Raw genomic sequence first — 144,179 nt, forward strand, 5'->3', positions numbered from 1 at the left:
TTTAGTTTATGTCAAAGCTGGAATTTGAAACCAGGTCATGATCTTACTACATGAGAATCAACCTGTAGAAATTTTTTTTTGTTTTATCTTCTGTCTGTGTTTTGTTTTTAAACTTTTCAGAAAAAAATAATTTAGGTGACTTGAATTAATGTTTTCCAAGGAAACAAACTCAACATTTAGAATTAACTCCACTACCAAGAACGCCACAAGACCAAATTATGTAGGAAATTTTGTCTACCCTTTATTTTCCAATTTGGAGATTTTATGTAGATAGTAGAAAACTTTCGATAAAATCTCAGGGAAAGGCTTTACAAAACATACACTTCTAAATAGAATATCGTTTGCAATTATTATCAATAATGCATAAAAGGCTGCCAAGGCTGAAGCCATAAACCTTAGTGAAGAACACAGGATTATTGCTTTATTAATGTCCAGAGAGGTATCTGAAATACCTTTCTGCTATATTTGGAAACTAATAAAATATAGATTGAAAAGAAAGGTAAATAATTACAGATTTTAAGCTCATATTTCAAATTCCACCCAGCTCATGCCAATCTGAAAATCTCTAATTTGATTTAAGTCTATGCAGTGAAATGCCATTTGTTTTTGAGTTGTCATTCAGTTCCCTATGACAAATTCCTAAAATATTTTCCTGGAGCATGTAGAACTTGATGAAATGTCCATACATTTTAAGTAGTTAATACACATAGTCAAGAATATTGTGAAAAGACCTATTCTAATTACCTCTTAGGTTTTATTAGAAAATGTGAATTTGTAAGCAGGTATATTCACATACACAGGGTGATAATATATAATGAAATAATTTTACACTGTGATAATCAAATACTTTTATTAAGCTCTCAGACTTACTGGAAATGTACTTTCTTGGTACTTTGTTAGGATGGCAATAGGCACTTTAGTTCTCAGATCAATAGATAGAATCACTTATTTTACATAGAGCGAAGCAAAGAGATTTTCTATTGTCTTAAACTCTTCATTTTGCTCTGTCATATGAACTCATTTTGAAGTCTCTTTCTTGTCAGCAATAAAATCACTTTGTGTCAAACTGAGACAGAATGTGTTTCTCTTTTGAGAAAGCATCTTATATAGAGCAAAGTTTCAAAACAGCAAATTAGATTTATTTTTATCACTAAAATCTGTAATGTTCGAAAAAGAATATAAAGAAAGGAGACAAATTTCCATGCTAAGAAATTCCATAGCTAAAGTTTCCCACGAAAATAACTAGCTGACCAAAGATGGGATCATTGTCTAGAAATTTGAACTGGGAAGAAAATAAGCAAGACTCAAGCATTTATAGTTTATACATCTGTCTATTTAAGGACTTCCAACCCCATAGCTTGATGCCATTGTCAGGAAAGAAATGGAAAATCCAGTTACAATTGTCTAGTTGGTCTATCATTATTCAGGATGAAAACACAGTTTAGTCATTCACTAACTCAGAATTCTCTCTTTTTAGCAACTTAATACAGTATCGTGAAACAACTGCCCCAGACGGTTTATAACAAGACTCGGTGCCAAAAATACATCACTTGTAAGGAAAACAGGAAATGGCAAAGAGAAAGTCAACTTTAACCAGATTTCTGAGTCACCTCTTCCTGTGGATTCATCTTGTCATAAAACTCCACTTGTTTTAGGACAGTTCAAAGTGTGAATTAGAGGAAAGAGAGCCTGATAGTGCTGTTAATTGGACTGAGCCACCAGGTTTTCTAAGGGCTAGTTCTAGGCCAAATGATTAAGTGGCAAATATATCTTTGATACCATCTCCTCTCCCAATTCTGTGCTCAAACCCTTCCCTTCCAGGTAACCAGGGTCCTGCTGCTTTATCTGGCTTCCCAGGGCCTAACCTTTACTCTCAAAAACCAGTGCCATTAACCTGACAATTTAGTCAGTTAACATGATAAACTAGTGTCAAGTGAAGGTACAAATGAAGATTTTGTGAAAGACTGGGGTTACATGAACTCTGTTGGAACTTCCTCAAGGAGAAGAGGGCCAGTTGGTAATAGCAACCAAAAGTTACACTCAGAATTTGTTCAGCATTTTACTATGTTCAGGCAGTGGACTCATTGCCTTAGATAATCTCATTAAAACATTGCAACAACAAAAACAAAGCTCTCAGGTGTGTCTGCTGAAAAAAATGCACAACCTAAAAGTTGAGCATTGTGTTTTATTTGGCAGACTTTCAGAGGACTTCAAGCCCAGAGACAGCTTCTGGGATAGCTCTAAGGGTCTGCTACAAAGAATTAAGGGTGGAGCCAGGATATATGATAGTTTTGTAACAAAACTCAGGTAGTCAGAATATCCAAAGACTACTGTTTATTAAAGAAAACCAGACATCTGAAGTTAATGAATTTAGTGCTTTTCTATGTGTGGGAAGATGCTAAAGTCTGGGCTCATGGAAATCATTCCTTTGAAATGTACCTCAGCCCTCTGGCTCCAGTATCCTGTTTGTCCATCCTGAGTTTCCTCAGGGCTCACCTTCGGGGCATCCTTTGTTTACTGATATGGCAGGCAACGTTCTTCATTCACAGGTAATTATTAGGTATTATGTATATATATAATATATTTAAATTTTGTGCACTACATATAGATACTCTGTTTACCTATCTATCTATCTATCTATATTTTAGTATAGGAGGAGGCTTGAGGCTTAAATGTTAGGTAATATTCCAGAAGATCCCTAGCTCTTACCCAGTGGAGCAGGCTGGTCTGAATTCAGAGTCTGTCATTATGCTGATCTGCATGGTTATGTTTCATGAGGGAGTGTTTAAAGATGAGACAGGAGCTTCATATTAGAACTCACAGAGAGTGCCCTGGAACTTCTTACACATGAATGAGACTCTCCTGGCTCCTTTCACGGGCCTGGCAGTCCCATTCGTTGTGAAAATTTCCCAAATGATTCAAACACACTCTCTGATTGAGGGCCCACAGTGGTGTATAAAGATTTGGGTGAACACCAGTGTCATGTGAGGCAGACAGGAAACCACCAGCAAAAGAGTCACTGGAGCACAAGTACAATGATTCAAGTACTAGTCATGCCTCCCTTTGCAGGTACAAGTCCATGCATGGCAGGCAGTGCTGGAAACTTTGGGTAATTCTTTTTTTTTTCTGCGGTACGCAGGCCTCTCACTGTTGTGGCCTCTCCCGCTGAGGAGCACAGGCTCCGGACGCGCAGGCTCAGCGGCCATGGCTCACGGGCCCAGCTGCTCCGCGGCACGTGGGATCCCCCTGGACCGGCGCACGAACCTGCGTCCCCTGCATCGGCAGGTGGACTCTCAACCACTGCGCCACCAGGGAAGCCCTTTGGGTAATTCTTCTGGTTAAGATTGAGTTGTAGCAGAAGAGAAGCCCTTCAAGGAGGCTTTTGGAGTGGATTTTTGAATAAGGATGAAAGTCCTTGTTCTCTTGATCGATTTGAACCCAGACCCCATGTTCCTTCATGGTTCTTTCCTAACAAGCCCCGTCAGCCATGTTGCTCTTCAAGGTACATCCTAAAGGAGGAAATTTGGTTCTCAATATTATCGTTCCCTTGCCATTCTTACATGTTTTGGTCTGCTCTTTTGTGGAGACCTGGGTCTCTGGAGTTCTATTCTGGCTGGCTATGCCCCACTGGCTATGCTTATAGCTGCAAGACACACTCCAACTTGCAAACATAGACTTTGAGAAGTCTTCCTTGCTCAGGATTCCACCTCTACTTCCCTGGGTATCCAATTCAAAACTTGGTCTTGGTCTCTCTGTCTCCTTCATCAACAGGGACTCCCGGTTTCATGGGGTGAAGGTGTAAACAAAGAAAAACAAAGAACATTGGTCACCACACAGTTCTACAAGGATGAAGTCATTAGCCACTGCAGATGTGACTGACAGGGCACTCTGAGAGGAATTCAGGATGTAAAATAAGATGAGGCACTCTGTGCTTTGGACAGGCAGGCTCCTTAGATAGTTACATGTATTGATATATCTCAGGAAGAATTTCAGTGAACCATGATTCTTGCATCTTCCCATTTATAGAAAAACACTAAAATCATTAACTTGAGATATTTGTTCTTTGTGAATAGCAGTAATCTTTTACCAAGAATGTATGCTTAACTGCACATATTCCCTCACCAAAAATCATATATAAACTGGCTTCTCCTCTACCTTTTTGGAGTATTTTCCCCAGAGCTATTGAGTGGCTATCTCCCAGGCTACAGTCCTCAGTAAGTCCTTGAATAAAAATGAAACACACTCTCATGTTGTGTGGTTTTCTTTACGTTGACAGAGGGGACTTAGCCCATATCTTTTATCATTTTAAGGTGCCTTGGGAGTGTAGACATGTTACCACGGGCTGCTGTAGACCTTCTACCAGGGTTTCAAATAAGGGTGGAAAACAGATATCATTCAAAATGTTAAAACATATTCAATTATGAGGTCACAACTCATGTTGTATACACTGAGTTCAACCACAACAATAATAGTTTCTAGGGATACTAACAGTTGAAAACATTAAGCAAACTTTTAGGCTTTACTCTTCTCCTAATTGATTCCTTTTGTTTTGCTTATTCAGGCAGGAGAGGCAGGAGGGTGAGGATGTAACATATGTTGAAGCACTTACTCGTTTCTGGATTGCCCAAATGAGAGTCCTGTTTTAAAGGTGTAAACTGTGTTTCCTATTGCTCAGCACTTTGGGGAAGTAACAAATGTTTCCAAGGGATTTAGACACATTAGAAAGGATTTGGGGATCAAAACATAAGAATACTTCATAACCTGACCACCCAGGATCAGCAGATAGAATGGATACTGCAAATGATGTCATTGTGGACAGAAGAGGACCTTGGACCATGTGTCTATCTGTCCATTCCTTCTACTATTTATTTTCATAGGAAATTCTCAGTAAAGACAGGGATGCCCTTAATTGGCTGATGAAAAGTTTCCAAAACCCAGTGAAATTAAATTCATAAAAGAAATTAAGTTAGGTTTTGCAATGTGAAAGCAAGTTATGTGTCATACACACCTGTTTTTTCAACTGAGATTATTAGAGAACTCTATTGTTGATAATAATGACATCACCCAAATCTGTATATACTCAAAGCCTAATACTGTAAAACTGTGTAGATGGGAATGATGAACTTAAAGTACATGTAAGTTAGCTTCAAATGAACTGTTTTGGGTCTGGGGATAACTTCAATTTTACCTAGGAATATTTACCAACATACTGTTTAGCTGTTGAACACTTTTCCATTAAGACAATATGATTCAATATTTTCATGTATGCATTGAAAAATAGTTTAATATAATATATTATCATCATCTAGAATTTAAAACATTTTAAAGTAATTATTTCATGTACATCACATTTGTGTAAGGGAATAATTCACTGTCTAACATTCATATATAAGGTGTGAACAAAACTGAAGACACATTGATAGTTTTTTATAATTAATGAAAGTCAAAACATTTATGCTTAAAATGCAGAAATAGACTACACTGAAGAACTACAAATGAGAATTTGAGTTACTTAGAAGGCAGTCATTAAAATTACAAAGTGACTTCTTTGTTATAGGAAATTTGATTTAATTATTTAAGAAATAGGTCACCATTCTATTTCTTCTTGTGATATTATTCCTCATAATGGGCTAAATGATTTTCTCTCAGCTTTTTTTTATATTGTTATTTGTAACTGGCTATTATTGACTATTCTTAAAGTGCACTTAATAATTTCAGATATATAACAGATTCCTAGTTAATTAAATATGTGTAATATAAATTGAGTAGGAATATATATATATATATATATCTTTTCACTTTTTTTAGAGTATCACCTTCATGGTATAATAAATACATATCTCCTAGTGAAATAATGAAGCAGAATAATACAGTGATGTAAAGAAAACATTAGGAACTTTTTCCTTATCTTGATTTGCCATGAAATATCTAAGTAATTGGAAGTGTCTACAAGTGTCTGATTGGTTTTCAAGAGACTCTATTATGCTCTCTTTATTTTCTAATCTCTTCATCTGATTCCATTAATTAGTGAGCCCAGAATTTGGGCTACATCTTATTTACATTGGAATTGCATTATCTATTACAGTGCCTGGAACATTGCAGGTATGCAATAATTAAAACACTATTTTCTTGCTGAGCCTCAGTGTCTTGTCTTTAGGATGGAAATAACATTTTTAATAAATTATATGGCCATGACAGGAGGAATAAATAAAATGTTATATAAATTTGAAAGCATTTAACTTATAAAACAATACAAATGTTAGATTTTACTATGTAGATTCTATTTATTCTTTAAGATTCAATGTAATCATTTATTCATTTTAAAAAATGTTCTGATTACCTCATTGTACAATATTCCTTCCTTTCCCACACTCCAATTTTTCTGTTTAGATAGTAAATAAATTTAAAATAGCCTCATGCAATTTAAGAAACAAGAGAGACCTTAGTGCAGTATATGTGTTTTGTGGAGGAAGAGGCTGAAGCCCATAGAAACACAGTGGAAAGAACTGAAAACTTTTGATTCTTGGGTGACTGCTCTTCCTGTGATTGCCAATGATGAGGAGCTGATTGGCAGACCATGCTTAAAACATCTCAATCTATTTATCTGTAAAATCAGCAGACATTTAAAGAGGCTGTCTAGAGAATTTTGCATTTCAGGACCAATCGAAATATGTATGTCATATTGATTCTGCAACATAATTGTTCATTCTCGAAAATATTGTAAATAAATTATACACGAGGGGAAACACCTTCAGAAAAATGCCTCCATGTGAGCAGACAGCATTTTTCCCATCTCATAAGGAAAGACAAAGCCATCAGTCTTGACCAGCCTTAACCATACTCCCTCAAAAAATGAACATCAGCACTCTTTCCCATGATAATACTAAGGTGAGGGGATAACAATCCTTATATTATTTCAAGACTGATTTTTCAATCTGAAATTTTAACCAAAATCTTTTCTGCTTCTCTGATACTTTTCTCCATAAATTAGTCCCACTTTCCACTGAATTTTTACCTTCTCCATCCCCATTACCACATTTCTTATGGACATTTTAGGTCAGCCTTCTAAAGAAACTTCTTGACTCTTTGGTTTCCTATTGCTAGCATCAGCTTTCCCTCTCTTGCCCCTTTTCTGAAAAAGGCATCTCTATTTACTTTTCTTTTCCCTAATTTGATACCTACTGCTTAACTTGCTGCAGGTATATATATATCTAGGTTTTGCACAGTGTGATTATTAACTTTCTATGGCAGCATGACTGGATCATGGAATGCCCAAATATTTGGCAAAACATTATTTCTGGGTGGGTTGGTGAGGGTGTTTCCAAATGAAATTAGCATTTAAATTAGTGAACACAGTAGAGTGGTTTGCCTTCCCAGGTGAGGATAGGCTTCATCCAAATCTATCAAGGACCAGAACAGAACAAAAAGGTGGAAGAAGGAAGAATTCAGCCTTTCTTGCTTGAGCTGGGATATCTGTCTTCTCCGGTTCTTGGGGCTCCTGGGTCTCAGGTCTCAGACTTGGACTGGAAGCTACCTCATAGGCTCCCACCTTTGGACTCCAACTTAATTATATCATGGAGCTTTGCTGGGTCTCCAGATTGCAAACAGCAGATGGTGGGACTTCTCAGACTCCATAATTGTGTGAGCAAATTTCTTATAATAGATATCTTTTTACACACACACACACACACACACACACACACACGCACACACGGTCTGAAACTTATAAGCAAGTTTAAGACTTTGAAGTTCAAGTTTCAGTGGCTTCATGATAAATTTGCCTTTGCTGAAAACTTAGTTTTCTTTTCACCAACTAGTGAGGTTGCTCTCATTTGAATCATCAAATACTTGTTGGTGCTAAGAGAGAGGACACACTTGAAAACTTGCTTGGATTAATTTGTATTTTTGTGTTCAAAATACCTATCCCATAGGGCTTCCAAGATGTTGCTTCTTTGTCATCTAGGATCCAGTACAAATAATGCAGCTTGACAGCCATCTGCATCTCATTCCTTGTTAAGTAACCTTTTTCCTGCTTATCCAAAAATCTTTCCCAAGATTTTAAGGCTCTTCTGTGTATGTTTGTTGTTCTGAAATTCAGGGAGGATGATCTCAGGGTGGGTCTATTTGTATACATTCTGCCTGACAGTTAGTGGCTCCTTACCATATAAAAATTCATATGCATTTCCAGGTCTTGGAAATTTTCTTTTCTTTCCTGTTGATTATTTTTTCTGAAAGTCAGGAAATAATATGAGGTATTGTGTAATTTATGTAAAATACTATAAATCTGTAGATACAAAATTATGTATATATAGATTTATTAAAATATACGAGAGAACATGACAAAAACAACCATGATTATCTTTGGGAAGATTTTGTATGGCTGAGGAAGAGAGTAAAGAGGTACATTTACTTTCAGTCCTTTTAAAAACGACTTGTCATGTAATTGACATAGAGTATATTGAACATATTTAAATTGTACAGTTAGGAAAGTTTTGACATATGTATACAGCCATGAAATCATCACCACAAACAAGATAGTAAACGTATCCATTACTTCTCAAAGTTCCCTCAGGACTCTTATAATGCCTCCCTCTGTTTTCTTCCACCCATTTCCATCCCAAGATTATTACACATCTTTCTGTCATTATCAATTAGTTTGTATTTTATAGAATTTTCATGTAAATAGAATCATACTGTATCTATTTTTTTGTCTGGTTTCTTACATACCACCTAATTATTTTGAGATATATCAATAGTTAATGATTATTTACTCTGCTGAGATTTTGATTAGTATTGCCTTTAATACACATATAGATCAGTTAGAGAACTGACATCTTAAGAATATTGAGATTTCTAGCCAATGCTTATATTTAGGCCTTCTTTAAACTGATTTTTAGTTTTCAGTATATAGATTGCACACATCCTATGTCAGATTTATACCTAATTATTTCAGGTTTCTATATTATTTAAGTAGGATTATTTTAAATTTCAATTTCTGATTGTTCTTTGATAGTAAATAGAAATTCAATTTACTTTTGTATATTAATTTTATATTGCAACATACAAAGCTCCCTTATTCTATCTCTAGTTCACTGAGAGTTTTTACAGCAGTAGATGTTGAATTTTGTAACATGCTTTTTCTACTTCTATTGAGATGAAAATATTTTACATGTAATTTGTTAATATGGAGAATTATTAATAGCTTTTTGAATGTTAAGCCAACCATACTTCTCTTCACTTGATCACAATTTGTTATCATTTTTATTATTGTTGGAAGGATTTGTTAACATTTGTTTAAAATTATTTGCATCAATGTTCATGAGGAGTATTGATCTGTAATTTTCTTTTGATATTTGTCTGCTTTTAGTAAGAGAATAATGCTGGCTTCATAGAGTGAGTTGGAAAGTATTTTCTCCTCTTCACATTTTGGGAAGAGTTCGTTTAGAATTGCTATTATTTCTTCTTTTAATGTTTCATTGAATTCTCCAGTAAAACAATTTTGTCTTGGTTTTCGGTTTTTTTTTCTTTTCTTTTTAACCATTTTTTAAATTGAAGTATTGTTAATTTATAATGGGTTTTTCCCTTTGGAACATTTTATTTTATTTTTTTTATTTTTAAAAAAATTCTCTCTTTTGCCATTGTATTTATTTTATTTATTTATTTATTTATTTTTGGCTGTGTTGGGTCTTTGTTTCTGTGTGAGGGCTTTCTCTAGTTGTGGCAAGTGGGGGCCACTCCTCATCGCAGTGCGTGGGCCTCTTACTGTCGTGGCCTCTCTTGTTGCGGAGCACAAGCTCCAGACGTGCAGGTTCAGTAGTTGTGGCACATGGGCCTAGTTGCTCCATGGCATGTGGGATCTTCCCAGACCAGGGCTCAAACCCGTGTCCCCTGCATTGGCAGGCAGACTCTGAACCACTGTGCCATCAGGGAAGCCCCTGGAACATTTTAAATTACAGTTTCAATTACTTTACAGCTATTAATTACTCAGAATATCTATTTCTTATTGAGATTGCTTTGGTGGTGTGTTTCAAGAAATTTGTCCATTTAATCTACGTTGTCATATTTATTGTCATAAAATTATTACAGTCCTTCTCTATTAACTTTTAATATCTGCAGAATCTGTAGTGATTTCACTTCTCTAATTCTTGCCATTGATAATTCAATCTTCTCTCTGTCTTTTTTTTTTTCTTATTCCTCCCTCTGACTAGAGCATTGTAAATTATATTGATCTTATTAAAGAATCATTTTGGTTTTACTTTTTTTTTCTATTGTTAGTTTTCCATGTCATTGATTTCCTTTCTATTTATTTTCTTTCTTCTTCTTACTTTGGGTTTAATGACCTCTTTTTCACATTTCTTAAGGTTACTGCTGAGGTAATTGATTTGGAACCTTTCTTAGTTTCTAATATAGATGGTTATTGCTATAAATAAATAGTCCCGGGGCTTCTCTGGTGGCGCAGTGGTTGAGAGTGCCTGCCGATGCAGGGGACACAGGATCGTGCCCCGGTCCTGGAAGATCCCACATGTCGCAGAGCAGCTGGGCCCGTGAGCCATGCCCGTTGAGCCTGCACGTCTGGAGCCTGTGCTCCGCAACGGGAGAGGCCACAACAGTGAGAGGCCCGTGTACTGCAAAAATAAATAAATAAATAAATAAAATAGTCCCTCTAACTTTTGCTTTTGAAAATTTGCTTTTTCACTTACATTCAGTTCAAACTTTTTATAATTCCCTTTTTGATTAACTTTATGATCCATGGATTAGTTATAAATATATTATTTAGCTTCCAATTTTGTAAATTTCTAGATATCTTTCTGGTATTAATTTCTAATTTAATCACACTGTAGTCAGAGAACATACTTTGGACTATTTGAATCTTTTCAGATTTCTTGAGACTTACTTTATGGTCCAAAATACAGTCTTATTTCCTGTTAGTTATATAGGTTAGCCCATGCAATATGAGATTGGACTACATAAGAACATGGATACTGGAATGTATGTTGGCTATCGTAAGTGTCTATTATGTATTAGTCTACATGCACCTGGAGACCCAACATGTCCTTATGGAACTTACATTGTATTCAGGGGTGCTAAAATAAAAACATAAACTAATAAGTGAACAAAGGAATTATAGATTGTAATAAGTACTATGAAACACATAATCAGGTTGTGGGAATAAAACATAAATGGGCTTACTGGTGCTATTTTACCCAGAGTAACCATGAACAGACTGTCAATAGAAGGACAAATGAGTATTAAGCATGGAATATATCAGTCATTCAAATAGCTGAGGAAAGAGAAGTATCAGCAGAGAGAAAGATCTTGGTATTGGAGAGAAAGAATATAGTCAGTACTTAAAAGTAAATCTCACAAATATATAAGATCTGCATGTGGGAAACTATGAAAGACTAATGAAAGAAAGAAAGAAAATCTAAAAAAAGAAAATTGAGAGATAATCTGTGTTCGTGGGATGAAAGACTCCATATTTTTACAATATCAATTCTTCCCAATTTGACCTATAGATTCAGTGAAATCCTGAATAAAATCCTAGATAATTTTATAGATATTAAACAACTGATTCTAAAATTTATATGTAAATACAAAAGTTCTATCATAGCCCACACAATACTGAAGAAGAACAAAGGTGGAACACTCACAGTATCTGACTTTAAGAATTACTATGAAACCATCAATACGTTAATCAAGGCATCTGAAAGTAGTGAAAGAATAGACACATAAATCAATGGAGCAAAACTGAGTTCCCAGAATAAACCCACACAAATATCATCATCTTTAGAAGATCAGTCTCTTATAAAGCTAAGCCTCAATTAACATATGACCCAACAGTCATAATCTTAGGTATTAACCTGACTGATTTAAAACATATTTCCATGGAAAAATTTGCACATAGATTTTATATCATCTTTACTCATAATCACCAAAAACTGGAACTAACCAATTTGTTCTTCAATTGGTGATTGAATGAATAAACTATGGTACATCAGTAGTATGGAATACTATTCAACAGTTAAAAGGAACAAGCTATAATTCCACACAGCAAAATAGATGCATCTTAAAGGCATATTTCTAAGCATAGAATCAAGACTGAGATTGCTATAACTTGTATAATTCCATTGACATGACAGTTTGAAAGAAGTAGAATTGTAAGAGATGGAAAACAGGTCAATAGTTGCCAGGGGTTTTAGAAAAGGGAAGGGTTGCCTTGGTGAAGCACAAGGGATTTTTAGGATGGTGAAACTATTCTGCATGATACTGCATGATACACAAGATCATTTGTTTCTCAAAACTCATATTGCTTTATAGTAAAAGTGAAACTTGAAGTTTCTTAATTAAAAATAAAATCCACTAGGAGGGTGGGGGATTTCTAGATTGATTTCAGACTGTGGAAAAATTATCTGTTCTACAAATATATTACAGAACCACATTGAAGGTGGTGGAAATAGGAGTGTGGACCTCAGTAACTTTAAAAATGACTGAAAGTTGTAAGTCTAATGACAAAAGGAACAGTATATAAGCACTGTAGTCTAGTAAGTAAAGTCATTTCTCATGGAGGTATGAGTTAACAATTTTGAAACTGCTGTACATGTATATGGAATTGATAAAATTAAATAAATGGATGGTGGCGGCATGGAGGTTCCTTAAAATCTAAAAGTAGAACTACCATATGACCCAGCTATCCCACTCCTAGGCATATACCCAGAGAAAAACACAATTCAAAAAGATACATGCACCCCAATGTTCATTGCAGCACTATTTACAATAGCCAGGACATGGAAGTGACCTAAATGTCCATCAACAAAGGAATGGATAAAGAAGATGCGGTACATATATTCAATGGAATATTACTCAACCATAAAAAGAACAAAATAATTAATGCCGTTTGTAGCAACATGGGTGGACTTAGAGAGTGTCATACTGAGTGAAGTAAGACACAGAAAGACAAATATCATATGATATCACTTATACGTGGAATCTAAAAAAAGGGTACAAATGAACTTATTTACAAAACAGAAGTAGAGTCACAGATACAGAAAACAAACTTATGGTTACCAGGGATAAGGGGGAAGGGATAAATTGGGAGATTGAGATTGACATATATACACTATATATATAAAATAGATAACTAATAGGGACTTACTGTAAAGCACAGGGAACTCTACTCAATACTCTGTAATGGCCTATATGGGAAAAGAATCTAAAAAAAGAGTGGATATATGTATGTATATATATATATATATATATATATATATATATATATATATATATATATATATAACTAATTCACTTTGCTGTACACCTGAAACTAACACAACATTGTAAATCAACTATACTCCAACGAAAATTTTAAAAATTAAAAAAATTTTAAAAATTAAAAAAATTAAATAAATAAACAAATGGGTGGTGGCTGTTGGGAACCATTCATGTATACATATACATGTGTGTATGTGTTTACATATGAACTGAATATATGTATATGTGTATGTATATGCATATGGACTGAAAATGTAGATTTTTGTAGATATAAAAATAAAGGAATTTATCTTAACTAAGTTTCAAAATATATTTGCATCATAGCTCTCCTGCGTTTTACAGTAAGGGCGGATCATTAGTCTATAGTATTTCTTTGCTGAGATTAATGTTCATATTCTTGTTTAATAGCCGTGGTGATAGACTTTATGTTGTTATATGCTGAGACCATTTTGACTGATTCGGCAATGGAGTTATTTTCCACAGGCTGATAATTAGGTTTAGTGACAGGCAATACAGCAAAATAAATCTTTAACCAAATAATGCAATCACAGTGTGTTAATTCCAAACAATTTATTTGGAATGTTAATTTGCTTCTGATTATATTATAGTTACAGGTTTGGGGTATTTTTTAAGACTATTTTCTTCCAGGGATTTTAGGTCCCCAGGAAAATTGAGAGGAAGATACAGAGATTTTCCATATATCCTTTGACCCAGACGCATGCTTAGACTCCCCCATTATCAACATTCTCCACTAGAGTGATTTGTTACAAATCATTTGCTACAGCTAATGAACATACATTTTCACATCACAATCATTCAAAAGTCCATGGTTTACCTTAGGGCTCACCTTTGGTGATGTACATTTTATGGTTTGGGGTAAATGTATAATGACATATGTTCATCATTATACTATCATACAGAATATTTTTACTACCCTAAAAGTCCTCTGTGCTCCACCTATTCATTCACATCGGATTTTATTTTATTTTGTGTTGCAGACTCTGTAGAAACGAACTTAAACCTTAATATGAGAATCTCCTAAGAGCTTCTCTTTCACCAGATTGAAACCAAATTTGCTTACGGCACTTTCTGGATGTGGTAAATACCTGAGGAATCACCTGCCTCAAATCCAGCAGGATTTACATAAATAATAGGAAAAGAACAAACCGCCTCTGACTGAGAAAAATCTGACTTTACCTCAGATCTATAGTCTGGCTTTAGACTTCTGGCATCTGGATCTCTCCTATTTGCAAACATCTACGTTACCTCTGTCAAAACGTATATTTTAGCATGTTTCACATTGGCCCTAAGTCAATCCCAATGTGAATATCTTTAAGGATACAAACTCTATTTGTGCATTTACCTGAAAGTTTAAGTCTTAGACTTGACTTAGCATATGAGATTTTTAGGAGCTCCAACTTCCTGACTTTATGCTAGACTTTCTTCAATCTCTAAATAGTCTAAAATGGTAACATCTGTCTGTGATTTTGCAAACCAAACTGAAATCAGGGTATAGAAATTGGCCTAGAATTTAATTACTCTTAAAAAGCAACTAGGAAGCTGAAACAAGTCTTGTACTTGCTCCTTTCATTTGTTAAACCTCACAGTAATTCTTTTATGTGGTCTTACTTTGCTTGTACAATATAACGTCAATGATTATTATTCAGCGTAAAATACATGCTTTGTTTATGCTTGAGATGTTTAGCTACTTTAAGTTGTCCTGCAACAATATCTATCTTAAATTATATTCCCTAAGAGACTAGAACCATGTCTCCTTACTTGATTATATTTACTAAGTTAAGAAATATTTACTGAGCTTTAAGAACTGTTCTAGATATTAGGAATAAAATAATGAGCAAGAAAGACATGATTTTTGCTTCACGGATCCTATCAATAGGGAAGACTGAATATTATACAAACAGGCATGTTAATCGCTATGACAGAAAATTTCAAGGTGTTGTGGGAAACCATTTTTCCACAGTACTTTGAAAAATTATTTTTAAAAATGAGGGTTAAACTAAGATGCTGCAATTGAATGATAACCTTGATCATAGGCTAAGATGTCTTTAAAAATCAGTTTGTAAAAGTCAAGCCAAATTGAATTCATTAGACAGAAGTGGAAATTCCAGGTAAAAAAAGGAATATATATATATATATATATATATATAAAATTTTGTAATTAAAATTTATTCACTTTTCAAGATTAAAATACCTACATCAAATCAAATCTCAAGTGATTATCAAGAGACTCTAGTTTCCTTAGCAACCTATGTCTTATTATCTATCTATCTATCTATATATACATAGCTGATATGTTGCATCTATCTGTATTTTAGCTTCTACAACCTCTTGGAAGTAATGCATGTCATTAAAATATTACATTTGTGTGAAATCATAATTGAATTTATTTTTCCTAAGTTTATGTATGTGAAAGAGTGATTGCATTTATTTGGCATAACCTATCAAGGGATTGGCTTCCTTTGTACTGCTAACTTTTTGACTTAGCCCATGCCCATCTTCTCAGGGCTATACATTAAATAGAATTTATAAATATCCTAAGCTCCAATTAATTACCATGCTAGATAATGTGGAATCAACAGTGAAAATAATAGACTGAGTTCTCATTGCACAGAAAGTTGAGCTTCATTTTGATGGAAGGTGGGGCTGTGAGTAGACCCATGCAAATAATTAAACAGTTGTGACAAATGGTATAAAAGACAAGTAAAAAATGCTATCAAAGTGACAATGTAGATGTGTAAATCAAGCTTGAGTATCATAAAAATTGTCTCCAAGTAAAGGAGATTGAATCTAAGACAAGAGGAGTAAGCAGGCATTGAGAGGCAGTGATTTGTGTGAGGGGTAGTGGGAGAGGAATTAGACAGGATGGGATGGTAGGTAGAGTTAGCAACTTGGCCTTTAATATGAAAGAATTTGGTGCTGTCCAGAAATTGAAAGAAACCAATATTCTTGCAATAAAAGAGTAAATGAAAAGAAAAATTAAAAAGTTGGAAATTGCAGGTCACACTTAGTGTATTAGTTTATTTTAAGAAAACAGAATTTTTTTCTTTTGTTGTGGTCATCCATTTACAATGCTTGGTGTCAGTTTATTTATCTCTTGTAAAAATAAAATACAGTGTGTGTGTGAGTTGTGAAAAAAACAGGATGTTTAAGAAGAAAAGCTACTTTCATTGATTATATTTTTAACAATATAAATTTTACTGCTTTTTGAGCAGAGGATTGGAGAGAGATGAGAAAAGAACCAGACATATCAATTAGAAGGCTTTTAAAATAGTTTGAGTAAATAATTTAGGAGTTTGGGATTAAAATATACACATCACTATACATAAAATAGATAACCAACAAGGACCTACTGTAGAGCACAGGGAACTCTACTCAATATCTTGTAATAACCTATAATGGAAAAGAATCTGAAAAAGAATATATATATATATATATATATATATATATATCAATGTACAAAAGAATATATATGTATAACTGAATAACTTTGCTGTACACCTGAAGCTAACACAACATTGTAAATTGACTATATTTCAATAAAAATTAAAAATAAAATAGGTCGAGTAACTTGTAATAAGATGAGTAAGATGAGAAGAAGGGAACATTTTAATAGAAATTCACTCGAGTGGAGATAGGTTAAAGGTGGGTAATGAGAGAGTGGTTTCAAGAATTCTTCCCAGGTTTCTGCCATGAGTACTGGATGTCCATTGCTCATATGAGGAGCACTGCAAAAGAAATATGTTTGAGGGATGGCACTGAGGGTTTGGTTTCACACATGCTGTATTTGTGTATTTATGAGACATCCAGGTGATGATATCAGATAGATGTGTGTTCCAGAGCTGAGAAGAGAATCTGGAAATAAAATGTGTGATTCTTCTGCATATTTATGGTATTTAAAGATAGAGTAGTGGCCACTAACCTAAGTAGAGGGTACAGAATGAGAAGAAAAATGGCCTTATGCTTTATTCCTGGCCCCTCCCCTTTTTCCTCGCTAACCTTATCCAGCTTCCAAAACAAAGTAAAATGTTTCTTGATCATTTTCATTTTTTGTTGTTTTAGGAAAGCACCTACGTGTTTCTAAATAATTTGTTTATACCTCTAGTTTTTGATCCATTAACTCCAAATGCATTCATCTTTCTTATTAAGAAAATAAATACATCTTTTTAACCATGTTACAAAGATATTTATATTTTAATACTTTTATTCTTTAACTGTTAAATCATCTAGTCCAATTTCTAGGCCTAATTTACTGGAAGCATCCTGTAATTTATTTTTGTTTGTTTTCAAAAACTATTTTGATGTCTCATTCTCATTTTTCATTGATAATTTAATTGACATTAAGGTCTTCTTATTAACATTTATACTTCATTAGGGGATATATAGGTTTTGGCCCTCATCTCTCCTATCAATTTTTGCCACTTTTCTTCCACATGCCTTTGTCTTTCAGAAATTTGCCAAATCCTTATTCTGCTTATATTCACATTTAAGCTCCACAAATATACACAGAAAATGTATTTACTTTGTCTGTTGTGTACCTATTATTCCAAAACTTTTAGGCGATGACAGACACAAATTTATATGCCCAATATTCCTTCTTGAGCTAGATTGGATTTTGAAGGCCCATTGGCTTTGCAACAAGGGCTCTCAGAGTGGGATTATATACTGATGTTGATGGGAAAGCAAATTCTGAGCAGGTGAACTGCTGAAGTTGTAGGAGATGGGTAAATATGGAAGTGGGTATTGGTCAGGAAGAAAGTCATGTGTTTCACAGCCTAGACAGAAGGAATTAGCCTTTTCTTTTAGAATTTGCAGTCCCCTCACTCTTTGGGAAATTTTAGTTGCCTGGAGATTTTAAGATTCCATATATATGTAGGCTCTGGGTATAGTATAAATGCAGGACAGTATTGTTAGTAGGCTTCCAAAAAGCATGCTTAGGGATGATGGGTACTTGTTACCTTTATATTTAAATACGGCAATCCCTCTTTCCGGCTGTCTTGAAAGATATGATTTGTAATAATTACAAGGTCCATAATCTGTATGAAAACTGGTATTTCCAAGTTGAGCATCCTCTACATATAAATTGAATTTTTTTTCCTAAGTAAACGGCCCCAAATAAAAATTAATTTGCCATTTATAAGCTGGATTACAAAATATTCCTGAGATCATTTAGCTCCAATAAGACTTTACATTATACAGAAAAGTCTTCCAGAAACTTTGAGATTCCTTTATGTACTTTCCCTCTAAATCATTTATGAAAATATTAGATAAGACATATAGTGGCACTGCTCCCTAAGGAACATTGGTGTTACACTTCTTTATTTAGAAAAGTACCTACTTATTCCTAACCTTTCATCCTGTCTCTAAACTAGTTTTGTACCCATGACAAAACAGTTCCCCAGATGCCAGATTTAAAAAAAATTTAATACATTTTGGTACATAATTTTATCAATGATATTTTTTGAGTCTCAGTAGTTATATCCACTGATTGCTTTTATTAACATGGTTTCGTGGGATTTTTTTGCTCCCCTTAAAAGCTTTTGTGATTTACCTTTTATGGCTCACTTACATACCTTCTTTTATGAGACCCAGGAACTAATACACTAATATATTATGTTGCTAATATCCATTGAGAACTCCCTTTATTAATCAATTAATTTTCTTGGAATGCTATTGGACCTTATTGTTTTATTTATTTCAGAACAACTTATTCCAAAGCCCTTTGATAAGAGAGCATTACTTTAGTCATCCATAGTAGGTTGCACATTATAAGAAAACATCTTATTTCTAATGTGTACCAACCAAAGTTTATTTTGAGGACTAATGATTTTTACTTCTCAGATGTTTCCCTATAACTCAGAGCTGGACATGTCCGAGGTGTTTACGACATTATCTCACTGACTATTCAATATTTTTCATAGGTCAAGGTATTTTCTTTTTTACCTATCCTGAAAGCAGGAAAACCCCATCAGGAATTGATGGAGACAAAAACTTAGGATATTTGGCATATCCTTAGCCCCCTATTCACTATTCAACCCACTTGAGGAGGGGCGTCAGACAATATCAGCAGAAATGTAGTAATTCTCATAATATCAAGCCCAAGCATAAATTTTGTATTATAATGCATATTGCAATCCTACAGAGTAAGCAAAAAATAGTTGCAAACAATTCATTTCACACAATATCCTTGATTCTCAAAAACAAAGCTAAATTATTTTTATCATGCACTTAAAAGAAACAGAACAAGAGACACCTGCACGTGGGTGGTTGATATGATCTTTTTCTCATACCTACAGCTGAGAGAGACAGATTAATATAAATAGTTCCTGGGTCAATTTCCATAGTTTTCACAAATACTCATTTAGTGTTTTTATGCTTGGTTGAGATCTGTATCTACAGCTATATCTTTATCTATTTCTTCTTCCTGACCTCCTCTTTGTCTGATACTCTGACCAACGGATTACACAACATGGCTCATTCACTGATATATCATTTCGGTTTTGCTTTCCTCCAGCTTTTCCCACAAGCTCTGTCTTGTTTGAATTACACTGCTGTGGAAACCACTCCACCACCTATCTTTCCTTCTTCCTGCCCCCCAAATTTTCTGGGAACTGTAATTCATTTATGAAAATAAAATGTAATAAAAATATCTGGCCATTTAAAAATTAACAGAATGCAACAGAGAGACACTAAGTTAAGAGCCTGGGTCTTAACACTACAGGATGGGCAAAGGGGTTGGGACAAACTTGTTTTCCATCAGCTCTACCGTGTGAGTTCCTCACATGACAGCAAACAAGTCAGTACTCATCACCAATATGGAATGACACTTCAGGTTCATATATCTTCTAAACAATAAAAATCCTTCCCAGATTCTGGTTGCAGTTTGGCTTCAAATAGAAAATCATTGTCAAAGGCTACTGTAAGCTTTTGAGTCTTCTTAAGTATTTTAAGGGTATCTTGAGACGCTGAGAAGTGATATTCAAGCAGAACATTGAAGGTGTGATTTTTGACATAGAACTTGAAGGATATCTAAAATGTCAACCAGGCAGAGATGCAAGAAGAGTGAGGACATTCCAGGCAAAAAAAAAATGCAAAACAACAACCAAAAAGCACTGTGATCAGAGGAGGAAGAACCAAGTAGTATTAGGAGGATTATAAGAACTTCCGTTTGACTGCAGTATAACTATATGGGGGACTAATGGGCAACAGGGATAAAAACATTGCTGCCGGGCTTCCCTGGTGGCGCAGTGGTTGAGAGTCCCACTGCCGATGCAGGGGACACGGGTTCATGCCCCGGTCCGGGAAGATCCCACATGCAGTGGAGCGGCTGGGCCCGTGAGCCACAGCCGCTGAACCTGCGCGTCCAGAGCCTGTGCTCCGCAACGGGAGAGGCCACAACAGTGAGAGGCCCGCGTACCGCAAAAAACAAACACACAAACAAACAAAAAAACATTGCTGCCATGTCATAATGCACCTTGTGGAGGCTGTGTGTGTGTGTGGGGGGGGTGGCAATAGGAAGCCATTAAAGGCTTGAGGAACAAGGGTCATGATCAGAAGTGGGCTTTTGAAATCCAAATGTGACAATTGTCTTATGATGGTTGGAGTAGGGAGAGGCTGGAGGCAGATAGTTCATAAGGTAAAATATTGGGCTTGCTAAGAGGTTATGAGATATGAAAAAGGAGAATGTTTTGGAGAAAAAAAATAATCAATTGCTATTTTATTTCCTGTAGATATTTTTACCCTGTGAGCTTTCACCTACAGAATAAATGCCATGCACTGCTTTAGAGGGCAGAGAGGTACTGCCTAGTTAGAACAAAGGAATCACTGCTCAACTTTGGGTTTCAAATAGAAATATATTTCTAATCCAGTTTCGAGTTATTGGTGCTTCTGTTTGTTTTCTCTGGGAATTGATTGGGCAGTTAGCCCGCATAAATATTTTGGGTATACACGCTCATCAGATTTTCTAAGGGTGTGTGCCTACAAGACGTACTTTAACAATTGTAGCCCTATGTATCTTTTCAAGAAGGCTGTGATATTTCTGTTGTTTTTCTATTCCAAATCTGACATTTTCTCTCAAAGGAAGTTTGTATTGGCTCATTCTCACCTTGTTATTCAGAAACAGAGCTTCTGAGAGCTCCGCTCTCCAGAGAGCAATAGATCAATGTGGGAGCTCACATTTGTTTGGATGTATGTCAGGTAATCATAGTACAGCCTCTGACTATTGACTGAGCAAAGAGAAAGCAAAAAATCCTGATATTTTCCATTGGAATCACACATCCTAAGGATATTTCTGCAATAAAAGGAAAACGTGAGTTTTTCGCTCATTTTCAAAAATCAACTTGTTAATCCATGACCCATAAAAATGAATTGTGGCTTGGATGGTCATTATACTTGAAAGGCTTTCTTTAGCACTGCACTACTTTACTTCTACGTTGTAATTTTCCCATGAGATGTTGCTCATTTCTATGCTGCCAGCTTCTCTAAATATGCATTACTTAAATATTTTGATATATACTAATACTACTGCGTTCGTGTTTACATATACCAAAAATGGAAACTAAAAGATGACTAATTATAGACCATACAAAACAGAGCAAAATTAATAAAACATGAGATTTTGTACTCTTTCAGATTCCCAAGGCCAGGTTTAAGGGCTCAATGATCAGCCAGTTGATTTTCCTTTGATATGAGATAATTATTAATAATACTTAACTAATACTTGAATAATGCTTTGTAACTTTTAAAACACTTTCATACACACTTTATTAGCCTCATGATAGCTCTTTGCAGTATCCTCTGTTCATTTTTCCCTCTGGTCATTGAAGTCCCAGTGAGATTAAGTTATTTTCCCTGCTTATAATTAAAAACGTGGAGCTAGAACATTTCCTTCTCTGTCTAGCTGTGTGTGAGCTCTTTCCCTGACACGTCATATTGCCTCTCTGGACCTCACAGTACCTCATCCCTGACCTTACGAGCATCACTTGTACCCACACCTCTCTACAATCAGCTGCCTCACAATTGCATCTCCTGGTCACAAGTGGGCTGGTCAGGTGGGGAGCCATAGAGAGGAAACATCTCCCAGCACACTTAAAATTACAGTGAGTCAGAAACATCATCTTTGTGCATGGCATCCTGCCTGCTTATTTGTTTCATGAGTGAAAGCATCTCTTCTATGAAAAATGAAAGGATCATTATGAACACCAATTTAAATTAGAGTAGGCAGATTAAATCTGTAAAAGACAAAAATAAATTAATCACCTGTGGCAACTGTCATTTGAAGTTATCCTTCCCTCATTCCACTCCAGCTCATCCATATAAACACAAAGAGAGATCGTATTGTTTACTGGTATCAAACTGCAGAAATTGGCTTGCCCTAGGCATTGCTCTAGCCCAGAATCCAAGCCGCCACAAATATCAATTTGGAATGCAGCTTCAGCGCTGGTAGAAAGGCTGTCACAGGCAAGTCTAAAATACTTAGAGTGCTGAGCTACTGACATTGCTAAAGATGATCATGAAGACATTTATCCAGCCTCTCCTGCCCCCTCTTCACCCAGCCGTTCAGAAGCTTATGTCAAGTGTGACAGGCTAGGTGATGAATGGGTAGAAAGTTGACAGGTGGCAACAGGCGGCTAAGTGAAATTATTCATCGTTAATTCTTGTGATTTTACCTTTCTGACACAATGAACTGATATTAGAATGTGTGACTAAATAAACCATATTGAGGAAAGTCATTCACTAAAACAGAGTCCAGGATGGGAAGCCATGTTCTCATTTCTGTCAAGCTTCTTGATTGCTGGACTTTTGGAATATGCTCCATAATCAAGTGTGCATTATTTAGAGTTAAGTGAGATGATTAGCTATGCTGTTTTCTTCAGGAATATATGTCCAGAGAACTCCGCTCAAAGCCATGAGGCAGAAAAATCCCATTTCTCATAAATCTCTCCTAGATTAAAACAGAAATCAGCTCATTGGAATTTTGATTCATGAGAAAAAGAGAAAGGTTTCAGGGTGAATGCTTTGTTCTATTGATGTCCATGAAATGTTGGTGACTGCCTGGCACATCCCAGTCCAAAGCAATTGAAAATAATTTTAACTTTGCTTTGTTTTGAGAGGCTTAAGCGTTATTGAATTGAGAGAAATTGGACTGAAACAAGTAATTTTTTTGACACAGGCCACTAAACAGCTTGGAGACCATGAGCTTTAAGGCCCAAAGCACGTCATTTGGTATAAAGCGGTACCTTTTCATGGGGTGCTTTCTTCTTACATAAACACACTGAGAAGCAGAAGTCTTTGTTACCTCTTGAATTTCCTTACAGGTCTTTATATTTGCAATTAGCAACTAATGGCAATGCATTTTTTGCCTATAACTCTACATCACAATAAGGATCATTACAGACATAGGAAATGAGAAATTTGTAACCACTCTTTAAAGCAGGGAGGAGAATTTCATGACTCAACTTCAAGAATATGAATTCCTATTCTGGGTAATATTTTATACTCTTTTTGAAAACCTAAGGAAACTATTTTTAATAGTAATACTGGGGTGGGGAGTAAAAACAATTCCTACATTTTGTCCTACTTTTTAAACACAGATTTATGATTGCAGGCATTTTTTAATGTGAGAATTTCCATTCTATTTAAAATATATATTTTCATTACTAAAAGTACCCTAAGAAAACCAAATTTTAAGTGTTTTTCTCTTTTTTTGTTATATTACACAATGATGTAATCACTTGCTTATTCTTCTTACTTTAGGATATTTTATTTTTCTGTAATCTCTTAAATGTTTTATTGCAGTAATATTTATAAACTCTTTATGTTATGTTTTCTATTTAAGGGCTGCTGTGATTCTCCTCCTTGAAAAGTATAATTTGAAATAACTTTGATTCTTATGAATTTACATCCCTTTATAGTTAAAAATTTTTTAATGTTTTCTGTTTTTCTTATCTTTTGTACCATCTTCTTGAGCAAACTATATTTTGTAATATACATGGTCCAATAATTAATTAATATATGATAGTATATGTTATGATGCTGAGATATTTTTACATACCTTTGCAAGCCTATTCATTTGTACTCACTGGGTTTTTGTTTCTACTTATTTTTTAATCATCTAAAGATATTTCCTACATTGTGATTTTCAATTTGTTTCCAAATCCTCATTGTCCTGCTGTTAAGGTAAAATTCCTGTTCTATCCATTTTAATTGTGAAGAAATAGATTTAAAGCATTATTCACATTTTATGCTTCCTTGAGTTGTAGAAAAATTTTATGATTCTCTTTATTCAAATCCTCATCCCAGACCTCATACACAAGTTTTACATCTTAAAGTTCAGCCAAGAAAATTAATGACTCAAAACCTCAAGTCCCTCATCTGGTAAATGAGATTAATTATCTATAGAGTTTCTGTAAGTTTTGAATGCGATAGTACACATCCAGTGCTTAAGAAATGTCACAATGAGCCCTCAAAAAAGAGCAGTTATTCCTTTTATTCTAGACCCTATGGATGATGTACAGACTACAAAATAAAATTCCTTCTCTCAGTTTACTTTGAAAAGTTTGGGAACAATTTTGTTTGGGGCATTCTGCATGGGTCTGGTGATAGTAAGAAAAATAAGGCATTGTTTCTGCTCTCATGGAAATTTCAGACTACAAAAGAGAGAGAATACACATTCTAATAAATAATAAGTTCATATGATGTGTACTTGAAAGTTATGTAGCATAAAGGAGGAGTAGAGGACAATGAGTGATTTGCCACAATTTGGGGAGGGGAAAGCTGGGAATAATATAAGCCACTCATCATGAGCAAGTCAAGAAGAATGAACATGTTTCCCAGCTATTAAGAGGTGGAGAGGGGAAAAAATTCCAGGTGAAGTAGCATCATGTAGAAAGTATATGTATAAAACCATATAACATAAAGATTTCCACATAATATAGAGCATTATAACATCACAATAAAACTTTAGAGTAGAACACATATAGAGAAATATATGTAATCAGATATTGCTGGAGTGGGAGTTTCCAGACATGAATATTTCCTATTTTATCAAAAATTTTATGTTGTATATATTTCAAATATTAATAAAGCAGTTTCATTGATTTGTCATGCATTTTTATTCACGTAAGCCTTTTTAGCATAAAGATACACATACTGACCAGTACAAAATGTAAAACTGTACAGAAGAGTATAAAGTATAAAATTAACATCACCTTTCACCATCGTAGCTCCACTCTAAAATATGAATCTCTGTTAGGAATTTTTCATGTGGCCTCCTAGAGCTATTCAATGAATATGAAGGTTTGTATTAGAATTCACCCACTAGCAGTTTGAGGCAAATCATTTTTGGTTTTGTTTGGGCAATATGGTACTTAACATTTTAAAAACAAAATTTGAATGTATTTAAATGTGAAATTCATCCTCCCTCCTACCACTGCTTCCTAATTCTTTTAGTTAGCTACAACAGATATTACGAATACTTGCCTAGTCTTTGAGGGACAGCAGTTGAATTGTGACCCCTGAGGCAAACATGTAAGATTAGAGTATGAGTGTGTGTGTGTGTGTGCATGTTTGTATTTAATGTAAAAATCATGAAACACTTCCTGTACTCCACCTTGCTGTTTTTCTTAGTAATGTGTAAAGAACATTTTTAATATCAGTACTTATGAATTTATATTATGTTTTTAAAGTAATTACCTAATATCCTATTTTAAAGTTATGTCATAATTTATTTCACTGATTCCTGAATAATAAACATTATTTACTTTTCCCTTATTATAATAACAATGTTTGAAGAAAGATTCTGTACAAATACATTCAGTCATTTATGTGAATGCATCTGTAGATAAACGTATAGAAAAAGATTTAATTGGAGCTTTGGGATAGTAACTGTTTGCCTCTTTGATCAAGAGAAAGGGTTATTAACGAAAGGGAAATGTCCCAGACCCCACAAATCCAGGGTTCTTGGGCAAAGCTAGATTGAAATACAAGCTTGGAATTTGAAACCAAATAATCATCTCCCTCTATTCATTGCTATCCAGACCCCAGTACCACTTGATGACAGAGTTGGTCTTGCCAAGTTGGACGTACATCCAGCTAGATCCATGTTGGATGGCAAGCCCATTGCACATGCCCCACCTGCCTTTTGTCCTGGCCCTGGAAGATGATCACAACACACAGGAGATGGGGCAAGGTGACAGACCAAAGAGCAGGCAGGCCCCTGGGCCTTCCTTCTTCTGAAGGAATATAGCTCTACTTACCAAAAAAGAGGTGATGTGTCTTTTTTTACTTTGGGAGTTAACAATAAATTATTTTCAAAAACCATAGCTATTTAGGATCAACTGAAAACCCTCAGCAATATTTGGTATTAATTGACATTTACCCATCAAATAGGCAAATGAAATTTCCCCATCTAATAGGCAAATGAAATTTCCCTAATTGTTCAAAAATGTTTAAATTTTAAATATGAATAAAGTCTAGAGTTCTTTTCTATAGGTTTATTGACCATTTATATTTTTTACCTTTAATCTTTTATATACATAAAACCCCCATTTCTAGGGGGTTAATAATAATATTTATCAAAGCAAGTATAGGTATTATTTATTGAGCACTTACTCCATGATGGGTGCTACAGTAAATCTTTTGCTTGGATTATTTCATCTAATCTACAAAACCACATGAATTGTGTACCGTTTTTATCCCTATTACTTGGGTGAAAAAACAGATGCTTTAGAAGGAAAGAAACTTACTTGAGTTTTCATGTAACTCACTCAATGTCCCTGCCTTTATTGATCTTGATATTTTTCCCTTCAAGTTTTGTTTTTTGAAAATTTTATTTATACTTGTTCTCTCTTAAAAGTGGAAATGTAGTCACTATCATATTTGTTGTGCAATGCTCTCCCTTTTTGATTTTTTGAGTTTGATTTGGTTTTTTAGTTTGTCATTGTATTTATTTGTCCTGCTGATGATTTAAAACTCACAGTTATTCTAGGCCCCTATGATGACTCCTGGCTCACAAAGATATGCATCCAAGGCAATCGCACCAGCAAATGGGACTCATCTGTAGCTAGAGGACCCCACTGGTCTTGACACAGCTGACTTTATGAAAAAGTACTGAGACTGGGTCATTTAGATTTTCTCCCCTGAAACTGTACAATTTAAATTATAAAACTGGAAATTGTTGCAGCTGAGTCTTGTGAATGAGAGTCTCTAAAATTCTCAAATACTCTCTCTTTTGTCCTTCAACCCAGCTGCTCAGCTTTTCCTTCCATTAAAATTTATCCCCAAATATCTTGATTTTGGTTTAAATGCAGTATATAAGAGTCAACTTTCTATTCTTTATAATTCAAAGAACCTTAAGAGATACATTAATCATATTTATAAATCAGTGTTTTTCTTTGAAAGGGTTTGTTTACTTACCTCAGTTGTGTTTGGGCACTTTTATTTGCCTGTTTTAATTTTTAGCATATTTTGCTTTATCCATTAAAATCAGTGATCCTTTCAAATCTTATTTCTTGTAAGGAAATTTATATTGTTTCCTGGCTACTAAGTTTTCCCAATACTGTAATGAATAATCCAAATTTTCTCCACTTACTGAAATGCCATCTTATTTGACACCAAATTCCCATATAAATTTGGAGGCTTTCCTTTCTAAAAACTTCAATTTATTTTTCTGGTTGCTTCTTTGCCCATACCATACTGTTTGTAATAAAATAAGTTTATACTTTCTTTTATGACTGGCAATATCTGTCTTTAATCTCTTGTTTCCGATCTTTTTCTTTAAGTTTTTCTCATCAGTTTATTTTCCTAGATTAAATATAAGAATTATCTCCAAAGAGAGTTAAAGATAAATAAATACATAAATTCACAAATAAATAAATAGGAGATCATTGACATCTTCACAGAACTGAGACAATATCCATAAAAGGGTTAATTGTGTTTTGACTTTTTTAAGGAAATCGTTTACATGTTTTATTATTTTTTAAAATGTAGGTTCTGTTATTTTTATTGTTTCCAGTACAAACTACAGAGTAAATATGCTTGTACTTGCCCAGTTTTTACCAGATCTGCAGCATCAATTTTTACCCTTTGTGTATTTTATTGAGCACAGTTCTTATTTCCCCCATGATTGTATATATTTTAAACACTAACTTTGGCTATTCTGGTTGTCATTAGTGTAATATGATTTAGGTTATCTCCTCTTACTGGTCCTAGCTCATGTCTCCTTTTTACACCTCAGTGTTCTTAAAGTTGCCACGATTTTCTTTGTAAAGACCTCTAGAGGTATCACACACAGAAAAAACCCTGTGGACTGACATAGAAAATAAATTTATGGTTACCAAAGGGGATAGGGAGCAGGGGAGGGATAAATTAGGAGTATGGGATTAACAGATACAAACTACTACACATAAAATAGATAAGCAACAAGGAGTTACTGTATAGCACAGGGAACTATATTCAATATCCTGTAATAACCCATAATGGAAAATAATCTGAAAAAATATATATGTATATACATATACATATGTATGCATATAACTGAATCACTCTGCTGTACACCTGAAACTAACACAATATTGTAAATCAACTATACTTCAATTAAAAAAAGAAAAAAAAAACCACGTGGGACTGCATTGTCATATTCAAATAACTCATTTCACATCTTTCTTCCCCATTCGTTTAGAATGTATAGCGTGGTCATGTCTTTATATTGTAGTCTCCCATCTGCTGATACACCATTCCATAAAATATGCATGGTTATATTTAATATAAAAACATCTGACACATACTAAAGTACTTTTCCTGAACTTAAGGTGAAAAGGTTGCTAATAAAGTATCCTACCTCTTTCCTTTCAAATTATGATGCAATTTTACAATAAGGCTTATTTAATCATTTTGTTCTTTCTAGAAAATAACCTCTCCTGGTTCATCTAGCAGTAAAAATAAGTGAACTGCGGAACAGTTGGGTGTTACATACTTTTATAGAAAGATAGTCCATTTAGGGAAAAAAAGAATGTGTTTCCATGTATACGATGAAGTATTCACTGTAGTACACAGGAACTAGAATATTTTTTACTTTGGAGCCAAGAGCACCCGTGGATAAAGGGTCCATAGAGGGCTGGAAGCTGTGTACCACCTCCAAGACTGGAGAAAACCATTAGGAGCCATCTTTCCTTAGAGGGTTTTGCTGCAAACAGCTTGTACTATCAGAAGATCATAAGGGGGAAGAGGGAAGAAATGCAGACTTTGAAAAGGGTAATGAAGTTTTTTTTATAGCAGGGTTAGCAAACAGGCCAACATTAGTGACAAAGCAAAAAGGCTACTTGCTGAATAGTGTACAGTTCATTCTGTATTACACACACACATACAATTTACTTATCTAGTGGGATGGGTTTCTTAACCATTTAAAAATTTACACACTGTTCAGATGACTTTGACCACCAAACCCTTAAGAATTTGTTTTCTTTGCATTCCCACCGGACTTTGACTGTCTATCCATTTTAACATCTGTTTCATGTTTCAGAATTGTCTTTTAAAGTGTCTGTCTCCCCCCGCGGGGCATGATCTCCTTGAGGACAGAGAGTGGTATCACTTCAGCGCTTAGATGATAATCTGAACTTCTAAAACTCTAGACACTGCAATTTTTAAATTCTTCATTGGGAAGCCGTTAACGTCACTTGAAATGATTATAGTGGAACATACTAGTGATTTCATATAGTGAGCCATGGTGATTTTCCTGCTACCTTAAAGCTAATAAACGTATGCTGGATTTCTTCTTGTAATGATGCTTAAAAGTGTGAGAGATGGTATCAGTCTGCTAAACACATTGTTTAGAGCCACCCTGTTAAAGAAATGGTTTGAACTACAGATACTCTGTACCCTAAAATGTGCTATGGCAACTCTTAGATAGAGTTGCCCTTCTAGCTGCATGTAATATTTATATACTACCTAGGTACTAGAGATTCAAAAACAATTATAAATTTTTTCTTTGCAGAAACTCGCTTTGCACTATGAATAAATTACTTTTTTTACTTCTTTGAACTCACTTGTAGAATTGAACATATACTAGTTTTGCGCTTTTGTTCCCAGGTGAAATTAATGAAAAAAGTATCAAAACTGATCACTAAACTGATGACTTTAGATGAGTGTAATTTTACGTAAATTCTAAAATATTTGGTAATTAAGAATGAGTTGACTTCAATTCATTCTTCTTTTGCTCTTAACTGTTACAACAATTTCATTCCAAACATGATAAAATGGCATAATTCCCTGATACACCTGCAAGCTTTTTAAAGTTTCTTCAGAGTTTAGGTAGACTAAGAAATAAAGCTGGGAATATCAGACAAAAATAATGTTTCATTAGAAAAGTAAATTTCTGGGTCTGGAAAATAGAGTTTATTTATACATGAAATAAGTTATAGCAACATCAAATTGGCCTATTTAAATGCCTGATCCTGTATTAAACAGAAAAACTGCCCCGGAAAGCAGCAGTAGTACAAACTACGAAGGAAAAATTGTGTAGAATTATATTATTTTCAATTTATAAAATATCCCAGTTGCCAACAGTAGAGACTTATGAGCATAATAAGTAATACTTCCTATTAATATTGAATATATATTCTTAAAGTGGTTTTCTTAAATCGTATATCACTGTAAGGAAGATTAATGATGTCAATGTTAGAATTGAGGCAATTAAAATACCAGAAGTTGAAGTAATCAAGGAAGCATAGTTATTAAATAAATTGATATTACAACCTACTTATTCCACTGTCTTTTCCACTGTACTCTATTGTAATCTGCATGACATTTAGATGTTAAGCTTTAAAAATTATCAGGAATATAAACAAATAAAAACATGTCTCACATTAGGTAGATAAAGTAGAATGCTTATTTAAAAAGTAATAGATTTCATAACAACTTTTTAAAACTTATTTGATACTTAGACCTAATATTAGACCATAAACAAATGAATTGTAAAGAATATAAATAAGTATAAACAGTAATAAGTGTGCTAACTAGGACTCTTACATAAACATTTAAAAGCTATTATACAAGATGACTTTTGGTTATGAAAAGCAATGGCAAAAACCTTAAGCTTGAAAGTAAATGTATAGTTAAGTACTAGATAGAGCTAACAATTTTGCCTAAAAGACAGAAAACCATGATCAAATGCCTTATCTCTCTCAATAATTTTATTTTAGGAAAACATATAATTCTTAAAAATAAAAACCAAAACCAAAACCAAACAGAGCATCATATTATGGTAAAAATGCAGTGTGATGTGGGGCAATATTTATCTCAATTAGAAAATACTAGTTTTTTCTTAATTTTTTAAAATATTTTTTCCCAGCAAAATATTTATTGTTTTATATTTTACTTCCCATAGAGATATATGTCAATGGAATGTGATGAAAGCCAATGGAGAGTTTAAGAACTTTTTACTGTAAAGAGAATATTAAGATATGAACCTACTCCATAATGTAATTGTAACTGTATGTTTATTTCTTTGGGTATATGAATAGATCTACCTATTTCAGTGAGACAGGGTGACATACTTGATAATTCTCCAGGGAATAAAAGTTATTGCACAGGAAAAAAGAATCTCAGAATAAAATTCTAATATTTGGCATATTTTGATATTGATATAATGGAAACTCTTCATGATAGAAGGGGAGGAGAAAGACAGACACAATTCTCATACTAGTATCATCCTTCTACTTCAATTCATCTTAAAAGTGTCAATAACAAAAAGCAGAATTTGTTCTGCTTTAATTTATTTTAAACATTTTGTTTTAAAGAAAAAGTCCAGTGTTTAAATTTCAAATCATACTTGTATAAAACTATAAAGGGGGAAACAATATATGAATAAATGTACAAATAAATACATAAAATTCAAAATTTAGCCAATTACAAATAACCTGTGTCAATATTTTATTAATATCAATCTAAAATTTGCTCTATAGGCATATAGAGATTTTATAATAATGAGTTATACTATATTCATATTTAATAAACATATTTTAGTTTTACTTTAAGGAATAACAAACAGCCTGAAGTGAGTCTGAAGAGAATTAGAAATTCACATTAATGTTTTCCACCTAGAAAGATATAATTTCTGAAAGAAACTTTTAATATTAAGAAAACTGATTCAGTCTCTTAATGGTTTTCCTAATAGGGTTTTAACTACTTTTAGAAAATTTTTTGAATACTGCTGTAAGAAATAACATGACTGCCACTGTTATTTTTTCTCCCTCTTCCATTTAACTTATTTTCCAATTCTGTTGCTTAGATTATTAATACCTTGTTAAAGTAACATTGACCATGTGTTCTATAACCATTATTCCTTAGTAATTAATCTCAATATTCAATGTTCACTGCAGGTAGTTTTTACCAGTGCTTCTTGTATAGTACGTCATTTTAAAATTAAAATTTGATTTTGAAATAAAGGTAGATTCACATGCAATATTAAAACATATTACAGGGAAATCCCATGCATCTTTTCCCCAGTTTCTCCCAGTCTAGCACCTTGAAAATCAAAAGTACAAATAAATAATACAACCAGGATATTGACAATGATAAAAGCAAGATACAGAACTTTTCCAATATCTGAATTGTCCTTCATGTTGCCCTTTTAGAGTCACAATCAGTTCTCTCCCTTTTCCATTCTTTACTTGATGTCTGGCCATTAATATATTCTTTATTTCTATTATTTTGTCATTTCAAGAATGCTATATAAAATGCATACAGTATTTAATTTTTAAAGATGTTTTTCACTCAGCATAAATAATCTGGAGATTTATCCAAACAGTTGATGTATCAACAGTTTGTTCCCTTTTATTGCTGAATATTATTCCATGACACAGATATACCAAAGTTTGTTTACTCGTTCACCCATTGAAGGAACCTGGGTTATTTCCAGTTTGGGGCTACTCTGAATAGAGCTATTATGAACATATTTGTCTACAAGTTGTTGTGTGAGCATAACATTTTTCTCTGTGATAAAAGACCAGGAGTGCAATTGCAGGATCATAGAGTGGGTGCGTATGTTTATTAAGACATTGCCAAACTGTTTTCCAGAGTGGCAGAACATTTTACATTTCCACTGGCAAAGTATGAGTGATACAGTTTCTCGATATCTTCATAAGCATTTGGTATTGTCCTTATATTTTATTTGAGAACTTCTGGTTAGGTGTATAGTGATACATAATTATTTCTTAAATTTTCATTTGCCTACAGAATAATAATGTCAAATATCTTCTTATGTGCTTCTTGCCATCTGGATATCTTCTTTGGTGCAAAATCCCCTCATTTATTTTGCCCAGTTTCTAACTAGATAGTTTTTACTATGAGTTTTGGGTGTTCTTTAGATACAGTTGACCCATGAACAACATGGGGGTTAGGGACCTCCACTTCTCACACAGCTGAAAATCCACATGAAACTTTGGAGTCGACCTTCCGCCTGGATTCAACCAACTGCAGATCGTGTACTGCTATAGTGTTTATTGAAATAAGTCTGTGTATAAGTGGACTCATGCATTTCAAACCTATGCTCAAGGGTCAGTTGTTTTTTCTTTCTGTTTTTTTTTGGCTCCGGACGCGCAGGCTCAGCGGCCATGGCTCACGGGCCCAGCCGCTCCGCAGCACGTGGGATCTTCCCGGACAGGGGCACGAACCCATGTTCCCTGCATTGGCAGGCGGATTCTCAACCACTGCGCCACCAGGGAAGCCCGGTCAGTTGTATTCTTGATAGTAGATATTTGTCAGATATATGGCTTGAAAATATTTTCTACCAGTCCAAAGCTCATATTTTCATCTCTGAATAATGTCTTTCTTAGAAAAGAAGTGTTTAATTTTAGTGATATCCAGTTTATATATTTCCATTTTATGGGTTGTGTTTTTGGGATCAATATGTGCTTTCTGTCTATATATAAATCATGAAGATTTTTCCCTTATGGTTTTTTTCTAAAAGTTTTCCAGTTTTACGTTTTACATGTAAGTTCTGTGATCCATTTTGAGTTAATATTTGTATGAGGTATGAGGTTTAGTCTGAGGTTTATTTTATTTTACTTTGCTTATAAGTATCCAGTTGTTCCAGCACCATTTGTTGAGAAGTCCATCCTTCCTCCATTGAATTTCTATGTTACTTTTGCCAAAAATAGGTTGGGTATATTTGTTCAGGTCTATTTCTGGGTTCTGTCAAGTTCCACTTATTTATCTGCCTACTCTTCCACCAGTACCGCACTGTTTGGATTACTATAGATATATAATAAATTGAAACTGGGTAGATTAGTTTCTCTTGTTTTATTATTTTTTCACAATTGTTTAACTAAACCAAATTCCTTTGGCATTCCATAAAATTTTGTTTTGAAAAATCTTGTCTCTAAGTATGAAAAATATTGTTGGGATTTTCATTGGGACTGTATATACCCATATATCCATTTAGGGAGAACTGAACTTTCTTATGTTGAGCCTTCCAATCCAGAAACACACTATGCTTCTCCATTTATTTAGAGATTCTTTGATTTTTTTTTTTTTTTGATACTTAATTTTTTTATTTTTATTTTTTTAATGATTTTTTTTTCCATTCTTTTTCAAATTCTTTTCCCACTTAGGTTGTTACATTATATTGAGCAGAGTTCCCTGTGCTGTATGGTAGGTTCTTGTTGGTTATCCATTTTAAATATAGCAGTGTGTATATATGTCAACCCCAAACTCTCTAACTATCCCCCCCCCACAATTCCCCCCTGATAACCATAAGGTCATTCTCTAAGTCTGTGAGTCTGTTTTGTAAATAAGTTCATTTGTATCATTTATTTTTTAGATTCTGCATATAAGTAATATACAATATTTGTCTTTCTCTGTCTGACTTACTTCACTCAGTATGATAATCTCTAGGTCAATCCATGTTACTGCAAATGGCATTATTTCATTCTTTTTAATGGCTGATTAATACTCCATTGTATATATTTAATCAGCATTTTGATTTGTTGCCCAAATTGTTCCAGCTCTTTCAATTGGTTCCTTGTCCCTGTGACACAGCCCCATCACTGTGTGTGTGTGTGTGTGTGTGTGTGTGTGTGTGTGTGTCTATGTAAGAATTCCTTACTTTTAGGCACTACAAGTTGCTCCATGCCTAACTAGTATGCTTCCTTCTCTAGAACTAGAATCATCCATCTATCCAAGTATCCCCTGGTTCCTTTCATTGGAGGATCATGTTAGTAACAAAGATCTGGTCACTAGGAATGCTCATGGCTACTGGGTGTTGTCGCTTTTCTGTCTCTCAGTTGACACAGTAAGGAAATATATGTGTACATATTCACTCATGTACATACATGTATATATTTAACTTATATACACATAAGTTAAATAGTCCTATATTTATCCATCTCTATTTATGTTAAGAAAAACTATACTTCTACTGATTTCTCCATGGATCATTCTGGTCTTCCTCTTTACTTATCTATAACCTCACAAACCAAGAGATGAGAAACCTTGTTCCTATCATCCATCATTCATTTATTTGTTCAATTCCAGTAAACATAAACAGTGATTCCAGAATAGTTAACTCGTACTCTTATAAGAAATATTACCAGCAATTCTTATTGACATTTCCTTTCATCTTGAATCTTGTAGTAATCTGTCATTTCCAACATTACTTAAGTCAACTGAATTTTCGTGTAGCCCCTTTGGTGAGGTTGTTTTATACATTCATAATAAAGTTGGTGTCTTTTGTCACAGTCTGCATTCTATTCTGACATCTCTTGTTCTTCTAGACTGTGTTTTTACTGCAGAGCCTTCAGGCAAAAATCAGAGATAAGTAGAAGCCTGTTTGATCATGAGACTGAAAAGCTGTGGTTACTTTGTTACAGTAACCAATGATATCAGAATGGAGGAGAGTGCAATTTTCTGTTGGAGTATAATATGTAACTATTTTAAAAGGGTTTGGTAAAAGGTTACCCTGGGGGTAAAAATATTATTAACAATGAGGCCATCAACAAACCTACAGGTCCTTCCCGTGAAAATACAATACCTGAAATATTCATGTTAATGATATTTTGCCTGTACAAACTTAATCTTTGGAAGACTGAGACTGAGCATCTCTTTTGAGTTGACAGCTCTTCCAATGCAGATATTAATATAGTGTTGAACTAATGAAGAAATATGAAGCATACCAAACTATTTCTGCCATTTTTATTTTTTAAAGTGAATATGAAATCTTTTTGATTTTCCATAGGCTCTTTGGAAAATCTTAAAGATAGTTTTAGAGGTAAGGATATCATGAATTTATTTTTTATTTTTTAATTTTAATTTTAATTTTTTTAGGTCGTGATCTTGAGAAAGTTAAATGAAGAGTTGATAGGAGATTTGACTGATAGATGAAAATATGTTCATGGACCTGAGAAATAATGACTTGGATATTTATTTAATCAAAGTGGCAATAAAATATTCTAAAATAAACATGATGTTAACACGAGTGAGAAACCTTTGTTATTTTAAAATATTTGGAAATGTATTGTTATGTTTTGTCATAAACAAACTCTTGAAACATTCACCACCAAACAAAGAAATCATACAGGTAAGATTTGGAATTTCTGTGATAGCAGTATATTATATAGAATATAAAGTATATTTTTCATTAGCCCATGTTAACATTTCTAACACTAATTTATTATTTTAACAAGAAAAAGACAAAAATTCTCTATTAAGATTAACATAGTACCTTGCAGTAAATGTATCACAAATTTCTCTCTCCATTTATTTCACATAATCATCTTGCGAACAAGTAAATTGGAGCAATTTTTTTCCAAAATTTAAACAGATTTCATAGCCTTTTTTCATACTCAAGTATTACAAAGAAGGAAAATGAAATTTCATGTCCCCAAACCCTCTTCAACTTGCTAAAAAACATTCAAATTTTGTCTCTTGCTATGCTCTTTCATATTCTGGATAAATTGAGACTTTATTTTTGGTCAAAGTTTCTCTTTTTCCTTTGAAAAAGATCACTCAATTACCTTACAGAAACATCTGTATTTTTTTATCATTGTTTCTTCTGGTGTAGCCTCAATCACTGTTAATTAACTTAATTTCTAGTTAAGAGAGAAAACAAGGATACAATGTAAACTCTCTACCCTGCATAAGCATAGACAGCAAACTAGAGAATGTTATCGTAGGCATTAACCTTTTGCCAGGCATGTGCATCCTTTTTCTAATTTAAAGTGACAAAGAAAATCCAAGTTTATTAACACCTCCCAAAATTATAGCCCTCTATAGAATGTAAAATGGGTAAGCAGACGTTTATAAACTTTTTGCTTGTCACCTGTTTTTATAGTGTTATTTAAGACAGCCATGCTTATTCATTTTCACATTGACTGTGGATTCTTTTGTGTGACTACTCATATTTAAGTAATTGCAAAAAGAGACCTTGTAATCTGGAAAGTCACATATATTTAACATAGAACCCTTTACAGAAAAAGTCTTCCAATGCTTCAGTTAGGTATCCAGTTCTCTCCTAAGGTTTTACATGATTACCTATGAATCTTGAAAATTATGTTCAAGAGAATATGAAGTCAATTCTGCTCCAGAATTTGTTCTGGAAATACGGATTTGTTCCAATACATTTGATATATTAAGGAACAATTTGAGCATACTGCAAATTTTACTTTTGTTTATGTACAATGTCTTCTGCAAGAAACACTACCTGAAAACAGGAAAAAAAACCCACAACAAGCAAACAAACAACAACAAAGCTGTTCCCAGCTGAACTGAGCTACATAGGAATACCAGCGTATACACTCATATACCTCAAACTTCTGCCAGCTACCTCTGATAACTGTGTGTGCTGTGAGCCACACTTCCCCAGCTGGTGTTACAACTTTCCATCATATTTCACATAACCTTCCTTCTACCAATTCATAATAATCACAAGTTGCAATCCTTTTCATGCTCACTTCCCCAAGCAAACTTCTGGTCTTTTTCAAGGAAAAAAAGTACAAAATTTATTGTAATATTTATGCATTTCTTAATCATTTCATATGTGGAAAATAGTGCTATCATTTATATAGGTTTTTGTGTGTGTGTGTGTGTGTGTATGTGTGTGTGTATGTGTGCTCCACTAAAAACATTTTTGAATGTTACTTCCCTAACTCCATTTTTTGCATAAGCCTCATGTTTTTTTATTTGTGATTTTTGCACAGCATGGCAATTATTAGGGATACATATATTCCATTATAGCAAGTTAATTATTATCTATACCTCTTTCTGTCTCTCTATGCATTCATCCATCCATTCTATCATTATCTATATATGTTCTAACTACCTATTTTATCTACCTTCTATCTATCTTTAATTTCTGACAGAGGATTCAAAGTTGAACAAGTATTTCATCAAAGAATGTATCTGAAAGGTACATAAGAACACTCAGCATCATTAGTTATCAGGAATATACCAATTAAAATCATAGGAAATGTGATTTCACAAGCATTTTATTAAAAAGCCCAGCAATACGAAGTGGAGGCAAGCTGTGGAGCCAGCAGAATGCTCTAATAATAGTAACATCAAATAGTGATTGTCACTGGCATTGGCTGGAAAGGGGGAGGAGGGTGATGGTTGTTCTATACTTTGATCTGGTTAGTGAACACATGGTTAATGTATACATATAGAAAAACTCATCCAGTGATACCCTTAATATTTGTACATTTTACTGTATTTAAAATATGTAAACTATACCTCAATAAAATATGTTCAAAATCTAGGATCAGATCAATTCCATTTTTTAAAATGAAACCTTCTGAAACTCTTACAGAAAATAATTTTCCCTTCTCAATAAATTATTTTAGCATTTTGGTTCGACCTGTTTGGGCATTTCCTCCTTTTACATTTTATCAGTTATGTGGGGGGCTTAGTTAATTGTAAGTTAATCACATATAAAATAGTAAGTTCATTGAGTGAAGGTTATTCCATGTATTCTAATGTGTAAAGCAGAGCTTTCTCCCAGTGTACATGCAATACAATTTATGAAATTGAAATGGATTGAATGGAGGAAACAGGAATGTGTATTACTTCCAATGAATATCATTTCTGGCAGTTACAAAAACACCTTTATATACAACGGTATGGTCATGTCCTGTGAAGATCAATGAAAACAGATATTAATATAAAATAATTATAAAGTAAAATGATTTGCCTAATACTCCATTTAAAAATACTGTGGTGAAGATATAAATTTTATATCTAAAATTGTCAATTCCTTTTGAACGATGAAACATAGAATATGGGGCTCATGAGTGTGAATATTATAACACAAACACATGCATAATATAATGTTCAAATTAATGAATATTCAGTTCACTAAGACCATTTATTTCAATAATATTCAAGAATACGTTTACTAAAGGCACATTCCAAATTAATGAGAAATTAGAAGAATCTGATATGCTAGAAGTTCCTTTTAGAACTCTTCTTCTGTCCTGAGATGAATATAGACTGAGATGGATACTCATAGGGCTATAACCTTTACATCTTTCTTATTTTCCCAAGGCAATCAAAATTCCAAAAGAGCCCAAACCAGTCCTTGGTTTGAGGTTTTCAAAAGAATTTTAATACTACTTTAGTAAACAAACTTCTGGGACATCTTAGATACATACTGAGAATGTGGTAATACTACTATTTAAAGTTATTCATATTTTAAAATTTCCTATTAGAGAGACTCAAAAATTTTAGACCTTATAGAAATTGTTTTGAAGATTCCCAAATATTGGATATTCCTAATTTTTGAAACACCGATTAGAAACAAAAATGTTCCTAATATTTTTAAGCACTAATGTTTTAGCCAATATTTCTTTAAGCATGGTCATTTCTCTAGTTGTATTACTGTGAAGATGTAAAATCAGTTTTCCCATGAGCTGTATCATGGAAGCCTACTGTAGGTGTTGCTCAGTACCAAGAAGAGCTTATAAAATTGAGATTTTAAAATCTCAGAAGACAGATTTTATACTCTTTTATCAAACTTTGGTCCAGTGGGTAAGACTCCATGCTCCCAATGCAGGGGGCCTGGGTTCGATCCCTGGTTTGGGAACTAACTAGATCTTTTATGCATGCCGCAACTAAGAAGCTCACATGCTGCAACTAAAAGATCCCACGTGCCACACTAAGACCCAGAGCAGCCTAAATAAATAAAGAAAAAAAATTTTTTAAAGTACAGAATGTTAAACAATAAGTACAAAAATGTTAAAATGTTCTTTTACCTAATCTAACTTTGTATTAATTGATTTTGTGTTCAGTGGATAAATAAATAATTAAAAGTAATAAATACATCTATATTCTCAATCATGTTACTGTTTCTATAGATAAATTGTTATCAGAACTATTGGTGTTAGCTTACCTGAACAGCATTAAAGAAGGTAGAGTTAATTTTACAATTCTATAGATAGAACTCTTTGAATTAAGTAACGTTTCAACTGATTAAAGCATATGGAAACAAAGTTCAGTTTAAATGTATAGTTTTATTTTCTGATAGTCTTAGTAACGTCTGTACAAAGGTGACTGACTTGTGTGTACATGTGAATTAATGTACTTCATTATGAAGAAAAAAATAAACTCTCGATCAGTTTTTGTATGTATTTCTTAGAGTTCCAAATATCACAGATTCCAATGGTCAGTGTAAAAAAATGAGACTCTGTCTTTATTCAAAATATATCCCATGATTTAAAACAATGAATAGACAATTATACCAAATACTGTTGGTAAAGGGTAGGATGGAGAGCTGCCCCGTATAACATGTATATTAAGTATTTTACAAAGAACTTAGAGGCATAAAAAAGAGTAAAAGGACCACATCCCAACAATCAAGAATATAAACTAGACTGTCTATAATGTCCTTTCCTCTCTGGATAATTCACATCTACATATCTCAGATTAGGTAAATGTTTCTTTTAGATTTACTTCTGAAAAAAAAAAAAAAAATCGAATTTAAAAATAATAAAGTTTTCTTGTTTCATAAGCTTTGCATACCAGATCTTCCTTCAACTTTATTTTCAACTTATTTCTAGTACAAGGACAAATTTTTTAAAATACTCAATTTTTTAAAATGTGTGTGTTTTTATTAATTCCAATAAATACTGTAAAATAAAGCTCTATTTAAATATTACGATATACTAGACATCTACTTACATTGTTTGCCCTCATAAATGTTAATAAAAAAAAATGAAAAGATATTTGGCCAAACAGTATAGACAGTGATAATATTCCATTTTTAACATAGAAACTTTTAAACTGAGAGTCAATCTCATATTTTGTGTTCTTAAATAATTTGTTAATGGCACAATTTATAAAAGGAAATCAAGTTTTTGAATAAGAGAGACGTGAATTAATATAACTTGTTTCATGCAACAGATGGGTAATATTTGAAACTAGAAAACAAATCTAATTCACCTTGTGATCAAAGGATAACTCAGAAAACAATCCACCAGAAGCTAAGCAATAAATCCAGAGAAATAAAAAATCTATCAGCTGATGAACATTAAGTACAGGAACTAACCCTGGGAAAATCATTATCATAACTTTCTTGACCTCTGAGGGGCCTATGGACACAGTACTATATATATCAACCCTAAACATTTTTGTAAGTGTCCCTGGATGTCTGGCACTGAGGGAAAGAGGCTAAATAGAAAATCAGTGTCCTCAAAATTAGAATAAGAATGAGGTAGCTCTTTTCTTACTCTAATTGTAAAGAAATTATTTTTATTTTATATTGATTTGCAGAGACATTTACAATTAAAAAATTAAGCCATGACTGTTATCTAGAAAATGATCTTGAGGAAAAGATTAGTCAAGACGCTTCCATCCATTTAAACCAGTAAACCATTAAAATGTCCAACCAGCTAGAAACTAGATGGAAATAGACATGCTTGCATAAGTCTGTGCATTTTCAACACTGGAAAATTTGGTGAAGAAATGTTGACCATTTTATCAACCAGTAGTCATAGAAATTTTACCTGGTAGTAGGAAGGAAAAAAGAAAGTTTAAGAAACAGTGGTGTTGATTAGACATGAAGTGTGTGTGTGTATTCATTTACTTATTTACATAATGACATGCTGCTCTAATCAACTCTTTTATAGATTTCTAAATAACTTGGATGTCAAAGTAAAGTAAAATGCATTTCAGTACTGTAAAGTCCACTAATGTCTGAATGTCTAAAAATTATCTTTTTTCCATGAATCGGCCTTTATACATGAATTGGCTACCGCTAAATTCACTCACAGATTTTTACAGTGGTTTCAGGATCTGTGATTGCCCTTTTTCTCATTTCCCTGCTTTGGCCATTTCTACTAAGTCACATTCCTTCCAACCTCTGTCTATGATGAATGCCCCCATTTTTTTAGTGACTGAATGTTTATGATGAGTTGTAATCCCATACTGTAACAAAGTGAAGTAGCTCTTGTTTTGATGAAGACCCAGTTTTTCATACCAGAGACTCATGAAACAAATAGCAGCAGCATTGATTCACAACGTTTTTACCACTTTCTGTCCCTTAATCAACCTTTTTGAATTTCTGATCTAATTATGCAACCCATGGACTGTTTTGTTTTTTGTTTTTGTTTTGGTATATCATCTTCCACTTTTGCCTATCTTTAGAATCTTTTTTTAAATGTCCGTAATTTTTTGCTCCCAGTTTAATCTTCCATCTGAATCTTTCTTGTCCATTGACAGGTCAATGCTGAGTGAGATGGAATGTGGCATCTGGAGATGTGATAACATGAGAATTACAAAGTGTCACTTTCTAGAGACTTCTATTTTGACAAAGGTTTAGCTACATTTCTCAAGCTTCAGATTTATATTAATAAGTCTCCCTCTCTTATGGTGGGGCCATAAGTAGGAAATTTTTCCCTTCTCCTTTCCTCTCTCAACCCAGCCTTAAAGTGTCTTGCTTGATGACACAAGGAAGGACTTGTGAATTTAACAGAAATCACTGAGATGCATTCTGTAGTAGATGATGGAATCTTAAATAGTCATTATTTCTACAATATTTAAGTGTTGATAGAATCTAGGGATTTTCTCCCACCAGATCCTGGTTTATCTATCTCAATATCATGAAAAAATAGTGTATTTCTGTCTGTCTATTAATCATCTATTTCTATATATCCATATCTGCATCAGTCTCTGTTATCTGAAATACATTTTGATTGTCATATAAAAGTGATGTGATCATAAACTCTTATAGCAGTCCCCTGCTAAACTAGTACTGACTTATTTGAATGTTATTCAAAAACTAGTTTAGTATTTAGCAGACTTTTAGTACTTTAGTTTGTAGTAGAGAATTAAGCTTGTTCCTAGTACGTGGTGTTGGAATAGATATTGAGTTGTGGTTAGCTTTGTCTAGTCAAATGATCTTGATGATATATATGCTATATAATATGAATTAATTCTCACTCTAATTTTACAATTTAAAGAGGATAAACCCTGAAGGTCTAAAATAGAGTGAATCATCACTATACAATTTCCAGCCAATCATTAAAATTCAAAATGTCATTACCATGAAAAACACCTAATAATATTTAAAAAAACAGGTTGTTTGAAACATAAGCAGTTCATAGAGAAAATGGATTGCAGACAACAATATTTTCAAGCTAAGCATTAGTGGTCATTACAGACTCAAATTAGGTTTGTAATATGTGATTGAATGGTGAAAAGCTCTTTATCCCATTATCAATCCCTTGAGGCAAATTAAAACAGTTGAAAAAGAACCCCTGAAGTGCTATAAATAACGTGTGTATGTGTGATCAGGAGTAAGGAACAATCGGATGTGATTTTGTGGTGGTATATATGAGGGGTTTGCACGGCATATAAAGCAAGTTTAAATTCTATGGTGTTCACAGATTGTGAACCTTCATAAAATCAGTGGTGCAAATGTTTCAAGGAAATTCGTGTACTTAACATAAAGCAGTCACAGATGATAATCTGAAAACTCTAATTAAAGGATTACTGCAATGTGAAACTTTTCATATTGCAAATAAAGCCACCATGTATATTTCATAGGTATACACAAATGTATCAATAAAAATAGTAATAGATGAAACTGCCCTCTTAATATTTCATATTCATTAAATATCCAAAACCCCCATTAACCTATTCCCATAGACACTGAATATTTTTTGTTTGCATAAGAAGCTATAGAAAAAGAGCTTGTTTTAATAATAAAAGCCCATATATCTCTTTGCTGCAGAAGTGGGTCACACAAGCACCTCAATGTGATATATATGTTTTGTTTTTTTGTCATATGGCTTTTTTTTTTCCTAACGTGTTGGAACTCCTTGGCTACCAAATGGGAGCCTCACACAAGCTGCGCTCAAGCAAGCTGCACCTGTGTGTCTATCCAGTCTGACGTGGTGTGGTGCATGTGCTCATTTCCCAGAGATACAAATGGTGTGGAGTGGAGGGGGCCGTGCCCCTGGGTATTCATTATTCCAGGTGATCACCTGGGAGTGGCCGATTTGAAACCACCTTGGCAGTAAGAAATGGACGAGATTTGTACAGAGGGTAATGACTCCAGGGCTTCATTTTTGCTGGGCGTCATTTAACATGGATGAGCAGTAAGTGCCTAAAATAGGGGCACTTATCATGGAGAAACACTAGGCTTGTAAGGCCGCAAAATTCTGTGTGGCCAGAATGCTCAGTACAATATCGTTCAGCATAAAAAAGGCAGAAGGGCAGCAAGCAAGGCAGAAAGTGACAAACCATTAAGCTAATCCTATAAAGATCTGGCCTGTCAGGCAGCACATTTCCTGAATACTTAGAAAGCATGAGAGAGGCTTATTAATGATTCATCACAGTTCTTATGCTGCTTACATGGCTAATATGCAAACACTGGCCTTTTTTAGTTGGAATTTTCAGCACATCAGGACGTCACTTCCATGGCTGCTGGTTTTGTTTTGTTTTTTTTTTTTTCCTCTTGGGTAATTGAAGCATTACCATAGAAGACAATGATTGATGATGTCTTTAAAGGTCTAAAAAAACACAGGCTATTTTTGAAACTGTGCCATGTCTATATAAGGCAAGAAGAAGGAACAATCTGAATTCTACAGTATACTGGAGCCACATCAACAAAGCCCAGAGGCTTATGCAAAGATCAGGGCTACATTCAGCTTTTTCTCCCACTCTCCACACTCTTTCCTTTCCCTCTGAATGACCGGAGACTGCTTGGTTGGCGTGGTAATGGTCTGGAGTTTGTCAGATGCTCGGTGTAGTCAGACCACTGAGCTAGGAAGTTATGACCCTGCACTTCCTCCCTGGGAGCTGTGAAGCTCCTCTTGCCTTTGAAAGCTGCTTGACTGACTTGAACATAAGAAACAGTGTTGGTGATGGTGAGATTAGCATCAGTTTGCATTTAGTACAAGCAGCACTCTATATGGTATTTACAGTACTTGGAAACTATTATCTTATGCATGCACATGTCTTCTTACTTATATTTGTGTTTTTCTGCTCCTTGGCATCTTCTTTCAACCTTCTATTGGTGTTGAGTCAATCCAATAAACATTTAGGGAGAATCTAAATTCTCCCCCCACCAATTCCTCCCCTTCTTGTTAGGCACTGGGAATACAAAACTATCTATGTATATATTTATTTAACTTCCGGAAAAACTTGGTCTTGGAAGGTATGCAGACAGAGTTAACAAATACATTTCATTCTAAAATTACTGAGTTTCCTTTTTTTCTTTTTTCATCCTTGTGCAAAGAAAGTATAAAGACAGAGAAATAGAGGGTTTCTTTTTGAGGGATAGAAGGTGGAAACTAGGCATTAGTTTATGTCAGTTCATCTCCATTCATTCATTTAAAAATACTGAAAAGGTATGGTCCAGTTCTATAAAAAATTTGAGCTGGCCCAAAGTATTTGACTTGATACATGTTTAGCACTTGCCAAACAAGAAAGTAAGGCCACAAATTCTAACCAAAGCATTAAGAAGCAGGTTATAGAAACTGTTTTTTGTTTGTCTGTTTGTTTATATTCTTCTCTCCCAGTTAGAGCAATTGTGGCCATGTGAATTTGAGTAAGTTAACTAAGTTTTCTAGAATTTAGTCCCTCATTTATGAAATGAAAATAGTAATACCTGGCTTACATGGTGTGCCTGCATACTGAAGGAGAAATACAGAGGAGAGTGTATGACATAATAAGATGTCAAAAAATTAACATAATAAATGAACAATGCAAAGAAAACCAACCAATAAACATAACAAGAACATTTCATTTGAAATTGGGCAGAAATTGTTTCTGCTCAGCATTGTTTGTTGGATGACTCTTTTATAATATGTACAGATCTGTATTTTTTCCCCTCTTTTTGACTATGAACTTCTTGTAAGTGGGAATGATATAATTTGCTTTCGAAGTATTTTTGGTTCCTTTATTTTTCCATAGTCTTCATGCATAATAGACAATGAAGGTACCTAATAATATTATAAGTGAAAATTAGGATTCAGAGGGAACAATTGGAGTAATTATTGTTTGGCAGAGAAAATGTGCTGAAGGAGGGTTAAGTAAATTGCCTAAGGTCATACTGAAAAATAATGGAGAGGACAGAAGAATAACAGAGAAGAATAACAGAAAAAAATAGAGGCCTAGAATATAGGGTCCACTACCTTGTCAACTGGTCAACATTACTTTTCAGGTTTGACCGACACTTTTACCAAAAGAGGAGGGATATTATTCTTCTCTGAATCATAAAATATTTGAGGGTGACTTCAACAAATTAACATAATTTTAACGTATTATGTATCTAAAAATACTTCATGTTTCCAGTTTCCTGCCTCAGAATTGTCACGTGCTAAGTTTCCTCCTCTTCACACTTTCCTTCTCTTTCCATTTGCTGGCTAGGCTTTCTTGACATGCACACTTATTATTCATTTCAAGAACTATTGTATGACTCATCTGGAATCCAGTACATGCAGTCAGCCCAAATCTTCTCTGACCTTCAGAAAATCAAAGCTAACTAGGGAAAAATTCTTCTCAGGTTCAAACCTCTGGATTCAAATGCATACTTAAGCAATTATTGTATATTCTTTTAGTCTCTGACAGTAGTAACTATGAGAATATTACCAGCAGATTCACATTAATCTCTAATTACATTTATTTTCCCATCCAGGCTTTGAACCTAAAATTAAATCTTTATATAATCCTAGCCAAGCTGATATAATACATTCTTTCCATTAATATTTTTATTCAGCTGTCAATATACCATGTGCTACATGACAATGGGAAGTTAATTTGACTCCGTTGGTATGTGCTTTTAGGCGCTAAACTTATAACAATGTACAGTTTCTCCTCTGCCTCAATGTCCTACACTGCAGGGCAATCCTCTGGATACCTCAGGACACCTGTTAAGGATGCTTTATCTGTATGCCCCACCCTTGACACACTCTCACACCAAATATGTCATCCAAACATAAGAAAATAAATGTCCATGGTACAGAAAAGGGGACTTCAAGATACCTTGGAAAGAAGAAATACAGTGAATATGGTAATTTCTGTATATGCTCTTCAGGCACTGTATTATGGCCATTTTATAAGATGTGTTGGGTACAGGATACTTTCTTACAAGATCATTTCAGAGGTCTCTTAATCCTTATTAACTGAATAGTTACAGTGATAGGAATTGGATGACTTTGTTATAATCCATCAGAAGCCAGAACAAGAATAGAGTCCAACAGTTGAAAGTATTTTTATTTGATAGAAGAGATTAATGACTATAAGATAGCTAAGAAATCTGAACATATCTGAATTAAGATCATTGTTATGGGCTGAACTGTGACCTCCCAAAAAACATATGTTGAAACCCCAACTTCCAGTATGTCACAATGTGACTCTCTCTTTAGAGATCTTGAAAGAAGTGATAAAGTTAAAATGAAGCCTTTGGGGCAGGCCCTAATCCAACTGTTATCTTTATAAAAAGAGATTAGGACTCACCAGGAATGTGCATACAGAAGAAAGACCAAGTAAGGACACAGTGAGAAGTTGAGGGTCAGAGAGAGAGGCCTAAGACACCTTGACCTTGAACTTTTAGATTTCAGAATTGTGAGAAATAAATTTTTATTGTTTCAACCCCCAGTCTGATATGGCAACCCTACCAAATTAATATAATTGTAAACATGGAATTCTTTATCAACATCTGCATTAGTCATTCAAATTATTTACCACATTCCTTAAACTGTAGTACATCCATAACACAAAACAACATACCTATTAATTGATAAATCTAATGGCTATTTCTGAACCTTGATCTCTCTGCTTGATTTTGCATTGTTGATGACTCTGGAATTTCTATTCCCTTCACTTCAAGATATGATTTACTCCAAGCTTTCCAGCTTTTAAACTAGAGCTGTTATTTCTCTGTCACATTTATTTACTCTCTCATTCTCTCACTAAGTCAACTCTTCATCTCTCAAGCTATCTTACTCCCTCTCTCAGAGCATTCAAGGAGATTCAAGGGTCTTTTCTGAAGGCTCTACAAAATTTAGCCCTAAGGTGTTTTCTTTTGGTGCATTTGGAGAGGCAGCATTAAGGTATGGAAAGAAAAAAAAAAAAGAGGTGGAGTAGGAAAGTATAGTTCTGTTAGCAAAAAAGCTTTTGTTCAGCTGAGCCTTCACAAGGATAACTGAAGACAGAAACAGGACACTGGAAGATCTGTCTTCAAGAGTCTTAATCTGCAAGTGACATCAAGAGGATATTGGGTGAAATTCACAGTGACATTAGGGACAAGTGAAAAATTAGTTACAAGATGGACTGAAGGGTCACTGCTCTCATGTACAGATAAGAGTTTCAGGTGGCAACGCGACAATCAGATTAACTTCCCACTTTGGCAATAGATTGCTAAATGTGGACAAAAAGATTGTCCTTCAAAGAAAGCAGAGAGAAAATAAAGTAAGAAACAGCAGCGGGAAACAGTTATACAGGGTTGGTCTAGTCATCTTGGAAAAGCTGTCTCCTTCAGCTGTCATCTGCTCTAATTCTTAGAAGTCTTTACTTTCAGGTCACCAGTTGGTGTACAGATCCAGGCAGCGTTTGGTGTTTTCTTTAGATGTGACACATGGATCCAACTGTCCTGGAGTTGGCAGCACACCAGTAAGAGCCCTTCCAATGACACTGGAGAGAATCTTTCTGAAGATGTCTCTTCCAACAAATGAAATCTCCAGGTTGTAAGGTATGATGCTTAAGGACTTCATCTCATGGGAGCATGCTGTGAAAAGACTGTTCTATTAAGCATGGTTATTTTCAGTAGAAACAATTCAGCCTTTACAATATTGAAGTATTTCCCCCCTTATATAGGTCAAAATAAGCAGGAACTAGGTATATGAGGCATTCTGTGATTATCTTAAAGGGTGAAAGTTTATGGTTTCCAAAAGGGGTGACCTAATATTTAGAAGGAACAATGGAAGTGTCTTTGGTCAAGGTATTTTCTATAAATTTTGCAAATTGAATTTTAATGGTGCCATTAGTGTGTTCAACTAGCACTGAGGATCGAGGGGGGTAAGCACAGTGAAAGTGTTGTAGAGCTGTCCAGGCAGTACAGTTGGCAAAACACTTGACCCATGAACTGAGTTCCCTTGTCACTATGAAGTTTGAGGAGATTTCCCCATGTAAAGATAATATTTTCTAATAGAATTTTAGCTATAGAAGAGGCAGTAGCCTGTCTATAATGGAAAGCTTCAGTCAAGTGAAAAAATATATAAACCATTACAAAAACATATTTATATCCGTGAGACAGCAAAAGATTATGAATAATTTGCCAAACAAACCTGGAATGGTCCATTGGACAATTAAAATGTCCTGAGGCAGTGCTGATAGGTTTTCCAGGATTGTGGTTTGGACAGGTGGGGCAAACAAAGTAGGCACTTTTAGTGGCTTTATTAATATTTAACCACCAGTATTGATTCATAAAGGTTATCATTTTATCAATAAACCAGTTGTTCAATGCATATCAAGTTGTCATTAACAGGGATTTTAGAGTGTCTGGCAGAACTGGATTATTACTTGGCTGAAAGCAGAGCTTTTCCTTTTCATCAAACCAATAGTTATTAGATTTCCAATATTGTTTTCCCTTTTATGGGGCCAAATATTGGGCATCTTTAGTCAATTTTCTAGATTATCATGTGGAAGAACATCCCTTTGGACCATGACAAAGGTTTGGTTGTTGGTTCCTTTGAGAGTAGTGTTTTGGCAGAGATATCAACAGGTGGTTCCCTCTTGCTTCTAGGGGGGTCAAGTTTGGAGTTTCTAGGAATTTTAATAATAGCCAAAGTTGCTGGTAGGAGTATGACATCTAATAAATCTTGAACATATGGGCCATTTAAAACTTTATCTCCATTAGACGTAAGAAGACCTCATTACTTCCATAATATTCCAAAGTCATGGGATACTCTAAAAGTGTATCCTCTATCTGTATAAATATTTGTGGTTTGGACCTGATTCCTGTTGATCACTGCAAATAACTCCACTTTAGCAGACATCTAAATAAACAATACAAACTTAGCTGAAGTCCTCTGCACCATACCCGGCTTCATCTTTTGTGGATGGTGGTGTCATCCCTGGGCTTATTAATGTCTAGATAGTTGGTGAATAGGAGGACAATACTTGTTAGGATACCTAGTTGTTCCACTGTCCATTCATAATCGATCTGGGCCAATCACTGGGCCAACCACTTAGGCCTACATCAAAAAACCAAATGTGAACCACCCAATAGGGTCTATGACTCTGGGTCTGCCTCCTTTGGCATATCTTTACTCCTTCCTTGGCTCGATGTACACATTAATGAGTGCATGGTTAGAAATCTATCCACTGTCCTAGGTAACATAGCTGACTGTACTGCTAAAGGAGTAGCTACCCAACAAGTCATTAGATTCCTTAGCTAAGATGATATTAGGTAATTAAATTGTCCTTAACTAACTCTTAGAAGAACAAGGTGGTGTATGCATGGTAGCAAATACCACTTCCTGCACATGGATAAATTCCTCTGGGGAAGCAGAAACTTAATTGTATAAAATCAGGAAACAAATACTCTGGTTACAAGTTTTGCTTGATTCCCCATGGTCCTTTGATTTGTTCAGTTGGCTGACTACAAGCCTAGATTTATGGCTCAGGATGATTATACAAACTAGATTTTTCATATTACTTTTAATTATGCTTTGCATAGTCATTCTTAAACTTTGTATCTCTTACCTGTCAAATATCTGCAGAAATAATGCACCAAACAGAATGTTGTTAGCTCATCACTTTGAGATGACCTCCAATGCTTACAACCTTAACAAAATATGAACTTAAGAATGACAGATGCCTGAGAACCCCTCCTTCTCCCTTCCTTGTGGCCCCTATGGTTTATGACTGCTACTTGCTCTTTCCCCCTCCACATGGGACATGACTTCCAGGAAATGTCCTTCCTGGCACACAGGAACCCAGACAAAAAAGATTTCAACCAAAACAAATAACCTGATGCTTGATCAATGATGCTTTCAGAGAAAGATCTTGATCAGAAAGGGGAAATGTGAACATGGATAAAGGAAAACTGATTTAAAGTGGAGTCAAGAATCCATGAAGGAAGAGCTCTCATGCATATACCCCTCATATCAACTTACACAGCAGGAAGAAAGAAGATTTCTGCATTCCTCAGTAACAGCAAACTGCCCTTCACTTGCAACCATCGTGAAACTGCCACAATTCCAAACTCTAATTCTCCTCCAGTGAATTTTTGTTCAAGACAGTCTTCCCTAATTTCCTCCCAGAACCTAAAAAAAGCTAACTTTCTCTGCTTACCCAAACAAACTCATCTTTGCCTAATAATAATTGCCATTAATTCTGATTAAGGCCAACATTACCTACATCTATCTGTATGTCAAATTATCTATAACATATTTCAGAGTGTACAAGTGAATATATTTATAGCAAGTGATCTTTCTATAAAACAGATTCTGCTTCCTGCAATGATGGGCCAGGTGATTAAGACCAATCTTCCTACTAAGCACAACAAAAAGAGCTGGATGAAATCACTTAAAAAAATCAGTTTAAGAACTTTGAAGACATTGAAGAATCTCTAGTCCAAAACCTTGGGAAAGACAAGGGCAAACAAAGTTGTTTGTATTCTAAGGGCATTTGCCAATTAGTAAGAAAGAGCTGTGTGGGAATTCCCTGGCAGTCCAGTGGTTAAGCTCCAGACTTCCACTGCAGGGGTCATGGATTCAATCTCTGGTTGGGGAACTAAGATCCCCCATGCCACACGGCTCAGCCAAAAAAAGTGAAAATGGCTAAAAAGTGAAATTAAAATGGCTAAATGAAAAAATAAAATGAAAATGGCTAACAAGTAAAAGCCCAGGCTTTACAAAAGTTGAGAACTTTATTTATAAAATAGATAATATTAACAATTTTAATATATTTGGCAAACTAAAATGAAACATTAGGCCGTGACCACAAAGGGATGATCCGTTAGAGTAAAGAAAGAGACCTAAGGTACATCAGTGTCCATTGCTCACCATTGTATCTCTTGCAGGGGGCTGGGGAGTGGGGTGTTGAAGGAAATCTTAAGCCTTGATTATAAATTAAAATAAGACAAGTAACATCTCCAGTCCCCTTACAGAAACAAAAGATTATCTTTCATGAAGGCGGAGTGAACTCTCTTAACTTTTTTATTCTTATAATACATTTTATACATTTCACTCCTACAATATATTTTAAAATAAAATAAATGACTCCCACAAGCAAAGAAAACCAGACTCTTGTAGAAACAAGACACCATGAGTGAGACATAGAAAATGTAACATACAACATAACCAATTTTTAAAATCATATCTTGAATGTATCAGACAGAGACTATAAAACAAGTATCATTTCTATAGTTAAATTAATAAAAGAAAATCTTGAAAAAAATTTTTTTCAGGGAACATAGAAAGCAGATTTCAAAAGGAACCACCTAGAAATTCTAGTAATGAAATGAAACCATTTTGGATCTGATGGATAGATGTCACCCCAGATTAGAAATAGCTAAGGAAATAAATAAGAAACTGGATAATAGGTCAGTAAGAAGTGTCCAGAATGAGGCCTGGAGTTAGCAAAGGATAAAAAGTACATCAGGAGAATGAAAAACAAGTCACAGATGGGGAAAAAATATTTTCAAAAGACACATCTGATAAAAAACTGTTTTCTAAAATACTCAAATAATTTTTAAAACTCAACAAAATAAAAGAAACAACTCAATCAAAAATAGACCAAAGACCTTAGCAGACTGCTCACCAAAGAAGAAATAGAGATGGCAAATAAGCATGTGAAAAGGTGCTCCACTTCATATGTCACCTAGAAAATGCAAATTAAAACAACAAGACACACCTACACACATATTAGAATGCCCCAAATCTGGAACACTGGCAAAACTAAAGGCTGGCACAAATGTGAAGTGACAGGAATTCTTATTCATTACTGGTGGGAAGGTAAAATGTTACACCCATTTTAGAAGACAGATTGGTGGTTACCTACAAACATACTCTTGACTCTTGACATACAATCTAGAAATTGTGCCCCTTGGTATATACCTAAAGGAGTTTAAAGTTTATATCCATACAAAAACCTGCACAATGAGGTTTATAGAAACTTCATTCATAATTGCCAGAACTTGGAAGCAATCTAGATATCCCTCAGTAGGTGAATGGATAAACAAACTGTGTTACACTCTGACAATGGAAAATTATTCAGCATTAAAAAGAAATGAGCTATGAAACCACAAAAAGACATAGAGAAACCTTAAATGCATATTACTAAGTGAAAGAAGCCAATGTGAAAAGGTTACATACTGTATGGTTCCAAATATGTAACACTCTGGACAAGGCAAAGCTATGGAGACAGTAAAAGGATCAGTGGTTGCCAGGGCTTGAGGGGAGTGGGATAAACAGACAGAGTGCAGGGGATTTTTAGGGCAATGAAAATGCTCTCTATGGTATTATAGCGATGAACAAACGTCATATATTTGTCCAAACCCCTAGAATGTACAACACCAAGAGTGAAACATAATGTAACCTATGGATGGGGTGATAATGATGTGGCAATGTAGGTTCATCAATTGTAACAAGCATACCACCCTGATGGGGTGGCGTTGATAATGGGGGAGGCTGAGCATGTAGGGGAGCAGGGCATATTTGGGAACTGTCTGTACCTCCTTCTTAATTTTACTGTGAATGTAAAACTGCTCTAAAAAATAAATCTTTAAATATGAAAAACATGTCCAGTTAAGAGAAACAGAATATCCAGTGAGAAATTCTAACATATATTTAATTGATTTACAAAAAGGAAGAGAGAGAATGAAGCAGAGAACACTATTTCCAGATTCAAGTGAGAATTTTACAGATATTTAGAGGTTATCAATTTATACAATCAATGTACCTAAGAATTTCAAGAAAGAAAGAAAAATACAACTAGAAATATCATTGTCAAATTACAAAAAAAAAGATAGAAATATCTTGAAAGCATCTAGGAAAAAATGCAAACTTTATTCAAAGGTCAGTTGACTTTTCTATATCAACAATGGAGGCTAGAAACTAGTGAAAGAATAGTACGAATATACTGAAAAAAAAAAATTCCATGTAGAATTCTATACCCAAGAAGATATCCTAAGGAAGAAGGCTTAATAAAGATTTTTTTTTAGATTAAAAGACAAAACAAAAGTGTTAGACAGAAAGAAAGTTATCTTATGAGCTCTTTTTTGGAGTCTTACTACTCATTTTACCAACAACAAAACAAAACAACAAAAGCAAAAACAAAAACAAATGCTCAAAAGGAGGGTAAATCCAAACGACCCTTGGATACATAAAATAATAATAATAAAATATCTCTATGTTTATTTTTACTATATTTTATCATATTTTCATTGTAATTTACATCTCTGGTTATTTCTTTAGTTTAGAAGAAAACTTATATCTGTGTCACCTAGTATATTTAAGAAAAGAAAGAGAAGGAATTACTTCAAGCACCCAATAAGAAAATCATTTGGTATTTATTTTACCTCTCCTACTTTTATATAACTCTTTTCCTCATAACACTCTTATCCTTATATCACTGTTTGTTGAGCTAAGCATATGTGAGATACCATTTAGATCTTTATTGGTGAAATAAGTTAATATTAAATGTGGAACTTTCTACTCTTTCTTCATTTATTTATTCAATCATACATTTATTCATGCATCAATATTTATTAATTCATTTACTCAAAACTTTTTGGATGTCAACACCATTGTAGGTACAACAAAGAAAAACATTTTTGTAAAAAGGCTGCTTCTGTGGACATTGCATTCTCTTAAGAGAATACGACAACATTCAATGCAGACGAATAAGTAAAACATAGAGCATGTTAGTTGGTGACCAGAAAGAAAAAAATACAGAAAATATAGCAATAAAGGGGAAGTGGTTGTCAGGAATGGAGTATTTAATTCAGACTGGGGCAAGGCAAGTCTTCAATGGGAAGGAGACCCATGTGTCAAGACCAAAAGGAGGTGAGAGTGTACAATGGTATGATCTAGAAAAAAATTATTATTCTTGAAAGAGTAAACAGTGTTTCCACCCAGTGAAGGTGTGTAAGGGTCTATTATCACATCAGATCCAAAAAACCTGGAAATGAGTTGTCCATTCCATTAAGAAAAACATTGGACATAATATAATTTCATTTATTATGTTAGATTTTAAATGTATTTAAGTAATGTTTTATTACTAGATTTTAAATTATATTAGATTCTATTAGTGATAATGTATTTACATCTTAAAAAGTAAAGTTTTAGAATACCATTCAATCAGCACAATTATGAGAAAGTTTTCTGAGAATAGCATGCTGTGATATTTTCCCAATGCCATGCAAATAAAAAGAGATCCATTAAGAATTTTAAAATATGCTGTAATGTGTTACTTTATTCAAAGTGTCATATGGTCATTGTCTTCATAATAATTAACTGATAGATAATTATCCAAGTACATTGGTATTTTATCATAAAATAATTATTTTTGTAGAATCTAATAAAGTTTTAAAAATGATTTTACATATTAGCCTACTTGATCTTCATAATAATCCTACAAGTAGATAAAAGTGGTATCTGTATGTTATAGATCTCAAGCAGAAATTCCAAAAGATTGAGGTTGCTTAGTCTGCATGTAAAGAGTATTAAAACCAGAGCTAGAAACTCAGGCTTCCACATGCCTCATATAGTGTTCTTTCTACAAGTCCTTGCTGCTGACAGATTTTAGAACATCCAGGAAGAGAAATTCCTCATAAGGAAGATAAATGAGTTCAAGTAAATACACTCTCGTCAGTGGTGAAAACTATGTGGTTTTCATTTCCTTTCTAGAAAAGCTTTGTCTTCATTAGAAATTATCCTAATTACTAAAAGTAGAAAAATATACAACTTTCTTTTTGATGGCAAAATTATTTTAATAGATTACAGAAAGTGTGCTAAATTTGACATAAAACAATGCATAAGCTGTATAAAATAAATATTTATAGATTAAATTTATATTTTTATAAAAGAAACATTTTAAAATGCATGATTTGGAATTTTAAAATCCCTTCAGATTTAGATGCAAAAGGAGTGCATTCACACATTTATGTTTAAGTGTTATATTTTTTTCATTTTGAAATTTCTTTGGGAAATTGAATATGCTTTTTTTCCCCATTAATACAAGGTGAGCAATTTTGACTTTGTCTTGTCTGGCTGATGTATAATTTTAGATCTGAAGTCTTTGTTGATGTTCCTGAGCTTTAGAACACGAGCTACTAATTTCAGTACTTCATCAAAAAGTGAATGTGAGACACTGTGTTAAAGGAATGAATACAATATCTTCTGGATTCAAATTTTAAGGCATTAAATTGTAGATCAACCTAAATTTGTCCAAAGGTTTATGGATAACAGTAACTAGTGGATTAGTTACTTGTGGCTACTCTAACAAACACTACAAATTTGGTGGCTTAAAACAACAACAACAACAGTATTCTCTCACTATTTCTGGAAGCCAGAAGCTTAACATCAGTTTCACTGAGCCAAAAGCAAGGTGTTCTTATTTCTGTTGTTTTTTAAAGATAATTTTTTTGGGGATAAAAGAGGTCACTTTATATTTAATTCTCTGATACTTGTATTATTTGTATGGCAAAAGAAGTTAGTGTAAATCATAGGTTAAAAGTTACTCATATGAAAAATACATGTTAGATGTCAAACACAGTTTGTGCGTGTGTGTGTGTGTGTGAATAGGAGTTAAGAAAAGTTTCATTCCATGTCATATTCTTTCACAAATCACTTATTTTCCCCCCCAGGCACCTAGAAACAGGAGATTAAAGTGCATATTAAAATAAGAAACAGGGCTTCCCTGGTGGCGCAGTGATTGAGAATCCGCCTGCCGATGCAGGGTACACGGGTTCGTGCCCCGATCCGGGAAGATCCCACTTGCCGCGGAGCGGCTGGGCCCGTGAGCCGAGGCCGCTGAGCCTGCGCGTCCAGAGCCTGTGCTCCGCAACGGGAGAGGCCACAACAGTGAGCCCCGCATACCGAAAACAGAAAAAAAAAAAAAAAAAAAGAAAGAAAGAAACAAATCTTGTGAACACATTATAACTTGCAAAATGAAAAATCCTCTTTCCATGTTGTTTGGTCAGATAGTATTTTTCAACCTTCTTGATATAATCTTGAATTTCAAATGTACTGTCCTTTAGCTTTTCATAGAAAATTTCCCTTTTATCAATAGGAAGGAAAATGTAGAAAATTTCTCTTATTGAGTTACAATTGGCAAATAGAATTGTAATATGTTTAAAGTGTGTAATGTGAAGACATGATATATGTACACATTGTGGAAAGATTTCCACAGTTGAGTTAATCAACACATCCATCACCTAACATATTTATTTATTTATTTTTTCTTTTGAGAACACAAGTTCTACTCTCTCAGCAAATTTCAGTTAGGTAATATAGTATTATCAACTATAGTCATCATGATATACAGTAGATTCCCAGACCTCATTTATCTTATAACTGAAAAATCATACCTTCTATTTCCCACACTCCCCAGTCCTTGGCAACCACCGTTCTACTCACTATTTCTATAAATTTGACTTTGTTTTTTAGATTCTACATGTAAGTGACATGATGCAGTATTTGTCTTTGTCTGTCTAGTTTCTTTCACTTGGCATAATTCCCTCCATTTTCATCCATGTCGTCACAGATGACAAGATTTCCTATTATATTATTTCCACATTTTCTTTATCTATTCATCTCATGATAGACACAGGTTGTTTCCATACCTTGGCTGTTGTGAATAATTCTACAATAAACATGAGGGTACAGATATCTTTTTGAGGTAATGATTTAGTTTCCTTTGGGTACATAACCAGAAGTAGGAATGCTGAATCATATGATAATACTATTTTTAATTTCTTGAGGAGCTTGCATACTGTTTTCCATAATGTCTATAGCATTTTACATCCCCACTTGTAATTCACAAGGGTTTCCTTTTCTCCACAGCCTTCTTAGCATTTGTTATCTCTTGTCATTTTGAGAATAGCTATCCTAACAGGTGTAAGGTGATACCTCATTGTGGTTTTTAACTTGCATGTCTCTGATTAGTGATGTTGAGCACCTTTCATGTACCTCTTGGCCTTTATTTCTTTGAAGAAACTTCTGGTTTTTTTTTCTCTTCTTCTGGGACACTTAAAATGTACATCTTGGTCTACTTGATGGTGTCCTATAAGTCCTTTAAACTAGCTTCACTCTTTTTCATTCTTTTTGCTCTTCTGATAGAAGGAATTCCATTGCCTTGTCCTCGAGTTCACTGATCATTTCTTCCATATAATCTATTGTCACATCCCTCTACAGACTTTTTCATTTCAGTTATTGTATTCTTCATCTCCAAGACTTCTGTTTGGTACATTTTTCTATTTTCTGTCTCTTAGTTGAAATTCTTAATTTGTTCATGCATTGCTCTCCGGAGCTTAGTGAGCATCTTTATGACCATTATTTTGAATACCTTATCAGGTAAATTAATTATCTCCATTTTTATTGAGAATGGTTAATGGGGATTCATCTTATTCTATTGTTTGGAACATATTCCCCTGTTTCCTCATTTTCCTTTATTCTTCCTGTTGGTTTATGTGTATTAGATAAAATAGCCACCTCTTCCACTCTTGACAGACTGATCTCCCATGTGAGACGAACCATATCAATTAGCCTGACCAGACCTCTTTTGCCTCTCAAAGCTTTGTGATTGTCCAAGCCATCATCTTTGTTCTTAGTGCCTCTCTGTAGTTGAGGGTATTCCAAGATCCATCCATTTTTGGGGAGGATTCAGTTAGCACTAGATGCAAGCATAGTAGAAGCCAGACCCTCAGGAAGCATCTAGGGAAGTATGTAGTCAGATTCCTTCTAGGTAGAAACTGGGAGATGGGAAATTTTGCTTGATTTCTCTGCACTGAGCCTTGGTGTATAACCATGAGAGGTGCTCCTGTGCCCATTTAAAAAATTCTTTGTTTACTATGTCCTACAGGACACATGAACACAAGCCCCAGTGGCTTTCAGAAATGGGTGATTTGGGGATGCATCTCTTCGGAGACAGCATTAAAAATTAGGGCGTAAGATGTGTGGTCCAACCCTTTGCTTCTCAATCTCCTGATTGTGTGGTGCCGTACCAGGAATGGGGTTTATGGTGAAAATGTCTCAGTCTTTCCTACCTGTTTCAATATGGGTATTTTTTCCTGTTGCTCATGTGTAGGACTCACTCATCTATTTTCTTGATTTCACTCAGAGGGTGAAATATACAGCTCAGTGTATTTGGTGGATTCAATGGAGAAGGGAAATTAAGGAGTCTCCTGTATTGCCATTTTGGTTCAAAAACTAGGAAATTTTCAAATATGATAGTATACAGTTTTCCCTAATAGACTAAGGTTAAAAGACTTCATCATTAATTTCCTATGTGATTTTTATCATTAAGGTAATCTACAATAATGGAAAATTCAAAAAAAAATCTTTTCAAATACTTAGGTGCCATTGCTGGAGCAAACGTCCAATATTCTCATTTGCGTCATTATTTTGCCAGAAATTGAATTCAAATATAATTCATAATATATAAATATACTGAGAAACATGTTCTAAATGTTCCAATGTAAATGCATCACCATTCCCTTTTTATACATCTCTTTACTTTTACTCAACTCCTAAAGTTCTGTAATATTTGATAACAGATTATTAAAAAGTAACATCATAAAATTATTTTTTCTACTGCTTAGATAAATTAATGGGTTGAAAATAAGAAACTGTTTAGTGTTTTTTCGAATGTGTATAGAGAAAATGAAATTAATAGGATCACTGGGATTTTTATCTATTTTTTAATAGTATGAAATTAATTCCCATTTTGGCATTCTTTACTACTTGAATTTAACTGTTGGAGAAAAGAGATGCCAAGTTGAAATCAATATTAAGAATTCAAGTTGAAGGAGAAGATATCTCTTTTTCCTTCTTTCCTTCCCATTTATGGATAGGTCTAGTTCCAAATGAGCCAAATAACCCTGAATGGTATGTGAATAGGGACAGGGGAGACTGAGACAAGTGTATCCAAGCATTCACTCCCCAGTTCCTCCAGAGTTTTGGAAGTCCTTTAAGCCTCCATACAACCAAAGGACTTGAGACTTTCACTGTTGGATGATATCTAGAGAGATTAGTTTAAACTATTGCTTAACAGCTAATACCTAAACATGTTTCAAAATCCCTGTCTCTATATGTGTTCACTTTTAATTGGCTTCATCCTAGCTCTTTCTCATGGAATTCTTAGATCGATAAGTTTAGCTATCAGAACTGGTACACCATGCAATTCTGTCAACACTTGCATTTTTTATGAAAAAGAAATCATACATCTCATGTAAATAGATGTCATTCCCAATCCCTTTCTTTCTGGAGTCTCACAAAATTAATGTTAATTCCATGTGTTTTAGGGTTCATATTCACTGTATCTTCATCCTTTATCTCCAGTATTAGTTTTAATATAATATTAAATAGTGAAAATTCGATCATTCTTTCCAAGTTGTTCTTCTTAGCCTATCCTGACAATACAAACTTGATACTTCACCATAACATCGATTACTTTTAGAGAAAATACTTCCATGATTTTTAAAGAAAACTTCCTAAGATTCTCTAAATGTAGAAAGTGTTCTAGGACCAAAAGAGATCCTCAGACACTATTTCCTATATCATTTATATCCTTCATAGCACTGGATTTACTGCTAAGAGTGATAACCAAGTCTCTATGTATGAGATTACATACTAAGATCAGCAGAAAAACTTTAAAATATAGAAAAAGACATTTGGGGCTTCTCTGGTGGTGCAGTGGTTAACAATCCGGTTGCCAGTGCAAACATGGGTTTGAACCCTGGTCCAGGGAGATCCCACATGCCACAGAGCAACTAAGCCCGTACGCCACAACTACTGAGCCTGTGCTCTAGAGCCCAGGAGCCACAACTACTGAGCCTGCGTGCCACAACTACTGAAGCCCGCGCGCCTAGAGTCTCTGCTCCACAACAAGAGAAGCCACCGCAATGAGAAGCCCGCACACCACAACAAAGAGTAGCCCTGCCCGCCTCAACTAGAGAGAAGCCCGCGCAGAGCAACAGACCCAATGCAGCAAAAATAAGTAAATAAATAAATTTATTTTAAAAAATGTAACTGGCAACTTAAAAAAAAAGACATTTGGTCTTGTTTTAATGATTTCTAAAGTCAACATGGAAAAAAAAAACATGTACAAAAGAATGTACTGAAAATATTTTTTGTTCAAAGAAAGAAAAGGAATATGTAGATAACTTTGGGGCCCTTTGAAGCTTTTTAATCAATATCTGATGAGTTATTTTATAAGAACACCTATTTCTATTGTCCAGTATTTCACAGATTTTAAATGTGCCCTTTCTTCTCTGCTATGACAGTGACCATTGTGAATGATTCAGTAATATAATATACTTCAGCTAATTCTGGGCTAAGATCATTATTCTTGACCTTCCCTCACCTTGATACAGGGCTTTAATGCTAATTCTAACTTTATAATGCACTTCAGACTCCTGTAAAATTCATTTACACTAAGGATTACACAAAAGATGCACTGTTTCTGATTATGTTAAAAGCTTTAGATTTTTAAATATTACATTCTAGGTTCAAAAAGTTTGATTCTTTATGGGAAATATAAATTTACTTAAAACTTTTATGGTAAAGTATAGATGTGTGTATAGATGTGTGGGTAGGTAGGTAAATAGATAGATAAGCATACAGTTACTATTAAATATACTTTACTCTCGAAAGACCCATGAGGATATTTAACACTTATTAATTTGTTTTCCCTTTATTCATATTTTAGGTAAAAGATTTGCATTGCTAGAAAGGTAGCTGGTTATTCCTAATTAAAACACAAATACAGTAATTACAGTTTATATGCTATTATCCTAAATCTACACTGGATGAGTTTAAACAGTCAAACAGCCATTAATTTTACTGTTCAAAGAAATGCTCATAATCTTTTTAAAATGTCATATAAAATATTCATTTCTAAATGCCCTACAGTGATTTCTGAATTTATTTAAAGTGGGCTGTTGATAGCTCTTTTTATAAATAAGCAATTACAGTGAATATATCATGGCCCATCACATTATACATTCTATAATTTCATGGATGAAAGGCCTACAGCTGATCTGCATAAATGCACTGCATATCTCAGCAGGTGAAGGGTTTGATTACCCAGGATAATCAGTGTTATTATTTATAGTAACTATTTATATCTGTTATTTATTAAATCTCTACAAATCAGGTATCTATTTCTCCAGGAGATATATTCAAGGAATATTTGTAGTAGGATATAGACCTTTTGAATATTTTACGGAATAACCTGAATATGGCCTCTTACATTTGAATTCCCAGTTTCAACTGCTGTTAGGCTAGTCAAATTAGATTTTAAATAACATTGGCTTCCAAGGCATTTTGGAACTTAATTGTGCTTTATACATTCAACAGTGAGAGAAGAATTTTCAAATTCAGTAGATTCATCTAATTTTGATGAGCTCAAATTTGGTATTGACAGAAACTCCACCTCTACTTGTTATAAGTTACATTTCTTTGCCACTTCCTTTAACTTATTCGCTGAAAAATATTTATGAGGACAGGAACAATGCTGCTCACTGAGGACATGATCATGTTAAAGAGACAAAAGAGCTCCCTTTTTCCTATCATTTATCTAATTACAGCAGTCTTGCATGCTATGGAGGAAAAGTTACAATGAGAACATATAATGGTGGAACCTAATCTAGTACAGGTAGTAAGAGAGATCTGAAAATACGGGGAAGGACTATGCAATGTCCTGGGAGGTGGGGTGTGTGTGTGTGTGTGTGTGTGTGTGTGTGTGTGTGTGCGCGCGCGCGCCTGGTGGGGGTGGGAGGAAGGCTGGAGCTTCAGGACATTGCAAAGAGAAAGAACAAAACATGCAAATCTCCTGAAGCCACAATGTAGCATAATTTCCTCCTTCTCCCCCACCCCCCTCTCTCTCTCAGTGTGTGTGTGTATCTCTTTGTCCTGGAAATATGGCAGACTAGTGACCCAGAGCATACTTATTTACAAATGTATAAAGCTTAATGCATTAACTTTAATATATTGCTGGGTCTATGAGAAGTAAGGGATACACTCTCCCAGAACAAACAAACAAAACTTACAAATTGGCACAGATGGATAACTTTAAGAAAACACAATATGCTGGTCACTTTGAAAGCAAATGCCAATATCAGCATCAACCTAATGAACAAGATTTGATAACCATTTCCAAAATAAACTTGAGACTCTGAAGGACACTGGTAACATGCTCTAACCCTATTCCCTGACCCCAACCCAGCCACCCTCTGTAGAAAAACAGCTTTAGTTTAGACCTTCAGGTCTCCCAAAGTTCAAAAACCAGCTTATAAATAAAGATCTCTATATAGGAAAATAAGCCATCTTGAATGAAATGTATCAGAAACAAACAAAACAGATTTAGACTTTCAAGAACATTAGAAAATGAAGTCACTGGTTTAGAAATATAACCTAATTATGGATTAATTGTTTAATATATTAAAAGATAAATGAAATAAATAAACTTTACTTAGTCAAAGCAGAAAAGTATGATTATGCAATTGACCGGGCAGATTTAAATCATACCATAAGGATCATAAAATAAAAATATACAGATTTGAAATAAAACCTTGATAAATGAGATAAAGACAAATCAGACCCAGATGAAGAGGCAACAATGCTAGAATATAAGAAATATTCAGAATATAGGATAGTAACAAGGAGTTAGAAAATAGGAAAAATATGATAAGAGATAAGGTGAACTGAAACTTTTTATTATTTGTTTAATTGGGCTTTCCCAGGAAGAAATAGAGTGAAGAGAAAAATGGCAATATTTGAAGAGTTTATCTCTGAGAATTTTCCAGACATATATTTGTAGATAGAGAAAACTAAATGTATACCAAACAGGAAAATATTTAGATTGAGTAATATTTTAATTAAGAGAGTATACCAAAGCAAAAAGAAGATATTTAAAACAATTAGAGAGAAAAATATGAGCCAACTCTAAAGGAATGACATCCTGACAACAGTCATCACAACATCCACAATAGAACCATGAGATATAATTATACTTTCTTTAAGATGCTGAGTGAAAGTAACAGTTGATCTAGAATTCTCTATTTAATAACAACAAAAATATTTTGAGAACAAAAGCAAATTAAGTACATTTTGAGATAAATACAAATTGAAAGATTTTATCAAGAACAGATATTCACTGAAAAAAACACCAAAATAACACTCCTCGGGTATAAATACAAATTATCCTAGATAAGAATACTGAAATATAAGAAAAATATTCAGAAAATAAATTGGCAAACATTTAAGCAGACCTAAGCAAACCATATGAAATAACAACCAAACTAATGTCTAATATTACAAAGTTAAAGAAAAGACAGAATTACAATACAGAACATAAAACTATATAAATTTGGTGAGGAGTAATTGAAGTCACAATGTTCTAATTTCCTCAGGTTGCTAAGAAAGATATGTAAGATAACTTTAGTTTTTAAATATTCAGTATAATTTTCAAAGGTCCCACTAAAATTAGAAAATTAGACTGTAAAATTTCTGAATGAGAAAAAAATGGCAATAAAATGCCCCTATATCAATTGTGAAGAATCAATGGAAGAGGGGAAAAAAAAGCAAAAAATGAGATCCACAAAAGAAAGTAAAAAGGTAAGATAAGAGAAAATATAAACTGACCATTAAAATTAATGCAAATTGTTTAAACTTACCAGTTTAAAGCCAGAGATTGTCAGATTTTTAAAATCCAACTATACACTATTTAATAGAGGCCTAAAACATAAAAACATGAAATTGTGGAAAATAAAATGAAGAAAATAGATATATCAAGAAAATGATAATCAAAGGAAAGTGAAAAAAACATAGAGCCCGTCACTACATAATGACAACATTTTTGAGTTATTAGTATATATAATATCCTAAACTATTAATCATATAATAGCCTCAATTATGTTGAACAATGTTTTATAGAATTACAGGGAAAATTTTAAAGATCGATTATCATATTGTGAGATTAAAGTGCTGCTCTCTTATTTATGGTTGTTCTAAGTCAAAAATTATCAAAGATATGTAAGACCTGAGTAAGAAGGTGAATTTGCTTCATTCTATAGAAATATATAGAACCCAGCAGCCAATAGTTTGCAAATAAACATTGTTTTCAGGCCTATGTGGTCATAGAAGCCATATTCTATGAAATCATACAAACCAGCATATAAAGCAAATACAAAAAATGAGCAGGATGCCAATAAAAATGGACATAAAAACTCCCCATGTGTTTGAAAATTAACAACACACTTATAGATAGCCAAGAAATGAAGAAGAAATCATAATGGAAATCAAATTTTACTTTGAATTTTAATGAAAACACAAATGTATAAAACTGAACTGAGTGAAAGCGTTTCTTCAAAAAATTGTTTCTAGTGTTAACTTGCTTATGTTTGAAAAAAAATGTTTTCTAAAAATTAATGACCAAAGTTTCAAATTAGAAAGTTAGAAAAAGAACCAAATAAAACCAGAATGCGAAACAAAGAAGACACATATACAAACAAAAAATAATACAAAATTTTAAAACCCCCAAAATCAAACAACAAGGCCAAAAGTGAGTTTTTAAGAAAGAATACAAAAATGGAACTTCTGGAAACGTGAAAGAAAGAGAGGAGAGATATGCAGGGGGGCGGGGGTGGGAGACTAATAAATTCTATTAGAAATTAAACTGAAGATAAAATTATAAACATAACACCCACTAAAAAGTTACTAAGGTAATTTATATCAACAAATTTGAAAACTTAGATTTAATGGACAAAAATCTAGGAAATATAACTAACTAAAAACTGAAGAAAAATAGAAATATCAAGTTGAATTTACCATTTTTCCCAGAAAGAAAAGTCAAAATTGCCTTCCAGATGAGTTCCAAAAATTCTGAAGGAATCTCATAGCCAAGTTACACAAACTTTTCTAGCAAATACTCTCCAAACCATTCTATGAAGACTCCAAAACCATTCAAAGACAGTCCAAGAATGGAAAATTACAACTCAGAATTACTCATGCACATTTATACTGTCATAAATAAAATATTAGCAATCTAAATCCAGCAATTGTAAAAGAAAAAAAAGAGTATAACGGTATATGTTGTTATGCCCAGGTTTATATAAGTATTGTTTAATTTTAGAAGATCCACAAATATAATTAACAACATTTACTAATTAAGGGAGAAAAAACAAAATGATATAAAAAATGCAGTAAATGTGGTTGATAAAATTCCACACCCACATGTGGTACAAACTGTTAGTTTTCTTTCTTTTTTTTTTTTTGCGGCACGTGGGCCTCTCACTGTTGTGGCCTTTCACTGTTGTGGCCTCTCCCGTTGCGGAGCACAGGCTCCAGATGCGCAGGCTCAGAGACCATGGCTCACGGGCCTAGCCGTTCGGCGGCATGTGAGATCTTCCCGGACTAGGGTACGAACCTGTGTTCCCTGCATTGGCAGGCGGACTCTCAACCACTGCACCACCAGGGAAGCCCCAAACTGTTAGTTTAATAAACATTTTTGTCCTTCTAAAGTTTGTCTCCAAAACCTACACATCATTGTAAATGTTGAAATTAGATATATTCCCTTTAAAATAAGGAACCAAACAAGGGTGTGCATTATTACCCCCTTGTATCAACAGTTTTGTGAAAGTCCTGACTAATTAAGATAATTTACTTAAAGGAAAATTTATAGCACTCAATGTTTACATTAGAAAAGAACAAGGATCTCAAAACAATAATCTAGGTTTCTCTTTTAAGAAGTTTGGAAAATATGATCAAAATATACCCAAAACAAGCAGAAGGAAGATAATAATAAAGATAAGATCAGAAATCAATGCAATTTAAAACAAACAAACAAAAAATCTAAAGAGAGTCCTTGAAACCAAAAACTGGTTCTTTGAAATCCATAAAATTGGTAAGCTGCTAGCAACTTTGACAAAGAAAAATAGTGAAACAAAATTGACCAATATCAGGAACTGAATGAGGAGATATCACTGCAGGCCACAACATAGATTAAAGGTATAATAGAGGAATGTCGTGAATGGTCTTCACATGTAAATTCAACAACATGATTTTCAGACTATCAACTGTTTTTGCATATTAAAACAATGAACTTTAATAAAACTACAATCTTTGTTACAGGCTTCAGTGGACTGTTTTGGAACACTAAGTCTAGAGCCAATCTCACTTTCTCTGTAAAACTTTGTGTCTTCCCCTCAATAGAAATCCTGAAGCAGTAAATTCTGAAAACTCAGTGGGGTGGACCCGGGGGACGTGGACATGGATGGAGGATTAAAAGGGAGGGAAAAATGAAACCTAGTTAATCACTGACATTTTCATCTTATAACTTGAATGCTCTCCTCCTGCATTTAGGAGCAGATGGGTCTATCACTTCTCCTTAATTTGGCTAATTTAATTGTAGATGTGGAATCATACCTTCTCTCCTTTCTCCCCTGAAGTATGAGCAGACAGATAATGTAGAATTTTCACAAAATATTTACACCAGTTTGCCAGGTAAACTCCTTTGTGATATAAGTGGTTGTAGACAAGCGGTTGCAGTGGCTTTAAAGTCCATGCATTCACCCTTCACTCTCTACTCCTCATAATACTCCCCAGCCCATCACACTCAGATCAAATGCACTTTTCCTTCTTATGGTTCCTAGGGAAAGCTGAAGTCTGGGGACTTCCACTAAAAATGCATATTTCTCCTTCTCGTCTGCATCTCAGTATGTGGAAAAGACCTTCAAGTTGATATTTTATATATATAGTCTCCCAACTTAGGCTACAGACTTGGGAGATCAGAAGAGAATCTCTTGAAGCTCCTGATGGAGTTTTTCATTTCCACTGGTCTAATTTTTAATCTAATAGTGTTTTTTTTGTTTTTGTTTTTGTTTTTGTTTTTAACAGAATGGTTTATTATGGGTCAAACAAGAATGGGGATTTCCATGCTGTGCATTTAAAATGGTATTGAAAACAAGTCCCTTTGAAACATATTTACTTAGATAGATGCCTGCCCTGCAGCTTCTAGGGTAGGATACAGAGGTATAACATTTTGTATATGTGAAAATTGGAGCTTAAATAACAATTTTAGCTCTAAACACTTTTATTTGACAATACACAGATAAGCAAATAAGAAACAATGCCCTTAGCACCTCTTTCCACATTCTTAAAAATCCTCCTGCAAATATTATCCAAATAACCAGAATGCTCTCATAAAAATGCCATCATGTACACATGTTTAAAATATCTTAGTGCTTGTAAATCTGAAAACAATGATTATACAGAAAACCTTTCACTGAGTTAGTGTTTGCATACTTAAGCATTAGCAATATCTACATTTTAAATGTAATATCCATGCAGCCAGATAGCAATAAAGACTTCTGGCTATAAGCCTCTACTCAACATAACTTGGATTACAAGGCTATCATTTGACTAGTCTCCATGCAAAATAATATTTAGTTAGTTTTTGTATTATAGTAGTCCCTGGGGCAAAGTGATTCCATAAAGCCATAGTCACAGGACAAGACTTTGTTCCTCTTCTTTGGATGTTCCCCTTTATTGTAATGTTATGGTTGTTAAAAAAACCAACCCCAAAAAAGTCGCAGAAGTAGAACTGAGGCCATGCCCACCAAAATCTGGCTGAGATGTTCCCTGACTCACTTTTGATAATTCTAAATCAATCAATATTCTCAGAATTTACACTTGGCTGCTTGACACCATCTCCAGGTGCATAACAGAAAGAATTCTATCTACAACAATGACAAAAGACAAAGCAAAGAGAATGGTTGACATAATTTTAGGTGCCAATAACCATAGAGTCAACTCGAAGCTATAAATATCTTTTACAAACTACATTTTCCACATATTCTTGCTCTTCTGACTCCTAAGCAAGAAGGGAAAATTACAACATTATTCCTTCTTAGGGGAATCATTTAGTAACCAAATATTGTGACCTATTCTCATGAGAGTGAAAACAAATAAGCACATAAACAAAATAATGGACATTACATAAAACTCAGAATATTATTTTTCATTCAGAAACATCTTATCAATATGTATTTGAGGGATTAGTATTATCTGGATTTTGTCAATTCTAATGTTCTTCCTAACTCTTGGGGTTATTATTATAGCCAGTTAAACTGAGGATACCAACCCTGTATTACCTTTCCCACTTGTTATCTAGCATTCAGATCATTTATCATCAATATATTCAGAAGGTGGATGCCACTGAAAATCAGAATATTTTTTGTAAATATAGATAGACATGTATATATGTATACATGAACAAATTTTCTTGTTTCACTCAATCAGATCAAATTTTTAAGTTTTTAGGTTTTAAGTTTTTCTTAGATTAAAATTTTTGATTAAAAATTTCTCTAAGGTAGCATACACTCTCAAGCACTCTTGAAAATCTTTTCTTGTATAAGAAAATCAATTAAACAAAGATTTATTGTTAACTCTTTTCCAGATTCTACTATAGTTGCTAAAAACCAGAACTATGAGTAAGACCGTTGCTTTGCCATCAGAGAGCTATGCATATTTTAAGTGGGTAGAACCTTAAAGGACAACTTTAAATGAAACGAGGTAGGTGCTATGATAAAGGCATGACCTTGGAGCTAAGCAAGCAGATAAATTCCTACCTAGGCTTTCCTGAGGAACGAATGTGGGGAGACTGAGTCAATCTTGGAGAATCAATAATTAATCAGGCAAAGGACAGCAGATGGTTTCTAGAGAGAAGGAGCATTGCAAAGTCTTAGCGTGTTAGTTTCCTATTGCTGCTGTAAACAATTAACTCCAGTTTGTTGCCTTAGGACAACACAAATTTATTCTCTTAAAGTTTTGGAGGTCAGAAATTTAAAAGTAGTTTCTCTGGGCTAAAGTGAAGATGTCAGGAGCGCTGGCTCCTTTTGGAGGCTCTGAGGGATGAATTCTAGTCCTTATCATTTTCAGCCTTTAGAGGTCATCTGTATCCCTTGGCTTGTGGCCACTTCCTCCGTCTTCAAAATGCATCACTCCAGTTTCTGCATCCATCATCATGTCATGACACTAACTTTTCCTCTCTCTATCTGAATCTTTCTAGACTGTTGTGATTACATTGGGATACACATTAATGCAGGATAATTTTCTCATCCCAAGATCCTTAACTTAATTACCTCTGCAGAATCTCTTTGCCATGTAAGGTAACATTTACAATTGCCTAGAATTATGACATAGACACATTTGGAGGTGATTATTCAGCGATTACCTGCCACATATAGTTTGGCAGACATAGACACACAGGGGATTCTAGATTACTAGAAAAGATGACAGTTTGGAATGTAGTTTGATGAATTTGAAGAGGTGCTTACAGACTAGATGAATTATTCTCATAATGAGAGTCAGGAACTCCTACAAATTCAAAGATATATGTCATTGAGTGGTGGGAGGATCACAGCAAGGAGACATGAGAATCACACAGATGTCCTTTTTAAAAATGTCTTCGCCTTCATAATGGACCAAAACACAACATACGCACAGTTTGGATCTTTTGAATTTCATTGATAACTGAGCTATACAATTGTACATTCATATATTAAACTTCAGTGCCTCCTGTATTTATCTTTTTGGCTTTGTGGTATGCACTTAATTAAGAAGATTCAATTGGACTTAAAACATAAGTGATGTTCCTGTCAAATGAAGGCTAAATTATATCATGGCCAGTTGAACAAAGGAACCTTCTCATAGAGAAATGTATTTGGAGGGTTGAGTCATCATATGGAATAATGGGCTGTGTAATATAGGCATACGGGGCCCAACAAAAGCACATCACAGTTATTTGGATCATTTGATTTTGTATGCTTACTATGAGTAGCTATTTCTTTCAAGAAACACATCCTCATTTGTCACATTAAGTTAATATATTTATTTTGAATTTCCCTAATTTTCTTCATTTGTTTTGGATGAAGTTATATAAAAGATTTAAAGATAAGAATGCCACATACTGATGTATGTTTGTACCCTTCAGTAATGCTGTAGTAAAATAACTAGTCATTATTTGGTCCTTACAAATTTTTTTCCTTTTTAAAAGTGATGTATTATTTAAGTTTGAGAACATGTGCAGTATTAAATGCTTATATTAGGAAAAAGAAAGACCTCAGAACAATAAATTTCTATTTTAAGAATCTAGGAAAATAAAATGAAAATATACTCAAAGCAAACAGAGGGAAGAAAATATAAAAGAAAATAGGAATTAAGAGTATAAAGTCCAAAACTTGACTCATCTTGATTCCCAGTTCTATGACTTATAATCGCTAAGATCTTGGACGAGGTACTTTACCTCTCTATGCCTCAATTTCCCCAGCTACAAAAAAAGAGTAAATAATAGTGCATATGTCACAAGGCTGATGTGAGAATTCAAAGTTCTTAGAAACATAAGAAACTTAGAAATGAAAGGAAAAGTGCTTAGAACAGTGCCTGGCACATAATAAGTTGGATCAAAGTAGGGTGATCATACAGTCCAGTTTATCCAGCATAGTGCCAATTTAGAATTTACTATGAGTTTTTCATCCAACAATGTGATAATAGTATTAACAATTGCATCAATATAAGCCACTTCTGCCATGGCCTCATCTAGGAGTCTGAAAGATACATGTAGTAAATAGAACTTCATTCTTACATGTGGAAGAACACTGATGGTCCATCTCTGTTTTGTTTTCAACAAAAATCATCTAATATTTCCCCTGTCAATGACAACATATTGTGTGCTCTCCGATAAAATGAAATATTGGACAACGCTGTATCTGCATGCCACTTAGTATACCAGTTACATATGTCATGGACCATAACAAACCTTATGAGATATAGTAAACTGCTAGACTACAAGTAGGAGGGATCAATAAGGAACATTAAAATTATAAGCTACATATAATGATACGTGTGGGAAATAAAGGCTGGGCTGTCCTATCTTAAAACATATAAAGTGTAGTATAAACCCTCTTGCTAGCACAGCATTATCATGAAAATAGATTGAAAAGTTCTCAACAAATTATTAGTAAACCAAATGCAAGCATTGAATGAAAGGTAATACATTATGTTCAAGGCTTACAAGTTGGGTATAACATTTTTTAAATAAATTAATATATTATCATTTAATGATTATTATGATTATTTTAATAGATGAAGAGTAATGTTTGTCAACATTCAATATTTAATCAAAACAAAATCAGTTATATATCTAGGAATAGAAAGAAATTCCTTAATGTTGCAAAGTTATTTGCAAAGATGCATGTAGCACACACATAATGAGACAGCATTGAAAGCGTTCAGGAAACTAGACAAAGCTGTTTGATCTCATTATTCTCTTCAGCATTATACCAAGTGCTGGGAACTAGTATATTAATGGCAAGATACTAATAGCAAGAAAAACAAATAAAACTAAAATGGAAGAAGGGTACTCTGTGAATATATGATTATTTATGTAGAAAAACCAAAGTAAATTACTGATAAATTATTACAAGAGATTAGAAAGTTTTAGCAAAATTTTCAAAGCTGTGGGATACAAAATCAAAGTACAAAATCAATTGCATTTATGCACACTTGTCTCAGTCAGGTAGAAAAAACTGTGAAAATAATATATAATAGGATAAAAACTTGTAGCTCCCACTTCTACCCTAAGTTATTCATAGATCCAAATCAATTCCAATTAAAGACCCCACAGAATTACTTTTCTTTCTCTCTTTTTCTCTGTTCTTTTTGCGTATGAAACTTAAGAGGATGATTCCAGACCGATATGGAGGAACAGCCAAATACTCTTAAAGAAGAAGAATATCATGGGGGTGAGGTGGGTGGAATTTTCCCTGCCAGTTTTCAAAAATTATTATAAGGTTATAATTAATTACACAATATGGTACTGATACAAATAGGAAAATCAAACAAAGGAATGGACCTACACATATATGGACATGATTTATAACATTGTTTCACTCAAGATCTGTTGAAAAGAATAGATTTTTCAGCAAATCCTGCTGGCATAATTAGTTACCTATATGGAGAAAATACAAAATTGGTCCTCTGACTGACATCTATACATATTTATGACTGAAAGGTAAAAATAGCGATATTTTAGAAGACAATTTAAGATAATATCTTCATGAATTTAAATAGAGAAGAATTTATTAAACCAAACATCACTGATTATTTCAACTATGTTAAGTATCAACCACCATAGAGTAAAACGAGAAGCCCCAAACTGGGAGAAATACATGCAGCACGTGGAAGTAATCAGTGTAAGTATCCAGAATGAGTGAATAACTCCTATGAATCAAGTAAAAATACACAATCTGATAAAAATGAGAAAATGTAAAAATAAGCACTTTGTATAATAGGAAACACAAATAACCAATAAACCTGTGGGTAGATTTCCACTCTGATTTGTAATCAGGAACATGCAAATTCATAACCTGATGCCCCAGTCTGTGCCTATGGGACTCGCGGACACCCGGGGTCTGGTAATATCAAATGCTGTGGATATGGTGCGATGGGAGCATTAGGTACTGCTGTTGGAAATGGAGATCACTGGGCACTTTGGGGAAAATGTGGCATCGTAGAGAACACTTAAAAATGTTCATAATCTATGATCCTAGAATATCACTCCTGTACATGTGCACCAGGAGACAAATGGAAAAATATTCTCAACAGCACATATAATGGCAAATAGTCGAAAGCAACCAAAATGCTCATCAGTGTTAGCATGAAAAGTATATCACGGTAAAGTCATAAATTAGAAAAATAGATATACATGCATGCAATTATGTAGATGAATATTAGAAACATAATGATTAGGGAAGAAAGAAAATTGCAGCAGAATTTACAGTGCACAATTTCCTTCTTTAAAATTCACAAGAAGTGGCATTTTGCTTAGAGATACAAATTTTTGTGGTAAAAGCATGCAAAAAGAAAGGAAATGATGAACATAAAATTTGGGTTATGTGGAAGGGAAGGGATGAAAGGGGAAGAACACACTGGGAGATACAGTGGTTTTCTTTTTTTCTAGCATTCACCTTGTACACACGTGTTCATTCTATCACGATTCTTTTTAACTCACAAAACATAGTTTAAAATATTACTTGACTCTATTCACTATTTATTACATTTAAAAACATTTAGTTTTGACTATTTTAAGCTTTGAAGGAATATAGTATACCTTTCAATAGGCTGCCTTAGAGAGATGCAAGCTCTTGCAATTTCTTGTCTGTTAGGTTTCTTAGATGTGTGAATCTCATTTGACTTTTGGAAACCCCTATGGAGCTCAGAGCATATCCAAGGCATTGTAGTTATTTTAACAATGTCAAACAATTGAAAAAATCTTCACAGATTAGGTTATCCTTTCATTTAGTCATTTATTCAACTGTCAAGTGTGTACTATTTTTAAGTCCCTTCTGTATGTTAAGCACGAGGAAGGCTACTGCCCTCTCAGTGTTTACAATTTTAGTAGCAGAGATAAGACCAAAGACAGCTCTTTTGCAAGACAGTATGAGCTGAGAGCTGCCCGGGGCAGAAGTGCAGGTGTTATAGGAGCAGAAAGGTGGAAGAATGATTTCTGGGCTAATCATGCAGCTGTTTCTATACTATAGCTGCCCGGGGAACTATGTATGCAAATTTCTAGGATTGGCATCAAGAAGTTGGAAGAAAGTCTCAGGAAGGATATTGGCATGTCACAATAAGGAAATGAGTGGAAGTGAGGCTTCTTTTAAACAACAGCTGTCAGATTCTCTCTGGTGAAGCAAAATCCTGCCTGAGACAGATGGGGTGGTGTCCATCATCTCATCTGTGAGTTTAATTTAAATTGACATTCTGACCCCATATAACTATGCAGCATTCCAGAATGTGCTGTAAGTTCAGGCACAAAACATACTGCCTATTGTACCAACAGGGATAAGGCGATGAAAAGGTTCATGTGTGTGCGTGTGTCTGCCTGTGCAGACAAACATGTTCGCATGTGTGGTGAGTGAAAGTATGGAAGTAGGTAAAAATATGGAATGGGAGTGGGGCTCCCCTCACAGTAAGTAAATACAAAATGCAGCAAGGAGTGTTAAATACACTGGACTAAACAATATTCTATGGTTCTAGTCTTTCCCTTGGGGAGGACAAGCCCTACCCCATCTTCAAGAATTATGTCAAGTAATTGATTCCTTGATATAGTGATCAAATCCTAAACATTTGCCTTATTTCTAGACTGTCATTTCAAATTCTCTACTGGACTTTTCCAGATGGCTTACCAATAATGCTTTACACTGGACATGTTCAAATGAAAATTCATCTGTCCTTTTACTTGATACACCCCCTACCTTTTAAAAATTAATTCTTGTGTCATTTTCTACGTTTTTTATTCTTAAAACCTACAGACATCTGTGGCAACTCCTTTTCACTCATCACTTAGGGCCAGATGCTAAATTATGCTGTTGGTCTCTATAGTCTTTTTCATTCTTATGGTCCTTGGCATTTTGATTGATTTTGCATGGATTATGTTCTCATGACTTTTCTTCATTTAGGTACAGTTTCCCATTTTCTTATACCTTCTCTCTTCCCATCTAATCTTCTTTACATCTCCCCAACATAGTGGTCTGAAGAGTAAACCTAATTGTATTTTACTCCTGAAGAAAAAATCCTTCTTCAATAGTCTATTGTTCTCAAGGTAAATATCCTGCCCTTCCCCTTACACTTAAGGCCACCCAAATATGTTCAACTCTAAATTTTCATTTGTCAGGTTTTCTTTTCTTAGTCCAACTGGTCGATTTAGTAATTGTCCATATATTGTCCATATACTTCTTCGGATTTTGTTCACATTCCCTCTTCGTGGAATTCCATCACTCCGTATTTATTTGTCAAAGTTCTAGCCATAACTCAAGACTACTTTATAGGGTTTTAAAGGGCTTTTAATTCACTTAACTATAGATTCTCTATCTCTTTGAAATGTTTTTCTTATGTCTTATGAGCGAATTAGCTATTCTCAAACTTTTCATATATGTACTTTTCTTTTTCTTGTACTAAATTATAAGCTCCTATGGTCACAAGCTCTGTCATTAGTACCATAAAAATCAATACAGAACCTACATATATCAGGCACAAAATGAAACACAGAAGTTGAAAAGATAAATAAGACAGAGTTCTACACACATGCATGTCATCGATATTATATGTATTACCTCAGCAGAAAGTCTTAGATGTTATAGGTATACATAAACTACTTTGCTCATTTTAAATTTATAGGAGTATCAGTGAGGCTATGATATAGTCTTTAGGATTAAAATTCTTTAAATCTTTCCTCCAAGAATATTTCAATATTTATTTTTTTTTTCACGTTCTTTTTCTCTCTGTCTTTCACCCCCTACACACATCCCTTCAGATCTTTATTGTTATTAAATATAACATTTAATATTACATGAATAGCACAATCCTGAGAAAAAGCTGTATTATATATCTGTGCTAATTAAAGAGGTAAAATTATTATCTATCAACAGATATTGAATTTGAGGGACAGAACACAGAAAAAATTCTCTAGTCTGACATTTCTAGAGTAGGATGTAATTTAGGTGCTTTGAAATTTTGTGATATTTGTTAGAATGGAAGTGAACAGGTGGTGAAGAGAACAAAAGTCACATGAAAAGAGGAATTGTCTTGTTGCTTATGCTGGAGAGAGGTCTGTGGGCTACTGTAATTGGTCATGCTCCCTACACAGGAAGCTACAGAAGAACTTGTCAAAGTCCTGTCTTAAAGAACACTGCTCTGGTCCAGTTAAAGCAGGTTATTATGGCCATTCAAATAGTATGGTCAGGGAACAGATGGTAGTTTTCCACTGATTTTGTTCTTAGGAACACATTGCTAATACATGTAGGGCATATATCTCTGCTTTTAATTTCAATAACGTTAAGTCACTTGACTTGCTTGCACCACTTCTACTGATACCATCTGTCCTACCTACTGGGTTCTGTTAAACTTCTTGCAGAGAGAAGAAAATATTGTTTCCTCTGCTTTTCTTTGTTATCCCTGAAATGAGCATACACATATGTTAAAAATATTTATGGGCTTTTATTGTTACTGATTATGAAAACAAAGAGAAAACAAGTAACAAAAAATTAGCAAACATTGGTCTACATTGAAAGGCAAAATAATTAGAACTCTCTTTCCTAGTGTTTCTTCAACTTTACATATATGAGCCCTTTCAGATTAAAAAAAAAAAAAAAAAAAGCCAAGGACTCTTTAATTCCAAGTGTTGTTAACTTTTATATCATTACTTAAATATGTACAAACAAAATTTATTTTACCTGTAGCTCTGAAACTCTATTAAACCACATTTTCAACTAAAGTACTAAAACTTCCCACTAAACCAATAAATTTCAAGTTAACAACATTAATTTAATAATGACATACATTTTAGGATTTTTTAGAAAAACACAATTATCTATGAATTTTAAATTATGAAATGGTATTTTTTCACTTTTCTCATCCTATTTTGAGCATGCTGGACTATTATTTGAGTTATAGTTATATCATTGTCATTATTTTGGCCTTTAGAAAACTAATAGTTTTAACTATCAGGAAATTATTTTGAAGATCCAATGAATTGAATTGGATTCAATAAAACACAGCCAAAGTTTTGCAGTGTGAAATTATTTATCATATATTATCATAATTACTTGTATAAAAATTAAATCTAACAACACATCTGCTAGTGAAATGATTATGATATTGAAGGCTACAGTACAGGTCTATTGATTTCTGCAGAGTTCAAAGACCATGTGCTATTTGATGACTTAATTTCCCCACTATTCATGTTTATGTAAATTACTGTAAAAGCTTTATTTACACAGTTTGCCATGAGGTAATTTGTCCTTTACTTGGGGCCAATGCAAATGTAAACTCTAGAAATGCAATAAAGCAGCAGAATATGATCATAAGTCGACAATGCACACAATCTATGGTATGCTTATATGTATTTTAAGATTACCAAAATAAATTCAGAAAATTCAATAATATTCATAAAACTAACAAGTAAATCTCTAGGAATAATATGTATAGTAATTCCTCCTTTTATACCCATTCCTTGGCACTTCCTCATTTTCTTAGTCCGACTAAGATTTTTTTAAAAATATGTAAAATGCTAAGCCATTTAAGATTTCTCCAGATTCAAATGTTATTCATAGCTTAAGTTAGATCCACATTAAAATAAGAGCTTTACTGTGTTACACAGGAAGTATCTACTGAGGTCATTTCTCAGCAGTTACACAATCCAAAGTAAACTAAATATATCTTAAATATTTGTAGAAAAGATTGGTTTGGGGAAGAAAAATGAAGCATAAGACTTGTAGAAGAATTAGAATTATTTTAAATTAACAAACAATTCATTAATCTGATAAAGGTTGCTAGACTATCTATCATAAGACATGCACTGGGACAATTTTGTCACTATATAGCTTTATCTATCTTGATTTCAATTCTCTAGAAGTGTCATACAAGAAATAAGCAGGTGGAGTTCTATATTGTATAATTCTATTTATGTTATATTTTCACTGTTTTCCCCCTCTATTCAATAAACTGTAAATTCTTTAAATATGTATATTCATATGTAAAATATGTTTTATAAAACAGCTAATTTCAATGAATGACAAACCAAATGATATTCACTCTATAAATCCTCAATAAATGATTTATTAATAAAGATATATGAATAATACAACATGGGATTTTCAATTAAAATTAATGCAGAGAAGAATGTCTTATTTTATTTTAATGTCCTATTTTATTTATAATTAACGTAATCCTATTGGAATTTAGATTCTTTATTGGCTAAATAAATTGTCCTTTCACAGTAGTGCTATAGATTATGGGACATTACTTGGGTAAAAATGAAAACACAAACATTTCTTCCAAAGTATATTTATATACATTATGTCATATACCATAATATATGCAACTATCCCATGTTATATGAAAACTTAATTAACAAAATAGAAATGTTTACCATCTACAACCTGTTTTTGCAAAGCAATTCATTTCTGCTCAAACTCTATCATGACATATAAGTCTGTGATTCTAAGATTGTTGTCAAAAAGGGAAGTTTGGTATTGTAGTATATTCTACACATTTTCTAGACAAAATTAGATGTAATGCCTTATCAAAAATGATAGAAATTCTCAAGTTCTGAGGCAACAGAGGAATATGTATATGAAATAAACATGTAGGAGCCATCCCAGAATTCAAAGCAAGGTAAAAGAACAGAAATTTGATAAAGTTAAAGGAAGAGTAAGTTCTTCTTACTCAGATCAGGTAATTCCTGCAAGCAAAAGCTTTTAAAAGTAGCATTGGGAAAGGATGGCCACAATCTATTCCATTCTCTCCCAGACCTGTTTAATTCAGGCTCTTGAAGGTTTTTTGTTTCTAGAAAATGAACTTCTGATTTAATAATTTGGAAAAGAAAAACAATATTTACTGTATTTTTGATTCATCTCCACCCTGAAAAAGCAGAAGCTACTAAAAGTAAGATTTTAGTAGGATTTGTCAATATCAATGAAAACATGAAAGCGATATTTATTCTGTCTGAAACATAGTCAACTTTTAGATGATAAGAACAAATTAAATCCTGGAGTCCAGAAAAGGTAGGTTACTTATGTAGCCCAATTTAGTTTAGCTGTTTCTTTTTCTTTTCTTTTCTTTTCTTTTTTTAGTCCTAATAAGATGACATAGAAAAGAAAATGCATGGTTGGAATTTATAAATTTTGTTGCTGACATATAGCTGACCTTAAGGTATAGATTAAGTTCTTTAGCAAATGGCTTCTTAAAAGCAAGCTCTTCTTTTAAAATTCGGTGGAAAGTATATCAATGGCAAGGGAGGTGAGAGAAAGGATAGATCTGAGTAATAAGAAATCAGTCTATTGCACTAAAGGATTCAACCTCCTGATGAGTTTAATTGTTGATGCTTCTTCAGGATCACCATTTTACACTTTGCTGCTCTCTGTACAGCCTTTTAAGGTTTACATCAATATCTTAAAATTTGCTTCTCACCCTTCCCCACTTGTATGTCTTTCTTGACTTCACTGACTTATGGAAACATCTCTCAGTAAACTTCATGGCATATGCAAATTCACAGGCATATGTAAAATCAGAGGTGAAAGACATTTTCCCAGATTATATGAAACTAAAAGTTATTAGTGAGCAATCCATCGACTCCACTGATATAAAATAGGATCTTTTTTCTCTCCATTGCTCCAAAGAAACATTACTTCAAGTAAACAACTTGATTTAAAGATATTTTTCAAATTAGCACGCTGACATAGTCAACATATTTCCCTCTCCCTTAAACTACCCATGTTCTAGGAAATAATGTACAGACATAAACATATAATGATAGTTATAAAAAGGAAGGGGGTTTAGCAATTTCCAAATTAATTTGATCAAGTAGTGAAATCAAACTTTATAACTCATGCCAATATCTGCTTAATCTTGGACTGAGTTATTTTATTGCCCTGTATGCCTTGGCAAAATTAAACAGATAATCATAATTTCTACTCTTGTTTTTTCATACAGCAAAAACCATAGTCCAAAGAAAATGAGTCAATGCAATAAATTTTGAAATAAGGTTTGTTTTGGGGAATTGTTGGGAGAGATCATCAAGAAGACATGTCCCCTGGTTTGACCCTACTGGTCCCGGGCAACTGGAGGCTTCTCACCCTCATTCCTGTCCTTGGAATGTTCTTTCCACTTGCTTTCCCCACTCTCAGAAGCTGCCCCAAGGATACAGCCTTGAGATAATCATGAGCTGTTGAGAGCATCTGAATGATGTATGTGACTGAGCGCAGTTAAGGTTTCTATATAAACATTAAGATTTTGAAGGGTGGGTATGGAAATCTGCTGTCTTGCAGCCACCCAAGAAAAGCCTCAGAAGTAAGTTCCCTTGCTTATTAAACCTGCCACTACCAACCTACAGTGGTCTGTCTCTTTCGGTGGTCTCTCCCTGTCCTCCAAGTATGGGGGGCTGGTTTCAGATTACACCTGGGAAGCTTCCCAGGAGGTTGAGACCCAACAGTAATCAACCACCATTCTGGGCATAAATATATTGCTGATAAATGTAAACACATTATAAGAGTTTTTATTTACTTACCCACATCAAGAGCAGTAAACTCTGTCCTCAGGAGTCAATCATACTATTAATAATTAAACAGACTTATATAAGCTATTAAAACTGCAAATATTATAGTTGATCATGTTCTCTTTTACCCAGAACAAATTCACTTCACTGCAAGCCAAAATATTGAAATAAGCTAATTGTCTTTTTTTGTTGCAATGATGAATTTTGCATATATAATATCCAAATCACCTTATTTTTATACAGATCACTGCTTTCAAGAGATCAAAGGATTTTTTAAAATGTAATTTTAGCAATGCTTGCAACACCCACTAAATTTGGTAGTTACTAATCATATTCTACTTTGCAGGATAGAAAATGCCAGTTGTAGAGCTAAAATAGACTATCTTTCAGTGTTCTCTCTAACAAACATAACTTAATTCCCTCTTTTTTCATTTCCTTAACTCTTTAGCATTCTGTATTACCCTGCCTAAATATGAGGCCTGGGATATTTTTTGAGAAAAATAAAATAATATAAATACAAAATAACTTTGTAAATGATTATTGAACTCAGCCACTCTAGGTACCTTTGTGAGTCCAGGACGCAGACGAGTTCCAGCTGCTGCTGCCTCCAGCACCAGGTCTTGGGATATTGCCATCCTCTATAGTAAGAGATGCTGAAAGGCGATGAAGCAAACCATTCTGCTTCTCTGTTTAAAAACGAAAAAATATTAACAAAATAAAACCTGAGTTTCTATTTTAAAATACTTCCTCTGTTATTTTTTAAATGGTCACTCTCTTACTCCTATCATTGAAATTAAGTTCCAAAAGGAAATCTCTTTGGGAAACAGTTGTGCGAAAATCATTAGTAACACCCATTCCTGTCATCAGAAGTTGAACAACCAAGGAAAATGAAGAACATGTCACTTAACCAAGAAAAGGTTAACCAAGTTGCTGACACCTAGTCAATGCTAGGTAATTTGTAGTTTATTACTACAATGGAATGTATATATATATATAAGACTATTTAACAATTTAGAAATTGAGCCATCTCAAATATAATTTATCGTATAGAATTTTTAAGTGCATTTTATCTTAGTAAAATGTGTTTGGAGCTATCGTGCAAAAGTTAGTTCTCTTTAACTCACATTTCAAAATCATAAAAGGAGCTAGTGTTAAGGTAGGGTTTATTTTCTGTTTAATAAAAGTTAAAAAGTAAATGTCACCATTCAGTTGGGGTGGCCATCAAGGGCAAGAGAGAGAAAAATAGAGGGAGAGAATGCAAGCAAGCCAAAGATGTGTAGGATCCTGCCAACATGCTGTGCACCAGGCTGGTGGCCACTTGGAAGCTTGAGCCCCAACACTTTATTTTACAAAGGGTTTTTAAATGTGCACAACCAATAGATTTCCCAAGCATTTCAACTTTCAAGCCTAAAAAGATGAGAGTTACAAGTAGACTTTTATTAAAACTAAAAATAACAATTATTAAAATATTAACAAGAACAAATCTCTACTAAACACAAACAGCAATCTTTAATAACATAGGCAGCTGTCCATGAAAAGGAAAGTCAAGAAGAAAAGGAAAATTCATGAAAATCAACAATTGGTACTCCTGAGATCCTCTCTACTAATATTTTTTAATTTGAAAGAAATGTTTCTTTTCCAAACTGTAACTTCATTATGTATTGAGTTCATGTATGCAGCTTACAATAAATTAAAAGCCAAATATCTTACAAGTTAGGCATTGTCCTTACTTTTAAAGACAATTAAATATTGAGATTTGAGTATTATTAAAGCTTCTATTTCTTAAGGTAGACAATGTGTAAAGTAAAAGCTAGTCTCTCTTTTGCACCTATTATGAACTAAGCCTTTTATCTACATCATCTTCAGTCTCCCAACTCCATAAATCAGTTCAACCACATTTCACAGCTGAGGAATCTGAAGCTCAGAGAGATTATGAAATCTGCCTCAGAATATTACAAATAAAATACATAGGATTAGAGAATATATTTTAAACTTGTATTTCTGTTTTTACTCAGGAAATATGTTACCTTATTTGCTTTTGTTCATCATTGGTCAACATAAAAACAGATTACAAATCCTCACAGATCTCTGATGGTGATTTTGAGTAATTTTCTCATATCATTGTAAAAAAAACCCATTAAATTAGTTTCCTGATACTTTCTATAGACTATTTCTTTACTGCTTTATAATGCTTTTCCTAGATCTTGTTCCTATGATAATATACTCATTGTAGATTACACAGTGCCTGCCCACCCAAAAGAAAACAATGACCCAAATTCAACAACCAGTCATGGTAGCTATTCCTATATCATGACATGTTCTATCCTGTTTTATAATCTGATCTTCAAAACTTAATAATATGTCATGTACATTTTCTGTGTCAGCATGTATTCTAAACAAGTAGCTTTTACATTTTAGTGGTAGAATTATTTACACAAACAAATCTGAAGGAGGACTCTAATAGGTACCAGAGTAGATGCAGACCTGTTCTGATGGCAGTGAAGAATGGGAGTAGCATGCCTGATCTTGCTGCTGTTCATCTATCCCCTCATGGCTACCTGAGGATCCTCTGTGGTTTCCATGAAGAATTTTTTGAAAATTCATCTGCATCATTTTGTTTAATAAGAGATTATGATTCCAAATGATTGGATATCCCTTAAATTTTTTCAACAAATCAAAACTGTTTGGAGGACTCACAATAATAAAAATACTAATGAAAAGAATTATTATTGAAAAGAGAAATAATAACTAATGTTCACTAGCCACTTAAAAAAATAATCAATTAATGACTAAAGAATCTCTGTACAATAAGCATTATCTTTATCTCCTTCTCTGAAAATTAAGAACTTGTGACATTGGAAGGTATACTAACTTTTCTAACATCACACTCAGTACATAACGGAGTCAGATTTGGCAACTAACACTGTAAAGAAAATAGTAATACTTGTAATTTTCTTATAGCTAAAAACTTCTGTGGACATAATTTATTATTTCTTAAGGCAAATGTCTAGAAATGAAAATCCTTCTCAATATATGAGAATATTGAATTCCTGTACCCACTCCATCTGGATATTTATATAATAACATGATGCATTATCATTACAATAAAATATTTACCAGTTTGCTAGGTGAAGCTACCTCATTGTTTCCAAAAATAATATATAATTGAATATATTAATGCAAGATAAATATTAAGTAAAAACATGTAGTGTATAAAGAAATTTATTGAGTTCCATAATGAGTTATAACATTTACTCTTAATAAAAACATTTGAGAAAGCTGATGTTCAAAGAGATAAAGAAATTCAGTGGGTCACATATCTAGTAAATGTCAAACCTGGAGCTCAAACTTATGACTGTTCATCTTTGAATTCCAGACACTGAATCATTAAGCTTTCTGAATTTTTTGATGACTGATAACATTGAAAATTTTCCTATGATTATTACCCAAATACATTTTAACTTATGATTTGCTAATGTGTGTCTCTTGACCATTTTTTTTCTAACATCTTTATTGGAATATAATTGCTTTACAATGTTGTGTTAGTTTCTGCTATATAACAAAGTGAATCAGCTATACGTATACATATATCCCCATATCCCCTCCCTCTGTGTCTCCCTCCCACCCTACCTATTCCACCCCTCTAGGTAGTCACAAAGCACCAAGCTGATCTCCCTGTGCTATGTGGCTGCTTCCCACTAGCTATCTATTTTACATCTGGTAGTGTATATATGTTGATGCCACTCTCTCACTTGAACATTTTTCATTTGAATGTTTGAATTCTTATTGATTGGCAATACTGCTTATGCATGAAAATTAAGTTGCAGCATATGTTACAAATGTACTTCCTATTTTTTCATTTTCATTTTTAAAAAGTTAATGGTGTTTTCTGGCATATAAACATTTTAGATTTTCAAATTGTCAAAACTAGTGCTGTGTTTTCTAATGGTGCACCTTGATTGTTAAGATTATACAAACATACTCTATAATTTCATTTAGTAGGTTTATGATTTAGCTTTTTACATTAAATTATTTATCTGAAATTTATTTTGATATATAGCATGTAGCAGTGACCTCATTTAAAAAATAATTTCCCATCTGTTCTAATATATTACACTGAGTACATCATCTTTTCTCCTTTGTTCTGTTTACAGTTTTGTCTATTCTAGCACCAGCGACGTTTTATTTGTTGTATTTTAAAAATACCTTGTGTTATCTACTAAGGAACATTGTATCTAATTAATAATTTATTTCAAAATGTTTTTGTCCATTCTATTCTTTGTAATCATTCCAGATTGTTCTTTCTTAAGAACTTACAAAAAAATTTCCATTAGCATTTTCATTCAAAACTTTAAAATATATATTAATTTTGAAAGAATTGAAAACTTTAATCAACACAACTTTTACAAGTACTATATACTTCATACTATTTTTACTTTCAACTCTCTTAGTAAAATATTATCTTTTCCATTATACATATAGTGCCTGTTTTCTGCTAGGCTTATACTTTTTTCATGCTTTCGATATTATTTAAGACTTGTACACTGTTTTTGTTTTGTTTTGTTGGTTCTTTTAAGCAGATTGCCTCACAAACTCATAACTCACAGTCTTTTTTCTTTTCTTCTTTCCTTCCTCCTTTCCATCCATTGTCTCATCTTTCTTTTGCAATTTGCTTTTTCTCACTGTGGAGAACAGTATGGAGGTTCCTTAAAAAATTAAAAATAGAACTACCATATGACCCCGCAATCCCACCTCTGGGCATATACCCTGACAAAAACATAATTCAAAAAGAGACATGTACCAAAATGTTCATTGCAGCTCTATTTACGATAGCCAGGACATGGAAACAACCTAAGTGTCCATCAACAGATGAATGGATAAAGAAGATGTGGCACATATATACAATGGAATATTACTCAGCCATAAAAAGAAATGAAACTGAGTTATTTGTAATGAGGTGGATAGACCTGGAATCTGTCATACAGAGTGAAGTAAGTCAGAAGGAGAAAAACAAATACTGTATGCTAACACATATATATGGAATCTAAGGGAAAAAATGTCATGAAGAGATTAGTGGTAGGATGGGAATAAAGCACAGACCTACTAGAGCATGGACTTGAGGATATGGGGAGGGGGAAGGGTAAGCTGGGACGAAGTGAGAGAGTGGCATGGACATATATACACTACCTAACGTAGATAGCTAGTGGGAAGCTGCAGCATAGCACAGGGAGTTCACCTCTGTGCTTTGTGACCACCTAGAGGGGTGGGATAGGGAGGGTGGGAGGGAGGTAGACGCAAGAGGGAAGAGATATGGGAACATATGTATATGTATAACTGATTCACTTTGTTGTAAAGGAGAAACTAGCACACTATTGTAAAACAGTTATACTCAAATAAAGATGTTAAAAAAATAAATAAATAAATAAATAAATATTAGTGATGACCTCAGACATTTTTCTATTCCTTATAGATTTATTGAAAATTATTTCACATTTACTTCACTATTTTATGATACTAAATTTTGACTTGAAATGGATATGCTTTATTATATTGTTTTAATTTTTAATAACTGCATGCTGAAGATTTATTGGGATTTACTCTGATAACTAAAACGATTTCCTTCTTTAATCTATGCATGTGATGCTAAGATTTTAGAACATTCAATCATTATAGAATCCCTGAAACGAATGTTATTTGGTCTAGGGCAGTATTTTTTAGTATATTGCTGGCATCAATTTGACACTAATTTATTTAAGATCATTGCACTCCTATTTTTAAATAAAACTGAGCTCTGCTTTATTTTTGTGCTCTGTCAGTGCTTTGTCAGTGTCTTGCAAGCCTTGAAAATAAATTGGAGAGATTTCTCCTTCTGACCATGATGAGGTAACAGGTAACATATTTGTCCTCCCACTGTAGAAAAGTACAAAACAAAAAACAACAAATAAGCAAAAATTTCCACACATTGAATCATAGAGAGTGAAGGATTGTAATTCCTGAAAGGAAGAAAAAGGCTGACATTCTGCCTGGAGGAACTTTCTGGACCTTAAGACTTGAAGGGTAAACTCAACCAAAGCATGGTCATCTCACTGAGTTGAGGAGGCAAAGATCAGAGTTTTAAAATGTTGTGACGGATGGAATTTGTGGGCTAGTGTCTAAAAGATTAAGAATCTATACAGAGAAAAAGCTGTAGAAATATGCATGTGGTTTTCTTTAACTTTTGTCAAATACCCAAGCTCCATTTGGCTACTTTTGCCAAATACCAAAGGATACACCAGGCTGGGCAAGAAACTACTAGAGATGCATAAGCTGAGCACTTGCTAGAGTCAATACACCGCTGAGATATAGTTGAGATACCAGCAGCCAAAGTGGAGACAGTTGTTGAACATCCAGGGCTTCCAGTAAAGGACCCACAAGGAAAAACTTTACAGGGTTAAACTAGTCCCACAGTCATGGCAACTCTAGGCTCATCAAAACGAAACTTAAAAACATGCTTCAAAAGGACCAAGCTGTTTCTTAAGTAACTTAACTGTCTACCGAAATAACAACTTTCATTAAGTTGAGAACTGAATCCAGATACTAAACAATGTAAGAATCAGTAAGTTCAGTATCCAACCAAACAATAACTAGACATGTAAAAGAAGCAGGAAAATGTGACCAATAAATGGGAGAAGCGAAATCTTAGAAATGTGAGAGACAATAGGATTAGCGGACAAGGACACATGATTTCAAGATTTACTATAATGTTTCAGTAATCGATACAGTGGCATTTGCATGAGGCTAAACAGATCAACGCGACAGCGTGGAAAATTCAGAAATATGCCCAAGTATAATAGTCAGTTGATTTTTCAAAACAGTTGCTGAAATAAATCACTGGAGAAAGCATAGTCTTTTCAACGAATGGTTATAGGAGAAATGGATTTCTATATGCTGAAAGAAGGCACCTGACCTTTACAGGCTAACATATTCCCAAATAAACTAAAAACAAATATATATATACACAACAAATGTATTGAAATATATATAAAGAACATTTAGAGCTCAATACTAAGACAGCAAACAAAACATTTATTTTAAAAATAGACAAAAATAATGAACAGCTTATAAAATAAGATAAATGAATGGCCAATATGCATATGTAATGGAGATATATAAAGTAAAAACAAAATGAGGCATACCACATACCTATTAGACTAAATAAAGTTAGAAAGACTTAGCAAGGATGTGAAACAACTGAAACTCTCAAAAATTGCCAGCAAAAAGTGTAAAATAGTGACTATTCAAAAAAACATTTGGACTATTTCCTATGAGATTAAAGAAGCATATACTATACCCTTCAACAATTCCACTTGTAGCATTTACAAGCAAATGAGAAGTGCAGTATATTCATAGGTGAGAAAAAGACTTTTAAAAGAATAAGACACTTTTTTGTTAATTTGTAAAATAGAAGTCACAAGGAAATATATGACTGTCTAAAGAATGAAAAATTACAAAATATTTGTAAAGGAGGAAATAAATCTATTAGAGAAAATTGAATAATTCAAAAAGCAACTACCCCAATGTGATTGCCTAAGCCCATGTTTTTCCCAGTGAGTCTCCCAGGCTTTCAAGAAACAAATCATTTCATTTCCTTGTTATATACATTTGTTTTTTCTTAGCATAGGAAAAGAGAGTTTCCTAATTTATTTATTTGTAAGCAACTTATTGAAGTATAATTTACCTACAAAAACTCTTAACTGTAGTTCAATGAATACTGACAAATAATTGAACCCTATGTAATTTCCACCATTAACATATATAATATTGGCATCACCCAAAATGTACCCTTGTGCCTTTTTACAGTTAATTCTACTCCACACCTGGTCCAAAAAATTGCTGATAAGCTTTCTGTCAAACAGGTTAGTTTCCCCTCTCTTCAATTCCATATAAATGGAATTATACAGTAATAGAATTACAGAATTATATAGTTATTATAGAATTATAGAATTATACAGTTACATGTCTGGCATCTATTACTCACTATATAGTTTGATATCCATCTATGTTGTGTTTTAGAGAAGATGTGTGAATATCCATAATCTCTGGTTTGAGTGTGATAAGAGCTTGATTTTTTTAAAACAAATAAATAGCATAAATAACGCAGTAAAGATGGTTACAATGTGGTAGGCAACTCTGTCCTGTGAAAAGTCCTCTTTCAAGGCACTGGCAACTGTCAAGTAGTGTCTCCTTAGAAAGGTTTATAAGCAAAGCCTGTCAGACAGAAGGCACTGGCTTGAGTGTCCTTTTGATTTCATAATATATCACACTCCCCTTATACAGTTTATTCAGTTGAGCATTTAGGAAAAGCAAGTAGGTTATAGAAAGATATATCAAAGTCAGAATGAGAGGAAAAACAGAAAGGAGCAGGTTGAAAGGGAATACAGAGAGAAGAGATCTGAACCGTTCCTCCTTTAGGGGTGACCTCATATTGATTCCCTCTTGTAACGCAAGCTTCTTTTTACTCTCGTGAGTGACAGCTCTCAAAAATGGCTTTTAGGTGAAGGAAGAAAAATGTCTGCAACAATGAAATCTTCTGATTGAACTAGAGTTACATTTTGGCATTTCAGTGTAAAGCTGGCACAGTGCATATTCCCTATGAAAACGGTGGTCGGCATGAATTCTAACTCAATCACCATTACTCTTCATTTTCTCCTTTACTTCATTGCTTTCAAAATGTGGAAATGAGATACCTTCCTCTTCATCAAATATATGTCAAACACTAACAAAATGTATAAGATACTCCATATATAAGATCTAGTTCAACTTCTAATTAAAATTTGGTTGATTTAGGAAGATACATTGAAAGATGTATAAGCTTTCTCGGGATTGTGTTCTACATTCAATTTTTTTTTTTCTGCTTTGAACTTCAGAGAGACAGACTACAAAAATATATCAGTAATTATAATATCTACAATTAAAGCAACACCTAGAGATCCTGCCCTTCCATTCTGTAACATTTTTTTGCAATTTTTTTCATTGAAAAATTGCTTTTAAAAGTAATGAATAGATACATCACAATATCAAGAAACCTTTTCTACATGAACCAAAAATACATTAATGATAGATTTATTTAGGTCATGTTAAACTTGTTTCTAGTGTTAATAATGATTACATATTAGGAAAAGTTTCTCAAGGAGTTTTTTTAACCTGGTTGTGGTTTACAATATTACACTTTTGCATATTTGTGAGATGGTTTGATAGGTCTGCTTAGGAGCAGAAAAATGAGCTAGATGACTCTATGATAACACCCAGGCTTTCTCACTCTTGTCTCAATTACAACATGAACTTGGCATATGTGCAAGAAGAATTCTTGCCATTATTAATGTTAAGATCAATGAATGCATGTGTCATATATCTGAAAGGTATTGCTTCAAATCAGAGTCAATCATCTAAGAGCCATAGGGTTTGCACACGTGAACTAGTCACACACTGTACTTAGTCTATATGTTATATATTTTGTAAGTAAAAACCATTTGTTGTAAAGCCTTGCTTAGTTTGTGGATCTTCACAAATGCAATTTAAAGGGTTTTTTAAACCTTAGAGTGGTTATTCTAATATAACAATAGAAATCTCTTTAGTTAATATATAAAATAATATTTGAATAAATTGATATTTAAGAGAATAAATAATGTTTTAAAGTTTCACTAATTTGGTCTAATTTAAGCCACATTATTACCAAAGCAATATCTGTACTGTAAATGAAACCAAGAATTAAGAAGTTTTATTATATATTCAATGATTATATATAATCAGCAAAAGTTTTTGAGGAAGACCATCAATGTTCTTTTTTATATGTAGCTTTTGTTATATTAACCTTTTGATTTACCATTTCTGTTTCTCTTCATTTGTTCTGTGGATTCAAGTTACCACATGGAGTCATTTTCTTAGCTCAGTATTTGCTCCCAACCACCATTTTTGCACTGTTATTGGCAAATATATTCCATTTCTACATGATACAGGGTCAACAAAACATTATATATACATTGTTTTATTTATTTGCTTTTTTATATCAATTAAGAAAGGGAGAACATGTGCACTTATACTATCTTTTATAATTACTTAATTACTATTACTGGTGCTATCTGTAACACCTGTAATGCTTTAAACCTGAAGAGTTTCCTTTGGTACTTCTTTTCAGCTAGTAACAAATCTTGATTTTTTGTTGTTTTTTTTTTTCTGTGAGCACTTTGAATATGTTAACCCACTGCTTTCTGGCCTTCATTCGTTCTGATGAGGAGTCTGTTAATTTTATTGGGGTTCCCTTGTAAGTGACGAGTCATTTTTCTTTTACTCCTTTCAAGATTTTACTGCCTTGTCTTTGGCTTTTGATATTTTAATTATGATGTGTCTGTTTGTGGATCTCCTTGCATTTATCTTTCTTGGAGTCTATTGAGCTTCCCGGATTTGTAGAGTGTTGCTCTACCACAAAGTTTGGAAGTTCTCAGCCAACATTTCTTTATTTTTTTCTGTTTCTTTCTCGCTCCTCTACCTCTGATATTCCCATTATTCATATGTTGGTATGCTTAGTGGTATTTGCATTTCTCTGAAATTTTCTTTCCCTTTTTTCTCCTCTCTTCACCTTGTATGATTTCTGTTGATCTATTTTCAAGTTCACTAATTCAAGCCCACAGATGTACTTTTGAGCTCTTCTGGTGCATTTTTCATCTCAGTTATTGCACTTTTCAATTGTAGAATTTACATTTGGTTCTTTTTTAATAAATAATTTCTATCTTGTTATTGTCAGAATAATTTTCTTATTTAATCATGTTTTCCTTTATTTCTTTGAGTATATTTATAATGTCTACTTTGAAGTCTTTTTTTTTTTTCTGTTAAATGCTAAATTGAGATACTCTCACAAACAGTTTTTGTTGCATGTTGATTTTTTTTCTGGTGTATGAGTCACACTTTCTTATTTATTTGGATGTCCCAGAAATGTTGTTGGAAACTGGATATTTTAGATACTATATTGTAGAAACTCTGGTACTGCCCCCTTGCTCCAGGCTTATTATTTTTATTTGCTTGTTTATTGATTTAGGGTCTGGCTGGATTATTTTAGTTAAGTCTATTTCATTCCATCTTTATTAAGCCTTTGATATTGCACCTAAGGGGCACCCTGAGTCAATTTGGGAATAACAATTGTTTTTGCAGGGCTTTCTTTAGCAGTCTCTCTCTTTGAACAGCGTTGAGATCCATTAATTGCTGTTGAGATCCACTAATTGAGATCCTCCACTGTTGAGATCCATTAATTGTTAGCTGACTACTTTATCATTTTCAACAGTGATCTGGGTCACAGATTATTTTACAGACTAATCCAATCAAATTCAGGTTCCTTTGAAGGAATGGTTGCAGAGGTCAGTATTTGAGATTTGTTCTGACTCCAGGAAGTCTCCTCCAAGCTGTTTCTCTTTCCCAGGTTCTCTCTGGCAAATGAGCCAGCCAAATTTAACTTATATCTTTAATGAATTTATGAGTCTTTTTCCAATTTCCTTTCACCACATCCTCTTATCTTTTTGATAGCGTATTTAGGCTTTGATTTCTCCACACCTTATTGCAAAAGTAGTTTGTTATTTTTGGAAGATACCAAGAGCTATCTCTTCTATGATTTTCTTTTTCCTCTACCGCATTGGTTGCTAGGCAAAAAATGGAGCCCTCCCCCGCACCTCTTCCCTAGAAATTAGACTCAGTTATTTGTAGGGCAGCATGAGAAAGACTGACATCCTGACCTTCCAGGGAAAGTAGACCTCCAACTGGGAGGTGAGAGTAGAGGAAGTCTTGAGTTCTTGGCTGCTACTAATCTCTAGTAGAGTTTCCATCTGGTTGAGCTGGGAAAGGGGAAGGAGGGAGCAGTCTTTGTTCAAATACTACAGCCTCTCACTGCTATTATGGAACTTCAGTAGATTTTTTTAAAATGAATACTTCTTTATTGGCTATAGCCTTTAGCACCATTTCCAGAGATTTTAATGGTTGTGTTTTATTTTATTTTCACTTATTCCACTGGGAAGTGGGTACACAGGGCTCATCATGCAATCATGCCAGTGACAGTTCTTTAATAAATAAATTTTCTTTTCTTTTCTTTTTTTTATTACCTTTACTCTTTTGGGTAATAGCCTCAAATGTCTCTTTAACTTGGCCTTTTGAAAAAAAAAATATAGCATAAGAGTTGATTGTCATCACTCATGCAGACTACATCGTTAATTCCATCTTCTTTTTTATTTGAAATAACACATTAAATGATTATATTAATCAAGAATATTAAATAGCTTTATAAGCACCACCAACAACATCACTAAGAAATAAATGGTTAGCATGCAGTACTGTTCTTGTTTTAGAGGTTCATAGAGGCAAATATCCTTCTAATAAATGTTTAACGTCTTCATTAAGTGCTCTTAGAACATTAAAATCATATAAAATTGCTGTAATAATTAGCCTTCTAAACAGAAGAGTGAGCACAAGTAGGATTGATCACTTGCTCAGGTTTAACAATGTGGCCCCTAACATTTTGATGAGTCTCACTAAAAGCAGTTGCCACCATCATACACTCTTTTTAAGATAGAACAATAATGTCAAGAAAATTTCAATTCTTGGGTGCTTTTATTCTTTCAGACAATGTCATATCAAACATTAGATGAAATATTTCAGCCTAAGAATATGTAAAGAATCAACACACTACTAGAGAAAAATATTTTTCTGTAGCTAAAATGGCATGAAAAGCACATAAATAAAATAACAATCTAAGCTGGCATTGTTAGTGTTGCACTCACCTGGATGATTATGGGCTTTTGAGAGATGGACATACTTTGACCATTTCAATCAGAGAAGATACGGTCAATTGACTCATAGAAGGACTAGAAATGGAGGTTGATTCTTCTGTTCTATTTATACCAAACTTTCAGAGGACAAAGCCATTTATAACTTATATTCAGAGTTTTAAGGTTATTTTATGGGCATTTGAGTTGCAAATTGTCTATTATCATGGAACTTAACTGAGGCTACTATCGCAAAAAACCTTTAAAATTTCATATAGAAAGAGAGATAAAGTTGCAATTGAAACAAATTTCTCTGGTATTGGCCATCTATTTCCTGAAGCAAAGCGAATTAAAAAATCTCTTTTCTTATAGTGAACTAATGCCAATTAGTCCCATAGTAATAATGTAAGTTCATATTAGCTTTGAGGCTGAGGTAATTTAGAAAAAAACATCAAAAGTCCAATGAATGCTGATAATATTCCTTCACTAATGACTTAGATGTGCACCAATGACTCTCAAGGAAATGGTGCAGAGCAATTTTCTGAACCTACAATATATCATATAGAATACTCTTTAATATATCACCAAATCTTATTTGCTATTGGTGTGAATCTGAGTCTTTGCACTTTTTGTGAATTAAAATTTTATTCATTTGAAAAAAAAAAAACCTCAGCATCCCTTCTGAGAGATGTTTGAGTCTCCTTTGGATACATCTTGTTATTTACAGCATCTTACTTATGACCTTTAAAAATTGGAATAATTGTCTTGAGAAATTCTTTTCTCTAGTGACTAAAAGAACTAGTTTTTACCCCCTATCATGTACAAATTAACCATCTCTTAGAAACCAGGTAATGATTTTTTAAATGTGCAATTTAAAATTTCAAACCATATTACCACTTTCCTCCCAGAAACTTCACTGTCAGTGACTTAGTTAAACCATCATTAATCACAAGATAAGCTACAGTCATGTGGTGATTGTAATTTGGTCCCACGGAACCAAAGACAAATGATATGGAATACCATTAGCAATGATAGCTTTAATGTAGACATTCATCATGGACTCAGGTTCACTTGATGTGACTTTGGGATAAAAATAGGGGGAAATTACCTAGCTGTTGAAGATTCGATTGCTATTAAATCATAATTTTGACAAAATTGTAAAAAATAAGAGTGTAGATTTTGTGCTTCCCATTTTACACTCTTAAAAGACAAAACTGCAGGGGGCTTTGAAGAAACCAGATGGAGTGCAATTAGAATAGTGAATACTGATTAGTTGTTATCTATCTAATTGCTAATAATAAAATCTGAGGTTTTGGCAAGCTATTTATAGAAGTCACAAGGCTGCTCCAGTTCATCAGAACAGGTAAGCTGCTAACAGAGGCTAAGAAGGAGACACACACACACACACACACACACACACACACACACACACACACACACACAGAGTCTTTGATCAGTGACACATTTTATTGGTCATAAACTTCCTGAATATATTGCATTATAATCCCCTAAAGCAACAGAATACAACTTTTAGGAAGAGATCCTTGTTATCTAACTTAAGTACTATCCAGGGTCACATTTAAGAAGCTATTTATGTTTGCAAAGACCTACACAATTATTATTAAACGCTTTCCCTGTAGGAAATCCGTGAGGTGAACTAAATGCAGAATCAAAAGTGTGATTGCATTCACAACTGGGAATAAATATTGACCATGTCCTGCAGCCTTCTCCTAAAGAATATATGAGTTGAGCTTTAATTCTTCATGGGGAAAAAAAAGTAAAATCTGCTACTTCAGGAATAAATTCAGGCAATAATATTGTGTATTTTGTTTCATTTAATTTGATTGTTTCTGCCACTGAGACCTACTGTGTATCTTGTTCTACTACACCTGTCTCTGCTCCTAAAGTTTATTTTCTTGCCAGCATTCTTTAGATGAGTGATTCAATCGCACTCTATGCTCCCACCGATTACAGGTAATTCTGTGCTCAGACGGAGTTGATCTACTATTAAACCACAGCATCTCTGTAGAGTCAGGTTTAAGATCTGGCCCACCAAATCTTTTCCTCTTTGAGAGATAAATTCAGTAAAAGAAATTAGAATGACTCTAACACTTTACTGCCTTGAAAATTTAAAAATACGTCTATTTTTTGTGGTTGAGAAAGTGTCCCAACATTGTAATTGTCTTCATGCTGTATAGAAATATATATATATATGTAATATATAAATACATAGTTTATCTTTAAGTTTCTATGGATCTGTGGATCAGCATTTAGTTTGATTTTATCTACATTTTGCCTGCTGATTTCTTGGTTTGAGGGAACATTCTTTAGTTCTTGGGAATCCTGAAGATTAAATGCTATATTTGCTTGAACATATGTCTGCAATTGGATCTATGATTAAGTTCTTTGCAACATGAAAAGGTAGTTTCAAACATCTAGACTACAAACAATATGAACCTTTTATAAATTGTAGAAAAATCCCTATGGCAAAGGAAATTTCAGTTTGAAGGTGCCTAATTTAGAATTCCCTTAAAGAATCTGGCTTCTGCAATAACATAAAAGATTAGATCCTACAAGCCAGAAGATTCTAGTGGTAAGTATAACAGTTTAGAATTTGCAGACTGATTATAGACAGGCTAGATTTTATGAATTTGGGAAAATATTTAATTTATACTACAGATATTTGTGGGCACTATATTATTTTGTTAGGGCTGCTGTAACAAAGTACCACATACTAGGTGAATTAAACAAGAGAAATTTATTTCTCACCGTTCTGGAAGCTAGAAGTCCAAGAGCAAGGTGATTTCTTCTGAGGATTCTCTCCTCAGCTTGCAGATAGTCACTTCCTGCTGTGTCCTCATATCATCTTTCCTCTGTATGCATGCATTCTCATGTCTTCCTCTATGCAGGAGCACCAATGGTGTCTCTCTGTGTGTCCAAATTTCCTCTTTTTAAAATGACACTAGTCAAATTGGACTAGGGACAACACTAATGACCTCATTTTTATCCCATCACCTTTTTTCTAAAGGGCTTATCTCCAAATACAGTCACATTCTGAGGTACTGGGGGTTAGGGCTTCAACGTGTAAATGTAGAAGTGGGTGGGGCACAATTCAGCCTGTAACAGGCACCTCAGTTGAGCATTGGGAATATAGCACTGAATGAAACAGACAAGAATCACTGCTATCCTGAAACTTATATTATTCTGCATAATGTCTCTAAATTCTCAGTTTCCTCATCTGTTCAACAAAGTTACAGATTGTTGCTGGGATTATGTCAGATAATCGTAGAGAGAATTTACAATAGTTAATTACCCATAGGAAGTCTCAACAAATCATCATGAGAATTGTGATGATAAAACCTGTTGATAAACATTGGCAGAAAATCTTCACACACCCTCTCCTGCAATTCCAAATGAGTTGGTTGCCTTCAGGCAATGACAGGATTGCTACTCAAGTGCATTATGTATAGGACATATGTATTATTTCACAAGTCTTACTAAATTATTTGCCTTCATTAGTACTACAGTTATAGGAGTCACTGAGTTTCTGTGAGTGATATGAGGATATTTCATCTGATTAGATACTTAAAATCCTCTTTGTTTATTCTTGAAGGGATTTTATATTTCTAGTTGTATAGGTTTAGTTCATCATGTTTGGGCCCAAGGTAGAATGGTACTGACCCCTTCTGGTTAACTCTATTACAAATTCTTCATGAATGTATTTTCAGTTTGTGATATCTCACTTCAAACAATTCATTCAACATTGATATCTTCAGTGACTTCCTGCTTAAGAGGTTTTCCCCTTGACTCCTTATGCATATCCATTTATTCAACAAAAATATATATCTTGCCTACAATATATAGGCATTGTTCTCAGCTTTGGAGATACAGAATTAAACAAAATAGACAAAAATCTCTAACTTAATGACGCTTATATTTAAGTGTTGATGAGTAGAAGTTTTTCTGTGGAAGATTTTCTGTGGGTTTATATCCACTACTCTTAATCAGTATCAACCACTGTTGTAATTTAGAAGAAGATATGATAGTCTCAACTTCAAAGTACAGTATAACAGCATATTTACACTTTTTACATAAACTTTTATCCTTGAGTCATAATCTAAAAATTAAGCACTATTGCAAATATAGGTTTTTTCCAGAATCGTCTTGCTTTAGACATTTGAACATGATAAAAATGCCTTAAATTTATGCTTAGATAATTATCAAGTGACTTTATGCTAAACTGTAGCAAGTATATCTTCTAAATATTATTTATTTTAAACTTCTGTTTAAGGTCGTCCCTGCCATTATCTTATTTCAATCAACTGTCATTTTTTATATGCGTTACTGCAAGTTTCCAGTATTTTTCTGTTATAATAGATTCTACACACTACACAAAAGATGTCTCTCTGTTTCAAACTTGTCAGATGATTTTCACTTCTCATGACTGCCCACATCATACTACAGTTTTATAAAAGATAAATAAGAGGAACTTCCAGTTCCTCAAACATGACAATCTGCAACCTCAATACTCAACTTTCTTTCAAAAACAAATCCATTGTTTTTTTTTCTTCTTTTCAATTTTTGATGGTGAGGGGAGTGGTTTCTGGCTCTCTCTCTCTCTCTCTAGACTTACTACATTGTTTGCTAATAAAAGAAGGGATCCTGTCTTATCCATCTTTATATGTGCAGTTTCTAGCAAAATTCCTACCTCCCCTTTGTTTTATGTAAATAACTTTTTGAGCCATATTTTGCATAGCATATAATTCATTCTTTTCAAATATACAATTCAATGATTTTTAATAAATACATTGCTGTTTAAATGTGAAGCCATCACAATAAATCCATTTTAGAACATTTAGCACTCTAACACAAAATTCTGTTTGTGCACACTTGCTGTTTATCCTTCCTCTTCCCTGCCTCCATCTGGGTGACTGCTAATGTACTTGCTATCTTTATAGCTTTGTGGGGTTATTCTTTTTATATTTTTATAAATTGAATCATAAAATATATGGTTTTTTGGATTCTTTCACTAAAATGTTTTTGAAGTTCATTCATGTAAGAGAAAATATCCATAGATTGTTTCTTTTTTATGAATATTATTCTATTATATATTAGAAACTTTGTCATACACAAAATGAAAAATATGTATAATTATTTTGTCAGTCTCTGCTTGGCTGGAGTTGTCTTAATTTCTCAGTTATTCATGAAGGATAATTTTATAAGATATAGAATTTTTGGTTGAAAATCTTTTTCTTTCTTTTCCTTTCCTACTGCCTCCTGGCCTCCATGATTTCACATGAGTTAGCTGCTGATTTTATACAGGATCCTTGTACATGATGACTCATTTTTCTCTTGATACCTTTAAGCTTTTCTCTTCATCTTTGAGTTTCATTAGATTTACTAAGAAGTATGTAAGTAGCAGGGGTCTCTTTGAGGTTATTCTATTTAGATTTTGTTGAGCTTCTAGTATATTTAGATTAAATGTCATTAAATTTGGGAATGTTTCATTCCTTATTTCTTCAATATTTTTTCTTCTGATTTACCACTGGTCTCTTCTTCTGGTTCTTTATTCATATGTTGCCGTGCTTGATGTTGTCCCTCACATCTATTAAGCTCTGTTAATTTTTCTTTGTTCTCTTTGTTCTTTCTGTTCCTCAGTCTAGATTATCTTCATTGTTCTATGTTCATCTTCACTAGTTTTGTTTTTTGGCCAGCTCAGATTTGTTGTTAAGTACCTCTAGTAAATTGTGCTTTTAAGTTATTCTACTGTTCACCTCCAGAATCTCTATTTTATACTTTAATTTTACCACAAAAAACATTATGTTTATTATTATTTTTTTTCTATAATTTTTTGAAATTCTCCATTTGATGAAACACAGTTGCCATACTTTAATTCTGTAAACATAGTTTTATTTAGTTGATCATCTTAAGAAGAACAAGACCAAGTTATGCGTTGTCTATATAAAATCCACTGTAAATAGAAAGGTACAGATAGGTTAAAATTAAAGGAAGGCATAAAGATAACATCAATTTAAAAAAGCTGGAGTAATTATATTAATTTCACAAAAAACAGACAAGAATAAAAAATTCTCATTGTAAGAGGGGCATTATGTGATGATAAAGAAATCTATTCCTTAAAAAACATAACAATCCATAATGTGTATGCACCTAACAACAGAGCATCAAAATACATGAGGCAAAAACTGACAGAACTACACTGCAAGGAGAAATAAACAAATCTACAATAATAATTGGAGACTTCAACACCCCTCTGTGAGTAATTGATAGATCAAGCAGGCAGGAAATCAATGAGGATGTAGATGAACTGAACTGCACAAATCAATCAACTTTATCTAATTGACATTTATGGAATGCTCCATCCAACAAGAGCAGAATATACATTCTTCTCTGCTTCACTTGAAATATTCATCAATGTAAACAATATTCTGGGCCATAAAATACACCTTAATAAATTTTTTAATAAAATGAAATCTCATGAAGTATTTTCTCATATCACAGTGGAATTAAAGTAGATATCAATAACATAGATAACTGAAAATTTCTTATAATACTTGGAAATAAAAAATATACTTATAAGTAGCAGATGGGTCCAAAAGCAATCTCAAGAGAAATAAAAAATAATCTGATCTAAATAAAAATGAAAATACATGCTATCAAAAATTGTGGGATGCAGCAAAAGCAATGCTTAGAGGAAATTTATAGTATTAAATGCATATATTAGAAAAGAAGAAAGATCTAAAATTAATAACTTAAGCTTCCACTTTAGGAATGTAGAGAAAAAACAGATGAAGCCTACAACAAGCAGAAGAAAGGGAATAATAAAAATTAGAACTGAGATCAACAAATTAGAAAACAACACACAAAACAACAAAACCAAAAGCTGGTTATTTGGAAAAATCAATAAAATTAGGAAATATCTAGCCAGGTTAATAAAGAAAAAAAGAGAGAAGACAAAAATGATCGATATCAGAAATGAAAGAAGGATGACCAGACCGACTCATATGTATGGCATGTATTCTATGACTTATTACATGACCAAGTGAGATTTAATTCAACTATACAAGTCTGGCTCAAAATTTTAAAAATCATCAAATTTAATAAACCATATGTACATGCTAAAGGAATATCATGATCAGTTTAACTGACTCACAAAAAGCATTTGACAAAATTCAACAGACATTCAGGATAAAAATTCTCAGCAAACTAGCAATAGAGTGGAACTTCCTTGACTTAAAAATGAACATTTACAATAGACTTACAGCTGTTATTGTACTTAATGGTGAGAGATTAGACACTTATTCTCTTAAGATCAGGAACAAAGCGAGGATGTCCTCTCTCACCACTCCAATTCAGTATCAGACTAGAAGTTCTAGCTTGTGCAATATGAAAAAAACTAAAATGTACACTGATTAGAAAGGAAAAAAATAAAATTGTCTTTTTACACAAATGACATGATTATTTATATAGACAACATCAAAGAACCTACATAAGACCTCCTGGAACTAATGAGCAACTATTGCAAGCTTAGAGGTAACAACCTCAATAAACCCAAAATCAATAGCTTATTGGTATTGACAAAGTTAATTCTAAGAGTTTCAAGGATTTGGATGCCCACATATTGGGAGTAGAAGGGGTTTTTATTCTGTCTAAGACACAACCTAGTTAAAAATGGGCAAATGATCTGATAGACATGAAGAGATTCTAAACCTCATTTGGCATTAGGGAAGTGCAAACAACAACAAAAAGATACCATTACACACCTATTAGAATGGCTGAAATTAAAAAAAAAAAAACAAAACACAATACCAATTACTAGTAAGGATATGTAGTGACAGGAGCTCTCATTCACTGTTGGTGGGGTACAAAATGGCACAGCTGGTGTTTTTTTTTTTAACATCTTTATTGAAGTATAATTGCTCAACAATGGTGTGTTAGTTTCTGTTTTATAACAAAGTGAATCAGCCATACATATACATATAACCCCATATCTCTTCCCTCTTGCATATCCCTCTCACCCTCCCTATTCCATCCCTCTAGGTGGTCACAAAACACTGAGCTGATCTCCCTGTGCTATGTGGATGCTTCCCACTAGCTATCGATTTTACATTTGGTAGTGTATATATGTCACTGCTAATCTCTCACTTCGTCCCAGCTTACCCTTCCCCCTCCCCATGTCCTCAAGTCCATTCTCTACATCTGCATCTTTATTCTTGTCCTGCCCCTAGGTTCTTCAGAACCTCTTTTTTTTTTTTAAGATTCCATATATATGTGTAAACATACAGTATTTGTTTTTCTCTTTCTTAATTACTTCACTCTGTATAACAGACTCCTAGATCCATCCACCTCACTACAAATAACTCAATTTCATTCCTTTTTATGGCTAAGTAATATTTCATTGTATATGTGTGCCACATCTTCTTTATCTATTCATCTGTTGATGGACACTTAGGTTGCTTCCATGTCCTGGTTATTGTAAATAGAGCTGCAATGAACATTGTGGTACATGACTCTTTTTGAATTATGGTTTTCTCAGGGTATATGCCCAGTAGTGGGATTTCTGGGTCATATGGTAGTTCTATTTTTAGTGTTTTAAGAAATCCCCAATCTGTTCTCCATAGTGGTTGTATCAATTTACATTCCCACCAACAGTGTTTGAGGGTTCCTTTTTCTCCACACCCTCTCCAGCTTTTATTGTTTGTAGATTTTTTGATGATGGACATTCTGACTGGTGTGAGGTGATACCTCATTGTAGTTTTGATTTGCATTTCTCTAATGATTAGTGATGTTGAGCATTCTTTCATGTGTTTGTTAGCAATCTGTATATCTTCTTTGGAGAAATGTCTATTTAGGTCTTCTGTCCATTTTTGGATTGGGTTGTTTGTTTTTTGATATTGAGCTGTATGAGCTGCTTGTAAATTTTGGAAATTAATCCTTTGTCAGTTGCTTCATTTGCAAATATTTTCTCCTATTCTGAGGGTTGTCTTTTCATCTTGTTTATGGTTTCCTTTGCTGTGCAAAAGCTTTTAAGTTTCATTAGGTCCCATTTGTTTATTTTTGGTTTTATTTCCATTTCTCTAGGAGGTGGGTCAAAAAGGATCTTGCTGTGAGTTATGTCATAGAGCATTCTGCCTATTTTTTCCTCTAAGAGTTTTATAGTGTCTGGCCTTACAGTTAGGTCTTTAATCCATTTTGAGTTTATTTTTGTATATGGTGTTAAGAAATGTTCTAATTTCATTCTTTTACATATAGCTGTCCAGTTTTCCCAGCACCAATTATTGAAGAGGCTGTTTTTTTGCTTGTATATTCTTGCCTCCTGTATAAAAAATAAGGTGACCATATGGGCACAGCTGTTTTGAAAACAGTTAGGCATTTCTTACAAAGCTAAACACAGTCTTACCATAGCAATTACCCTCCAAGATATCTACCCAAATTATCTGAAAATGTATGTGTACACAAAGACCTATGTGTGGGTGTTTATAGCAGCTATATTCATAATTGCCAAACTGGAAGCATGCAAGACAACCTTCAGTAGTTGAATTAAAACAAACTGTGACATGACATACCATGGAACACTCTCCAGTGATAAAAAGAAATGAGTATTCAAGGCATGCACAGACGTGGATGAATCTTCAATGCATAGTTCTAAATGAAAGAAGCCAGTCTGAAAAGCTGCATAGTATATGGTTCTATTCACATGCTATTCCGGAAAAGGAAAAACCATGGAGAAGATAAACAATTTAGTGGTTTCTTTTAAATTTTTGCCCAGGCTCTTGTCTGCCCCAACTGTACTGACAGTCTTAGGTGATATTAGAGCAAAATGCTATTGTCTTCAGTAATTCTTGGGAATAGGTGCTTTTTTTTGTTGTTGCTCTTTTTGTTTTTCAGAGCTAAGCTCCAAGTTAAATCAAATTGCTTCAAAGCTCTGGGAATGGAGGTTTTCCTAAAGCTTTTTTTTGGTCAAACTATAGGTTGTACTCCGAGATGAGGTTTTCAACAGAGCTCCCCAAAAGAGATTAGTCATCTCTGTTGGCTATAAATCTGCTGGCTTTCATTCCCACCATGCCACTGATTTGGGGAGTGAGAAAGGAGGGGAGTAGTCCCAAGTTAAAATGCTGTAGTCCCTGCTGTTCTTACTGTGGTTCAGTAGAATATCTTGAGTAGGTGCTTTTCATTTATTCATTTACTCTGTGAAATTTGGTTAATTTCCAGAGTTCTGAAATTGTTGGCTTTTACTATTTTGTCAGTATTTTCATTGCTTTTTGGGGAGAACAGGTTCACTGAGATTCTCACCCCCCACCCTCCATTCCAGAAGGCGATTTCTCGCAGGAATAGGTCTAGTTGCTCCATATGTGAATATGCTAGCTGGAGTAGAATAACGAAAGCAGCTAGGGAGTACTGGCACAGTAAATTGAAATCAGATTCTGGAAAGGGGAAGGCAGTTAAGTGGCAGTATTGAAAGTTTAGGTTTTTGTCCCATGAATAAGGGGAAATCCCTCAATATTTTGATTAGAGGAATAACCTGGAAAACTAAGATTTGTAAAATGTATTCTTGTAACTGTAGATGAATTGTTGAAGAATGCTTTGATGAAGAAAGATTAGGTTTTATTTCTATCTGGGAATAACATGGAAAGTCATGAGTTAGTGAGGTCAGTAGAAATGCAAAGAACTGAAAGAAAGATGTTTTAAGAAATACTTGATGAGATTTTGAGATTGGTGAATATGAGAGATAAAAGGCTAAAATCAGAGGTGTTTTAAGTTTTTAAGTCTGCGTTTGGAGAAATTGATCCATTAGTGGAAATCTGAGATTAATGTTAAGAAGAAAAAAATTAATTGAATAGTTTCCTTAACTATTGATGGAATGTGCAATATGAAATTTCCAGACAAAATGTTGGAGACATGCACCTAGAATTCAGTTTTGAGATTAAAGTTTGCTGATACAGATTTGCAGATAAATATAAGTGTAAAATTTGAAGCTTTAAAAAAAGAAAGTTCATTTCCAAGAAAGAGACATGGAATTTACAGAGAAGGAACTTGTAACATACAGAAAACAGGGTTCTGAGGTGAAAATATAGTCTATGGAGGCATAGATTGTTGACAATTTGCTGAGCTCTATTAAAAGGTTGTTGATTTACTAGAAGGACGTCACTTTGAAATAGTTACTATAGTTGGACCCAGGAAAAAACAATTGGCTAAGCAAAGTGAGAGAAATGTGTAGTAGAGATCGGACATAATTTTCAAAATTTACACAATTTAAAGCATCTTAGTGTTACCTTGGATTGGATCATGAAACAGAAAGAAGGACAATAATGACAAAACTGGTGACATCTAAAAAATGTCTGAAGTTTAGTTAATAATAATAAAAAAAAAACAGCAATAACAATAGTAGTAATAGAGAGAATAACATTGTTGCTTTGTTCCTCTGGAAGATAGTCACCTGTCTGCTATGGAGAATGAGCATAAATACAACCAAGACTGTACTGATGTGTCAATGAACTACTTGGTGTTAACAAATTTAAGACAGTTTTTCATTTGAGTTCTCATATTATTTTCGTTTCTTGTAGGTGGAGATGTGACATATAGTGAAGGAAGAATTGAAATTACTTTAGCTCTGAATAATCAGAGTTAAATGTTTAACAGCGCATGCATGGTTAAAATTTTTGATTTCTGTAGAATGAATTAGTCACTTTATTTGTATTTATTTTATATTTTATGATAGTAATAATACTGCATATAAATTTATGAGTTGTGATTATGAAGCAGAAATTACTAATTTTACTAGGGATGTAGTGTTTTTGATGTCATCATTTGACATACAGCTAGAATCAAAACATAAAATCACGTACAAGCTTGGTTTGATTCTATTTTTAATCAGGATAGTAAACTATCCAATACTTTTTCATTCACATTCAATTTGCTGTCAGCTGTATCTGCTCACAGTTTTTCCTTAAAATATTTGTGTTTTCTGCAGATTATCACCTTGTTATAGATAAGACATTTTCTTACACACTGTGCAACGTGTTACTGTTACTGAAACAACAAACTATTCTCAAGTTCTGACTAACGTAATTCAACGTAAACACTCTGTTCCATTATATCATCAACGTGGTATCTTATGTGTTTAGGAAACAATATGGTTAGTAATATTGATATCAACTTAAAAAATACTAATCAAATATTCTCTTCCCCTCGCTTCATGATCAGAGGATCTACCTATTATATGTTATAACCTCCTTTAAGCACATATTTATTTTCCCCAAATAAGCAAATAATGAACAATGTTGGTCTCATTTCATCACTTATATTTGTTGTTTACTGTCTTCTAAACTTCCCTATGAATTAAACCTTTACAAATGATTGACTATTAAAAGGAATTATAATTATGTCACCCTGAAAGTTTTATTATCTGACAATAATAGAACTAAATACAGGTTCCTACATGTATGCTCTTTTTGTCTTTTAAATTCTTGAGATACAATTTCTGGAATTTGTATTTTTACAACTTGTTAGATGTACAGGACAAAAATAGTCTGCTTCTGTGGAGAAAACTGCCAAAGACTTTTTTTGTTTTATCTTTATGATGAATGCAAATTTTCCATTAAAAAGCAGATTTTTCATTTCAAATGTTGAATGATACTTAAAATAATCCAGTTGGTTATAATTAGATGCTGAGGAAGGAAAAAGACACACACATGAGATTATTTTCTGGTTCTATAGCAATTTCACTTGATTGCAAAATAAAACTGTTAGTCACTTATATGAAAAGCCAAATAAATCTTGATGTTAATCTGAGTAATGCTGCTTTCTTCAAAAATGCAAAGTATTAAACACACTTTTTAAATAACATCATTGTATATTAAATTAATCCAGCCTTGTTTATAGACAATGGAAAAAATTGCTTATCAGTATGACTTAGTTTTGTTCCCACTATGATCTACCCATTTTCTTATTTTACACCAAATATTACTTGTCTTAAAAGATGCTTTTTGGAAACTCGGGGGCTAATTTCAGTAAAGAAAAGTATTAAGTTCTCCAAATGCTTTTTGTTAGATGTAACTATAGCTATCCCATTACATTATCTATCTAGCTCTTTTACTGAAGATTTTTGAGTTTTCCTCTCATTGAAGGAAAACTTTGTGTAAAACCCAATGTATAACTCCCAGATAAAAGTCTTGATTTCTTCAAAAACATTTATTGTGGGGCTTCCCTGGTGGCGCAGTGGTTGAGAGCCCGCCTGCCGATGCAGGGGACACGGGTTCGTGCCCCGGTCCGGGAAGATCCCACATGCCGCGGAGCGGCTGGGCCCGTGAGCCATGGCCGCTGGGCCTGCGCTTCCGGAGCCTGTGCTCCGCAACGGGAGAGGCCACAACAGTGAGAGGCCCGCGTACCGTAAAAGAAAAAAAAAAAAAAAAAAAAATGTGTATCTAATGCAACCAAGCCTTGAATAGAACAAAACAAAACAAAACAAATAAACAAACCAAAAAAAAAAAAAAAAAACCCAACAACTAGTGACGGTGTTGTTTAATGGGTAGAAAATTAATTTTTATCTTAAAACCAATTGAATACTATGATAGTTAGATCAGTATTTTTCCAAGTATGAGTCATGGATGAATCTCATTCAGAACCACCTGGATGTGTTTGTTAAAAATGTTTGCTATGGCTTTATACTTGATCCAATAAATCAGGGTACTTAAATTTTAAAAAGCTACTAAGAATACGGTTGTATGCACGAAAGTATACATACCACTGAGTTATGAGGCAAGCTAGATTGTAGATATTCTGCATTTAAGCCAGTTTTCTCATCACAGGCATTTATAATTGTTTTGATAATATTTTTCTTCAGTGAAACTGCAGAGAAGGTTAGTTGTGCCTCGTCAGTCACCTCCCCAAGCTCCCCGCACATCCAGTGCTTAATTCTTGTACTAACACATTTCATCACAATATTGTCTATGAAATTTTTTTGCAGACAAAATATTCCAATTGAATTATTTTTCTATGTTTAAGTATTAAGCAATGTCATATTTTTATCTGCATTATAACCAAGACCTGTTTTATATATAACAAAGAGCTTTTTTGTTTGTTTTAAAATACATTTGTCTACTTTCACCCAAATTCATCAGTCAAGACCTGGAACTTAATTTGCAAGGCCCAGTGTAAAATAAATATGTGAGGCTGCTTGTTTATAAATTATTATGCATTTCTAAGTGATGGCAACAGAGCATTAAACCAAGTATGAGACCCTATGAAATCTCATTGGTTGCATGTCCATGAAGCTGTCTCTGCCAAGGGAACATTCATATGTCTTCTACTAGTGAATAGCCAAAATACTGTTTGATCAAATTAAAAAAACAAAAATAAAAGGAAAAAGAAAGTGAAGGCTTCCTGTTCAAAAAAAAAAAAAAAAAAAAGAGGAAAAAGAAAAAATGAAGGCTATTTGTACTCTTACTATTTATGGTGATTTAACATTTGAACGTTTTTTTAAAAAGTAAGTGTAAAATTATATAATGCTATCCTGAAACTGTATTTATCTTAAAGAACTATTTCTTGAATAAGGCCACTTATGACACTTGATTTCTTCAATACATTGCTTATTTTTAAGTGAATTACCCACCTTTTCAATATCTCTTTATTCACCTCCAAACATATTCTGACCAAATGAATCTAGACTTTAGAATAGGGCTCCCATGTAATAAATATTTAATTTGGTAGAAAATAGAAACAATACAAGATGTCCATGTGGGTCTTAAGCCGCCAGTTAAGATAGAGCTAAATATCTCAAGCTTGGAGTTCAATCTTTTTATGAAAATAGATTAAATATTTGTAAAACAATAATATTAATGCAATGTGGCCAAATAAAGTGGCATTTAGCGTATAGTTTCCTGCTTTTCACTTCTTGCCATTATAAACACATTTTTAAAATTCCAATGTTTCTAAATACACATTCCTCTCATATGTTGCACATGGAGACATTTAAATAACTATGTAGTATGGGTAAAATGGAATAACCTTTAAGATCTCTGCCAGCTGGAACTGAAATGAACCTTCAAAATCATTGTTTTCCCTTTTCTGAAGGACTCCCTGAGGATTACATTGAAAACAATTCTGTCTTCCTGTCTAACACAGTTCATGCATCAACTCCAACCTACAATGACACAGAAGAATTCCTGCAGTGTATTACCCTGAATGATACACAATGTACATTCAGAAGACAACTTTAGCGTTCATGTTCTACATATACATCATATATGTTGAAATCTAGATCTTACTGACATTTACCAATGTAAGATACAATGGAGAAAAGCTTAGGAAAATATGCCTATTAGACATGGCTAAGTATATGACTGCAGGTAATAAAATTACAACTTAGTAGCTCCAACAGTTGCATCAAAAACTAACTGTGCCATATTGTGTCACATTTTAGAATGGAAATGGACAGTATATTGTGATATTTAAAGTACCCTACTCAAAACACTTGCTCTCTTTTGTCTTATATTCTCAGCTTGATATGTTCCTTTACATTATGTCTTTACTGCCATATTTTAGTGTGATATTATCTCACAGATCATCCTTCATTCCTCAGAGAAGTATGATTAAATATTTTGTTTGTGTTATTGATAAAATAATTTTTAAAAGTACATAATCCTTTGAGCATTTTTAGTTTCTATCTAAAACTTTTCCTTATAAGTTTAAACATGCAAAAGTGCAATTTCCAGCATATTGAAAATATCGCCTTTTTCAAACAAGAGGGTTAACATTACATTTTAAAATGGAGCCAAATAAATCTAAATACCAAAGGGTTTTTTTTAGCTCCTATCATTCATTTTCACACATACATGACTACCAGATAGAATATTTACATTCTGCTGTTTCTTCCTTTCTCCATTTAAATTCCCCCACCTGATTTTATGCAAATATAACACAGCATTTCACTTAAAAATATAATTGATTACTCAAGCATGTAGGAGTTTAAGTATAATCCTTAAAGATGTTAATTTTTATGATTATAAGTCCCTAACATTTAAAAATTTTGCTCTTGATTGATTATCATTATAATTAGTATACAATTGACCAATGCATCATTGTTATATTACAGTTATTGATAATAATAGAGATGAGACTGTGTTTTGTTATAATCCACCAATGCATTCGTTGATGAAGTTTACTTTGTTTAAATAAGGAATGGTTCAACATTATTTATAATACATTCTTTGAGTTTTATGGGCATAAGCACTAAATCTATTGACACTATGTATATAAATGTTACAGCACCATCATTGCCATAACCTCCTTTTTCATTATGTTAGAAAAATCATATAGTGAAGAGTCAGCAAAAATTATTTTTAATGATCTATCAGCTGGCACTCTGAATAGGTCTTCCAACTTTCATGTTGACATCACCTGATTGCAAAATGATACTTATTGTTGAATGTCAATTAAATGTCACATCTGATTGGAAACTTTCTCTGTCTTCCCAGACTTAGTTATTTTGCTGTTTTTCTATATCATTGCCTTGCTCTATTAGCCCATGAATATTGTTTAATAAATAATCTGGCCTCCTGTTTAATTATGGAATTTCTTAAATATAAGGACTATGTATGGTTCTTATTTGGTCTTATTTACATAAATTGAATGAATAAAATAATGAATGAATATAAGCCTATTTTACTATACCCAGTTATAATAGTGCATATGTGACATATAAAGTATTTTAATTCTGCAATAACACCCTCAAAGCTGTTTCTTGCTATCTAAAATAAGGCTATTTATTCAGCAATAAAATCCACCTTACATATTCTCGATTACATGCTGTTGAGATATATAACTCTGAATTTTGGAGGTCATTTATTAGAAATGGCTTCTGATTTTAATTGAAAAGCAACATAACACAAATTTATGGGATAGCAGCATGTTATGATTAATATAATAGTATGAGGTCAGAAGATTTTTCTGCCACTGACTACATGTATAAACTTGGGCAAATTATTTAATCTCCCTGTTTCTTTTTCTTTATCTGTAAAATGACAAGAATAGTGGCAACACCATATTAGATTGTTTTAAACATTAAAGGAGATAAGAAAAAAGTTATTAATTTGCGTCTGTCTAGCATACTATAAGTCCTTAGTAAATGTCTTAGCAGGCTGCCTAACTTATACAAATACCATTATACATACAAATACCATAAGACTGGATGGCTTAATCAACAGACATTTATTTATCACAGTCTGGGAGGCTGGAAAGTCTAAACATCAATGTGCTGGCAGATTCTGTTCCTGGCAAGAGCCCTCTTGGTTTGTAGAGGGCTGCATTCTCCTTGAATCATCACATGGCAGAGAGAAAGCTCTGGTCTGTTTCTTCTTCATGCATGGCCACTAATCCCATCGACCACCCTCATGACTTCATCTAAACCTAATTACCTCTCACAGGCCACACTTCTAAATACCATCAGATTGAAGGTTAGAGCTGCAACATATGAATTTGGGGAAGAGTAAATGCAGGTCATTGGAAGACTGGTCCCTGTTGACTATAAATAACTCTTGAAGTTATTTTTCCCTTATCCTGAGAAAGCCTGTGAGTGACAGTGGGAGATGGGACACTTCGGTGGTCTAGGGATTTCCATCAAGACATAAGGCATAGAAAGTGTCCATTACTCCACTGGTATATTTTGAGTAATGACATACTAACCCGATTTCTAGATGGGCTGTTTCTTTGTGGGAACTCATTGTTGAAGTATTAGAAGAGTTGTTTACCAAAAATTGATGCTTTGATACCAATGAGAAATAAGAAAACTCATAATTCAATAATTTCTACATGATTGATTCTTAATCACGACTCAGTGATTCTCGAAAATATTATTGATGCACATTTTTCTTTATGACTTTAAGCATAGTTCACAGCTTCAAAGTTAATGCTTTCATTTTTGGTGATCACTATGATTTTACTACATTTTCTTAAGATATATATTACTGTCTCACATGGGACTAAAACATTAAAGTAGTTTACACAAAAATTTTGTTTTCTTGTTTCTGGGAATCTTATTGAGGGAATTATATAGTCTTGTGGGCAGATAATTTTCTTTATATTGAAAAGAATTAACTTTTTTTCATTTGCTTTAATGTAGCTGGATTGTTAATTTGTAGCACATTGGTGGAAAAAGCCACAGCAGGAAGCTTTTGGCTCTTACTCAGATATGTAAATTATAGTAATAATCTTTGCATTAAAAGTGATAAAATAAACTTAATGGGTCCAACCCTACAGTTCTTATTCTGAACCAAAAAAAGAGAAAAAAGAAGACCTTTATGAATAAAACTGGAAATGTTCAACTAAATTGAGAAAGGCTGTTCTCATAGATTTTAACCTTCAGTTATTCTTAGAAACCTCCTATGAAAACACAATGGAAAGATTCAAAATAAACTAGCTTGTTCCTGACCTGAGGTTTCATGTCACCATTAATAGGAGTTTCAACTGAATAAATACCATACGCATATGAAGGTATAATAAACTAGAAGTCTGTTTCCTCTTTACAGAAAAAAAAAAAGGCATAAGTGGCCCTTCTGTACCGTGGGGGTGAGTGGACGTCTGAATATTTCTTCCTCTTATAGCCACACTCTGAAATTGCCAAGGTTTCTTTGGAATAACCTTCCCAATATGTTTCTGTAAGATCCTTGTGGAAATATGAGCATGTTAGGGCAAAGGAGAACAGGAATACTGTTAATCATTACTGTCCATTAAAAGAATTTCAAATGATTTTCTTTTCAATTGCAATCAGAGCTTGGGAAAAAAAAGAAGATACATATGATCAGTGCATGGAGAAGAGAGGAAAGGGTGGCATCAGGAATGAGAACTTTTACCCAGATGTGGTCCATGATGCTGATGAGGGGGTGGATAAGAACACAGGCCAGGGAAGGGAGAATAACAAGCGTCATGAAATCCATTTCTCTACTGCACAATTTCATCCTGAGCTTGCCCTTTGTGTCAATAACGAAAACATAAACAACAATAATAATAACAGTAGTGGAATTTTTTAGAATACTTTGTATGAAAATCTTCACATGTGTTATTTCAACTTATAGGTGGAGGTATAAGAGGGACATTACAATAGCATCAAGATGAAGTTTCTCCCAAACGACATTATTTTTCTTTAACTGAAGTTTACTGACCACATGACCATATTCTGTAGAAAAATTTTACATGTACTATTTTTACATGCACTATTAAAATTTTACATGCTCAAAAAGCATGCCTAACAACTTTGCCGGTCTCAGTTCAATATCTGTCTCAAAATATACACAAATGAGAATAGCTCTTCACAAATTATTGTACTTGAAGAAGAAATAAAATAAGAGAAGAAACTCTAGGGTGAATTTTCTTTCCATTATGTTTAGAGAGGTATATTTTGAAGCCTTATTCAATCCACATTGCTGTGTTGGCTGTTTATGGCTGGTGTCTGTTCTGAACGGGTAGGTGTGTGCTCTGATTGGTTGGCGCTTATTGTACCAGTTGTTATATGCAGTATTTTAAATAACACCTTAGAGAATACCTGACAGAAAACTTGGAAGTAATTGTCACCTCATCCAAAAATCCAATTATGTCAGAACTTGCATCATAGTTGTGGGAAAGCTGTTATGTGTATCCTGCGTGAGTAGCACCTGCCCATTTTACTACTGCTCTCAGGAAACATAATAACGCAAGGATGCCCACACTCTTAAGAGAATAAATCATAATATTTATCAAGCTTTCCACATTTGCATGTAACAGTCATGTTTTGATACACTGGGATATATATGAATATTTTTTCAATTTATTTCATAGTTTTCTCATTTTCTTACAAAGTGATGATTACTATCCATTTTTTAAAAGATACGATGCTCAGTCTCTAAGTTTTGTTTATATTACTCCAGAAAAATAGTCTAAAGGGAATCTCCACTCACCCTCGCTATTCAAAAATTTATTGAACAACTATTAATGTGCAAATTTCTATAATAGATGCTATGAATGGTTTAAGAAAAATGTTCTTGCTCTGCAACAAGTCTCAAGTATATGAAAGTATGTATGCAATGATTCTTGATTTAATCTTCATTTCCTTAAGGGGGAGGTTGCAGGAAAAGCATTTGAATTTTTAAAAGAAAAATTCAGACAAATCATTAGGAAATACATCCTGACTATGAGAATAATAAGAAAACCAAAATGCATTTATTGAATAAATGTTTATTGACTGTAATCTAATAGGAGACAAACTGTCTGCTTTGAAACAAAAATAAATCTGACACAACCCAGGACATACCAGATAAATTCAGTTCAGTGTTTCATGCTGTAGGATTTTCAGAGGAAGAGCTTTTTAGCATGGAGGTTCAGGAGGAGGTGTGAAAAATGAGGCTGGAGAGGAAGAAAGCAGGGCGAGGATGAACAGAACCTTTATGGATGCTAAGAAGCCATAGCTTTATCCTATATGTGAAAACAACAAAGATTCTGAGTTTGGACATGGCCTAGTTAAGTTTTGTTTTTAGATAATAGCTGGTAGCTGCAGGGTCTATGAGACTGAGGGTTGTAACCTTGAAGGTAGGTATACTAATTAAGGGGTCACACCAGTATTCTATTCATAGGTGGTGCAAGTTTAATGCAGATCAGTTTTAGTTAGGAATAGTTTATCAATGTATTTCATATTATCTGGGATTAATCAGTTTGTGCATGCAAATAGGATGAGATTAGTTTTTATAAATCATTTTCCAGTGGCTCCTTTCAGTGGAGACCTACATAACACAAGGTCTTCTCTCTGAGGCTCACCCATTTATAACTGGGAGCCTTCTGGGTACATGACATCAACTGATGACCATTTCTCTTTTCAGCACATCTCTGGGCCACTCACTGAGTCCTCTTTATTTGCAGGTGTTGCCTCACCAATGGCACAAAAGAGGGTCCACTGTGAAGATTCTGGTTTTATAGCTAGCAGTTTTCTTCCAACATGGATTCGATTTCAGGCAATAGCCAATAGTAACTCAGCATCAATACTGCAGAGAAAAGTGGGGATTCAAGGAACATAAAATTCTTTGGTGCTTTTTAAACAATAAATTGTAAGTGGATAGCATTTTCTATTTGTTTAAGTAATCTAGAGAAGAAGTTACTCAAGTATGTTAATGATTACTCATTGTTTGATGAAGCATAGAGCTTCCAAGTTTAGTACTAAAATAACTAACATTTGCTGAGCACTCCCCACGTGCTGGGCATGGTCCTTACCACTTTGTACATGTATTATGTCATTTAACCCCACAAGAATTCCATGGGATAGGTGATATTTGTATGCCCTTTTTGTACTGAGTAGTACTGAGGTCTAAAACCCTGCCTATGATTACATAAGTGCAGAGCTTCTTTTGTGCATATGCTCCACACATAGCTCCTCCCCTCGCTGGAGTCAGAATTATCTCTTGAAGTCATTCGCGCCTTGCAAGGTTGGACCAGAAATAAAAGCTAATGTAATAGTAAACAAACAAAAAAGAGTAAGAATTAATTAATTAATCACAGGAAAGCAGTCACAGCTGTTTTGGATCATGCCAAATATATTTACCAGAACTAGCATAATTATTTAGAACAGAAAGCAGAAGCAGAGACATTGATTGAAACTGCAGGGGGAATTTTGGTAAGCAGAATATAATTGCTCATTATTTTTATTTGTATCTTCCCATTTCCTTGTTTCCTTTTTCCTTTGTTCTTTAATGACACTCAAGACTTTGCATGAAAACACATTCTTTTCATGGTTTATACATTTAGCTTCATCCTGCAGCTTGTCTCATTCAGACGTCATGATCAGTTTCTAATATCATTATAATTTCCACAGTAACCAAACGGTGTATCATAATCATACCAATATGACTTTAGTAGAAGCAGGTGAGCTAATTTTATGCAAATATTCTAAGCAATAATTTAAAAGAACAATAAGTATGAAAAAGATATCCTGTCCTTATTGTGGGCTATTAGCTAAAATCTTCTAGGACTATTCAACTACTCTATTGAGGTTGTATTGAAACTTGGCTTCATTAGTGGACACAACAACACACTTTTTTAAAGCAGCATTTGTCCTCATTCATCTCATTTATAATGTAAAGATATTATAAAGATTTAGGGGTCTCAAACATCAATATTTTTTATTCATACTTGAAAGGTTACTTGAACATTAAAATTTTTTCTTTCCAATTAATTTAGAAAAGAAACGTGATAATTATGTAAAGTTATTCTGTCACCTAATACATGGCTGAAATACAATAACTAAATGGCAACAAGCTGGTGATTCAGTTTCTCGATGCCACAAGTTTAATTACAACCAAAAACAGTACAAACAAGATAGTTTTACCAAATATCATTTGACAAGCATATGTAGTGTTCATCTGCTCTATTGTATTTCATTTTAAGTAAATATGTGAAAGGAATTACATTGCCTTTTCTAAAATCACTGAATTCAATATCAGATATTGTTCAGGTCGGGAGTCAGAATACTTTTTTCTACGAAGGGCCTGACAGTAAATATTTTTGGCTTTGCCAGCTATGTGGTCCCTGTAGCAATTAGGCAATTCTGCTGTTGCAATGTGAAATCTGCCATAGACAACAGTACATAACAAAATTTGTGAGGTTGTATTCCAATAAAACTTTATTTACAAAAACAGGCAGTGGAGTAGATTTGGCCTGAGGGCATTAGTTTGCCACCCTGGTTTAAAGAATGTTCCAAATATGAAAACCTTTGCAAAACAAACTTTTGTTAGTATTTACTTTAAATTATTTACTGTAAGATTTATTTTTTCAAATATTAAATGAGTTTCAATTTTGATGGAATATTATTGAAAACAGTAACATTTTATTAGTTGAAACCTGTAAATTTTTTTCACCCTCCCATCAGAGAGATTTAGCTAAAATGCAAATATGATTTCTAGTAGAGATTGCGGTCTGACTCTAAGTCTAAGATATTGCCTGATAATCTGAGAGATGGAAAGAAGTTATTTACTTTTCTAATTTTTTATTAACTCTGAAGCTTTGGGTCTCTTTCAGTCAGAAAACTGGGCTACTCATACTGTATTAGGTGAATTGTGTTTTTTGCAGTGGCAGAGAATTTTTCTTACTCTTTTCTTACAAAAAGATGTGGACAACTAAAATTCCTATGATCTATTAAAATGATCTAAGAGGACCTCACGGTAGTATAATCTAGCATCCAAAATAAAACATGATGCAATCTGGGCTAGAGATAGGAAGAGTACTGGTATTAGTAGGGAGTATGCTGTGGAGGTCATATTCTTGCCATATTGTATTGTTTAAGAAAATTTTAACAAACTGGTAAAAAAAAATTACTAACAAAGAAAGCTGATGACTCCTGAGCTTGGAAGAAGCTAGGAACATATCTTCCAAATGAGGTTCTGAGAGGAGGTTTTACAAACTGTAGTGTCTTAGTCTGCTCAGGTTGCTATATCAAAATACTGAAGAACAAGTGACTTAAACAACAAATTTATTTCTCTTAGGTCTGGAGGCTGGGAAGTCCAAGATCAAGGTGATGGCAGATTCGGTGTCAAATGAGGGCTCCCATCCTGACTTGTAGACGGCTGCCTTCTAGTTGTGTGCTCACTTGGCCTTTTCTTGATGTGGGCTCATGGAAAGAGAGAGGGCACACATCTCTTTTTCTTCTTATAAGGGTACTACTCTCCTATTGAGGGTTACACCCTCATGACTTCAACTAAACTTAATTAACTTCCAAAGGTCCCAACCCCAAATTCCACTTCAGTGAGGGTTAAAATTTCAACATATGAAATTTAGGGTATCCCAACATTCAGTCTACAGCATGTAGCTTGCCAAACATTCAGTTTAAATTAGAAGGCTTAATATTTGAGTTCTAACCAAAATCAAGGAGAATGCCTTATATCCTTCAATATAGTGAGAGTGCAAATGATGTTTATTTTATAATATCCCATAAAACAATATCATTATTTTTGATATCTCTCTGTTGCTCTTGTCAAAAATAATGATTAAATATTAAAAACTGTATTGTTGAGTAGCAAGAAAGTCTCTATAGGCTAATTATTAGGATTGAATTAATCTATGAATTCAAATAACTTAATTGAATCTTAAAATATTTTAACTTTTTAGAAAAAATCATGACTTAGCTCCTTAATTTTGTAATTTTGTGCTTATAAGTATATATATTCCTTTTCCTATAAATAACAATTATTTTTTATTATTGTGGTTGTTGTTCTTGTTAGTGTGGAATATTAAAAACGTATTTGCTACCTCAGCAAACCTACTGATTTTTGTTTAGGTACCCTATTGTAAGATACTGTACTTTTTTTATGAAAAGTTTTTCAATGTATTTCCTTGGGATTTTTGTGTGTACACGCATTGTATAAAATAACGGCCTTTTAATCTGAGAAAGATTAAAAGATAAGATTATAGACCTCTTAGTTCTGTTTCATTCTAAATGCATGAAGCATAAGTTTCAAAAATACTCTTAAAATAATGCTTATAATAGATATCCTGTTAGGCTTCCTAATTTTAATAGGTATTCTACTGATATTTCATCACTTACTATAATTTCCTTTGCTGAAAGTAAATTTATTGTTAAAAGGAAATGCCCTTTGTTAGTTTTTCTCAATACTTTTGAATAAGAATTTGTGTTGACTTTGTCAAATAAAGTTGGTCAAAATGCTTGAGGATAAAATGTTTTTATCTGACTTACTCACATAGTAAATGATCTTAGTAGTTCCCTAATATTGAATGTCTTTACACCTCTTTTTGAAAATTACTAATAATTGTTAAACCACACTTCTATTTCTGTGCTAATTATTCTTCACTGCACATTTATTTTTTTTCAAATTATGATTTATGGAGCTTCTTATCTCTTATGACCAGGAACAATTTATAAAATATCAATTAATTTGTTCTGTGAGAAATTAAATAATTCATCACTGACAATTAATAAATGTTTTTATGAGTTCTTCAATGTTATTCTTAGTTATTGATTCATTGACTTCTCTGTGTAGTATCTACAATCATTCATTTCATTGATGTTTCCAACTTTAACATAAATAAATTGTAGATACCATTTTGCACATATTATTGTACTGTCATTTTTGTTTACAATAGACATTTCTGTGGTTTATCTATTTTGCTAATTTTTAAAAAGCATTTAATCTAGTTGCATGAATGCCATTATTTTTTTGTTGGTGTCAAAATGAAAATAAACAGTTGAGTAATGAAAACAATGCTTCAGAGGAGGCATAACTTAGACTTTACCCTCATGAGTCACTGTCACCCATTTCTGGTGTATTAGTTTTCTATTGCTACTATAACAAATTACTACAAATTTAGGGACTAAACCAATACAGATGTTTTATCTTACCATTCTGTAGGTCACAAATTTGACATGGGTTTCACTAGGCTAAAATCAAGGAACTTCTAGGGGAGTCTCTTTAACTTTGACAGCTTCTGGAGGGCACTCCCATTCCTTGACTTGTGGCCCCTTCTCTATCCTCAAAGCCAGCAATGGTAGGTCAAGTTTTTCTCACATTGGATCACTCAGACTCTCTTATTCGCCCTCCATTTTCAACCATCAAGGACTCCTGGTAATTAGATTGGGTCCATCCAGATATTCCAGGTTAATTAAGATCCTTAAACTGGTCACATCTGCAAAGTCCCTTTTGTCATGTAAGGTAACATATTCACAGGTTCAAAGTCGGGGGTTAGGATGTGGACAACTTGAGTGGTCCATTAATCTGCCTAACACATCTGTTTCCTTTGTCATTTATATCTTCAGATTCAGGTCAACTGCACACCTTTTGTAAAAGAAATTATTGTACATGAATCTGATGTTTATACATGATTAATTTTCTTAAATCTTTGTCAAATTTATCTTTTAATTGGTTTCTAAGCATGTTCCAAAAAGTTGTTTAGCTCTCTGTGGTTGGCCAGAGCTATATCTACATAAATTACTTTATTTGAACACATTTGTTTTAAATTATAAATATCTTCTGTGTTAACACACAGCTTTGTTGACAGAATTTGTTTGCCTGAGTTGACCATCAGTTTAATCAGACTAATTATTTTATTAGCTCAGTAAACAGTCTTATATTTGGAAAACATTTTATAATGCCACTTAAGTTAAATAAAAAAATGAGTAGACATCAGATTATGAGGAAGAAAGAAATTTCATTATCTGTCTGTATATACTTTAGGAAAAATGTACTTATCAATGCTTCTTTTAAAAGTTGTCCCTCGAAGTATACTAAAAATTATTTTTTAAAATAAAAAGTGAACTGTTGGTACAATATTGTTAGGAACACCTTGTATCTAGACTAAATGATGACATTTATGCAGATGCAGCATAAATCCCGATTTCTTAGAATTCTTTAAAAAAGTATATGGAGTGTTTCCATGGCATCTGAGCTGTTCATGAAACTTTCTTAATATTAAAAGAGCATTTTCTACCAATTTGCCTAGAAGATTTGACAAAGAAAAGTATTATCCACTTAATATGCCTCCCTTTTAGTCAATTCTATATATTTAATCTGTATTATTATATTATGACACAGGTTTTTAGTAATGTAGATTTTATTTTATGTATTGAAGCAGATTTCTCATTATTATAGCTTTAAAAATAGTGTGTGTGGGTAGACAGATAAATGGATGATAGATGATAGATAGACGGATAGACATAATTTGGGTGTGTTTAAATTGTGCGACTTAAATCTATATTCTGAGTCATATTTGAGATAATGATCATTAACTTCATTTATTATTAGTTTTTCATACTCTTTTATATTTGGTTCACCCAAATCTTTTAATAATTTTCTTATAGTCTTTCATCTGTCAGAAGAAAGAAAAAAAAGTTCTGGTGGTAATGCATAATCGAGCCACTGTGGAAAAGAGTTTGGTGGTTCTTCAAAAAGTTAGCATTCCTGCATAACTGAAATTTTACCTCTAGGTATACACACAAAATAATTAAAAACAGGTACCCAAACACATGTTCATAGCAGCACTATTCACTATAGTCAAAGGCAGAAAAATCCCAAGTGTTCATCAATAGATGAACAGATAAACACATTGTGATATATACATACAATGAAATATTATTCAGCCATAAAATGGAATGAAGTACTGATACAGGTGATGACATGGATGAACCTCCAAAACAGCTAAGTGACAAAAGCCAAGCACAAAAGATCACATATTTTATGATTCCACTTACATGAAATATCCAGAATAGACAAATTCATTGAGACAGAATATGGATCGGCGGTTGCCAGAGGCAGAGTGGTGGGGACAGGGAGAGGGAATGGGGAGAAACTGATTGATGGGCATAAGGTATTACTTTGCAGTGATGGAAATATTTTGAAACTGGATATAAATGGTTGTTGTACAGTGTGAATGATCTAATTGCCACTGAATTGTTCATGTTAAAACGGTAAATTTTAAGGCATGTGAATTTCACTTTGGTAATTAGCATTCAAAAATGTCTATGGTATAAGCAGTATAACTTCTCATTTAAGACTAGGACATTTATGTTCTTAGCTTCACAATTCTGATGGGGGCTTCTGCTCCCTAGTTTTCATCCCCCCCGCCAAGCTGCATCCACATACAGGCTTTTCCCCTCTCTGGACCTTGAGCTTCAATGACTGCAGGCTGATGTTTTGTTGCACCTCAGTAACAACCACACAGACTCTCCCATCCTTTTATCTTCCTTAACTAAGCCAATGCCTCATTTGAGTGTAATCCTTTGTCAGAAGCATACTGAAACTCCGAAGAGGTGTTCCATTTGCCTACACACTGAACATGAAAATGTATTCTGCTACCTACACACAGGGCATAGAAGGACCCTGGTACTTAATCTATGACCCAGACTTGACCTGAGGGTATCTTGACATAGATGTCTTCTGTTTTCAGATTCTCAGCTCAAATGAAGGTTCTACTGAAAGCTTCCAGAATTTGGAGATCTATTTCTAATCTAAGGGGAAGACAGAATCTGCTCTGGCTCATTACATTTTTCTACATCTTCTGAGTGCTAACCACAGGAGATATTTTTAAACTAAAAAGTCAAGATGTAACTCTTTCTTTCATTCCAGAATTTGACTCTCCTCTGAGGTAACATGTGACACTGACTATGAAAGGAATTGGGAATTAAAAAAAAAAATGTGGTGATCTCAGCCCCAAATAGAAGACTGAAAAAACTGTATCCTTAAATTAGTAGAGCTTTATATATAGATGTTTGTTTCCTAGGGTTAGGTTCTTAACGATTTAACATGACTACAATCAATGATTTCAAAACCATTATATTGTCCCGTCTCTTTTCTGTGCCTATTATTATCCTGGAAATGCGAAGCAGGAAGTCAGAAGTTAAGAAGAGAAATAGTGTCTTTCTTTGTATAACCTTCAGAAAACACTCCTAAGCAACAGCACATCATTCGCTCAATTCTGAACAACTGAAGAACATAGTGGCATTGATGTAAAATCTATGATCTTATCACAGCACAGTTTGATCAGGCATCTTGACTGATGATCACAGGCATTATGTAAATAGCAACATGAATATTGGTCTGGGTCTTTGTAATAGATTTTTTAAAAAAATATCTATATTGGAGCATAGTTGCTTTACAATGGTATCTTAGTTTCTGCTTAATAACAAAGTGAATCAGCTGTACATATACATATATCCCTATATCTCCTCTCTTTTGTGTCTCTCTCCAGCCATCCATATCCCACCCTTCTAGGTGGTCACAAAGCACCGAGATGATCTCCCTGTGGTATGCGGCTGCTTCCCAAGGGTATCTATTTTACATTTGGTAGTATATATAAGCCCATGCCACTATCTCACCTCCTCCCAGCATACCTTTCCCCTCCCCATGTCCTCAAGTCCATTCTCTATGTCTGCATCTTTATTCCTGTCCTGCCCCAAGGTTCTTCAGAACCATTTTTGTTTTGAATTCCATATATATGTGTTAGTGTATGGTATTTATTTTCCTCTTTCTGACTTACTTCACTCTGTATGACAGTCTCTAGGCCCATCCACCTCACTAAAAATAACTCAGTTTCGTTTCTTTATATGGCTGAGTAATATTCCATTGTATATATGTGCCACCTCTTCTTTACCCATTCATCTGTTGATGGACTCTTAGGTTGCTTCCATGCCCTGGCTATTGTAAATAGAGCTGCAGTGAACATTGTGGTACATGACTCTTTTTGAATTATGGTTTTCTCAAGGTATATGCCCAGTAGTGGGATTGCTGGGTCATATGGTAGTTCCATTTTTAGTTTTTCAAGAAACCTCCATACTGTTCTCCATAGTGGCTGTATCAATTTACATTCCCACCAACAATGCAAGAGGGTTCTCTTTTCTCCACACCCAATCCAGCATTTAATGTTTGTAGATTTTTTGATAATGGCCATTATGACCGGTGTGAGGTGATACTTCATTGTTTTGATTTGCATTTCTCTAATGATTAATGATGTTGAGCATCCTTTCATGTGTTTGTTGCCAATCTGTATATCTTCTTTGGAGAAATGTCTATTTAGGTCTTCTGCCCATTTACATCAAATCTTCCCCTTCCTGTCTTCACATATTTACATTGGAACATTGCAGATCCTCCCATGATATGGATTCTATTTCTCCACCCCTTGATTCTGGGTTTTTCATGATACTTAGACTAATATAACATTAGCAAATGTGACACAAGGAGATACTGAAATGCACTTGCACGGGCTGGTTTTCTTGCTATTCTTAGAACACTTTGATAGCCATGTGGAGAGGCCTGGCCTCATCTGCTGAAGGACTATATGGATACCAGCTGGAGAGAGACCCCACTCATCCCATCCATCCCAGACAAAACCATCATAAACTTCCCAGCTTCAGAAAACCACCAGCTCTTTGAAAATTTTAAAATAAATCTAGCTGAGATCAACTAAGCTTGGTTAGATTTGATGAACCATCAGGATTAGCCCAGCTCAAATAGTTGACCCACAAAATCATGCACTAATCAGTTGTTTCAGACCACTAAGTTTTGGATTGTTTTTCATGCACCAAAGGCTAACTAATAAATCTACTGATTTTTCTATTCTACAACTTACTTACCATTTCATCCTAATTCACCAAAATAAAATATAAATTACATTAGCTATTTGTTGATCACTTATGTATACCAAATGTACTGCTAAAAATTATATACTTTTAAAAAACCTTTCAAGGTTTGTGTTAAGGACTGACCTGTGGCCCCAAAAATCCATATGTTGCATCCTTAACCCCCAGTGTGACTTTATTTAGAGATAGGGCTTTTCAGGAGGTAATTGAGGTTACATGAGGTCATATGCATGGGGCCCTGATCCAATAAGACTGATGTTCTTATAAGAAAAGTAAGAGACAACAGGAATGTGCAAACACAAAGAAAAAGCCACATGAGGACACAGCCAGAAGGCCACCATCTGCCAACACCTTGATCTTGGACTTCCCAGCCTCCGGAACTGTGAGGAAATAAACTTCTGTTGTTTAGGTCACCCAGTCTGTGACATTTGTTTATGTCTTCCCTAGTTTGTATTATTGTAATATAGTTTGTATTATTGTCTTCTTTTTGCAGATGAGGCAACTAAGTCTGAGATGTATTTATGTAAATGGTCCAGAGTCACCAGCTAGCATTACACAGAGATGAGAGCCTAACCTATGTCATTTTGATTGTGAAACCCGGGTTCTCAGCAATATAGAGGAAACAAAGTGTGCTTATATTTTACTGCCGTGACAATACCAATACTAGGGTATGTAATCTAAACCAAAATCTTGCAACAAATATTAAAGAAAACACTACTTTTGTCAAATAAGATGCAATAAAAGATGAAACATAAAACATGCAACCAAAAAAATGACTGATTAAAGAGCAGTAAAAAAGGAAAAAGTTGGAGGAGCAAGAGCATCCATAATCCATTGAGAACAGAGACTCTGATGACCTATTTGGTTTCCTTTATTCACCTAAAGCTTTCTAATTATAGTTTTTGTATATCATACTAACTTTCCACCACATAACTTTTGGTTATTAATTCATTATGTGATCTTTCCTTTTAAAGGTTTCTGCTTCTTTTCTGTCAATGAAAAGATTGATCAGAAGTGGCTTCATTTCACTTTCAGGTCTCTGTTGCAAGGGGTCCATATTCATTTAGGCCAAATATGGGCATGCGGTTTTCTTAATTTGCTAAATCTATTCTATTTCCTTGTCTTTCGTTAATTGATTCTCTGGCATGGGGGAATCAAACAGGGCTCTAAAAGTATTTGCACACACCTGGCAAACTCTGGAAAGATAATGCCACAGACAAAAGGTAGATTAGACCACTGGTAACAAAACTCAAGCAAGAGAACTATCCAGTTCCCCAAACATTTCTCTAAAGCGATTGATGATTAATTAAAACTAGTGAAAACTCTTTTAATAATCTTTACTAGTAGGTTTGAACAAACACTTGGCTTGATTAAAAACTAAATGAATAGTGAGCATGCATAACACTCACTCACCCATAGTTAAATTGTATTTAAAGTTAAATAACATTAAAATTTTTTTAATGTTGTACCATTAAGTACAACTTATGTTTAGTAGGTTCTGATTTTATAAATCTATGTAATTTTGTTTTAAATTTGAACATAGCTGACTGTTTTAGTAACATTTCCTTTTAACAATTCTATCAGAAGATGAATACAAAATTCTATTAAAAACTCAGGTTTCCACATATAAGTGTCCCACACCTTTTTAGAAACATTACTCTTAAAGCTTACAACACATTTTTAGAATAATTCAGTTTCTTTCTCAACATTAGCATTTAGATTAAATATGATGTACAAAATATACTCAATGTCCCATAGTATTACAATTTTTATATTCTCCAACTTTTTACGGGACAAAAATGGCTTATCTGCTCCCTTTATGCCATACATAAGTTAGTATTTTTCCAATGCCTTCTGTTTAAATTACTAATATAGAAGACTATTTGCATCAACTGTTTTGAAGAATGACTTGGTTTTTTTTTTTTTTCTTTTTGGATGATCAATTTTCTCACCAATTTGTGATAATGCTCTTTGATACTGATCTTATTTATCACAATGTGACTAACATCTAGTACATGTAAAATATGCATTCTCTTAGTATTTTAGGGTGTTAATGGGATTAAGAAATAAAAGATTGCAAAGATTTTTTTTAAAGAAAACAACACTAGTAAATGGCAGAGCAAGGGTTTGAGCCCATATTAGTCTGGAGCAAAAATGGTGTTATCCAATATACTACTCTCCTGGGTTTGCAATGTATTTTTTTCACTATCTCTTGATTCCACAAAATTTGTATTTCCTTTAAAATTCATTTCAAATATGTATTATAATAAGAAAAATGTATGCAATTGCCTTCAGAGTAAAATATAAACTCTAAAACTATATTCAAGGTTTGAAAATTGAATCAATATTTCAAAAAGGACAATTTTTCAAGCTTACAGCTCTTAGGTCCCTTTATCTCTATTTTTCTCAAAATAATTTCAGCAGAATTATTAACAGAACTGACTTCTTTTTAAGGATTTTGAACGATGGGAATTTTTACTTTTGTTAAGTCATGGAATTATACATAGAAAGTAATATTGTTGAGATTATGCCTATCCAATCAAATGTGCTTTAGAGAACATCTCTTATTACATAGTGAGAGTGTCTTGAATGGTTCTCAGGAGACCAGGGTATATTTTCAGATCTAGTTTTGGTGACACTTTTGTGTGAACTCAGACTGGTTCTTGATTTTACAAATCTTCTGGGCAATAACTTACAGGAAAGTACCTCCAGAGTGCTTGAGCCCTGTGCCTAATTTGAGAAAGAACTCTGAACATGTTATATTTGAGTTCTCTTCAAGAGCAAGGAAAGAAAGCATTAAAAAACTGAAGAGGTATGGAGTGGGAAACTAAGTTTCAAGGATCTTGGAAATATTTAGTGAAAAAAAGAGACAAGATAATAGAATGGAAAGAAAAAAACAGGATAAATTTTTTGGGAAAAAAAAATCCCAGGCTTGGATGGTGGGCCCAGTTTATAGGTGTGATTTTGGGGAAATATAACTGGTGAGTTTTAGGTTCTTCTATCATAAAATGTAGAGGAAACTGTCCTTTTTCAGAGAGATAAAATACCTAACACAATGCCTGTGACTTAGTAGGAAATTGCAAATTTTCACCCCATCGTGGCTATATAGAGATTAAATGGGTAGTGTACTTTTAAAACATTTAAGAATCACAAGAAGTGGCAATAATAGTACAGAGAATCCCCTAGGACCCGGTACTAATGTTTTCACCCTGGTAACATTTTCCTTAGCCATAGTACATTTTAACCAGGAAATTGACATTGGTACAAAACTATTAAGTAAACTATGGATCTGTTCAGAATTCCTACCAGTTGTTACATGCATCCAAGTATATGTTGTGTGTGTGTGTGTGTGTGCATGTGTGTTGTGATGTGTAATAATATGAAATTTTATTATGTGCACAGACTCAATACTACCACCACAATCAGGATACAGACTAATCTATCACTACAGAGGAACTTCCTTATATCAACACTTTAAGTCACAGCTTTACCCTAATCCTAAACCTAGGCAATTTCTGTCTGATCTATTCTCCATCATTACACTTTTGTCATTTTGAGAATGTGATACAAATGGAATCATAATACAATATGTAATTTTTTGATATTGGCCTTTGTCACTAAGCATAAAGCCCTTGCGTTGATCTAAATTGTTTTGTACATCAATAATTTGCTCCCTTCATTGTTGAGTAGTTTTCCATTGCATGGATGTATCATGGCTTTTTTAGTCCATCCACATCTACCTGTTGAAAGATATTTGGGTGATTTCCAGTTTGGGATATTGCAAATAAAGCGACTATGAACATCATATAAAGATTTTCATATCCATAAGCTTTTATTTTTCTATGATAAATACTCAGGAATGTGATTGTTGGGTCATAGGTTAAGCTTATATTTAACTAAATAACAAAGTTGTCAAACTGTTTTCTGGAGGGACTGTAGCATTTTACAACCCTAGTAGAAACGTATGAGAGATGCAGTGCAGATGCTGTTGCAGATGGGTGGTATTTTAAGAAATGTAAAATATAAAACAATTTCTTCTCTAACTTTTTGGACAAAGGAGAGTTGGTCATAGAATACAACTGGGGAAAAATTGCTCAACTGAATGCTAATACTGAAAAATAAGGAAGCGTATGATTCACACTTATGCAAAATTTTGTTTCCTCAAATGATTGAGTGGCTCAGTTGGCATGAGATTTGGCTGCTTGGAAATTTACACATTACTTTCTGTATTAATCAGACCATATTCTTGTTTCTGTTCAAAATAAACAACATATGTTATTGTGTAAATTCACCCTAAATAAACCAAAATTCTGTTGTCTTCAGAAATTCTTGTAAATATGGTCATTCATTAACAATATGGGGGCAGGGAGACTCAATCTGGTGGGAGAAGCATTAGCAAGATTTGGAATGTCACACAATCCCTGCAGGCAAGTAGGAGTTGCTTTAAAATAGGTCCTATTTAAAGAACCCAAGTGTAACACATCTTGTATTATCTTCACAGTGAATAAAGACAATCCCTGGGAACATCTTCATGGCAGCAATAGTCTGCTGCATTCATTTTCAAGGGTGACATTTTAAGGTACAAAACTAATTTATTCCTAAATCAATGCCAAAAACAAACCAGCATATATGTTAATATAATTTTCACTTCTTCTACTTACTTAATTACAAAACCATAGACAAAAAGAATGAAGAAGAATGATATATCCAACCAAATAATGTTAAACTAGTCAATATTGTTCTTTATAGTTGAGCAGCATTTATGGTAGTTAATGGAATCGAAGGGTGTAATTATTTACTTGTTTGTGTACTTAAAATATTTCAAGCAAGGAAATCATCCTTTTATGGAAACCATTTATTTTTAAACTTCTTCTCTATAGCTCTCTGTATTTTCCTAAGTTTACCTTGCTTTGCCAGCTAAAAACAAAATGAACAGAAAATGTAAGTACTTTTCCTCAAAATAAAAAACTATCCATACCTGTGGATTTTCTCCTATGAAATGATAATAGAGGGCTTGAGAGTCAGTGAAAGATATAGTAAGCTTAAAATAACCAATGAGAAGGAGAGAAAAAAAATGAAACTGACATATGATCTCACTGATCAGAGAGGCGAGACATGAATTGAGATGGGCCAGCACCACTGGCTTGTAGACGTGCCTTGATCGGCTTTTCCTTCAGGTGAGCATGAGAGTGGTTGTTTGCTACTTACTTCTCTGATCTTTTGTCCTAATTCATTATTTTTTTCATACTGTATTTTAAAAATAATGTTTCTTTTTGCAGTCATGTTATGCCTATAATTTTTTTTCTCTTTAAATTTTACTTGTATCTTGGGAAAATTGGAAGTAGAAAGTTTCAAAAGTAACAAAAAGTAATAAGCTTCTTTGACACACTGTTGATTGCAATAATCACTACAACAACCTCAAACAAGGAAGGAGAGGTTTTCTTCTATAATGACAAAGACACCAGTAATGTTTCCCTTTATGTTGTGTACCTTCAAGGTAATTAACAGAAATAAATTCGCCCCTTTCACTGACTATATTTCCCAAGGCAAATTTATTATTGTATCTCAACAGTTACAAATTATCAGTTTAAAACCACATATAGATATTATTATGCACTAGGGTACCTTTTTATGAGGATTAGAAATGGTTTGATGATAGAAATTTATATTGGAGTATTTCGGTAGCAACCACAGTAAAAACATTCCTTTCATTCCTATGATACTCAACAGAAAGTAGATAAAAGAACATTGTAAACCATGCACTTTAGTGCAAGCTGTTTATCAGACCCACTCTGTGGACACTGAAAACCCAAGGTAAGCGCGTTTGATTGCCTACTGTAAAACACTTAAGATCAAACTCAGGATTGGGTGAGCGAGACACAATTATTGGTGTCAGCAGTTTAAATATAGTTCTTGCTGAGAACACCTTCAAGATAACTGTTCAGACCCATTCATTTTGCCAAGTAGAGGTAATAATTGGTAACTGTCAGTGCTCCCTCCAAACACCAGCCTCCTCCAAGAATAACACAGCATGATTAGCTCACAGCAACTGGCTGCACTTTTGCTGACTTCTTGTGAGTGGTTTTTCACACACAGTCACAGATAAACCCACTGTAACCGAACACAGCTGATGACTCATTTCATGGCTTTCAGCTTGCCTCCTTCAAAGCTGTGTGTTGTTTCTGATTTAGAAAGAACAAGCAACTATTTTTAACAAAAGGGTGAGTTTACTACATTTTTATTCAGAAACGACCATGCAAGCGTCTTATAATCTTAAGCTGTGACATGCAGAACATTCCTGGGTTTTGTTCCATAAATAGAGCAAAGTTTTACTTAAAGGAACAATGTCAAAGTGACCTTCAAACCTATCTTTAGACTTTTGTGTGTTGCTACAGTAGATGCAGAATTCAAATTGAGTTGCTCTGCAAAATGTATTTTGGAAGCAGACATTTCTAGAGATTATAGATGGTTCAAAAGCAATTTAATGCTAGGTACACTTGGGGTGCTGTCTGATTCATGAATAATGAGGACACTTACATGTTCACTTGATATATGGTATTCAAACAGAACTCAGTGAATATTTCTTATGGAAAAGGTGTCAGCTGGAGTGGTTATATATGGGAGACTTGCCACAAAAGGGTTCAGAGTTTGTAATAAGGTAAAATGAGGGCAATTCTCTTTTCTTTTAAAAGAAAATATATAATTTTGCCTTCAAACTTGTTAAGAAATGAACACATGTCAATTATGACAATTAAATATTCATAGAATGTTTTAAATAAAATATTAGTCTTTAGTGTGATGATGTAGAAACAATTTTTTCTGATTCTTATTTTACCAAACAACACAGTTTTGTTTTTAATTCAATGGCCACATATATAATTTCCCATAAATTGTTAGAAAATCTGAACAAGACTGTAAGGTTACCATGAGGCAAGTTAATGACCAAACCGTTCCCACAGTTTGCTCTCATCCTATAATCAAAATCAGGGATTTTATTAACCGCATGTTAAAGTAGTAAGATCAGCTGTAGTCTTACGCAAAGTCTAAGTGCATTCATTTTTGTTGTTTTTGTGATTCTGGAAGTGGAATCACACTTCCAGCCGTGGAAGTCTGGACCATGGCTGTAACAGCCACACGTCCAGTTTCCATTCAGATGGAATGACTCTAATACATGTGCTCCTAGTCTAATTTCTTGGCAATTAAAAGTTTATAATGCAAATAAATCATTTTGCTTTGAAAATGCTACTTTTTCAGTGATGACCAAGTATTCTAATTAAATTGCAATTCTCCTGTCAGTTCTCTTCATTTTCCTTATTGCTCTATTTTCCCCACCACTTATTCCTCCATAAATATTATAAAATTTGTTTATCATTATACATATGGTCTATTTCCCCTCATGAGAATATAAGCTTCATGAAGGCAAGAACTTTTGTCTGCTTTGTTCATTAAACTGTATGTAACACAAAGGACAGTTTCTGGAACAAAGAAGGTGTTTGAAAATATTTGTTGAATGAATAAAAGAATACTTACTGAGGTTCTGAGATGAAAATTTTTATATATAAATGTTGGTAAATAAATTCATATGCTATCTGTCTTTAGCCTTTTTATTATATCAATAAAACAAATTTTCAAATAACATCAATTTTAGATGCACTGAATCTATGTGGAAAGTTATGAAATACTATTACATATTTATGATACTTTAGTATTTCTGTCTAGATAATAAGTAGCTTTCTTGTCAGGAAATTTATTTGTCAGATACTGATCTTAAAGTGTATGTAATATAAATTTGTTCTGTTTTTAAAATACAGATTTCCTTTTAGATCATTTGAAGTCCTTAAATAATTCATAGATCTCACATCAATTTTGTATGTACTCTGAATGTATGCAAATAATTGTGAGATAAGTTATTGGATATCAGAGTAGATAAGAATATTAAATAAGATAACAAAAGAATTGAAACTACAGAGAACTGTTTAAATATAATATGGATGAATATCAATTCTGAAAGGACATTTCCCTTAAAGAAAAATAAATTTCATATAAAAAAGTAGGTATTTGCTTATTGGGTCCACTACGTAAGAGGCGGAAGAAGGATTGAGAGCCAGACAATACAAAGCACAAGTTATAATTTGTGTAATATGCAAACCAACCTAAACTGATGCAAAGCTTAGCAGTTTGGTTAGGCCCAGGGGCACAGAGAGGGACAGAGAGGCATGATAAATCTTTTGGGGGTGATGTAATAGTTCTGTACCTTGATTTTGGTGGTATTGTCTGGGGTTCTACATCTGTCAGAATTCAAAAAGTTATGTAGTTTAAATGGATATAACTCACTGTACATAAATTATTCCTCAGCAAATTGATCAGAAAAATCAAAGTGAGTAAAGATATTTTAGACAAATAAAAGTTATGAGAACTCGGCTCAAACAGATCTCTATGAAAGGACATACTAAAATATGTTATTCAAGCATAAAAAATATCCCTATTGGAAAATAGGGATAAATAAATAAATATTGACTACATAAGCAATAATAATATCTTGTTTCATTTAAAACCGAACATGACTAACTTGTATATGACTGCAATGGTATGTAATTTGGGAGAAAATGACTGATTTAAATTCTTCTAAGGTGCTTACCTTGCCCAGGAATAGCACCAGAGTAAACATGAATATTAGACATAAGTCATTGAAGAACATATGTTGTAATCTCTTGGCTAAGCATTAAACAATAATGAAAGAGTAGCATATTTCTGAATGAATAGAGGAGGAAATATAATTAAATACACACACAAAATAATTCTCTTACTGATGGAAAGAAAGAAAAAAGAAATAGAGGACAGGTGGGACAAGTTAGAAGCAAAAAGTAAGATGGTAGGTTTAAACTGAAACGTATGAATGACTGCATTAATTTTAACTCAGCTAATGTGCAGATTAAAAGACAACAGCTATTAGAGTATACACACAAAGCACACACATAACACATATACACAGACATGTATAATAAAAAGAAACACACCATAATGATGAATGTTAATTTTACAAAGAACATGGAAATTATATATTTTAAAAACCTACTAACATATTCTCAAATAGATATAAAACAAATATTTATAAAACTGAAAGGCAAATCTACAGTTACAGTAAGAGATTTTAATATACTTCTCTCAGTAACAGAGTAAGTGGATCAAAAAAATCAAGAATATAGAAAGTTTCAATATATAACTAGCAAATTTGACTGATATATATGAAACATTGTACACACTTAAAAGCAAGATGCTCAATAGTTAAATTGTACTTGGTACTTAAAAAAAAAAGAAAAACAACTGAGTGCATGCTTCACCACAAAGCAGGTCTCAAATAATTACAAAGAAGTAAAATTATAGCGTATGTTTTATGGCTACAATGAAATTAAGCTATAAATCAAAAACAGAAAGATTGCTAACAAAATCATAATTTGGAAACTAAGAAATGTATTACTAAATAAGCCATAGATCAAAATAAAATCAAAATTGGAATACTAATAGTGTAGATTACTCATAATGAATTACTATACATTAAAACTTATGAGGTACAGATAAGTTGTATTTAGAAGAAAATTTATGGCTTTAATTCATATTTCAGAAAAGAAGAAAAGTTGAAACTCATTGAACTAACTGTGCATCTCAAGAGGTTAGAAAGATTTGGAAAATTAAACCTCAAAAAATATAAGAAGGGAAAAATAAGAGTAGAAATTAATTAAACAGAAAACCAGTGTACAATAGACAGAACCAAAAGTTAAATTATACTCCTTTGAAATTTGATCTGAGGAGAGCTATCAAGAAATGAGAGAAAGCCCAAAAAATTCAACATCAGAAATTTTAAAAATAGTTCTTTACTATAGATCTTGCAGATTTTCAATATTGTAAAAATATAATATGAACTAGGTGTCCATGAGTTGGAAAATTTAAACTTGTAAATATGTCAAATGTCCCCCCAATTAAGTGTGAATTAAATGTAATGCCAATCAAAAATTCAACATTTTTCATTGTTTTTTGGAACTTCTCAAGGTGATTAAGAAAATATGATTAAAAAAATACTCAGTTCATGCTTGAAGAGAACCATGGTGGAAGATCTTGCTTTCCTGAATATAAATGTTCGTTATAAATCTATATTAAATTAAACAACATGGCATTGACTCGAGAACATTTCTCCATAGTTTCAATTCTTTTGTTGTCTTTTTACCTATAAGTGGACCAATGGAACAGAATAGGTTAGAAATAGAATCATGCATGTATGATTAGTTCATTTACCAAACAAATGATAATATAAAGGGGTGGGGAAAGAAGAGTAGTTTCAATAAATGGTACTGTGTCCATTAATAGATGAGTGGATAAAGAAGTTGTGGTATACAAACACAGTGGAATATTACTCAGCCATAAAAAAGAATTAAATATTTCCCTTTGTCACAAGATGGATAACCCAGAGGGTATTATGCTAAGTGAAATAAGTCAGACAGAGAAGGACCAATACTGCATGATTTCACTTATATGTAGAATCTAAAAAACAAAACAAATGAACAGACATAACAAAACAGAAACAGAGCTATAGAAACAGAACAAACAGATGGTTACCAATGGAGAGGGGACTAGGCGGTGGAAAGAAATAGGTGAGGGAGATTAAGAGGTACAATATTCCAGTTGAAAAGGAAGTGAGTCATGGGTATGGAATGTACAGTGTGGGAAATATAGCCAAGAACTAAGTAATATCTTCGTATGGTGACATATCGTAACTAGACTTATTGTGATGATCATTTTGAAATGCACCGCCAAAATATCACTATGTTGTGTAAGAGGAACTAACATAATTTTGCTGGGCAATTATACTTCAAATCCAAACATACAAACAAACTAATAGAAAAAGAGATCAGATTTGTGGCTATGAGAAATGTGAGGGGGAGAGATTGGATGAAGGCACTCAAAATGTACAGATTTCCAGCTATAAGATAAATAAATAGTAGGATGTAATGTATAACATGATAAATATAATTAACACTGCTGTAGGTTATATATGAAAGTTGGTAAAAAGTAAATCATTAAGACCTTATCACACACAAATACATACAATTAAGAGTATGAAAGTGAAAAAGCAATTCACATAATGGAAAAGATATTTGTGGTATTCATATCCAGTTTTCACAGTAAAGTTCTACAAATACAAAAATACACAAACCAATAGAAAAATGTCAAGAGAGTTGAACAAGAATATCAGCAGAGAGGGGATCCAATGGTCACATTTAAAAGCTCTACTTTATTAATAATCAGGGAAATACACATTAAAAAATGCTGACGGTATCAAGTGTTGACAAGAATGTTGAGCAACTGGAAACTGACATACTCGTGGTACACAATCACCTTGTGAAACAATTTGGGATTATCTATGCAAGTTGAAAAACATATAAAATATATATATATAATATATATGTAAAATATATAAAACATATATTATATGTATATATAATTTTCCAATTTAAAAGAGGTTAAAATAAAAGACAAAACAATAACACGCCTAGCTTTAAAATTTTTAGATGAAGTGCTTTTGAAGCCAAAATACTATTAAATATAAAGAAGGTGGTTGATGATATACGTAGAAATCCAAGAAGAAAATACGTTAATACCAAATGCAGACAAAATGATTATAGTGTCATGAATAAAATAAAAATTTTCAGAATTAAGAAAAATTCATAACTCATCAATTATAAAAGTAGATTTTCATAACTCCCTTAAAAATTAATGAAGCAGGGAGACAAAGAGTTTTGAGTACATAAGATTTGAAATACTCAGTTAACAAACTTTATCCAAGAAACAGAGAGCACTGGCACCAAATATATAAGGGACATTCTTTTATATTTCTTCAAATCCACACAGAATTGTCAAAGAAAACTACTATGTGTTAATCTGCAAAGGCAGTCTCAACAAGGGCAACAAATCACTAAGAAAACACCTTGTTTGTATGCTATGACACAATTCATTTAGAGAAAATAATAAGGCCTCACAAAATTTGATAGGTTCATTTAAAAAAATCTCTGTCTTAATAAGAAAAAGTATAAGCAAAATGGGAATTATACTTAAGTAGGACTGAACAATAATAAGAATTCTGTGGAATGAAGCTAGAATACTATTTGAGCCTTAAATACCTATATCAACAAATGAGAAAGAATGAAATATTGTTAAGTTGGCCATTTGGCCACTCAAATCAATAACTTCAAAAGGAAATAGAACAGAACCAAAGGAAGTAAAATAAAGAAATGTCAATAAATTTAACAACTGAAACAGAAAGCAAAGCAAAAGCAGAGTGGAATAACAAAACCAAAAGCAGACTGCAAAAATACCGAGAGTTGGTCAAAGATGGTAAGATTTATCAAGAAAAAGAGAAGACATATACACATGATATTAAGAAAGTAAAATGGGATATGGATGTGAACACACATTTAAACATTATATAAGGATACTATAAAGAGCTTGAGGTCCATAAATGCAAGAAAAATTAATTTAATTTAGTCATTGTATTGGAAAACCTACTTATAACTTCTTCAAGAGAAAGAATACCTAACAAAGCCTGCAATTAAAACAATTAAAAGGGAAGAACAAAAAATACAGACAAAAGCTAATTACAGAACAAATACACATATCTAAAATCTCAACAATATCAAGTACACATGGCTTAATAGCTCATTTTATTAAATGGTCAAGGATCAGAAAGCTGTTCCGTCATATTCAATGCTTTAGAAGTTAGAACATTTCCCCAACACTTTTAATGAGCCTCATAAACTCTTATTACAAACCAGAAAATAATAAAGATATCATGAGGAAGGAAAACTGTGAACACAGATACAGATATCCAAAATAAAATACCAACTATTAAAACCAGCAACTGACAGGAAACAACCAAATGATGAATAGGTATGGTGCATCTTAAGAATGCAAGAACACTTTTATATTGAAAATATATTACGATATTTGCCACATTAACTTCTTAAAATACCAAAATATTTAAAATACCTCAATATATAGAGAAAACATTTAATTCCAACACTCATTTACTGCTACATATACACAAACTCATAACATGCACATACCGATACCAAAAATTAAGAAGTAGAAACCTCTTAGAAACTAAAAGCAGAAAGTGACCACTTCCCAGTAATGGGCTCTCATCAAAACCTACATAAAAGAGATATATTTAAGAGTAGAATATGAGCATCATGGTTTTATATTCAGAAGTAATACAAAGATACTGCTACTACACACACTAATAAGGATTGCACTAAATAAAGGTTTAAAGAAGATAGTTATGGGAAAGGAAGAAACAAAATATTGGTTCTTATAAGCAACGTAACCATCTACACAGAAAACCCAATGTATCTATAGGCCCCATAGATCTTATTAGAAAATTCAGCAATGTGGCTGGATAAAACTGATATGAGCAAAAAAATCAAGAGTGTTGTACACAAGCTTAGACTATTTCTAAGATATGCTTTTTAAATAAAGGCCTTATTTACAATACTATTAAAATACATAGTACTAAACTGTTTTGATTAATGCAATCAGAAGTCAAGAAAGAACACGTTAAAATTTTAATGAAGGGTGCAAATAAATGGAGGTATGTTTAAAACTTTGAGGCAATTTCCGTTATTCCAAAAAAAGATCTCTTTTTCATACTGTGAAGTGAGGTGGTGGAAGGTTGAGACAATAGAAAATATGTCACTGAAAGGCTATGTGAGCTACAGAGCGTACAAAATCTTTAATGTAGGTGGCAAAGGAGGCTACTTCATTGAGGGGCATGAAGGAATCAGTGTCAATAACTAGACAACGAACAGGCAGGAGATGTGTGGCTCTTCATTGCCACTCAGTCTGAGGCAGCACACAGGGATCTAACAGGCTTGGTTATAGACCCTGTAAGGACTCTCACCTCTCTGTTATGAGGCTTTAGGCTGTGTGATTAAGGAATACTACCCTCCCCCAGCATCATGGATGCTAGGATTCCAAAGCAGTATAATATAGCAGAATCCCAGACTGCAGGCTTATTCTTTCACTTCAATGTTCATGGTTAACGGATATCTGTATATTTGCTGGTATGATCCAGGTGTGATATCCAAGACCCATAACTGTAACTTTCCGATGTACTATACCTTTGGGGTTGGATCCTGACCTTCCATTTCTTTAGACCTCCGTGGGGCTTTTCAAAAGGACAACTGTCTCTCTGGAAGGCTAGTTTACAAGGAATCAATCTTGAACAAATTAACACATTTTTAAGTAAGTGTGCAATGTGGTGGATAAGAAGGTATGGTTCTTGCAGTGAGGTAATAATTTCATTTTTAGCTCCAAAAGACATGGAGAAAGTGGGTCAAGTGATAGGAAAGTGGGAAATGACCTGGGATAGTCACTCACTGATAGCTCAGAAATTTAGGAGTAAGCCTGAATCTGCAGGACAAGGCATGAATCTGCAGAATACAGAGACAGTAGAAATAGAGCAAGAGATGACAATTTTGGCAAATGTGCCAAGCTTTCACGATTTTCAAAACTTAAAAAAAAATAAATTAAAAAAGCTAATGACCAAAGTTCCACATGTGGATGGAAGAAAATGATTTTAATGTTCTTCTTGGTCCACACAATGTATTTTCCAATTCTAATTTGTATATTTTAATTGTTCTTTTCACAACATTCATTTTATATTGTCATCATTTTGTTAGTTTCCTAGCTTAATACTACTAATGTCCCTTAACAAGTTTTCTAACCCTTTTTTGTTGTCTTGGATATATATTCTATTGCTTTGAATTCAAAAAGACCCTTTTAATGTTTTTAATTTATATAATTTCTTTTGAGATAACATCAGGTGCACAGGCAAAGAGCCAGATGTGCAATTTCTGCAGAGCTCTGAAATCATGTGAAAACAGGGAAGGGATAGATTTGTTGGCCTTGCTCTAAAATCATGAGAAGACAAGGACCTTCTGTAAAGGAAATTCATGTTTTAAATAGCAATGTTCTGAGGAACTTTTATTTCAGTACTATTTTAAGAAATTAAAAAATAAAACTTTATTGTTTGATATGAGAGATATTGTGGAAAAGAGAGAAACGACTGAGTTATAAATTGACAACGGTAATGTAAATTTTGCATTTTGACTCATGATATAATGTTGTTAATATTTATGTAGAAAAGACACATTTTGAGACTAAATAAAACCTGTTTCTCATCATGTTGCAACCCTTTTAAGGTATGTGCTTCTTTCATAATCATGTATACTTTGATTTTCCTCTTCCCCTCCCACTTGTCTTTTCCTATGCAGTAGTTTTGTATGTGCTAAGGAACAGACACTCCACGTCTGGACATACTCCTTTTCTGAGGCACCAGAAAAGCCATTATTGCTTCAGAATAATCCTTCATCCATCATACTACTGATGCCACTGTTAAAGGTCTATTCCATCAACTTCATGAAATGCAAATCTCCCTGGGAAGGATAACACAAAAAGTTTAAATGAGTCTTTCAGAACATAGTATAAATTAAATTGGGGTACATTTTTCTAAGAGCAGAGGTTACTAGGTAAAGTGGGGAAGGAAAAGATTATAAAATCACCAGGTACCCAAGGAAGAACAGTGAAGAGGCCAGGGCCATCAAGGACTAATTCCCCCTACTTTCAATTTTGGACAAGGCCAAAGAGTATGGAAGGACTAAATCATAATTTTTTTGGAGGCTGATAACTATCAGGCATAATTTTTAGTAACTAAGTCTACTCAGTTGAGAGCAAAACACTCCCATTTTTTAATGCCTTTGTCATAGGAATATTGCAAAATGAAAATGCAAAGCTGGCAACCAGAGGAATGTTGACCATTTAAATAAAGTCAGACTTTACCATTCTGAAGAGATGCAGATTTGAAGGAATTCTAACTGGGCACTGATTTTATTACCCCACTATTACACTGCACACATATCAAAGTCAAGAGAGCTAGTTCCTTTTACTGGGGGAAACACTGGATCACCTTAATTTTCCTATCCAAAGTGATTGACTTATCTGAGGTATCTGAAATAGACAAACTATGGAAGCAGATAATTCCAATTTAAGGGTTATTGAATCAAACTTCTATACAAAGTTCAACATACCATGCAATTTCAACCCTAAAAAGGATCATCTGGCATAGACACTGCAGTTGTGTTTTAATATCACTTTCATCACACATTAAATAAATATGCTTTAAAGACTGCTTTAAAAAAGAGACTAATGGATGAGAGGATTATCTTCTTATTTTCTTGACGTTGAAGACATTTGGAAAAAACTTCCAAAGGTATTCTAAAGCTTTATTGAAGTGCATAGACCTCTTCTTAGACATGCAAAAATTGTCTGGCTTTGAGTGTGAGCCACCAAACTCAGCCCACTAATGAGAGGAGGGTAATTAAGGGGAAAATGGCAGCTTGGGCTTGGTGATTAGAGATAACCAACTCCGTACCGATGCTACTGATGATCTCCCATGTATTCTCGGGTTTCCTCTTCACATCACACATCCCTAAGGTGCCTCCAGATCAACTTAGTTCCTCGTTTTTATCTTAAATTTTAACCATTTCCATGCGAAGCATGGCCTTTAACTCACATTTCTTCAGACACATGGCAGGGTTTTTATCACCAAATTTGTACTTAGGGGACCTACGTCATGGAGTCTATTAATAAATAGGTTGATTATCTGCATTCTAAGCATTCTAAGTCCTATGTGATGAACCTGAGATGACATTTAATGGTAAGGATGGCTTATGGCAAAGGATGCTGAATGCATATTAAAAACCCTCAGTTATTTTAGAGGTGTCTTCACCTTTCTAAAACTGGAGTAATATCATTTGCTGACTTGATTTTCCTAGGATTTTTGCTTTGGGACCAAAATCTACATAAAACACAAGTGTTTGAGGGTTTTTCTAAGCCAATTATAATCTTATCTTAGTTTCAATGCTTATAAACAAATATGAAAGGGCTATGTAGATTAAAGTACAATAACTTACAAGTTGTAGTTACTATATTTATTGTTTATACACTACTCAAATTGAGTGAGATTTTTAATACTTAATGTAGAACTATATCATCCAATTGTCAAATAACTCTAATCATCTCAGGACTTGACAGATATTGATAGAACATTTATAAAATAAGTATCTTATTTCTTCTTCTCTCAAAAACTTCAAAGACATAAGACACAAGGATGGTGAGGACTGAGATATTTGGGCTCAGTAAGAGTCTTATAATATAAGACGTGTGGGACTGGGAAATCTCTTAGATCCCAGTATATCCATATAACCAGTGAGAGGTATAACATAGGAGAAGTTCAAAATGTGTCCCATTCATTGCTGTGTGTACATCTAGCACACACACAAAATACATCTGTTGAATTAATGATGAATGTGAGTGTTTCTATCTTAACTGAAAGGTGAACTTCCTAATGGAAACCCTAAAATGCATAATGCCCAGCTTTTTTTGGATGCTTATTTGGTATAAAACTTAATTTCTTCTGAAAAATTATCTTATATATTAGACCTCTGTTCTCTTCAAAACATGATAGATGCCTAGTAAATGTTCAATATTAACTGAATTCCAATACTTTGCTCGCTGTTCTATTTGCTTTCTGATTTATTATCCACTTTCTGCATCTTCACCCCTGTTCCTAGTGCTCATAATAACTATCCCACCACAAGTAGTTTAAAAAAACACAGTCCATTGAATAAAAATTCTGAGTAATCATTACTTTTTGTCATTTTTCTTATTATCCACATCTAATCTATTTCCAAATTCACACTCTGTATGCATAGTTTGACATGAATCCATCTACTTCTCTGTAACTCTAGTTACAACATTATAGTTTTAGGCACGATCAACTGACTTTACTGTTACAACAGTCATTTAACTCATCTCTCTGATTAGACTATTGACTTAACTCCCACAATACAACCCATTCTTTTCTATTTTCCTTTCATGGTAAACATTTATTTATCTATCTATCTATCTATCTATCTATCTATCTATCTATCTATCTATTTATTTATTTATCTATTCATTCATTTATTGGCTTAAGTAACAGATATTTATTTTCACAATTCTGGAGGCTGGGAATTCTGCAATCAGGGTACCAGCATGGTTGGGTTCTGGTAAGAGTCCTCTTTCTGGCTTATAAATTGTTGCCTCCTTGCTGTATCCTTACATGGTGAAAAGAGAGAGAGAGAGAGCTGTTAGGCTTTCCTTTCCTATAAGGACACTAATCTAATCATGAGGGCTCCATCCTCACGACTTCATCTGAACCTAAATTACCTTACAAAGGCCCCACCCCAAGTATCATCACATTTTGAAATAGGGCTTCCGAATATAAATTTTGGAGAGACATAAGCATCCAGTTCATAACAGGTAGCTTTTACTAAACAGTTGCAGGTACAGAGAATCTCTGGGTTTGAATTTTAGCTCTGCTACCCCTGTGACCTGGGGCAAGTCATTTAAATGTTTGGAGCCAGCTTCCTCACTTGTAAAATGGAAATACTATTGGTACATTAAACTATCTCAATTTAACTATAATACACATACTTCAAATAAAGGGCAAATATTGTAAGTCCACACTTCCATGAATTTTAACCAAGTGAATTCTTGGTATTACCATCATAGATTATGAAATAAAACATTTGGACTTTCAGATAGTTCAGCTAATGGACTAAAAACAAATCTTTCCACATAATATCCACAAACTATACAGATCAACTAAAAGAGCAAAAGAAACAACACACATTCTATACCTTCAGCATAGCTAATGGAGAGAAAACACTAAAAATTTAAAATGAATTTCAGCAGAAAAGGTAATACAGAAACATGATAAAGATAGCACAAAAACATAATCACAGATCAGTATCATTTATAAAAATTTATACAAAAATATATTATAAATATAAGCAAAATAATTTAACACACATTTTAAAAATATGTGCCATCCAAAGTGGATTTATTCCTAGAATGCAAGCTGACTGAATGTTAGAATATCTAGTAACATCATATACCACTTTAGTAGATCTAAGGGCAAAAAAAAAATCCATAGATACTGAAAAATGTTTAGCAAAATTCAACATTCATTGATAATTTTTAAAATACTCAATAAAATAATAATTTATGGATATTCTTTTTCTGAATATATATCCTAGTCATAAAGCTATCACCTCACTTATAGGGCATTTTAGAGG

Source organism: Kogia breviceps, chromosome 13 (assembly GCF_026419965.1).
Source record: "Kogia breviceps isolate mKogBre1 chromosome 13, mKogBre1 haplotype 1, whole genome shotgun sequence".
In the NCBI taxonomy this organism is placed as follows: Eukaryota; Metazoa; Chordata; class Mammalia; order Artiodactyla; family Physeteridae; genus Kogia; species Kogia breviceps.